The following is a 144,179-nucleotide window of genomic DNA, read 5'->3' as shown; positions in this document are numbered from 1 at the left end:
TTCTACCAATTTACATCTCCCTACTCTGCTGACCTTGCTCTTTGCTCATTGTTTGTAACTGTGGGAAATGTCTGCTCACACCCTGTCTAAGCAGATGAAGAGAGATGCATTGTGATTTTTCTCTCTCCTCAGAGAAAAATAGCACAGTGAAGCTTAGCCTTGGAAGTCCGTGTTGCCATTCGATATATCTTCAAATCCAAGCTAAAGTTAGAAAGTGATGGAGTTCAGAAAAATTAACACCGTCTTCCACAACTGATCCACCCTCTTCCTCTTCAAGATACCTTTTACTCTTGTCCAGGACAGACTGACTTTCTAGTTTTCCTCTTCTCTCCCAGCCTGTGCCTTGTAACAGCCCTTCATCGGGTCCTTCCCTTCTTGATATTAGCCATAAGTCTAACAACACAGCTTCCTCTCCTGTCTTACTCATTCCTCAGGTGTTTTTTTTGTTTTTTTTTTTTTTTTTTTTTTTTTAATTCAAAGCCTTGCTTTAAATAGACTCTCTAGCCTAATAAATACCCAAATTGTATCCCTGTTTTTGATATTTGTTACAAATCTGTATTGGTATAACCAACAGCCAACTTGACATCTCCACTTAAATATCTACCAGCCTCTTCAACTCAATGTGTCCACACAGGCTCTTGACTGGCCACTCACTCCAATACCCAAGCTCACTCCATCCCTCCTTCTCTGTAAACATCATTACCATATCACCATTCTTCAGCTGTTCAGGGCAAAACCCCAACAAATCATCCTTGATTCAACTGTTTCTCTAACATCCCATATCTGATCCGCTAGGAAACACTCTCTGCTGTACCTTCACAGTTTATTCCAAAGCCAACTGCTTCTTATCATCTCTATCATTCCCCATGTGAAAGATTACAATCACCTTCTGCCTTGTGTGCTTGCTTACTCTCTTGTCTTCCTCAGTCTATCATACCTTCATCCTAGGAAGTTATATTTTTATTTTTTTAAAGATTTATTTCCTTATTTGAGAGAGAGAAAGAGAGAGAAAGCGGGAGAGAGAGAGAGCAGGGGAAGGGGCAGAGGGAGAGAATATCCAAGCAGACTCCTGCTGAGCACAGAGTCCCACCTGGAGCTTGATCTCACAACCTTAAGATCAAGAAACCAAGCCAAAACCAAGAGTCAGATGCTCAACCAACTGAACCACCCAAGCACCCCACACAGTTGAATTTTTAAAATGGAAATAATATCATGTGATCCTCTTGGAATAAAATCTAAGTTCCCTAACTTCAAAGTTCTGCATGATCTGGTCCCTGCCCTCCCTGACCTCGTCTTTTAATGTTCTGTGCTTTCCATGATCAACTCTGAATACATTTTCTTGCAGTTTCCTGCATATCCAAGCACTTATTACCTCACTGCCTTTGCACATGCTATTCCTCTCCTTGGAATTTTCTTCCTGCCATTTTTTTACATATCTTAGTTCTTATCGTGACTCAAGTTTTGAGTTCATTGTTACCTCCTTGGAGATCCTTTCTCATTACTCAACCTTTTTTGGTCTACATAATCTGTTACGTTTTTCTTAAAATCATGATAAAAATTATATGTCTCAACTTTTATTAGTTTCCTATTTTTGTTTGTTTCTCTCTCCCTGTGTTAGTAAGGGTTATATCTCTTTTGTATGTATCCTCAATGCATAAAAGAGTTACTGGTACATAGTAGACATTATATAAACATTTGATGAATGGGTTAATACTTGAGTTTGTCTGTAAGATTCAACCTCCTTAATGAAAAATGCTTTTTTCACTTCTGGTTAGTATAAATTAAGTGGTGTGCATGTGTGTGTGTGTGTGTGTGTGTGTGTGTGTGTGTGTGTTTCTTCAAGCTAAAGTATGGAAATTCTTAATTCCAGCATTTACAACAACTTGAGAACTAACATAATACATTTGGAGAAAATGCCTCTTCCAAGCATTGGTTAGATGACATCAACATCCATTACTCCTGTGGTCGGTATTAGCAAGCCAAGCAAAGAACCACTTTCTCTAGAATATCTTAACTGAGAAAGCAGATAATACCTGACATGCCTTGGTATATATCTTTATTCTCTCATTCAGTAAAGGGCTCCTGAGTGTCTACCTTATGCTAAACCCTGTTATAAATAGATGTGTGGTTTAAAAGAGTCAGAAACCTGTCCTCATGCTGCTAACAAAGAAGTCAGATTGAAGAAATAATTATAAAGAAGCAAAACAATGTGAAAATCATAAACTACTATAGGAAATCATTACACCCACATTTATAGGTGGGAAAATGCATTATAAATGGGAAACAGAAAAAATATAGCTAACTCTAGACCTGCCACTGGTCTATAGCTCAATCTGCTATTTATCAATTTTTTTGCTCTAAGGTGACATGTCTCCTTGCAGTGCCTAAACAGTACTAGCTTATTCTTTCAGTTTAATTATTTTTTTAAAATTTTTAAAAAAATTTTTTAAAGATTTTATTTATTTATTTGACAGAGAGGTAGAGAGAGAGATCACAAGCAGGCAGAGAGGCAGGCAGAGAGAGAGTGGGAAGCAGGCTCCCTGCTGAGCAGACAGCCCGATGCCGGGCTCGATCCCAGGACCTGAGATCATGACCTGAGCTGAAGGCAGAGGCTTAACCCACTGAACCACCCTGGGGCCCCCGGTTTAATTATTAATGTCTACCTCCTTTGGCTCTCACATGAGCAGTGGTTTAGATAAAGGGGCATCCTAACTCTCTCACATGCCTCTACTGGAGCAGAATGCATCAAATTAGAAAGGGCTGCCCCACCCATAGGTTTTACTGGAAGACTAGTCTTACCCCTTGCATGCAAATCGCCATATTTGAGGCAATCTGATTCCAACAACAGTTATTCCACCAGAAAATACAGCACTGGTGGAATGAGAAGACATCACTCAATAGGATTTTAATTGTATGAGGATTAATTGATCTTCTTTCTAGTAGTTCTGAGCTTGAGATCCACGCAGAGAAGCAGAAGCAGCCATAGTCAAAGCAGTGGGAGTCAGGAGAGTGTCAGAGACTATTAATAATGTACAGGCCAGAAATTAAATCATTTCCAAGGAACAGAATCATCAGGTCACTAGGGCTGCTGTCTTATCATGAACATCAAAGAATATTTTTTTAATCTCTGAAGCTCACTGCTCTATTACTAGTATTTTCCTTGATTTCCTCATTTCTTATAACTGGAAACAAAGGACATATTTATAATATCTGCAAATTCTCTTTCAACGCCTCTCTCTGTATCATGCAGATCAGGGGCCATCTAGGTCTTCACATGTTATATTCTAGAGGTCAAGACACATTCTACAATACAGAGAGCATAGGGTAAAGAATAGCCATTAATGGGAAAATTTACACAGGACAATGTCAGCTCAGGTCTACCTAATCCTCACATTATTCCATAAGAGGTTTGCCTAGGCCAGGACACTGCTGGGGCTGGAAGTCAGGTCTGCATTTCAGGACACAAACCTCTTCAGCCTGTTGGTCTCTGCAGTGTAGACAAGATGTTGAGAAAGCTGTCTTTCTCAACATGGGGAGCACACATGCTTTTCAGAGCCAGGCATTCAGAATTTCAGTGGTTTTGGGGGAGTGGGGGTGGGCAGCAATTGCCTGGGAATGTTGACTGTCCAGAACCTAGTGATCTTGGAGTCAATGGGACATTGCATTCTACCTAGGAAGGTGAGGGAGACCCTGATCCCATAGGAATCTAAGCTTAAGTTCAGGCCCTCCCTCTGGGAGAAGGGGGTGGGACAGACATAATTGGCTCATTGCACAGATAATGCGAAGTGAACTTCCAGGGTCTGCTTTTCTGCTCACTGCAATGGACACTGGTTCAGTCTCTGCTCTGGCTACCTATCTATGTAGCAAATCATAAGGGATAATTTATGCAATTGATATGGCTCCCTGTAGAGATGCAGTTTGGGCTTTTGTTTTTTGTTTTTTCCCTCAGAGCTCCTTCCCCATTAAAACTTTTATCAAATGTGGGCTATTCTGGCAATATGGACTTTTGTTATACTTCTGAATATTTAACCTTTATATGTCTCTTGATGGTTCAACTACTTTCTAAACTGTCACAGGAGGAATTAGTCCCAGCAATGAACTGGATTTGAGTGCTCATTGTCACTTCACCATTATATAAACTTTTTATTATGACTTCGTTTTTCAAGTTATACTTTCAATTTTAAAAAGTTTAAACATTGTAGAAATTTAGAAAGTCCCCTTTTTATTCTCTCTTCAGTCTCATTTCCAAACCCCCATCTCTGAAGTAATACTTCTGTGAATTTAGCATCGATCGTTGTAGTAGATTTTAAAATATTTTTTTCTATATATCTATTTCCCCAGTAACAATACAAATTATTGTGCTATTAAAATTAATATATATGACATCATACTGTGTGTATCAGTCTGTAATTTGCTTTTTTTACTCTTTAAAATTTTGACTATATGGCTCAAGTCGTGATCTCAGGGTTGTGAGATAAAGTCCTGGATAGTGAGATCAAGCCCTATGTCAGGCTCCGCACTCAGTGAGGAGTATGCTTGTCCCTCTCCCTTCCCTCTTCTCTCTCTTAAAGAAATAAAGAAATAAAATCTAAAAAAAAAAATTAAAAAAAAATTTGGCTATATATTACGTATGTTAGTATAGTTAAAGAAAAATCAATAAAATGGTGATGCATGTCTTTTACCGCTTGCTTTTGCACTTTATATAAAGTTACACAAAATGCATTCCATTTTAGAGATTGACTCATGTTAATGCATGCAGCCGTGATTTACTCATTTTAATAATATGATATAAAGAACTATCCATGTTGATATATACATGTAGTTGATTAATAGTAACTCATGTGCGTTTAATGTAATGTGAGAATCTTAGTCTTAATAGGAAAGTTTAATTCATTTACATCTACTGTTATCACTGATTCAAATAGGTAGTAATATACCAGAATATTGAAGGGAAGCATTCCAATACAAAACACCCATAAATGTTAGGTGAAATATATAACATAGATTTTCAAAATAAGTTCTGTACATAGTGGGAATCTCAAATGGGTACCATGTAACAAGTTTGGGAACAGAGTTTTTCTAAGTCCAATTCATTCATACTTTCAAAGTCATTTCCTGACCATAGTTTGTGACCTTCGTCCCTATAAGGGTGCCATAACACCATCCCCTGTAGACACATGGGCCACAAGTCTTCAAACCGCTCATACTCAACCCTTGGATTCTCTCATCTACTTTGGTATGTGATTTGCCACTCTTTGTTTTGAATATGCAGTTGAAATATTTCAGATATAAGATATGTTAACCACATATCTTAGGGGAAAATTATTTATTCAGCATTCTATGTGCTCAAAGTAGTATAGAAGTCTTCCATATCTGCTCAGTCTGCCATAATAATGAGATATCTCATGTGATCTTTACACAGACCAGGCTTGACACAGTACATAATGCTATACTGAAATGTATTCAGCAGTTTCTTGGAGGCATTTAAAATTTTTTTGAAGTATTATCATTTCTAATTGACTTCCAAAAAAGCAAAAATATTCCTTGAAAATACTATGGACAATATACAGTTTATTACATACAATGTGCACATATATATTACCTATAACTATCCATATATTATATTATATACAAGATATATAATGCGTTATATATAATAAATTTATTTATTTATTTTTATAATAGATTTATTTAAATAATAAATATTATCTGAGCTAATTTTTGTGTATCATGGAAACATTTAGAGTTTCTTCCTCTAAAATACCCAAAAAAATAAGGGGTATACTTCTATGAATGCCTAAACACTACAGAAAACTATAAAGCCGAAAACGTTCCCACACTCCAAGATTTCCTTTCAGAAGGAAAAAAAGATAAAGGAAAACTAAGAGTTCAATAATAGACTGCAAAAAAATATAGGAGGAATAAGGGGTCCCTGGCATAGCATGCTAAAAGCCATATTTTCTCATATTTTCTTTAGATCTGGGCCCTAAAATTCCATTATTGTACATTCAGGTCTTGGAGTTAAGGTTTCCTGAAGCATCAAATAATTCTAAAGGTTAAACATCAACTCATCCAACCATTAACATCTTAAAGTGAATGAATACAGAGAGCCTTTCAGAGTATATTATTACTAGGTATGCTGTTATCAATATGCTCTTTAAAAAGTGCCTTGGTTCCTCAAAAAGTTAAACATAAAATCATCATCTGGTTCAGCAATTCCTCTCTTAAGTGTATATCCAAAAGAAATGAAATGGATATCCAAACAGAAACTTGTACACAAATGTTCATAGCCGTACTAGTCACAATAAGCAAAAGGTAAAAACCACCCAAAAGCCCACCAAGTAATAAATACATAAATAGAATTGTTATATCCATGCAATAGCATAGTATTCAGCCATAAAAAGGACCGAGGTATTGGCATATGCTACAGCATAGTTAAACTTCAAAAACATTATGCTAAATAAATGAAAGAAGTCAGACACAAAAGATCACATATCATGTTATATGATCACATTTATATGAAATACCCATAATAGTAAATCCAGAGATAGAAGGCAGGTTAGTTGTCACCAAGGAACTGGAGGAGGTTCAGTGGAAAGTGACCACTTCAAGAGTACAGGATTTCTTTCTGGAGTGATAGAAATATTGTGGAAGCTAATTTTTGTGTATCATGGAAACATTTATAGTTTCTTCCTCTAAAATACCCCAAAAAATAAGGGGTATACTTCTATGAATGCTTAAACACTACAGAAAACTATAAAGCCGAAAACGTTCCCACACTCCAAGATTTCCTTTCAGAAGGAAAAAAAGATAAAGGAAAACTAAGAGTTCAATAATAGTGGTATTTGCACAACACCATTAATGTACTAAATACTACTGAATTGCACAGATAATGCGAAGTGAACTTCCAAGGTCTGCCTCAACATATAACATAATTATATGTTACACGAGCATTTTAAAGACTTAGAACTCTTGCAGCAACTCAGATTCGTTTAACTCAAGAGTTTATCAAATGCCTTGGATCACAGAGACCTCAGGATTTTGTGAGTATATGTGTGTGTTTGGGGTCAGGTGCACAGAGAGAGATAACATGTAAAAAAGCAGGTGTATCCTAATAAAATCAGTGACAGAGGAAACAAGAGATCCACAGTAGGGGACCTTGAAATATCAAGGACAGTTTTTTCTTCCCTACTTCCTAAACCCCCCAACTTGCCTCTCAAATTTCTCATATCAGGGAGATCATATGATAATTGTCTTTCTCTGATTGACTTATTTTGCTCAGCATAGTACCCTTTAGTTCCATCCACATCATTGTAAATGGCAAGATTTCATTTCTTTTGATGGCTGCATAGTATTCCATTATAGCTATATATACATCTTCTTTATTGTGTGTGCGCGCGCACACACACACACACGCACACATATATACACACACCCAGACTATCAGATGGAGATCTGTACAGAAAAGGTCTGGAAAGACTGTCTTAAGGATCCACATCTATAAGGAGTGAGGAACAAAGGATTGGGTGGAGGAAGCCTCTGAAGCAAGATATATAAGTTCAACAGAGACCTTTGCTGATCCCGCAGGAAGTTCCAGAACTGGGTAGCCTGCAGGCTGTCTAGGCCGTGTATGTCTGCACCTGCTAACTGCCCACAGGTGACTTTGATGGAGGAGGACAACTCCTGCAGAGATATATTTCTAAGCCATCAGAAGGAAATAGTCCTGGCAGTGGGCAATCGAGTCTCTCAGTCCTGAAGTGGGAATCTGGAGGCCATCATAGTGGCCACAATTTCCTGAAAAATGCCCAGCGCCCCCAGAGGTGATTCCAAGAAGACTTCGTTCCATACCCACACATCTAAGGAATATCACCTTCAAGAAATCCACACTCAAAAATCATTAGTGATGTCCTATTCTCTTCCATTTTTTTTTTTGATGCAGCAGGCATTTTCACTTTGTGGAGAAGAGTTAAAACACAAGGTCATTTTCCAGTTGAACAACTTTATAGTAGGGTAAGCCCACTAATTTTGCTTTAACCTTACTCCAAAACAAGTTGTTATAAATTAATTATACCCAAAGTGAGACAATAATATCTTGCTGATATCTCCAGATGCTTTATTAATTTACATCAAATAATGCTGCTTGTTACTTTCCATCTCTGTCCCTTCCATTGGGCTTTGCCTACCTTTCACATTGGAATTGATTCAGGATAGGAGGGGCCCACTCCAGACCAACTAATCCAGAATCTCTGCGGAAGAAGCACGGCAACTCATATTTTATAGTTTTCTGATCCTTTTGTATCTTAATGTTGGAAAGCTCCTATTATAAATCTTCTAATCTACTCTGCTTTGACCCAGGTCACAAGGAGTCCAGGGCTTCTGGTCTGTCACATTGGCCCCACTACTCTTCTTTCACTTGACTGCACTTTGGCCAGATGCCAGGAGCCCATGCTGTGGTGCATGTGTGTGAAACTCCTCTGCACAGATTGTGTCTGTGTTTACCATTGAGATGATGTTATGATGCTACGTCATATGCTGTTTTTTCTGTAAAGATTTACGGGGAGAAAATTCCGATCTCAGAATCAGATAACATTGTTCATTTCCTGAGCAACTAGATAGTTTTCACATTATAAAGAGTGTGAATCACCCACCTATTAAATTTCTTTCTTCTTGGCCAGGAGAAACTTCAAATCAAGTTGTTGGCACACCTATAGCAAATATGCATGACCTCATAGTGTGATTTTGGGGTCCTGACTCATCCTTCTACTGGATTTTCTTGACTCATCTGTTCTCATTTATTTGCTATTTCATATGGATCTTAATAAGTTGCTTTAAAACCTTTCTGGAAAAAGACTGGTATTAATAAATGCATTCCAGTTATGAACAAGTAGACAGACATTTGATGAAGCCAAGACATCAATGAACTATCCTCATAGTAAACAAATATCTCCTGCCAGTGTATTCTAAATGCCTTTGCACAGATCGCTGTGTGAAGTAATTCTAGTAAGGATGAAACCAATTAATTGGATAGAATTTCAACTTTTGACACCAAGAACTGGTCTGACAATGTTCTGTGACTTGGCACATCAGTGGACATAGTAGAATATAATAGACCCTGTGTATTTCCAAAGAATTATTGGGGGAAGAATTTCAAAAATGTCCTACAATTTTAAATCCCTTTCCTTTGCCCTTAATCTTGTTTACTTATGTATGCTCAGGCATAAAAATAATATAAAGGTTACAGGACTCCAAGATTCAATTAAAATATTTCTGCCTCTCTAAGCACCTATACAGAGCATATTCCCTCTTTTCACATAGTTGGAATGCGTGGGTTACACTTTGCTACTGGATGAGGAAATATCTAGTTACTCTTGGTTGCTATCATTGAGTTCACCTGGGGAAAGTAAAAGTTAAACTGAAAGTATTTAGAAGCTTGGAGGTAATACACTATAGATGAATTTGCATTTCGTGGTAGGCATTAACTGTAAGAGTGCATTATAATTAATGCTGGATGTTTCCTAGAACAATGGAAAGTATCCAAGTGGACAAGACAAGAGCTTAAATTTCTAATGACTTAGGGATTAATGAATGGATCATGAAACAACCCCTCTCCCTCACTTTTACTGAAAAGATCTTAGGGAAGATGGAAAAACACACACCTCTGCTTCTATATGAGAAGTTAATAGGAAGGAAAGAGGGACCCCTGGAAAATCTTTGGGGCCCTTAGAATTAGCCTTCTATAGCACTTGTGGGTGACATATTGTATAGCAGTTAAGCAGGCTCTCACATTAGGTTGCTTGGAATTAAACCCTGACAGTAAAATGCATTATTGGGCAACATTGGGAAACTCAGCTTGTCTCTCTGTGTGCTTCAGTATCTCTCATATCAAGTGGGGATAATAATACTATTATATAAAGTTGTCTTGAGGATGAAATGAGTTAATTTGCAGAAAGCTCTTGGAACTAGACAATAGTACAAGTTTAATAAATGTTAGCCTTGATTTTAGAATTACCTAAATTCTACCTAAGGAGATCTCACAGAATGTTCAACCCAGGAGAAGTCATTATCATCATAATTGCCACTAGTTCCATCCATAAGGGTAGATGCTAGGGGTCAGTGTGGTAGACAAAGTCACAATGAATCAGCTTTATGCTTTGTTAAGGAGTTGGGACTTTATCCTAGAGACAAACAAGAATCACTGAAGGGTTGAAAAGGGGAGAATGAAAGGATCAGTCTTTTTTTAGAAAAGTTTTTTGTAGATCGAGACTGTTGAAGTGAGTTAGAGGAAAAAAACCCACAAAGTAAGAGTGGCTTAAACAAAATAAAAGTGTGTGTGTGTGTGTGTGTGTTTTGGTACATATGTATATTTCTTTCTCTTTCTTCTTTCTTCCCATAAAGGAAATCCATTTGTGCCCAATCCCAGGCTGGATGTTGATAAGGCAAATTCTCAAATTCTTTCATGACCAAGACCCCTCCATCCTGCTGCTTCTCCATTCTCAAAAATGTGGAATCCACTTCAAGATCCAGGATATCTATTCAAGATGCAGGCACCATATCTCCATTCCAGACATCAAAAAAGACAGAAGTTGAAGAAGGTCTGTTCATCCTTTCTTTAAGAATACTTCATGGAAGTCAGGCATAACACTTCTGCTTGTCTCTCCTTATCTGAGCTTATCATTAGTCTGGAAAAATGTGGTCTTCACCCCAAGTAAACATATTAATTAAAAATATATGATTATTAAATTTTTAAAAAATGTTTATTTTAGGTGACAACTATTTGAAACCACTTGGAAATAGCTATTAGAGAGATTAGAAAGCTTGATCTTACAGGCTCAGCTTCATGCCAAGGGAAGAGTCAAGAAGTGCCCCAGGTTTCTGGTTTTGATGAAAGGATGGATGGTGGTTTCATTCACTAATCTAAGAAAAAACTAGTTTATAAGTAAAGTCACAAATCCACCTCTGAACATATTAACCATGAGATGCTTGTGAGACAACCAAATGGAAAATGTATTTAAACAGCTGTATTTAAATTTATGGAGCTCAGAAGTTTCCAGCTAATGATGAAGATTCGAGAGTCATTTGTACAGTGACTGGTTAAAGACAAAGGAGTGAATGAATAGTGTCAGCTCTGCTTTTTTTTTTCCTTTTCTTTTCTAGTACAGCCTAAAGAGAATGTGGTAAAGGCAATATCCCAGAGACATAGGCTGTCACAATCCTCATGTGGCCATTCTGAGGGCGGAGGTTAGGAATAACTTTATATCCTCATACAAGTTGGAATGGACCAGTATGGAACTAGGAAGCATAGTAGAGATAGAACAAGTAGAAGAGTGATTCCATGGGGAGTCTGTGGATGAAAGATTGTTTCTTTACAATGGAATAAGATGCCACAGGTCACAACAGAAAGCCTGAGGAGGAGGTTGGATGGGTACAAAGAAAGCACACTGTGGAAGGATATGAGAGGAGAGTTGATCAGAGATGCCTGCCTTATTATGGGTAGCTGACGATGAAGTGAGTGTCATGGTAGGAGCCCCTGTCCCTGAGTCTCAGAAACTGGTAATTCTTTAACAAAAGATTTTTCTCAAATGATTTTCTAGAGATTTGTGATTTTTTGTATAGGTAAGCCAGTGTCCTAAATCCAAGTAGTAACAGAAGCCTGATAACCCCACAGACTGTGGTCTTAGACCATAGTCTTTAGCCTATGCTCAGTGTCCCAAGGAGAAGCCAGGATGAAGAGTAATTCTGAGACTCCCAAAGACATGGAACCCGAGACTATTTGCAGAGGTGGATCCTACCTATCCAGGTTGTACAGATTTTCTCATTTTATCCATTGTGTTAGCAGCAAGCTCTAATAGCTTATATGTATGTCCTCAGTAGATCACCATCAGTTACTTAGGAGAATTCAGTTAGATCAAAGGCTGACAAACCAGGGCCCAAAGGACCAAATTAGGCCCATTGCCCATCTTTTTAAATAAAACCTCATTGAAACATAGCCACTGCTTGGGGCGCCTAGATGATGCAATCAGTGGAACATGGAGCCCAACATGCGGCTCAATCCGACGACTCTAAAACCACTCAGTTTTGGCTCAGGTTGTGATCTCAGGGTCATTGGATTGAGCCCCATGTTGGGTTCCAAGCTCAGCATGGAATCTGCTTGAGATTCTCTCTCCCTCTCCCTCTGCTCCTTCCACTTATGCTCTCCCTCTCTCAAATAAATAAGTCTTTAAAAAAGAAAGAGAGAGGAAGGAAGGAAGGAAGGAGGGAAGGAAAGAAGGAAAAGAGGGAGGGAGGAAAGAGAAAGAAAAGAAAGAAGAAAGAAAGAAAGAAAGAAAGAAAGAAAGAAAGAAAGAAAGAAAGAAAGAAAGAAAAGGAAAAAAAAAAAAAAAAAGAACACAGCCACTACCATGTTCAGTATCATCTCTGGCTGGTTCAGTGCTTCCATGACGGAGCTGAATAGTTGTGACCAAGACTGTATGGCCCCCACAGTCTAAGGCCCTGTACTCTTCCTTACAGAGGAAGTTTGTCAACTCCTAATTTGATCATCTGAATAAGGTACTTAATACAATATCTAGCATGTAGTAAGTGTTAATAAATTATAGATGTTTTTAGTTTTACTTTTAAAACCAAATCTTGATTGCTATTGTCTTTGTTATTGGCAATTTGATTTTAGAGGCTCTGGAAAAGCGATCCATCCTTGCTAATTTACAAGCTGTTGGTGGTAAAATTTTCATATCTCTCCATTCCATCTAAAGGGATGTATATATAATTTCAGCCATATGGATCTTTATAAGTGTGGATCATGCCTAATTCAGCCATATGGAAATTATTTTCAACTTAAAAACATTTAAAACCAACAGATGATTTCATCTCTTCTATATGCAATTATTATGAGAGCTGAAATGTCCTACTTTTGGATGCCAGGACAAATGAATTCAAAGGACTTTTTTAAGTCACTAATACTGAGTATAAAAAGGGAAGTAAAAGTGAGATTCAATTAAAGTATAATATTAATGGTTGTCATATATGAAAATTAAGAATGTGCGAGATAGCAAAACAAAATAAAATTATGTTCATGAATCCTATGACCCATTTTCCATTTACTCTAAGCACATGATTAAAAGATTTTAGCATTTAAACTAAAACATTGTGACATGGTGCTACACTAAATGTTAACCCAAATGATATTTGGTAGAAAAAATTTCTTCTGGAGGGTATGGGAACTATACCCATTTAATTTTATTAAATTTAGTGGGAATCGGCTATAGAAGAATATAATTCGAGAATAGGTGAATTGAGTTGAAACCCCCTGAAGAAATACCAAAAAATAACTTTTTCAATGAAAGGTAGTAATAACACAGCTCCATTGAAAGGAGGCTTCAGTGTTGAGTTCAGGCAGTGACAGAAAAGCAAATGACTCATCTGGAGAAATCTAGTTGTGCTGTGTTCAATCCCTAACATCCTCAAAAGGCAGAGAAGTTCATGTCCCATAAAATCTCAGGACTCAGCCAGGGTCCAATCAGATGCAGTCATAACGTGTTTTTGATGCCTCCTCTCTGGCTCTTATTTACTTCCTCATGAAGTTCTTTCCTTTCCCCACAGTGCCAGTGTTGCATGATGGAAACGTTCCAGACTGGCACTGCCTGTGTGGTAACATAGGTTCTAGATCCAATAGGTTTTAGATTACCAGTTGACCAAAGGAGAAAGCTAGGGATTACTTCCATAAATGTCACTTATTGATTATTGTTATAAATATCTCTAACTCTATGGGAGACCCACTAAATTTGACTCTCTACACTCTGTACCTCTCACCACCTCCCATCCTTCAAAATGTATTTATTCTGTGTCCCATTTCTAAAATGTTTTCCTGCCACTCACTTATCTGATTAATTAATTCAGTAAAAGGTAGCCAATAAGAGCAGAAAGTATCAAGAAATAGTATCAAGATGTTTGTATTCCCTCCAAAGACATTTTCAGTCAGTGTGGTTCAAGGGTAAATATCACCAGTTTTTTTTTTATTAAGTTTTTAATTTGAATTCCAGTATAATTCACATACAGAGTTATATTCGTTTCAAGTGTACATAGTGATTCATAGCTCTGTATGTTACTCAGTCCTCATCGTGATAAGTGTACTCTTTTTTGTTTTGTTTTTTTTTTTTTTGGAGAGAAAAGAGGTTGCAAGTAGGGGAGGGGCAGAGAGAGACAGAAAATCTTAAGTAGGCTCCACCCTCAGAGTGGAGCCCAACAGGAGGCTCCGTTTCAACCCTGAGATCATGACTGAGCCAAAGTCAAGAGGAATGCTTAACTGACTGAACCACCCAGGCGCCCCATGATAAATGTACTCTTAATCCCCTTCACTGATGTCACCCACTCTCCCTCCCAACTTCCCTCAGGTAACAGTTTTTTCTTTATAATTAAGATTCTGTTTCTTGGTTTCTCTCTTTTCCTCTCTCTCTCTCTTTTTATCTCTCACATTCTCTATTTTTTCTTCGCTCCTTTGTATTGTTTCTTAAATTTGATTTTTTGATTTGATTTTCTCTGACCAGTATCCCAAGTTTTTAAGAAAAAAACAAATCATTCAGATTAAGATGATAAACTTCATTTAGAAATTGTGAGAAATTCTTATAGCATTCTATTTGTAAGAACAGATATATTCAGCATGATTCCAATTTTGTTTATGTATGTGTATAATCTTTAGGCCTCCCATTATTGGACATGATGAAAGTGTTACAAATTTATAACAGTAGACAAAAGAGTAGCAGGAAAAAATGGGCTCTCTAATAAAAGAGCTTTTTAGGAAATCTGTTAAATGGAAAGATTTATATAACCCTAGATTTATTTATTTTTTTCAAGTAAAGGCTCACATCTGTCTATCATGGTAGTGTAATAAAAAACTGTGTAGCTCTATCTAAAACTGTAGTAAGTATAACCCACAAGTGTGCCACCAACACTTAATATTTTCGACCAGATTTCTGACTAATAGATGAAGAAATCTTTTTTTTTTTTTTCAGAGTTTTAGTTTCCTCTTCTCAAATGAAGATTAGACACCTGCATGACTTCCCAATGGTTTAGAACTCAGGGGACACAAGGTCTGCTGTCACAGGGCAATCATGAGAGGAAAAGATGATTCTATCTTTAACAGAGTTTTAAAGACTAGAATGTGCTGTCAACCACAGGACACTGATTTGTACCCAGTTATCACATTTATGTTTTAGAGAAATTGCCATAGTTCAACAAGAAATTGGAAAGAATTGACCCAAATTCCTGAGCTCACTTCTTAGCCACATCACTGTTTCCCTTCCATGTGGATACGTCTCAGTCTGACAGTGGAATGTGACTTCTCCAGCCACCAAGTGTGGCCTGGAGAGAGGGAATGTGTTGGGCTTTTGTAAAAGAATAAGCATTTATTCTATTTGGCTTTTATAAAATCAGACTTAATCCCCACGGATAACTTTGTTCAGACATCTTGCTGCTATTTGCTTGCAGTCATGTTATACTTTTCATTGTCAATATTCTAAATTCATTTCAAATTTATTGACTTAAAATTTTTAAATATAATTCTTAGGGTTAATGGAAAATTAACATTTGATATACACTCATGAAAGAGGTATTTAAATTTTTATTATTATTATTATTTTTTTTAGTTTCAAGGAACACTAATAGTGATGATTAAAATGAAGACAGATTTAAAAAAATAAGGGCTGGCTTTGATAAACAATATTAATAAAGAAATAAATTTTGATTTAAGTTGCTTCCTTAATTAGATTGAGGTGACATAATAAAAGATAGAAGTGAAATAAAATATTTCTAAACTGCCATCAAAAGAAAGATGAAAAAGGAAAGTTATATAGGCAGGGGAAATAGAAAATAATTATGTCAAAATAGTAAAGTACACATAATATTACAAATCACGGGTCAAATTTTTCCAACCTTTAACTTAAACTTGTTTATTCTGACCCACACGTGACAGAACAATCTGCACTTCAGCCTCCCACCCCATTCTGAGGAAACTTAAGCAAACAACATGTTATAATAAACCCAGAATTCAAGAGGAGGGAGCCCACTCCCTCCTGAGTTAACCTGAGTTGTCAAAAGACATTTCTTTTATATAAGGTGGGCCCTCAGCAGCTTGGATGAGGTTTATAAACCAGATACTTGTTTGTCCAATCATAAACCAAAATATTTTCTGCTAGTAAGAGGTGGAAAAGACATTGTTATGCCTTTGAATGATGTCCCCCCAAGTTTGTACGTTGAAGCCCTAACCCTTAGGATCTCAAAATGTGACTATGTTTGGAGACGGGGTCTTTAAAGAGGTGATTAAGGTTCAATGAAGGTCATAATGCTGTAATCCAATATGACTGGTGTCCTTATAAGAGGAGATTAGGACACAGACACACAGAGGTAATACCGTGTGAAGATACAGGGAGAATATGGCCACCAACAAGGCAAGGAGAGGGGCCTCAGAGAAAACCAAACCTGCCAACACCTTAATCTTGGACTTCCAGCCTCCAGAATGTGAGAAAATAAATTTCTGCTCTTTAAGCCACCCAGTCTATAGTACTTTGTTATGGCAGCCTTGGCTAACTTATATAGGCACCTTTCCAAAACTTCTAAATCCAGTTAGTTTGTAGATCAAATCACACGTGGTAGAGTGGTTAAAATGTGTCCTCATTACTACGAAAAGAAGAAATATCATCAACCCACGATCTGACTTCTATAGGTCTCCTGGGGCTGACAAGACTTTCTTATTCCAGTTATAAACACGAGACCTTCCGCAGCCCAGACCTGAAGCTGCTTGCTCACTTTTCTGCTTTTAAAATGCCTAGCAAATGGAACTACTAAGTAATTAATAACAGATGGTGAACTGGAGTAGAATAAAAGAAAAACTACCTCCCAGTGGCATGGTTATCAAGACTTTTTTCCCAGATGGGGTTGTAACAGAGGAACTACTCCAAAGGAGCAAGTGAGGAGAACTTTAAAATTTGAGCTCTTTGAAACAATCAACCTCACTTCCCGGCACTAGTGTCTTTGTCAAGCAACAGGAACAGCAGAATCGCCTTAATGAAACGGAACAATGACCTATTTATTCTGATATCCTGTCTCCTACTGAGATTTATGCCAGGTTCTTTTGAGGAAGGGCTAAACACCACATAAGCACCCTATTGTGTACCACTTGATGGAGTATGGAGTGGGGGCCCTTTGGAGAGTATGGGAAGGGTGGTTTTCTTCCTGAAGCATGTGGGATGTATAAACAATACCCAATCATTTGTCCCAGATTTGGATTTCTAGGGACCTTGGTAAGCAGGACTTCTGAGCTGCAAAAATACGCTATGAATGGTGACAACTCACTAAGTGCTTAGCTATTTTCAATCACCTTTTGGTTTCTCTATGCTTTGCCTCCTCTGCTCCCAAAGCCGAGCACACTACCACCTTTTCTAAGCTTTTTATTCTGACCTTGGGTAAATACTATGTATTCAATTTTCTATACTTGCATGTGGAATCCTAATAACTTCTAGTAGTACATATTGATTAAGCCTATTAAAAATTTATGATCTCTAAGTTTACCTACAGAACCAAGTCATTTGTTCTATTTATCTCTACTTGATATTTACTCTTCTGCACAGCTGTTTTAAAAAAGCTGTTTTCACTCTGGAATGCTTTGAAAACCCACCACTTGCATTTTTTTTGGTTAGACTCAAATGTTGACTCAATGAATTTTTTTATTACTTAATATTTTATATATATCCATGAGGTTTGAAAACACACCAACAATATTCATTTCTTACCTAAGTAGCTATATATTCTATAGAAAGAGATTTAAAGTCTCACATGTTCTCATTGCATCCAGGTCCCTGGTTCTGTCCATTGTTTGTAGCATGAGTGATGTGAGGCTTTCAAACTATACAACTTGAAATCTTTTACATGGTTAAGAGATATGAGAAGATGGATTAAAAAAAAATCACATGAAAAATTATGCCAAAGCAATTTTCTCTGAAAGGAATGTCTTCACTGATGTGACAAGAGGGTTCACATGGGAAAATGTTCCAGAAGCCCTGGAAAGTGGGGCATATTGAGAGTGCTCTGTAGAACAGCCTGCAGGAGTGGATGAAAAATCAACAAAGGATAAAGAGTTAAGAGCCATTCTTATTCCATTTCGGCCTTCGCTGATTTTGGCCAATCTCCCATTGCTTGGTTTATTTAAAAATATTTAAATTTATTTATATTTTTATAAATACATGTTTTATAAATACATTTATATAAATAAATTAAATTTATTTAAAAACATATTTTTATTATTTTCATTTTATGAGAGCAATTTCAGTAAACTCAATGCATACAATGATTAAAAATGCATAAAATACAAAGCAGTATATATAACCTGAAGTTTAAAATAACACAAGCTACCTAGGGAAATATCTGGAAAAGAAAATCATATATGAGATAAACAAGAAAGGGAAAAGACCAACAAGGAATCTTACTTGACTAAATAAAACATGTTAGAATGACCAGTCCTGGACCTAGCACACTTTGCAGAAATGGTGAAGTAGAGTTTCTATTTGGTGATGTAGGGGAAGAAAAATCTCTTTTTGTCTACTGGGGAGGAATAAATTTCCTCTATCCTTCAAAGATTCCTCTGGCTGACTAGTCTAAGGATTAAATTGACATGATATAAGTTAACAGGAGAAAATAGAGTTTAATTTTGTATGCATGGGAACACCATATACACAGGAGATTCAAAGACAGAAAAGTAAAATGAAGTATATATGCCATCCTGAGCTAAGAAATGGAATAGGGACCTGGAGTTTCAAATGGGAGGAGGGCAATTCACAGAGCAATAAGAAGAGCAGATGTTTGGTGATTAGATGTTTGCCCTGTCATGCAGTTGGGTCACTCACACAGAAATGATCTCTGCTTAATAACTCTAATTATGCGAAAGTGCCTCCATTTAGGTTCTCCTAGGTAGTTAAGACTAGAAGCCAAGTTCCTCTTGAGTCCACAGGGTCTCAACTGCCTTTAGTTCAAAATATCCCACATGCCAAAATGGCACATTCTGGGAAGACTTGTCTTGAACCCCTTCATCTCTACCTTCCTAGGTTCAGTGGTTGGGGCCAGCAAATCAAACTAAAAAAAGTCAGATTAACAAGAGAAAAAAAAATAGTTGTAACTATGTGCAAATGCCCTAGTCTTCACATAAGAAAATTTGGCTCCTGAGAGGCAGTCAGAAGACTAAGAGCTTAATACCATCTTAGGCTAAGGCTGAAGGAAGGGTTTCTGGGCACGGGAGGTAAGTTCTGGGAAGATGAGGGGAAGAAATGTATGATAAATAAGGGTTTTCTAGCTATGCAGATTAGAGTCTCTAAGGTGATAAAAGTTTTCTCTCTTCCTGGTACAGACACATCTCTACAAATGGAAATTTCCTTTAGAAATGTAAATTTCCTCATAAAGGGGAAATTTATACTTTATTTTTAGGCACTTAGTGGGAGGTAAAGAGCTTTTCCTGTGTCTGTTGGCTCTTAATTGCCTGTAACTCAAAATATTCTTATGCCAAAGTGGCCTAATTTCTGATGGCATATTCTGGTACCCTTCAGTGATGTGTTGCCATAAATAATGAATAATAATGAATAATAGTTAATGAATGTTAAATCCATCACTTCCCATTCTTCTTGCCCATTGGAGAATGAACAGACTTCATCTCATCCCAGGAACACTACTAAATAATTTATGAATATAATCTGCTACAAACCTTTTTATTTTATAGCAGGTTTAGAAGAACTTTTCCATAGAGAGCCAGGGAGTAAATACCAAGCCAAGATTAGGGAAAGGCAAAGGAGGCATATAAGATGCAAAATTTAAAGAAGCTCTCAGGGTCAGGCAGGCACCCCTGAACATGAATGTCCACTACAGATACCACACTCATCTCACCCTAGTCCTGACCCTGAGTAAATCTGTTAGGGCTTGCGAGTCAGGTGGTCTCTTGTAAGTACCCAAGTCTGCCATTGTAGCACCATACATTTTAAGACAATACTAAACAAATGAATGTGGCTATGTCCCAATTTAACTTTATTTACAAAAACAGACAGTGGGTCAGATTTGGCTCAAGGGTTATAATTTGTCTGACTCCAGTTTTATGGGAATATTTAAAATTAATATAAATGTTACATTATTTGATTTGCCTATTAAATTTCATCAGTATGCAGAAAATGTGTTATGCCAGCAAACAGCATCTATTAAAAAACAAGTTTCTGGGACACTGCTTGGACTTACATAACACTGGAAAGAAGGTTCCAGAATTGGAACCCAAAACCACTGGTTTCTGGATTAAGATGTGTATATTTTCACACCTTTTCAAATTTCTTACTTGCTTTCTCTTTCTCTCTCTTTCTCTCCTTTTTTTTTTTTTTTTTTTTTTTTGGCTTTTACCCACCCACGTCCTAGTCTACCTGTCAAAATGCTACTCATTTTTTTAAAGCTAAATTTAAAAATTGCTTTCTCTATGAAACTGTCTCTCCTTACTTCATCTCCCCAAATTCAATTATTCACACTCCTTCTGTGATGATACAGACTTTGGTTTGGAATTTTATACTAAAATCTTCAAACTACCTTGGGTTATAATTAGCTATATATGTGTCTAACCTTCACTAAAGGCAGGACCCATCTTGAATTCACCTATTTTCCTAAATATGAAACCACATTGTACACTTGGTAGTCTTTAAATATATATTGAAGTAAAGTGAATTGATATTTTGCATTGGTTTGTTCTGAAGGCTTTACAAATTGTCACTCTTCAAATCTCTCTCATGCCAGCACACTCCAGAAAGAAGTCTCCTGAAGGGGCGCCTGGGTGCTCAGTGGGTTAAAGCCTCTGCCTTAGGGTCAGGTCATGATCCCAGGGTCCTGGGATTGAGCACCACATCGGGCTCTCTGCTCAGTAGGGAGCCTGTTTCCACTTCTTTCTCTCTGCCTGCCTCTCTGCCTACTTGTGATCTCTGTCTACTTATGATCCCTGTCAAATAAAATCTTAAAAAAAAAAAAAAAAAAAAAAAAAAAAAAACAGTGCCCTGAAGCCATGTGGGAAGCACGCGTGGCAGTCTCTTGGCTCCAGGCCATGGTCACAGCCTACACTTTATATTTTAACAAGCTGATATGTCACCCACTAGTTAATTATTACATTCTAATTTTCTGATGCTACGTAACTCATAATGAGAATACTCCAAGAGTCCAAACATGCAATTTTTTATTAGAAAAAGATAATTGTAAATGATTTTTCAAAGTTATTCAACTGAATGCTAGGACATCTAGGATTTTCTTCCTAATCTAGTGGGATACGGGGAGAGAGGGCATAGATGAGACGAGCGTGATCTTTGTGGATGAATATGATACCTAGGAGCTAGATACAGGGGAGTTCTGTCTATTTTTTGTGTAAGCTTCAAATTTCCAATTAGACAAAATAGCAAATCAGCTAAAAAATCAAAAACATTTTAAATTTTAAATTCTGCATTTGTTTTTGATGAATGCATTTCTTCCTTGGAGACTAATCCAGAGAGAAATAGAAAGGAAGAATGGGTAGATGATAGATCGATCAATACACAGATAGATAGATAGATAAAGCATTTTGCAATAGACCTATTTTTCTGACTTTTGTTTGTCTTGCCCTAATTCCTTCTGGACCTTTATCCATTGGTCAGTGCTTGTGTTCACAGCTGTGGTAGTTGTCTTATTGTCTTAGCCAAAAGCAGGGTAAAGATACATAATGGAGGGAAGAAACCCACTCATACTAATAGTAGTATTGAGCACACAATATAGATAAAACACTGTTTGGTACATTTAATCCTCCTTGTATACCAACCAGAGTTAAATCCTATTCACCACCCTATTTTAGAGTAGATATTATGTAACTTGAACAAGGACACACAATTTGCAGATGGAAAAGCTGGGATTAAAATGCATGCAACTGGCTTCAGAGCCCAAGCTTATAAACATTATGTCATATAATAAAAAAGAAAATGTTTGATGGAATTTAGAAAATGGACTAAACCAAGCCCAAGTTCCATTCTTTAATGCCTGACTGTATTTCTCAGCTTCTAATCACAAACTCTTCCTTAGAGTTACAGCATTTGCACTTTTGCAACTACCTCTATGTGTGTGTTCCCATTCAGTGCCCTAGAAGGGGAAAGAAGCTTCTTGTGAGCCATGGTTGTGTATATAGCACAGAAGAGCAAGAACTCTGAAGAAAACTTATGATATCTCTGAAAGTTTGTGTGAATGTGAGATACATCACATCCCCTCATATTGCACTGGCCGAAGCATGTCATATGGCCAAGCCCAAAGTCAATGAGACATGTTTACTCTTCTTCCAAGAAGCCCAACAAGATATATATAAGAATAGGCAGGAGTGATTTTTCTCCCACAAAAGAAAGGAGTATAAGTAATTGTGGAAAGTGATTTAATATGCCTCCTTCCTTCTAATAACCATTTATTTCTCCCATTATTTACTCTACCAATACTCTGTGATTACTAGGTACTGATTTAATATGTCCCTAGATTCCATCACTATTCATGTCTTGGTTCAAGGTTTTTCTTTAATTACACAAACAAGAGATTTTGGTGTTCTTAAGTCCGACGCTCTCATCTTAAGGAAAATGGGCTTCTTGTCCAAAGGCATACCACTAACTCATGAATAAATTGTTACAAGAGCACAGGACTCCTAAACTTTTGTCTAGGGCATTTGAAATCAGGATGATAAAATAAAAGTCTATTTTGGTGACCCCAGTAACTGGAACAAATTAACACTTTCTTATTTGGAACAAATAAGAAAGTGTTATTTAGGATTATATGCAACATCAAAAAACATAAACCCTACTACACAGTCTTAAATACAAAGGGTGTATTTTTCTCACATGTTACAAAACCCCAAAGTAGGCTGTCCTGGGATAATAGAGGCAAGGACCCAAGTTCCTTCTAATTTTCTACTTCACCTGCATATGCAAACTTTCTATTTCATACTTATATATTGGGTCCCATGTGTGTGTTTCATGAGGGAAGAAGGATAAAAAAAACAAAGGTGAAAATATAAACAGTAGTCTGTCCCCTTTAAATATGATAAAGTAGCCTACACAGGACCACCATCTGTGTAATTCTGCTTTTTCTCACTGGTAAAAGTTGGGTCACAGGGTCATCCTTACTTGTAAAGAAGTCTAAATTTTTATTTGGAAATATAGAATCACAAGAAGTTGCACAAATCCTGAAAGCTCCCAGTTAGTCATTACACTGCTTCCCTCAATGGTAATGTCTTCTATACCTGTATAGATACATTATCAAAGTTAAGAAACTTATATTGACAGATTACATTTGACTAAACTACCAACCCCATTAAGATTTCACCAGGTCTTTTCATGAACTCTGTTGATATTTTATCACAGATTCACATAACTGTGGTCACAATCAAGACATAGAACAGTTCCATAACACAAAGGAACTCCAGGGGATGGGTCTTTTTAACTGCATACATTTCAGCCCTCCGTAACATCAGGGATCCTGCTAGGAAGGAAGAAGGGAAATGGATTTAAGGTAGGCAACAAGCAGTACCTGCCACAAAGGGCAGCTATTTTAAGGAGAGGGAATTTTCCATGATCTTGGAGATATGAATAGATTCCACCCACCCCCATCCTTCCTCCAGACACATACACTCCTTTTGTTCTTTAGAAATCTCTCAAACAAATGCCATACAATTTGATTTATCTCATGCTAGAGGATTGTAATGATCCCATTGAGATGTGGAATTCATGCTTTCAAGAAGCAGCAAATATATGTTTGAGTTCAATACCACTAAAACCACCCAAGAGACCAATGAAAGAACAAAGGGGTTTTGTTGTTATTGTTCTAATGAGAATAATTCCTTGACACAGGACCAAAAGGCAATACGTATAGGAAAATGAAAAACTCAGAGGGTCTCAAATTGCATCATATTGGGACAGGGGGTTTAAGAGTAAGGGTGACCTTTTAACTAAAAAGCCAACCATGATTTGTAGTTCAACTCTAGAATTTCCTGAGTGAAACTCAGCAATACTCATTCTCTGGGACCTGTGGAACATTCCTTCTTGTTGTTTAACCTGAAATTTCTTAAAGTGCTAATAATGAGGATAAATGAAGAAACATGTAGAGATTATGCATGTCCATAGTGGGAAAAATGTACCTTCTAGAAAGTACGAACATATATAACAAAATAGAATCATTTATTCAGGGTACTCTGAATTTGCTCTTGCAAAACAAGGGCAAACTTGATCTGATGTGGTTGATTTGTGATTAATAAAGGCCATCTCATGACATTCATTTGTAGGGAGTTGTCCTCCCTACAAATATTAGCTACTGAGCTATCTGCTGGAAGAGGTTGCTCAGACCCTGGGCAAAAATGACTCCAGCCCAAGTAAAAATAACTATATAGAGAGTAGTTTGCCCACCAGAGCACATCTTTCAAAATGGCAACTTTCCCACTATTTTTGAGGTGACCATTGGCATGATGATGGTTACAGTTGATGACAAAATACACCAGAGTAAGCAGTGTGAAAATAAGGATCAATCTAGTCAGTACTGGACTGAAACCTTAGTGGTCAAGCAATGAGACAGTCAGCAAAGTAATCAGAGGGTGATGCCATTGGTATGTAAAACCCTGCCCCCACACCAGGCTGGGGGATGCAGGCATCATTCTATTTTACCCCTAGCTCCTTTGGGCCCCAGTTTTAGGACATACTCTCAATAGTTAAAGCTGGGTTTTATATATATATATATATATATATATATATATATATATATACTCATTTCCCTTCATGTTAGAGGCTAGTTTCTGAAACAAAAGATGTTAACAACCAGAGAAATCTATAGAGTGAAGAAGACCTCAATTTGCAGGCACTGAATGAGTAACATCCATAAATGGAGCAGATCAATGTGTGACAGGAAGGAGTACTGAGGACTGTTCCTAAGAGTAGCATGAGTACCCAAACACATTCAAATTCACCAAATAAATAAATAAATAAACAAAGAAAACATGAACAAACACAATAATATGCTCATTGGATAGTGTGAAGGACAAATTCAGTCTAGGATCCTCCACTAAAAGACTTTTACCAAGTAGAGGACAAACCTAAGACCAGTTGTGTTCTTCAAAATCTCTGCACTTTCCTTTATTGCATAGCTTAAATCCAACTTTCTGTCTTTCTCACGGTTTCTTCTGTTTGTAGGCATTTTTGCAATGGGTTCCACTATAATATTTTATTATCAGATTCTAACACAGGTGATTCACTTCTCACTTGACCTACAAAGCCTGAAAACTGGCTACTGTGGCAAGGATGTGGAGTCTGATCCGTTTCTACTCGCATCTACATGGACCTCCGTGCTTGCTTGAACAACAGAATGCAGAGAAGCTATATTCTAAACCTCTGGGGTTAGGTCTTAAGATATCTTCATATCTTAAGATATCATCTGGCTGTTCCTGAGTTCTATCCTTTTAAAATGAACTGGAAATCTAGTAAGTAAAATACTTCTCTGGGTTCCGTGAGCCACTCTAACAAATTAACCAAACGCAAGGAAGGGTCATAGGAACTTCCGTCTATAGCGGATGGTCAGTCAGAGAAAAGGGAACAACCTGAACTTGGCATTCCAAGTTGTTCTTATTGGTAGTGGTGGGGGAACGGGTCAGTCTTGTAGGACTGCATCCTGAACCTGTAGGATCTGACATTGTCTCCAGGTAGATAGTGTCAACATGAAGTTGATTTGTGGGACACCCAGCTGTGGCCAAGAACTGCTTCATGTGGGAAAACCCCACTGTCCACATTGGAATTGGGTGTAGAGCATTTTACACAGTTTGGTTAAAAGCCCTCAAAGGACAATAGCTAACACTGGCATGGTACTTACTATTGTCAGGCATTATGACACATGTATTTCTCACAAAATCTATGAACTAAGTATTATTATTACCATCACACAGGAAACTTATGTCACTTGTCCATAGTCACTCAGTTAATAGGCAGCAAGGCTGGGATTCAAAGCCAGGCAACCCGGTTTCAGAGTCAGTGTAGGTTAATACCTACACTAAAATCACAACACTCTTTTTAAACAATTTGATTCCCTTTATTCTGACTGAGGAAGGGTTATCCTAGTGTGCTCCATCAGTCCTTTTAGGTGGTCTCTTTAGGCAAATGATTGTTTTTCTCTGTTGTGCTGATGGCTTCACAAAGTACTAAACAGCCTGGTGCAGTGCCATAGGTGAATGTTGAAGGATTCCACAGCACAGAACCTGATTATATTACACAATGCTCTATTTATAAGGATCTCCAGAAAAAAATATTCTTCCTGACATTAGGGTCAGGAATAGTTACAATTGTTCTGAACAATTGGTTGGCTTTGAATAACTACAATTTGGTTTAAAAACAAATGTATGGCCCCACGACAAGGACCTGAGTTTAGGCATTTTTTATCTTCCCCTCTCCCGGCTTTATTTTAGGTCTTCACCTTTGCTCCCTTTTAGATCCTGTCCTAACTCCTTAATTTAATGTGCCTATAACTTATGTGTTTTTCTAAACACATTCTAGAGTGAGACAAGGTAGTGATCAACCAATTAATAAAATCTTAAGTATGAAGATAGTTTTGAGTTCTTGAATAAGTTATGGAATGTAACTTTAAGCATTCTGATCTTGAATCTGAAGTATGTGTGTGTGTACAAATTAGATCCTTGGTCACCTTGTTGGAAATTCTAGAATATTACTAAAAGACAGTACCTGGGAAAATATTCTGCTAAGAGAAGATGACCCAGAGAAGAAGAAGAAAAAGATTTGGGATAGACAACATCAGTGAGAATGTTCTCAGGTAAAAGAAACAGTAAGCATAAACCATAAGGAGACCTACAATTTAAGCACAGTGATTTTTATTGAATAAGAAGCCTGGAGACAGCTTTTTCTAGCTCTGCCAAGACGGTGTGGAGGACTAGGGTCTGACATCCTCTTGGACTCTGCCTTGAATGGTTAGGTGGCCCCTGCAACTTCTACTCCATGGGACTGCTTCCAAAGGCAAGAAAGGTTTCCTTACTCTTCTGCTTTCATCAAGGAGGAAAAATCCTTCTTAGAAGGATTCCAGAAGACGGCCCTCCCATCTCCTTGTTCGAAACTATGCAGCAGGGCCATCCGTGGCTGCAGGGGAAGCTGGGAAAGGCAACATTGACTTTTTAACCTTTGTAGTAGAATGCAGGAAAGCAAAATGGGGCTGGGAACAGTTGTTAAGCAACCAGATATTGCTGCCTGCCCCAAGAATTCAATAAAACAAAAAACACGGGGGATATAAAATATTTAACAATGTCAATGGCTTGCATAACAACCCATCAGATGGCCTTGAACAGCTGGATAGACTGGAGCAGGGGCTGCCTGGTCTCTATTAGTCTTGATTACACACAAATCCCCAAAAACATTAGTGAGATTCTCACAAGAATGTTCATGTCAACTTTGTAGTTCTTCCCAGGAAGGAAATAGAAGAGCTTTTGTTGAATGGGGCTTTGAGGAGAGAGGTGTACTGGTTGTCAGCAGTCCAAGGAGACCTCTCTGGATAACCTCTTCAGGTTAAAGGGCAGGTCAAGGCCACAGGTACCTAGAATGACCGTGTGCCCTTGCCAGAGTAGCTCTGTGTTTGTTCTCCTTCTATACTGAGTTTAAAAAGCAGTTAGCTGCTAGCAAAATGTCTGATAAACACGGGTAATTTGTCGCAGCTGTAGTGTAGGGTTTCCCAAAATGTGATCTGCATCAGAATCCCCTAGGCATGCTTGTCTAAAATTCATTTTCCTACATCTTATTCCAAACCCATAAATTACATATTCTGATTCATTGATTCGGGCCAGGGCCCAAGTTTCTGTATTTTAAGCAAGATCTAAAACTGGAAACCTCCCAAGATCCCATATAACCAATACCACCCTAAAAAGACACCTATTTCAATAATTAAAGATGTGAGCAAAGATTAGGTTACAAGGATGATGATCTCTGGTTGTCTTTAATGATGATTTTTTTTTTTCCTCTCTCTCCTAAATTCTTGTTGGACATTTAGCCCTGAAATGCTCATACAGATTCTGAAATTACATTCCTGGTTTCTCTTGGCTTGTGTCTATGTATGCAAAGTAAAAAGTGAAGTATTCATTGAAAGTATTATATATAAATCACTCCTTGGGCCCTGCCAGGAATGTTTTGTTCCTTTCATCAATGAGGCAATATTCTGGAATAATTGTTTCAAACGACTGATGTAAGTTGTTTTTTTTTGTTTTTTTTTTTGTTTTTTTTTTCCCCAAGAGTTAAATAAAAACAGGCAAGTACAGACAAAGGCAAGAAGTACTTTGCAAATGGTTGAAATTCAGGTACTCTGGTATTAGATCACAGCAGTGTGAGAGATTAAATTTCAAGCATGGAGACTTTCATTTCAGTATTGTTCCTGTGATTGCAAAGCAGCCACATGCATTCCTTTGTAGTAATAATTAGCCTCTCAGTTAATGTAATTGTTCCTAAAAAGTCAACAGAAAGGTCCTAAGAAAATTACAGTTTCCTTTTGTTTATCACAATATGAAAGGATAAACTGTAGATTAATTAAATGCTCTCGCTTCTGTTTCTATGTGGCATTGATTTTTCAATTCAAAGTTAAAGCTTATGTTTTTGCACTAAAAAGCCTGTTTATAAGATCATTTTTAATCCTTCTCTGAAAAGGTTTAATTTGTAATTGAGTATGCTCTCTCCTCTACTTTAATTGTTCACAACAAACAATGCAAATGAAAATGTCTTTTATGGCATGGAAAATTGGGGATAAGAGAATTCTCACACATTAACTTTCAATATGTTTTTATAATTTCCCCGGAAATGGTATTCTATTTGAATAAGTACCCTCTCCCATTACAATGGAAACATTGAACAAAAGAATGAGAGCACAGGTTTCTGTCGCAGAGGTAAGCCTACCAGGACCCAACATGATAATACGGAGCAATGGTTTTGATTAATGACTACAATGAATAATAATTCTGTTCAGGCTCTTTATCCCCTGCCTTTGGTTTCTCCTGGTCCCAGCTTCCCTTTCTTCCTTCTTAATTTCAATGACTTTCATCTCTTGTTAATCTTTAAGAGTCCTTTGTAGAATGCTTTAAAATAATATTTTGTGCATTAAAAAAAATACCAAAGCAATAAGAGAAAACTAAAACAGGCAATGACAGCAGTAAATTTCAAGGGGAAAACAAAAGTGTCCTTGATAATGAAGTGTTCAAACGAATTAAGCTGGAAATGTTGGTGCGTGCACACACACACACAAAGAATACATAAAAAGCAAACTGTAAAGATAGATCTTACTTAATTTACCCTTTTGAAAAGGGTATGACCTCACTTTCATCACAAAAAATAAAGTGGTTTCTTAGCATGAAAAGATTGCATACCTTCATTTTGTCTGTCTAGTTTGGGAGTTTCTATTTGCTTCATTTCCATTTTGATTTGTATTTATATCTTAATAGAAAAAGTCAACTTGATCCCCCATGGACCTCAGAGCCATGATGTGGAATGGAGACCATTGATAAAAGGTAATCCCCCTTTCTCCCAGCCTGGTGGATGAGATCTGGATGGATTAAATAGATTTGGACCAAATCAACAATGGAGTCATTGATTTATGAAAGTCCCAGCTGTGAGCTTGGCATCAGACCAGAAGCCATTTTTTGGATGCCCTATCCAAGAAAGACCACCAAGCCTCTTCTTTTCCAACAAGGTAGGATCATGAAAGAGTCCCAAAGATCCAGAATCTCTCAAAGGTTGGAGATCATAAACTGGCCTGCAGATAAGTGTTTGACTCATTTAGGTTTTAAATGTTTATAATTAATTTCCAACATTTAAAAATATGTGATTTAGGAGCACCTGGGTGAGTCCGTTGGTTAAGTATCTGCCTTCGGCCAGTTCATGATCCTGGAGTCCTGAGATTGAGCTCCTGTTCAGCAGGGAATCTGCCTCTCCCTTTCCCTCTGACCCTCCTCCCCCCTTCTCTCGTGCTCTCTCTCTCTCTCTCATTCTCACTCAAATAAATTATATATATATATATATATATGAGATTTAACATAGAAAAACAAGATAACTAATCTTTTGGAGAAACATTAAATATCTGGCAACACCACACCTGTGTGTGATGGCATTGGCAAGAACGAAGAAAGTGCTAGACCCTTTAGACAGACTGTGGGTGCTCTGGTTTCCACAGTGGGTGCCCTGCCCTCCTCACTCATATCGCCACCTGCCCAGCCACCTGATTGTGTTTCTCTGGAATCAGTTAAACATCTGCCCTCTTCCTGATGGGGAGACATGGTTGTAAGAATCGCAGGCCTTGACTAGCGTTGCCAGCCGTCTGACCACAGAGGTCAGCTTACTGAGGTCAGCTTACTGAATCAGAGGATCAAACTCCCCTGTGCTGGGAAGGTGATGTGGGTCATTCCAGTCATAAGGGACAGAGAATCTCAAAGGGCAGAATGTATGGGCAGAATTCCTTACCTGGAATGCCTCTGCTATTTCCCAAAAAACTGGGAGTCTCATACCAAGGATGAGTGGCGTCCTGTTATTATTACTAAGGACACTTTATTCTTACGGGAAAGGCCAGGCCCAATTCCCAGGGCCTGATTAGACGTGCTATCACTCTACCAACTAACAAAGCTTGCACAAAAGCAGTGACATACTGCAGGTAGGCCTAGGAGGGGCTGGTCCTCTTTATGGTCAATAAAACATATGTAGTGCTTATAGACCATGCTAAAACAATATTAAAATTGACTGAAAGTCAGCTTACTTTGTATTTGTGCCCTAGCACTAGCAAATGTACATGCACTAGCAAATCTGAATAATATTGGGTATGTAGAGATGTTCTTCCCTGAAAAAATACATTAAGTTCTAAACTATTGCTGTGGTTGTAACTGAATTTTTAAAATATATGTGTAAGGAGAAAATTTGCTTATTTTATTTCTACATGAAACTGAGGGAGTCTGTTAGACAGCCTGATCCAGAACACCTAGACCCAGCTGTGTAGGAATACACTTTGAGAATAAGCAGCAGTTTGAAATCCTTTGAGCTGGTTTTGGGCTAATTTCCTGCATCCAACATCTGCTGGACTACATATTTCTGTATTTAAACAGCAACTTGGAAATAAATAATGATGGCCCAGTGATTGCAAAGATAAGAAACACAACTTGAGCGACCTATTCTGTCATTGTATGATGTTTTCATTTCTGTTTATAATTCTTCAACTGCAGGGACATTTGTTTAAAGTCCCTAGAAGCAGTCACACTGTCCTAAAGAAACGAATATATGGTTAGTTGTATTTTGGGGGATTTCCTATAAAATGGAATTTTTATAATTTCTGCCAAATTTATCCCTACACTTAAGGTGTTTCCTAATTATTTGCATATATATTGCCTAATGTGAAACCAATTCTTGGAAACTAAATTAATAAAGGATGTGCGCTAATCAACAGTGAATAAAACAAATTGAGGGGCGCCTGGGTGGCTCAGTGGGTTAAAGCCTCTGCCTTCGGCTCAGGTCATGATCCCAGGTCCTGAGATCGAGCCCCATATCAAGCTCTCTGCTCTGCAGGGAGTCTTCTTTCTATTCTCTCTCTCTCTGCCTGCCTCTCTGCCTGCTTGTGATCTCTGTCTGTTAAATAAATAAATAAAATCTTGAAAAACAAAACAAAACAAAACAGATTGAAAACTGTAATGACACTCATTTCTCCAGGCATGCATGAAGAAAATTAATTTTGATGAAGTCATAGATAAATTTTCAGAAATTAAGCCTCAAAAATGAACTGTCATGTTGTTATTCATTATTGTAGTGGATGATATGATTGTACACATTCTCTTCTTTGTTCAAAGAATACATGAATGTAATTAAAAAGTATTAACAATTACTCTATGTTTCTTTTCAAACCATTGCTGTTATGAATCCTTTTACTTCACAATATACCAGAAATAATCTTACCTAGGGAAGGAAAGTGGTGTTAAAGTGGGACAAGCTCCAGGTGACTATTATGCTAAATCTTTTACCTTGTGAATTACCATGTTCTGCCTTTTTCCCAAACTAGATTCCCAAGCTTTATCAGATGTGGGTAACGGGTTTTCACCTGGCCCCCACCTGGACAGAATTTAGTGGAAACTCACTATAAATAATAGAATTCTCTGCACTGTGATATTTTCCCAAAGGTCCCACTCCTGGAGAGTTAGAGGGTTATCTGCTTCTTAGCCGATCCCATAGCACTCTGCCCACAAATAAATATGTTATGAATAAACATTTACATGATTGTCTCCTCCAGTAGGCATGAGTTCCTATAACATGGGGAATAGTCATTAATTATACTATTCCTACTACACAGGTACCTATAAATACCACTGGATGAATGGATAGATGAATCATGCTCTCATCTGAGAACAATGCTTTTGTGAATACGTGAGATGTACATTTGACTAAATAAACAGGTATGTTGAAAGGAGCCATACATTTTCTTTAAGGGTATACGCTAACCTTAATCTGATTGATAGACTTTAAGATTTTATTTATTTATTTGACAGAGAGTGAGCAAAAGTAAGGAGAGCAGCAGGCAGAGGGAGATGAAGATGTAGGTTCCTCACTGGGCAGGGAGCCCGATGTAGGGCTCGATCCCACAACCCTGGGATCATGACCTGAGCCAAAGGCAGGTGCTTAACAATTGAGCCACCCAAGTGCCCCTAACTGATAGACTTTAAAACCACTCCTTACTGGTGTTAAGTATCAGTAAGTCTGAATGAATTCTTTGGAAATCCTTCAATAGTCAATAGCTAATCAATGATATCATGACAGCCTAGTATGCTACAGTTTGTCAAACTTCAGCTTCATTGCATACCGCTTCCTATTTTTGCCTAACCTATTTTAGATTATCTATGTAATTATTCTGTAAATATTTTAACTTCACACACTTTAAGTGTACATAAATATCTTAACACCATTTTAAGAAAAAACATCTGTGAATATTTGAGATTTATGTGTCTGTTATTTTTCTAATGCACACTAAAATCGACAGATAAATATTGCAATATATCACATTCATCCTAGAACTATCTAAAGTCATCTTGAATGCCAGCAAACACTGGCACAGTGGAAATAACATAGACTTTGGAAGAAGCTGAATGGGTATTCAAGCCAAAGCTTTACCATTTCCAGATTAACTTAACCTCTTTAAAAGTTAATTCTTCATGTAAACAGAGAGATATGGAAACTGACCCCAGGGAATTGTGAGGGTTAAATGAAATAACGTATGTGAAGCACCTAAATGGAGCCTTCCATAGATGATTTAGAAGCTCAATCACAGCTGCTCAATCATATGGCCGCACAGAACCAAAGTGGCCCAAATGGATGCAAAGTAAACATCAGTCATAACAATCACATTGAACAAAAACAAATAGGAATAATATAAAAGTAAAGCTGGGCCACTCTTAGGGAGCAAGAGTACAGAATGGAGAATTCTTCAGGCACTGCTTCTAGTGGCCACCTGCCACTTCAGCAACACCACATGGGCCCTCTGGGCCTTGGTTTCTCTATCTAATAAAATTGAGGGAGTAAGTTCTTTTTCCATTGAAAACATTAGTGGATGAAATGTGCACTATTTCACACACCCTCCCTTTGCTTTCTTGTTCTCACTCTCGTAACTGTTCTTATTTTTATTGTGCGAGCCTTATAGAGTAACATGCACTGTGTGAGTCTAAAGACATTCTCCTGGGGTTTTAAGAAAGAATTTTTCAAGTTCAAACAAGTTTTAACTTAAGGTCCCTTAACCCCTCTCCTACAGAACCATCAACCCAGGCCCTTATCAGGGCATTGTCATCTCCCCGTCCCTCTTTCACACAGGTGACACCAACTCCCTTTTATTTGTTCTTATCTTGTTGGGGGACTTGGACTCTCAGAGAGAAAGTATGTTTAAATCAAGAGCAGACATCCATAGCTGGAATTTGAAGACTGGACAGGAATTTTAGTTTACATTTTTTTTTTTTTCTCAAGGAAAGAAAAGCGCTTAGAGTTTTGATTGTATGGTCTAGGCTTCCAGAGCATTTAATTAAGATGTCTGAGGCAGATAATAACAAATGTGAGGGATTCGGCTCCCCAAATGATTGCCTTGCCCACAGCCTGGAAACCAACAAGCATGGAAGCGGGAGTACATGTTTCTCCTCTGACCCTTCACCCTGTGGACTCAGCAAGCTTGCCACACGTGTGCCCTCCCTCAAAGGTCAGCTTCGTGGAGGTTAGAAGTACAAAGGTTCTGCCCAGCTTGAGTTGAAGTCCTAGATCTGTGCCACTATCGATGGTAAGACTAAAGTTACTGAAATTCTCTCTTAGTTCCCATCCATAAAAATGGGATTATACAGGAGTTTGTAGAAACCAAGTAAAAAACTGTTCTGATTATTTATTACTGCCTACCACACCACCCGAGAATGTAGGGGTATATCAATGACTATGTTATTTTGCCTATGAACTGTCTGGTCAGGAATTCAGACAGGGTATAGCCACTATGGTTTGTTTGTGCTTCATTGTCTGGAACGTTGACTGGGAAGACCCCAGTGGCTGGGATTGACTTGAATGGATGGGGCTAGAACTTTGTAAAGACTTCTTCATTTACATGTCTGGTGCAAGACCCAAATGACTGGGCTCACTGGTATCCCTCTTGATGCAGTCTTGGGGCCTCTCTCTGTAGGAGGTCTTCTCCCAAGACCTCACCATCATGATGGCTGCAGGGTGATCACATTTCTTACATGATAGCCCAGAATTCCAACAGCAAATGTTCCAGGAAACAAGGTGAAAGCTAAATGAAATCTAAACCGAGCACACACAGATACTATATTTAGTAGTTAAGTGTATTATATTTAAAAGTATCAGACTCAGTACCTGGAACATTATTGGAGTTGTAGAAATATTCTAGAACAGAATGTCCCCAAGCCAATTTCCTATTGTAATAGTACCGTAGTAAAGAGATCATAAAATATGTGAGTGTATGCTTCACAAGACTTATATTCAGTAGTTCATTATGTCACATTACCTCTATCTAAGTAGGAGAAATATATACAGATCTTTATATTACGGAAATAAAGAAAATGAAAGTCAGAGAAGGTAAACAAGTTCCCCAGGATCACACAACTAATAGGATATCTGGGAACAAAACCCAAGATATCTAATTCATGATGCAATCTGTTTTACTTTGTAGAGTGAATGGGAATAAATGTACTCAAATATATAAGTGTACAGTTATATGATTTTTTTTACATTATAGACATCTGGTAATCATTGACAATTTCAGTTCATCAACTATAAGACTTGCATATATATATATATACACACACATTGTTATATATAATAATACACACTAATATTATAATTATTACAATGATTATAAATAATATTACATTATATAAGTTTTCCTCTTTATCTGTTTCTTTTACTAACTTATTACAAACATAAAGTTGCAATGGTTCCTATTTGTACCATGTGACACTAAATTCTGTGAAAATATTCTTGGGCTGATTCCTCCCCTTTTTGTGTCATTAAAGAAAAAATTTCCTGAAATGATCACTTTCCTAGAAACCATTAACAGTTCCTTATATTTTGACCAAAATTGATCTCTCAGGCTCTCTCTCAGAGTGAGTTGTACCTGGTGGCCAGTACATCATTATCTATTCCTCTTATCCTTAGGTGGGTAGTGACCTCAGATCAAGCAGGAACCTGACTGGTTTCAATGTAATCCTACTCTTCTTGTTAATGAAAGTTTCAGGAACGATCATGTGATCACTTTTTGACCAATAAGCAACAAGAGAAAATTATTGGGGGGCTTCTGCGAGTTTTCCTAACTCATCTGAGAAACCCAGAGGGACTCTAATGCTCTGACTCCCCAGGAATATGAACTAAAAAGTAAGTTTCCCCAGCAGTTGCTTGCAGCCATTATGAAACCATGAGACAAATGCTAAGATGAAATCCATACACAGGGAAGAGTATAAACTGGAGAAACACAGAAAAATGCAGCCAGTGGATGCTGTGAGTACCCTGCTCTGGTCCCTGTACTTTACCACATTGACATATGCCACTGCTAGGAGTGTTGTCTGCAAAGAGCTAACAGTTGTCCTTCTCTCCTGAGAATTGCCCTTGGTGAATGAGGTACCCAAGAGCCCTGTCTCAAAAGTTATGCACCCTTCCATCCCTAAAATAACTTACAGCAAATGATTGACTAGCACAGTGGTATGAAAGGCTACCTTCTTAACTCACAGTAAGACTGCTTTGTGGTACAATTATTGCTTCAGGGAGAGCTCCCTGAGCAACCAGGCAGAAGCTAATCCAGCTGATATGATGCCTCTGCTTAGCTCCTTTCCCTGCCTCTTTATTTACTGATGCCTTTTCTCCTGAGAGTTCTTACCTCCATAAACCATGTGGACTCAAACACCTATCTCACATTCTCTTTCCCAGGAACCCAACTCAAAACGTGCCTGAAAGCATGGTTAGACCATCCCTGATACCTTCCCTGTCTCTGTTCTTCCCATTGTGTGAACCAGTGTAAGTCCTTGCGTTTGAAGACCTTATGGGTACTCTTGGCTGAAACTTCCTGAGTTATGAGATGGAGTTATGACAATGGACTTTATTGGGAAATCTGGGACAGAGAAGCACAAAACATGAGCTACTACTTAAAGGTCAGGTTTCAATGGTTACTGTAAGACCTAGAGCAAAGTGATCTTGGACTCAGAAAAGGACATGGGCATTTCTGGGATAAAAATTATCGAGGCTATGCTGAATATATGGTCTTATTTGCATATGCCAGGAAGTTAAGCCAGGTCAGTAAGATTCATATCTACTAATGAAATTGTATGACCATTGAGACACATTTAAGAGTTGAGGGGGAGGGGCCAGGAGGAGAAGTTGGGTCAAATAGCCAAATAGTTGCATCACCATCTTTCATTAAAATAGAGAAACAACTTAATCCTAAACAGGATTATCTGAGAAATATATCCTTGGAATTGATCTTGAGTTTAGGAAGACTGATGTCCTTATCTTTAGGATATATCTAGGCATATATCCCCCAGGTTACAGGCCTGTGCTGACTAATAAAGTGGCCATTTGTCACATGTGACTATTAACCACTTAAAATGAAGTTTAAATTGACATGTATCATAAGTGTAAAATATATAATGAAAATCAAAGCTTTAGTACAAAAAATGTATAACATATCTCATTAATAATTTTTAAGTTATGCATTGTGTTTTAGATCTGTTAGGTTAAAAAATATATATTATTAAGATTAATCTTACCTTTTTTATATTTATCAATGTGGCTACAAGAAATATTAAAGCACAAACATGGCTTATATTAACTCACTGGCAGTACTTATCTGAACTGTTTAAGGTACAAGGATGTGTCATGCTAACAACATAAAGCTACATGCCAAAAATTCCTTAACAGAAGCAGCTTGAATTTAGAGCTAATATTAGTATGAAAACATGACTAAGGAGACATCTAAGAACTAAACATCCAGGCTATCCAGTGAGGTTTAAGTCACCATATGCTCAATTCGTATTTTACAAAATGTCACTCAACAATTATAGCTGCTTATTTTTTATTTCCAGAGTAAAAATGGCTAAAATGATATTAAAGTGCAATTGACAACAAACTAAGAGGAGTTTGCCAACAAACTTTCAGGAAAGGCACAGAAGACATTAATGGAGGTGTGAAAGAGACAAACTAAACACACATGACACAGGGTGTGGGAAGGTGTTGTGCTGTTGTGTAAAAATACTCATCTCTGTTTACACTATTTACTAAATTCCTCTGTGATACAGGGATACATGAAGAAATACATTTTGGGAAACTAGTAACGGACAGATGTACAAGAGATGATGCATTGTTTCCAATAGTTTAGAGAGGAACTGTAGCTGTTTTGACGAGGAAAAAAAATTCAAAAATATTTCCTTCTATCATATTTGTTGGGTGTAGTACCATATCCAGCTAAGGAACTATATTCCCCAGCTTCCTTTGCAGCTATGTATGGTCAAGTGACTACAGTCTTGAAAATTGGATGAAGTTGTTGGATGGAACTTCTGGGAAGCTTCCTTGCAAGAGAGAGTAGAAAGCTAGACTATAGCCCTTTTGATCTTCCTTTTATTCCTTCTTAGACAGAGAACTGATGGCTAGATCCCTAGTAGCCATCTTGTTGCTTTGAGAATAAAAGCCACAGAAAAGATATAGGAGCAGAAAGCTAGAAAGAGCTTATGACACCGGATCCCTCACGCTAGCCCTTGAAGGTCAGTCTCATAGTTTATTCTGCGTGAGAGGAAATTAGTTTTTCACTTTTTTTCTAGCTGATAAAGGTAACTAAAATTTTTTGGAGATCCCTGGCCTATGAAAGAAGACAGAATGTCCAGGATTGGTGGTGGGAGATGAAGAGCAGAGGGAAAGTCAACCAGGCCACAGGAAGCTGGGAGAGGGTTTTGGGAGAAGGAGGACTCTCTTTTAGAACTGCACCAACCTCCATTAAGGGAATAATCCAACGTGACCACACCGAGGGGGTCTTTTTTGCATAAGTTCTTTGGGGGGGGGACCCTAGAGCTGTCTTGATAAAGATAAAATAAAACTCCTTCATGAGAAGACCAGGTTACCTCTCTGGTCTCATTACCTGCCACTCACTCTTTCTTTTGTTCTGCCATTCCTTTTCAAGGCTTGCTCAAATATTAATTCTTTCTCAAGACCAAAGTCAAGTGGAAGAATCAGAGATAAAAGCAGATAAAAGTAGACGGGTGCCATTAAGTCATTTAACTACCACTTGTGAGCAAGACAAAGTACATATTAATGGCTTATGGTTAAATTTTGATTGTGAAAGGTCATAAAGCTCTCATAAGAGGAGAGCCAAGTTTTCATAAAGACAAAGAGAAGAGTCCATTTGTTTCTCAGCATTGTGTTGCTAACTTCCACAGCAGTCCTATGGCTATTGAACTCACTTTCAACATAACAGCCAAAGAATGGATTTTTTTTTTCCTTTTTAAATATCTATTCCTTGCCTGGAAGCTTTATATGTGGATTTCAGTTTTTGAACAGAATATTCAAGTAGCATCTCCACTTCATCTCCCAGCAAATCTCTAATTTTTTCTAAAAGAAGATTGCCCAAATAAACTGATTTTAGGGCTTCTTGAACTCTTTAGAAGATCTGCCAGAAATTTTTGCCAGCTCTCAGTAATTCCTTCAACAAGTACAATATCAAGATCTTAAAACCTCTCATTTCTGCCTTCCCCAGGAAAAATAAACCTCATAATTATACATGCATGTGTGTGGATATGTTTGTGTGTATATGTATATGATGCTTAGAGGTAAAAGAATAGATTTCCTCACAGATATTTTATTTCTGAGGAAAAGGATCAGAGCTCCCAGGATTATTAGATTTAAGTTTTTATAATGGCTAGGAGGGTCATGATTTCAGAATCCCAGCCCTAACTGCAATGAAATGCTGATCTTGTTTCTCTTTGTTATATAGGATTTGTATTTATGCCCAAATCGTGATTTGACAGATACTCAAAGGGAAATTAATTGTACAGAGCTAAAATTTCATTTTTGTCTTTTTAGGTTAATATTCACACTTCACTTCCTAAAATTCTTAAATGGTTTATAGCCAAGCAATACAAAACTAGATTTAGAATTATAATACTTCAAAAATGTAACTGAAAAGGAGCACAAGTAATAAATGCTATTATTATAGCTGAATAATGCAGACTAGAGTCTATATTTACACAATTTGCAATGTGATCTTTTATTTGGAATAGGTTTTAATTTAAAATGTAATTAAGATTATATCAGTAAGGAGTCTTTATATTATATGCAGTAGAAAACCCAACTCAAATATAATGAAAGAAAGTATTGACTCACAAGATTGGAAAGCTCAGAATTAAGGCAGGCTTTACATTTGGTTTGACCTAAAGACTCAAATATCATCTGGGCTCATTTCCCTTCAATTCTTTCAGCTTTTCCCTCTTTTGTGCTTTTATCTCATCCTTAGGCTGGCTTTCCTCATGGTAGGAAGATGACTGCTAGCCGTTTCCAGAGCTTTCTCCTGACTTCTACCCTTGTGGGTGAGGGAATACTACTTTTCTCCAAACCAAGAGTTTAAAGTGTTAACCTTCACATTGTATCATCCCTCATCATACTACAATTTCTAAAACTATAAATGCCCCCAAGGAAGTTGGAATTATTTTGATGGACCTGGGCCAGGTCTGACCTCTAGAACTAGCGGCCTGGCCAATCTCATATAAACCTTATGCCTGTTCTGCAGGGGAAAGGAGATGAAAGAAATTTTTCGGAGGCCACCAGAAGATCCACTACCAAAGAAGAAAAAAAAAAAAATATATATATATATATATATATATATATATATATATATATATATATTTCTAAGGTGTACTATTTACTTGCCTTAATGCCATGACTCATCGTATAATACCATGACAATATATAGTCCCAACACTGAAAAGACTCACAGATTTGATGTTATAAAACTTACCTATATGGAAATTACAGTCTAGGAGAGGGGATAGGGAAGTGACCAGTAAGTATACTACTGTGTGATAAGTACTGTGAGTGATAAAATCCTTGGAATTATGGGGGCTCAGATCCAAGATCTGTTATAGCTCAGTTGTGGAGGCCTTGGACACAGTTCCTCAGCAACAAAGTGGGGATAATAATATTTTCTCATTCATGGTGAGTTCACCTATAAGTAACATGAATCCCAATTCAAATTCTTTAACAATAAGAACAAGAGCTTCACCTTTGAGAAGACCAGAATTAATTAACCCAGTCACTTGATGACATCCTTAAGGGCCAAAATTCCTTATGTGTGGGCAGGGAGGGGGGAAGGTTTCCTTCAATTTTACCCCTTAATGGCTTAAACCATCTCCTCAAGTAGCCATGCCCATAAGACCAAAAATAGAAGTTGTACATCTCTTTGGAGAGCAACACAACTCTTTGGCAGAAGACATTTCTTACCCTACCAGCAAACATCTTGTTCGGCCAGAATTGTATCATTTGCCCATTATCCTGGTGTTGGCATTTATTTATTTATTTATTTATTTATTTTTGACTTTTGGTGTTGGCATTTATTAATTCTCCTTTTTCATTCATTTTGATGTTCATGGTATAAGTGATAATCTATAGAAACCTGAACTTTTTAAATTATGTTATAAAACTCTGGCTTTTATTTAAATCTTCTGTGTAAAGATTGGGGTGTGTGTGTGTGTGTGTGTGTGTGTGTGTGTATGCTTTGTTTTCAATACTGTTCCAGTAAGTTGAGGGTCACCACGCTGTTGCTGACAGTTACAGTAACAATACTGAAGTCAGAGTCCAGGATGCCAAACTGACATCCACTGACACCTGATGTGGGGTGGGGAGATTCTCATTGCTGGGTGTAGGTGGAAATTCCAATCCCCATGTGGTATCTAGTGCTGTGCCTTATTACTTTAGGGCAACAGTAAAACTTCTGAATCTCCAGGAGCTCTCTTCTGGCACAACCTCACCGGGGATGGGTAGAGATACTTTATTACCACAGGATGGAAGCAGAAGTTCAGGCTTTCTACATGGTCTCCACTGATAGCACAGAAGCAGGAAGAACAGAATGGGCCTCTCTTTTGAACAAAAGTCCTATCTTTCTATTCGGCCTTCTGTAATAGCACCTTGGTGAGGGGATTGGGGTACCTCATTCCAGCTTCACAAGCATGGAGATCTATGCTCCCCATTTAGTTTTTGCCAGCATGGATGCAGGTGGAGCCACAATATTTGTATGTAGTATTTGATGGAGCCTGAAATTTATCTCTTGATACTTTGTCTCTTTTCTAGTCTTTTGGCTTGAGAGAGGAGTCTTTGATTGGAAGAATTCTTTTCTTCTTCTTCTTCGTCTTACCTATTGATGTTTCAGGCTGTGGGCTTCTTTAGTTCTAAATGTGAGCTTTATGGGACTCAGGGAGAAGTTGGGGAGGAGGGGAGGCAGGAATTGGGAAATTCGCCACCATGTGGTCCTCAGGTTCAAAGTCCTTAGATCATCTTACTTCTTCTCTCTACCTTCCATAGTCTTCCTATGTTTTCTTACATATAGTATCCAAGGTTTTTAGTAATACTTATCAGGAGGAATAGGGAAAAGTAGTTATGTGCCATCTTCTGCAATGTGGAAGTCTGGTGTGATTATCAACCTGACTTTGACCTTGAAATCAATAAGTCTCAGCAATGTTGGATGAATCACTCAGGTCTCCCAGTTAGAAGGTGCAAGATCAGGAAAAGGGCCAAGAATAAAGACTCTAGAGTGATATGGATTGGGTCTGTCTCCCAGATTTATCACTCACTCTAAACACCATTAGCAAGTTTTTTATATCACAAACCCCTTTGAAAATCTGATGAAAGCTATGATCCCCTCTTTTGAACAACATGTTTATGTAAATTTGCACAAAATTCTGCACATCATGGTAAATTCCATGAATTCCAGATTAAGATCTCCTGTTTTGGAGAAAAGTATGGTGTAGCCTTGTGTATAGGGAAGAGAGAGGCCACATTTATGAGAAGCAGCAAAGAATTACATTCCAAAAGGCCATTCACTGGTTCAAGAACTGACCTCAGGATCAGTAGAGTCAGAGGCCATAGAGCAAGGAGAGAGCAACCTTTGGGCATTATGGGAGTGCAAAGAGCAGGGGTTAGATGGGATGGCATCCTCCTCCTCTCCCCTCACCAGGGCTCCACTGTCTACCCCACACCCTGACTCCCTTGGGGATGACAGTCCTGGACAGACAGTCCCCCAGGGCTCCTCTGTGTGTAAAGCTACTTTCCAGTAACTTTCAGCCACCATGCTGCATGGGCTGTTGTAATGTTCCCAGGGTACTTCTGGACCCTTCTGGAAGCAAGGGACAGTACTTGGACTTCAAGGGTGGACTTTGGCATATCAGCAGAGATGAGAACCCAGTATAGAGATGTGGAAGTCAGCAAAAAAGAGAATTTAAAAAGTCCCTGAGGAAGAGAAGAAAGAAGAGTCAGGTAACCAATCTGTGTTCTGGCCTTTACTAGCTGTAAACCTTTGCAATATATAATCCTTCACTAGCTGTGCAGCCTCCGGCGAGTCACTGAATGTCTTGGAATGTCGCTTTCATCATCTGCAAGATGGAGTTAACAATTCCTGCCCCGTCTACCTCACATGGCTTCCCGGAGTCACAAATAAGATCGTGTGTGCAGAACCTCTTTGTAAATTGGAAAATACTACACCAATGTTATTTTTCGGTCTGACTAGAGATTGTACACTTCACCCAGAAGTAGAATTTTTACGTACAGAATTGTTATTTTTCTGTAAAAGATATTTACATAAACGACCTGATTCGAAACCCTATAAAAGTTCTGTGGTAAAACCATGATCTCGTTTTCTTTACTTAGAGAAAAACATCCTAGGGAATACGGGTGTTCTCCATAAAAGAAGCAAATACGTTTCATGGGAGCAGATGGCTGAGATGAAAAAAAAAGTAGAGCGTAATAAAAGGTGTCTATAAAATCAGTCAAATAAAACATTAAGTGTTGGGAAAATAGCCCAATGTTTTAATTGTCTTTTAGGAGTTTATTTTGTGTGCGGAGGCAAAATGATAATGATAAATTTCAAAGGCAGCCACTCTGAACTACTTCCTCCAGCATCCTAAAGAACTAGGAGCATTCTGATAGGCTTTAGGTGAGCAAAGACTGCATGGAGCAGATGGTTTGATGTTCTCATGACTTGGAGATAAGCATTTACCATGGCAATTCTAAACAAGAACCTGGATGTCTATTGTCAACTTCAGGAAGAAGGCAACCCTTTGAAATGCCTGAAGGCACAAGTGGCACATGCTTTTCCAATGATTCAGTGAGTTAATAATTAATAACCTCCCTCAAGACTTTCGCAAATGATTATGCAAGAGCACATATCACACTGTGAATTCTTCACCCCAGATACACTAAAGCGTTAAGTGTTTTGTTACCAAATATTCTTTGCAATCGTCCTTAGCAGTTAATCTAAAGCTTCTGGGTTTATAGAACTGCTGTGAACTGACTCAAGGCATTTTGTCATTGCCAAATATTTGCTTATGTTTGGTAGATGGAAGAAGTTAGAGATGGGATGAGTACTGAAGGTCTCCCCAGATCCTCGCCCCCCAGGAACACTTTAACATTGTTAGACTACTAACAATGGAAGTAAGTCTCAGATTGAATTCAGCTACACGTACACATATTTATTAAGCAAACCGACATTGATCTCCTCTGCGGAAAGGTAAAGACTCTGCTCTCTGTCCTTTCACACACCCTGAAAGTATTTTGCAAGAAATAGTCACTCCAGGAAAATGTGACCATTTTTTAACAGTAGGGTTCAGTTAATCTGAGATCAAGGGTCAGAATCTTCCAAAAGTGTCCAAACACAGTATACTGGGTTAGGGCTGGGGCTCCTCCTTTAACCCAATTTACATACATTGAGCAGTAATCATTTCACCAATGAAAATTCAATTTCTGACCTCCACGATAACACTTAACAGATCTTCTGGAATTTATCTGAGTGTAATCATTTGATAAGAGCTTCCTAAATGCTACCACTACTCTCAAAATATTTATCTTTGACTAGGGTACAAAAGTTTCACCAGAAAATCTCAAATATTCATTGAATCTAATTAGCACACATGCATATTACATGCTCTAAGATGTGTAATACTGTGGGATCAGATTACAAATTAAATGTAGCTCTTAATATGGTTATGTCATTATTTTTTTCTGAAACCAACTGAATAAATCCACCTTAAGGTTTAATTTTTTAAGTCAATGAACCAGTACTATTAAGTGATTTAGTACTTTTGTGAAATGAACAATTAAAACAGTTTGTTGTAATTAAAGCAATAACTTACATTTGATTAAGTGTCTAACTTTCAAGTCTTATAATATAATTCAGTTAATAACTATTTACTCAACTGAATGATTTTGGAGCTGAGAAAATAATGTTAAAACGAGACTGAAGTTATCCAGCATTTCTGCAATTTTGTTGCAATTTTCTTTTTTTAAAAAACACTTAAAAATTAAAGATGAACACTCACCAGGTTGAAACTGATTAATGTAACTATCAAAAACATAAATCTTGGGGCACTTGGGTGGCTCAGTCAGTTAAGTGTCTGCCTTAAGTGCAGGTCATAATCCTGGGGTCCTGGGGTAGAGCCCCCTGTCAGGCTTTCTGCTCAGTGGAGAGATTCCTTCTCCCTTTCCCTCTGCCACTGTTCATTCTCTCTCTTTCTCTCAAATAAATAAATAAAATCTTAAAAAAAAAAAAAAAAAAAAAAACTTCTCTTGGGAGGTAAAAACCTGTTTTCATATATTTGTACCATTTTCACTTATAGGAAACATTTCTCAACATTTTAAGAAGTTTATGCTGGTGTTTACATTCCATGGCAAGCATTTCTAGGCTCATCGGGTAGCCAGGCAATGAGCAGGTTACAAATTTTATTTCCCAGATTCCCAGTCAGCTGCATCTCAGTTCTTGAATATTATATGTTATGTTTATTCATTGAATCATCTTATTATTCATGGGTGTTTATTGAGCAATGAATACAGATCACACACAGGAAGCTAAAGATGTGAAAAACACAGTCCCCACCTCAAAATGTCACAGTCTGGTGGGGGAAACTGAGGGTCGCTAGTGCAATGGTGGCAGATGACAAAGTGGCTTAGTGCCTAGGCTCTGCACTAGGTCTCCACTGGGCTGGAATTTTGGCTCCTTTTTTACCTCTCTGTGGTTCAGTCTGCCCACCTATAAAGTGAATATGATAATACTGCCTACGTGACAGGATTGCTGTGAGGACTACAGGCATTTATTTATACCAAAAAAAAAAAAAAAAAAATCCCAGAAAAGTGGGTAGCCCATAGTAATAGGTGGGCAGGACAGCCCATGTGAGTTACAATTATTGAGTGTGGATGCCTCAGGACCCAGCTTCGGCAAAAATATCCCTCTGCTTCATCGCATCTCAATACAGATACCAGTTCTGTCAAATGGAGCTCTTTCTTACCTGTTGATTTCTCTCCATTCCCACGCTCCTTGGGCTTAGATGTGTTATTTCACACTTGTTTTCCTACCATAGTCTTATGCCCTCAGATGCTTCCTTCAGGCTTTCTAATCATATTTTGAGAATCTTATCTGATTAGCTTTGATCATCTCCCTGCCTTGATCTAAATCTTCTTCAATGTCTTTTATCACCTGAAATATGACGTACAAACTCTTTAGCTTGACACACACACAAAAAAGGTCTTCTCAAATCTCAAGGTATTCTGAACCGCTCTTGGGCTTTGAGATTCCCTTTTAATAATATGCAAAAATGGATAACCATTAAAAGGAATTCATGAAACTTTGATACATTTAAATGTTTGCAATGTATGATCAATACAAACACATGTGAATATGTATTTCTTTATGAATATGAATACATGAAGATATAATCATGTGACTCACAAGATAATTGGAGACATTGTACAATTCTCAATTCATCCTTGATGCTGTTTTGTGTTCGGTACACAGATTGACAGCCATGTGGTGACCAGAACATCTCCTTCTTTCCATTTCCCTGGCAGACTTCTCCCTATTAGTTAGAAATAATTTTGACTGGAACTAACAATTTATGTAATATCAGTTTAGGATGTCTCGTGATTCTGCAATCTGGTCTGAGATCACCTTGTTAATTCTATGCTCTCCAGCATTTGCTAGGACTGGAACGTCCAAGATGGCTTCTTCACTCACATGTTTGGTGCTTCAAGCAGGAGGACTGGAGTAAGTGGTGGCTGGCTGGCTATCTCATTTACCATGTGGCCTCTCCCGTGGCTAACCTGGGCTTCCTCAAAGCATGATGGTTGCAGGGTATTAGGACTTTCTCACCTGGTAAGTGGTTTCTGAGAGAAGAAGTCTCTCTTTGAGACCAGTTCTAGAAAAGGCATCATATCATATCTGACATGTTCTATTGGTGGAAGCAAGTTATAAACCTAGACCAGATTCAGGAAGAGGAGAAAGAGAAAATGGGCTCCATCTCACCTCTTGATGTGAGGAGCAACTCTAAGTCAGTGAGGGAAGGAAGGGATCATAACCACCTGTGAATACTATCTACCATACTTGGACAATGACCAAGTTGAGGTGATTGCTTGTATTGGTTCAGTGGTTCTACTCTGCGATACTTTTGGCCTTCTGTCATTGTTGAAACATGATTATATCACTTCTAACTGCTTTACCCTTCCCCAATCATATTCAAAGTTAGGAAATAGGAGTGGGCAACGTGGCTTTCCTTGGAAAGAAACCTTTCTCACAAGCCCCAATCCAATATCTTCTTGCATTTCTTTGCCCAGAATTGGATTACATACTAACCCTCAACCAAGGATGGGCTGTTTCCCAAAGATATGGTTAAATCCATATCCTAAACAAAATTAGACTCTACTAGTAAAGTAGGAAGGGGAAGAATTAATTTTGTGCAAGTAACCCATGGTATTGGCCATATTCTATAATTGTATATACAACCAAATTGTAGATAATACCAAAAGTCTAAATTAGAACTGCATTGCCCTCCTCATCTTCAGCCCCATGACAAATCCCATGATAGCTTTTGTTTTTAAGAACTCTTTGCTTCTAGCAGAAGGGAGTCCAACTCACAAGGCAAAGAGCATGAATCCAGGGAGGGGTGCAGAATTGGGGCCAAAAAATACAACCTAAAATCCCTTCAAATCTAGACCCTGGGTATTGTGAAGTCTTTACATTTCCCTACCCACTCTATGATCATACCCCTCCTTGTCTCTACGCTGCTGATCTGTGTGTCTGCAGCACCCTTCTTTATGCCTTCACGTGACTATACGTCAAGATTCAGTCCAAAAAGTACTGCTTCTGGGCAGCCTTCTCTCCCTCTCAGGCTTCTTTACAGTCTCTAGTCTAGTGCCTGCTCCTGAGGTACCCTGAGCTTATCACCATTGTGACAATCATATTATCAGATTTATTCATATTATTTGTCTCCTTATCTCTGTTTCACATTAGATTATAAGGACAGGCTAATGCCCTTCAATTAAGGCCGGGATTACATTTTCTGAGCCCTCATGTTTTCAGTGCTTAACACAGTATTTGGGTCATAGTGGAGGATCAAATGCTGGTGGGATGCATAAATGGATCGGCATAAATGAAATTCTATCCTGAAGGCAATGGGAAGCTGTTGGATAATTTTAAATGTGATTGTTATTCTTGTGTTTTAGGAGGGGACTGTTTGGTCGCAGTGGAGGATGTAGTGGGATGTGGTAAAACCAGAGAGGCAAACAGCTGAAGAAACTGAAGGAATCCTCTGTGAAGTTATAAGAGACAGAACTAAAATATGTCAGTGATAGTATGAGAACAGCACAGACTCAAAAGATACATAGAAAGTGAATAGATAGACCACAATGCCTACTTAGTTCAGGAGGGTAAAATAGAAGCAAAGTTTTAGCTGATTTTTAATGTTTCTAGACTAGGTTACCCAATGGAGATAGAGTCATTTCTAAATATGGGGAATGTACCAAGGGTACATACATTTTGGAGTCCAATTTTAGAATAATGAGTGTGTGCAACCCCAGTATAACATCTATGAAGAGTCGAGTAGGTGATTGGAATAATGGTAGCTTAGGTGAGAAAATAGAGCTTGATGATTAGATTTTGAAATAATCATGTATTAGTGCAGCAATAGAAATAGATGTGCTCCCAGGGAGGATGAGAGGGGCAGAGAACAGAAGTGGTAAGGACTAGCCTCCGACCAGTGAGTGGAGGAAAATAAACTTGTTAAAATATTGAGAAGGAACAGCTGGAAAAGCAAGCAGGAAATGATGTGTCCTGGTCTGCTAACACTGCTGTCATAAAATACCACAGACTGGATGGCTTAAACAACAGAAATTTATTTCTCACAGTTCTGGAGGCTGGAGGTTCAAGATCAAGGTGTTGGTGGTTTGGTTTCTCTTGAGGCCTCTCTTCTTAGCTTGCAGATGGCTGCCTTCCAGTATATCTTCCCATGGCCTGTTCTCTGTGTGTGTTTGCCTGGTGTCCCTTTCTCTTTTTGTGAGGATATCAGTCACACTGGGTTAGGGCCCCAACCTTATGAACTCATTTAACATTCATTACCTCTTTAACGTTCCTACCTTCAAATATAGTCATATTGTCAGTTAAGATTTCAACATATGAATTTTGGGGGGTAATATTATGCAGTCCGTAACATAAGAATGCAAAACAACACGGAAGTCAAAGAAGAAAGAATGCAAGGAGGAGAGGTGAGCATCCGAGTGGTATCCAAGGCAATAGCGAAAGAAGGCAGGTAAGCCACTGACTGGAACGTGCCCACTGGTTGTACAAGTTGAGACAAGATGTGAGCTGAACTAAAGAACTTTTCAATGGAGAAGTGACTGCCATGGGTTGATTAATGAATACGAGATGAGGAAGTAGTGACAGTAAGGGATGGCTCTAATCAACCTTTAGTCACCCAAGATACTGTGGTGATCAGGCTGGTCCGCTGGTTACCATCAACCCCTTTGTCATCTTTCTCTAGTGTGGACTCTGGAGCTAGAGACAGGCCTCTGTTTAAACCTGGGTTCTGTCCCTCACTAGCTATGTGACCTCTGCCAACTTCTTAATCTCTGTAATCCTCAATTTCTTCACCCGTAAAGCAAAGCTTAGAATAGTACAGCAAGGACGTGCTCCCAAATGTTAACAAGTGATTATCTTTGGGTGAGAGAGTAAAGGATCTTTATTTTTTGCCTTTGGCTTATCTGTATTTCAGATTTTTTTTCTACCTGTGGTTACCATATATTATTTTTGTAACTTGAAACAAAGCTGTGTTTTCTCCAAAAGAAACTATTCATGCTTTCTCTAAACAAGTAGTGTACTTGCAGATTTTATTAAATCTGTAAAGAACTGCAAGCAAGGGGATAGATTAGAAAAATAAATACTCTCATTTTCCCCCTTTTTTCCTCTCATTTTTTCCCTTATTGAGGACAGGAAACATACATGGAGTACTGTCGGGCACCAAGTGTGGTTCAAGGTTGTAAAGGGAATAATCTATGTTTCTAAGGGCCTTATAATTGGTGGGGTAGGATTCCAGAAACTGACAAATAGTTATAACGTACCATATCAGAATGGGATACATATTAAAAAATATATATGACTAAATAAACCAAATGCTCCTAGAGTTCTCTTTGGGAGATGAGGGGTCAGTTTAAGCTGGAGGAATCACAGACTATCTCCTGGAGGAGCGAACCTGTGTAGGAGTCTGAAAGGGGAAGGGGAGTGATCCTCCCACATTCACTATTGTCTCAGTGCTCATCTGGTCTGCTTCACAAGAGAAGGAAAATTGGTCAGGAGCTAAGAGCTGAGAATGCAGAACGCTTGATTTATATGGAAAGGAGTCTCCCGTCAACTGCTTTGGTTGCCAGTAACCTCAACAGCTGCATGTCAAGAAGTTCAGGGGAGTAGAAAGTTCTTGCCTCATCACAACTGGAAAATGCAGGGCTTAGATTAACTACGTTTTGATTCAGTCCAATTGTCTCGTGAGTTCAGAGTTCATGGAACTGGAAATACGGAGACACTCAAGCTGTTCAACTTTGGCTTGACTTGGGTCTTATTGTTTTTCAACTTGGTAAGGGCCTAAAAATTACTCTCTTTGTTTTTTAAGTTCTGAGCTGAGCTTTTAATTTTTGTTTCTATCTGCACATGGCCCAATTTTTGCATATGTATGTTAGCGGAAAATGGTATTGCATCAAATATATAACTCTGTGTGAAAACAATGTTGTTGTTGTTGTTGTTGTTTTAAAAAAAGATTTTATTTATTTATTTGAGAGAGAGAGTGAGTGAGAGAGAGCATGAGAGGGGAGAAGGTCAGAGGGAGAAGCATCTGCCAGACTGGATCCCTGGACTCAGGGATCACGATTTGAGCTGAAGGCAGTGAGTGGCTTAACCAACTAAGCCATGCAGGCGCCTCTGAAAACAAAGTTTTAATGGAGAGTATCAGACTTCTCTTTCAGTGAGAATCCCAAAAGGAAGGTCATATTGACAAATTTTTCAGATCACCAAATTGCAATATGTGTGAGTTTACATGTCTCTGATTTCATTGTGATGGCTTCTAAGGGATGAGTTTGCACTTGGCAATGCTGACTTCAGACTCTCGATTTCACAGGAGATTGGGGATTAAGTCAGAAATGCTAAAGGCAAACAAAATTAAAATCAACATTCGTGATACATGATGACAAAGACCACCAGTTAAATACTCCACCGTGGACTTGAGTATCTGAAACCTGTCCTCTAACAGCGAAAAACATCTGTCTTGGCAATAAGTATAGAGAAGAAAGCCTTTAGAATCCCTTGGACATTTTTATTTACCTCTCAGTGTGTTTGGGGGAATAAGGAAGTATATGTATACTGCCTGGAGGAACTTGGGCAAATTTAGAAAAAAAGAAAAAACCCCACAAACTTCTCCTTCTTAAAGAAAAGGAAGTAATAGTGACATCACCCTTAGCTAAAATCTAGCCTGTTTACATCTCAATTCAGTAGGTAACAGAATGCCCTCTCCAGAGTTGTGAAATAAGGTCGATGAAGCCCAGTTTTCTTCTGAATCTTTACGACCTCCTTCTTTCCTTCATCCAATAGGTATTTTTAAAACACCTATTATGTGCTTGGTACTAAGGATACAACAGTGAGTCGAGGGGGAAATGTAATCCCTGTCCTCAGAAAAGTTGGACTTGAGTCAGGGAGAGGAATAGACGTGAAAGAATGACACAAAATCATCACAAAACCAAAGCTGTACTAAGGGCTTGCAATGAGAAGCATAAGGTGCTAAGAGAACCTGTAATAAAAGATCAGGGAAAGCTTGTTCATCCAGGAAGTTAGGATGGGTCCAAGCAAGACCAGAAGTTGGCTGGGTAAAGAGGAAAGGAAGGAAGGAGAAAGGGGAAGGGTGCCCTGGGAAAAGCTCTGTGCAGGAGGAATCGTGGGTATGCTCTATGAATCTGGAAAAGGCTCTCAGCTGGAGAGGAAGAGAAGCCCAGTGAAAGGTTACCAGAGAGGAAGGGCATTGAAGGATCTGGTTTCGAACCTCCATCTCAAGAGCAGTAGGAAGCCATTGAATGAATTTAATCAGAGGCTTGGTATAATTAGGTTTGCATTTTGAAAAGCGGACTTCAGCCCTGAGCTAAGAAACTGGGTGACTGGGCCCAGAATGCCCATGACTGGGGATGGGTGGTTAGGAGATCTCCCGCCCTAGTGATGGCAGTGGTAGGGGCAGGGTGTAAGTGGAGGAAATGGCAAGAAGCAGATTTTGAGCACAACTCTCTGACTAAAGTGGCTCCTGCATTAGCAGGAAACCTGTTTGGTAAGCAAGAAAATGCCCAGCGCTCCTGATTTCCCTGACCTTCCTGAACTCAAGAGCTGGAAAGTAGTCTTTTCCTAAGAGACATTCAGGGGCCCCTCAGTGTTGGGGGGACCAATGGTGAGGAGACTTGAAGTTTCCGGGATCAAACAAATGAATGCTTAGATTGACAGGGACGTATTTTGGAGTTGGGTTTCCGGGGAGAGCTATTTGCTTTTCTCCCCAGCCAGCCTGGACACCTGCCTTGGCAAATAATCTTTCTCTCAGATAAAGGAAGTTCATTGTGTAGCCTACTGGAGGATCTCCTGGCCAGCAGACCATACAGAACTTAAGTCTTTGAGAGCTGGAAGTAAGATGAGCATATAATTCTTTACCAATCCAAGGTGCATGGGGAAGAAGAAGGGGCTTCTTTAATAATTAAACCTCAAAGGTTTAAACCTCAGGATCTCTGAGGGCAAACTTGTTCGCCCTAGCAAGAAGGGAGGGCTGAAAGTCTATCCTGTCCTGCTGCCTTTGTTTCCCCTTCTACAGAGGAGAAACTAAGGGTTGTCTCTGGTCGCAGGGTTTGGAATGCAAACCCCGGCACTGAGCTGACTCCCAGGCCACTTTTCCATTTACATTTTCTGCCATACTCCATACAGTCTCAACATAAAATGTCCCACCACTGTCACTTTGTGGCAGCTGTTCTTTTACTCTTGCAGAGGCAATTCCAAAAGGGAGGCAGTGCTCCAGAGCGCCTCAGAAATGTGGCACCATGGATGTCCAGGATCAGAACCCGCATTTTCACAGGATACTCAGGTGGCCTATTTGAACAGTAAAGTTTGGGAAAAAACAAAAAACAAAAACCAACAAACAAAAAAAAAAAACTTCAGGACTTCGACCTACCGTAAGCAAAACATTTTACAATGTGGCGGCGTGTGTCTATGTAATCGAAACCAAAGTTCAGTGAGGCAATCCTTACTATTCGATTTGAAACAGAAATGTACTCACAACTCCGATTTCAGCATCCACTCTTGGGAGCTGGAAAACATAGTTCTGGAGCACCTGGGAACAATGCAAAGAAGGTCCTGGGGAGGCGGAAGATGCTCCCTGGGGGAGCTCTGGAAATGTATACACTTTGTGTGTTCAGCTCCTTTCTGAAACGCGTGCCCTCAGTCACGCCAGGGTAAATACTTGGAGCCAGGAACTCCCGAGGGCGGTGGGGGCAGCTGAAAGTTTGCCAAAGCCCTCGGAGGGGCCGGTCTCAGGGACATGATTGGCAGTCAGGAGAGAGAGGAGGGCTGGAAGCCGAGTGGAGGGAGAAAGCTCTCGGGCGGCGAGAGGTCCTGCCCAGCTGTTGGCGAGGAGTTTCCTGTTTCCCCCGCGGCGCCCGGGTGAAGTTGAGTGAGTCACTCGCACGCACGGACCGAAGACACCCCCGCGCGCGCGCTCGCCAGGGGCAGGAGCCGGCCTCCTGCGCAGCTCCCCTCGGCCGCCGGGGGCCTCCCCGCGCCCCGCCGGCCTCCAGGCCCCCTCCCGGCAGGCGAGCGGCGCCACATCTGGCCCGCGCATCTGCCCGGCCGGCCGGCGCGGGGTCCCGAGAGGGCGCGGCGCGGAGGCGCAGCCGGGGCTCCGGGAGGCGCCGTCCGCTGCGCTCGGGGCTCGTTCTATGACGAGCGGCGGGGGCTGCCATGGGTCGGGGGCTGCTCAGGGGCCTGTGGCCGCTGCACATCATCCTGTGGACGCGCATCGCCAGCACGATCCCGCCGCAAGTTCAGAAGTCGGGTGAGTGGCCTCCAGGTGGGCTCGGCGGGGCGCCTGGGGGTCCCCGCTGCGCTTTGACAGTCGGCCCCGGGCGCCCGGCGCTCGGGCGGAAACGGGAAAGTTCCCTCGGCAGCACCCACGAAGCGCGGCTCCCCGAGGCGCCGGGCTCTGAGTTTCTCTTTCAAAAGAGGAGGAAAGTTAAAGGGGAAGGGGCGCGGGGCACGTCGGGCCCCCTTTGTGCGGGCAGGAAAGGCGTTGTGCCGGCCTCTTTCGAGGCGAGCCCCCACCCCCGGAAAGGGAAGTTTGAGAAGTTGCTTGGGTATCTGAAGAAGGCTGGGGAGCCGCGGCCCGGAGCGGAGGCCGCCGAGGCCGCCAAAGAAGCTGGCGCACCTGGGGTCGCCGCGGCCCGGGGCGATGCTGCGTGCCCACCCAGCTCTCGGCCAGACTCTCCCTTCAGTGGCCCGCGATTCCAGCCTGGGCTCTGGGGAGACGCCGCACGTTCCCCGAGGCCCGCTTCTCGGCCCTAAAGTCACTGTAAGAAAGTTTCACCGGAACCAGGCAATTTCCAAAAGAAAGTTATCTGGCTCCACCAAGGACTGGGCGTAGGTGGGGTAGGGAGCGGGGATTGTCAGGTGGCAGGCAGGGAATTATTAACTCGGTGCCCACTAGGTGCTAGGTGTTGGGTGCTGGAGATGTTGCCTGGAGTCAGACAGCCCTGCCTTGCCGGAGGTGATGGTTCTCTGCTACTGTCCTTTGAGGGAAAAGGAAAGGTTAAATTCCTAACTGTCCCTGAGCTCCCCATCTCTGGACGTTTTCGGAGGTGAAAAAATGCAAGAATTGAGTTCTTAATTATTTGTTATGGAAAGTACCGAACCCCCTTGAGACTTTGAAAATTATTACTTTTTGGCAGCGGTGATCTGCATAACCCAGTTATCTGCAGCTAGGGCCTGGGTTAACTGAGTACTTGGAACCTGAGGGCCTCAGCTTCCTCATCTGTAAAATGGTTAGATTTGGATAACTTTACATCCCCTTCATCTGTGACATCTTGTTGCTCTCTTTCCCCTTTGGTGACTTGGAGATGCCCTGATAGCCCACATCACCCTGAGGAGCTTGCTTTATTTACCAGGGCCACGGACAGACTTACCTTTAGGTTTGTCTAGAAGAAATAAGCACCAGGTTCTAAATGGTAGGCCTCTGAGTATTTGAAGTGAATTGAGAACTTTTTGAAATGACGTTTCTTCTTGAAGGTGGCATGGAGATGGGAGTTTTGAATGGCATGAGGAAGAAACACTGTTGTAAACAACAAAAATATGTTAAAAAATCATTAAAACTTTTGTTTCAAGCTAGGAAAAAAGGAAATCAAATGACCTTGATTTCGTTAGATTTTGTTTACAAGGATGATTTATGCATTTTCAAATTCCAGACTCAATAGTTCATGAGTCAGTTTCATTTCATCTATATACACATTTCTAAACAATTAACTTAAAAGCCTAGTGGCCTTTTATTTGGGCTTTTGAACAGTTTTAAACAACCCACAGATTTCATATTTGATGGAATTAAAGTTTCCAAATTTGAACTAAGGAATCATTTTGGAATTTGCATTCATTTGAAATTAAATTTTCAAAGATACTGGAAGGTTGAAGGTAGCTATAATGAAAATGAGATATCTACTTCCACTTCCATTTTAATTTTCCATATAAGTAAGCAGTTTCAGGATTTTTCTAAAATAACTGCTAAACCGTCAAGACACTTTTCAAAATATCTTCCTGTGTGATAAGATATGAGGAAATGAGATGCCTTTTAGGCCCCCCCAAAAAGTCCATCTTCTGTTCCATAGATTGATAAGTGGGCCAAGGATTTCAGTATAAGAACAAACTTCACTAAGAAATGTACTTAAAGCCTTTTAAATTTTGTTTTGTTTTGTTTTGTAGATCCACCCTTCCTCGATGCCCCAAATTAAGTAATGATTCTTTAGGGGGAAATCTTAAATGTTAGAAAACTCTTCAGATCTGGAAAATGTGACTGGTACTTATCAAATACCTAACAAGAGATTTCTGTTGAGGACTCAGTGTTGGTAAAAGTAACATACAGATAAACTTCTTACCTAAAATCATATTAATTATGTATTTATCTTTGTCAAGGTCAGAGACTAGTGATTACTAGGACTAGAATCTGATCTTTAGTCTATGGCTTTTCAGAAAACAAATTTTGACCCCCCTGGCTACTTCCTTTAGTAACATCAGTTGTGGTCTATACGAAATCCTGTTTTGGATTTATTGCTTTTTTACAAGGTAGCACCCCATGGTGATGAGTCCTTATTATTGTCTGTGTAGCTGCCTCAACTGCTACATGATTTCCATTTTAGTTTTATAATCCTTAGTTATCAACACAACTTTTAAAATTTTTCTTTATTTTTTAACCCCATTTTTCCAATTAAGAATGACACCTCATCGGTGCCATTGTAAAAAAAAACAGCGATTACTAATTGGTCCTTCTCAGCGTATTTAAAGAGCATCTTCTTGTACCAGGCAGGAGACTTAGACCTGGAGACACTATCCAAAATGAATAAGACAGTTGAATGGATGGAAGGGTGTTAAAGGCAAAGACCAGGGCACATAGTTTAACCCTGTGTGCTTGGGAGCGTTAATGAATACTGGTGGTTTATTTTCTAGACTCCCCTTTTACAAGAGGTGTTTGATTGTTGAATGCACTTGGACGGAAGCAAGTTGAATGTTTTTTTCTCAGTCCCTCTGAATGTCTTCCTTTTTCTTCATCTGTTCTTTTCTATGCCTGCCATGTTATAGGTCCCCACCCCAGTCCTCCATTCTGTAGCCAGTGTGGTGGACCCAATGTGCCCATCTAATCTTTCTTTTTAGGAGAAGCTTCGAGATACAAGTTTTGGAATGGAGGCCTCCTGGGTTCCAGACCCAGCGTCCATTTACTGGCTGTGTAAGGGGACACAGCCCCCTTCCTTCTCTAACCCCCATACCCATTTATAAAATTGGGATTCTGGAGTTATGGTGAAGATTAAATGAAATAATGCTTTGAAGTGCTTAGCCCAGTGCCTGCCACATAATAAATGCTCAGTAAATACCAGCTTTCATTATTACTATTTTTTTAAATTTTTTTTTAATTTATTTAATTTATTTAATTTATTTAACAGACAGAGATTATTTAATTTATTTAACAGACAGAGATCACAAGCAGGCGGAGAGGCAGGCAGGGGGGGGGGGGAAGCAGGCTCCCCACCCAGCAGAGAGCTCAATGCGGGACTCGATCCCAGGACCCCAGGACCATGACCTGAGCTGAAGGCAGAGGCTTAACCCACTGAGCCACCCAGGCGCCCCATTCATTATTATTTTTAACTCCGAACTCAGACCTTAATAGGATCCTCCATGACCTGGTTGCCATTTGATTCTGAGACTTCACATCCCACCAAGGCTCACACTTTCCCACTGTATCCTGGTCATCCTATATACACAGTCCCTGGGCAGCTTAGTAGGGCCTTTGTTCAAGCTGCTGTCATTCTGGAACTCCAACCACCTGAATAATTTTCCCTCATCTTTCAGAATTAAGTGTCATCTGCCCAAGGAAACCCCTTTGAATGCCTAGTGGTTGAGCTAAACATCCCCTCCTGAGGACAGGCCTCTCTCTTAGCTCATAACAATAGCTGAAATTATATCTTTATGTGACTCCCTTGCCAGTCAAGCCTCTCAAAAGCAGGAGGCGTGTCTTATTAATTTCTCCATATCCAGGGTTTCTGGAAGGACCAGAAACAACATCTAGCACCCAGGAAACGTTGAGCTGAGCTCCTGGTACAATCCAGAGCAACCATTTTAACAACCAGGCAGCCCTTATCTATTGGGAGTTTGCTCTGAATAGTAAAATCTTCCTTTTACTAACTTAACATAGAGTAGTTAACTACTAGTAGTAACTCTAAGTTAGAGTAGTAAACTACTCTAGTTGTTAACTAGTAGAGTAATTTAACTAGTAGTTTATTATTAATGACTCTATTTAAACTACTAGTAGTTAACTACTCTACTAGTTAGCTACTAGTTTTGACTCTGATCTAAGTAAGCAGTTTGGCTGTTTTTATAGTATGTAATTGGTGTGTATTTTATTTTTTTTATTCTGATGAGATATGGAAAAAGATGCTTCCGCTTCTGACAAACATGCTGGAAAGCTCTCATGCAGTCCCTTTAGCTATACATTTTGAATTGGTGTAAGACATTCTAAGCCATTCCAGAACTTGAGGGTTTCACCAAAGAAATTTTCCAGTAAATACTGAATTCTCTCTCTCTCTCTCTCTTTTTCTTCTCTAGACGGTTGTCGAAAGGAGACTTTAGTTAAAAATGAAGTGCTGAAAATCTAAATTTAGCTTTTAAGTTTCTTTTTTCATCAGGGTTTGATGTTTTGGTTTATAAGCGGTGAAGCAGAGTCCGTCGAAGGGAAGTGTGGGCCCTGTAAGCAGCTTCTGTCTGCTGCAGAGCAGTGTGGGTATTATTTAGGTCTGATGCAAACCACCAAAACAGTTTAAAATAGGGTGCAGAGGAAACATACTTCCTGGCTAGAGCATGGCATTATTTAGCCAATTTCCACATAAAGGCATAACTCTGTCACCTTGTTAGCTTCTGCCCTCCAGCTCCTCACGTGTAGCTTCGGCCAAATTAACACATGATTTTCAGTGGAAGTGACTTAGCAGATATGCACTAGGGGTGTGCATGCTCACCACTTATTTTGTGCTACCTCTTTTTCATGTCACATTTTGCTCCCCAGGTGTGTGTTGCTTCTAACCGAGGCAATACGATGACTCTCCCTTCCTGCCTGGCATGTCAGAAAGGTTTAGAATGCTGAGCAGGCACACTGGCTCCTTTCAGGGAGGAGTGGGGGAAAAGGGAAACCAACATTTGAAAATCTGCTCTGAGCCAGCTGCTTGACATGACTTATCTAATTTAATCTTTAGAAGAAGTCTGCAAGATAAGATTTGTTAACTTTATTTCTAGATGGGGAAGGTGGAGTCTGCTCAAGGTCTCTTGAGGTTTGCCCATGCGTGCGTGTGTGTGTATGTGGTTGTGCGTGCATGTGTTGGGGTGGGATGGGTGCGTGTGCGTGTGGGTGGGTGTGCATGCGTTCTCAGCTTGCCCTGTTTGCATTCAGCTAGGCGCTTTCACAAAATCCATCTGTGAGCACCTATGTTGAGATGGAAGTTAGGGAGGGGTTAAGGCGTCCTCGTGTTTGAGAAGGGGAAATTTACCATCTGATACCATCAATTCAGTGCTCCTGATTTCACGATTTGCTTGGCTTGTATGATCTGCCTCCTTCCTGAGTATCTCTGTACCATAGAAAATCACGATAGGGCCATCTCTTTAGAAGGAAACTCTACTCTTCCTAATCTGATCACAGAGTCCAGGTGGCGGGACCCACCTCATGTGACCCCATGGTTCGACTGTTTACAGCAGAGGGACAAGCACCATTTTCAGAGCTGTGTATCGTACATCCCACATTCCAGGCACGTAGGACCAGCATCTGTGTACAGGTCTCAAACAACCGTTGGTGAGGGCAGAAAGAACAGAATTTGTCTAACATAACAGGCAGATGGGATGATTTGACTTTTGAGGTCCCACTAATTTGAAAACTTGTAGGTGGTTAAGATTCTTCTCCTCATGACAGGATCTGGCCTTTTACTTGCTGTGATCAGCTTTTTAGGTCTTGGCACTCAACATGAAGCTAGCCTCCTTAGATGTAGTCAACTCAAGATCTCCTCTTTAGGCTTTTAAGGGTTCCCTAATATCCTTGTTTTGTTTACAGGGCTGAAGCTTAGTTCATTAGAATGGGTTTAGTTGCAGAGTAAATGCCCGTGACTTCTGAGGATGTGAGGATATAGGTGGAAAAGGCTGTTTGCTGTCAAGACATGCAGCTCGCTCTCTCTCCTTCCTTCCTTCCTTCCTTCCTTCCTTTCTCTCTCTCTCTCTTTCTTTCTTTTCCTTTTTTTTCTTTTTCTTCCTTTCCTTCCCTTCCTTCCCTTCTTTCTCTTTTCTCCTTTTCTTCTTTTCTTTTCTTTCTTCTTTTATGATGAGATCCTCCCCTCAATTTTTTCAACTCCGTTAAAATATAGGCCTAGTATGTGGGCAAAAGGGACCTCTGCCCTGGATCTTAGAGGGCACTGCCTTTGGTCTTCTCAAGTCAGACCCCTGTCCATGGGGTAAGAAAACTCTGGGCCTCTGAGTCCAAATCCCTCCCTTTTTTAGATCATATTTCAGGTACCTGGGAACAACACTTCACTGTCCGAATAGCCCTGGGTTAACTTTTACAGGCTATATGGACTTTGGGGTACCTCTGTGCATCTAAGGGGTGGCTACAGGGGAGCTGTGTATATGTGGGGTGTGTGCAGGGATGTGTTACAACTTGGGTGTCCATGCATATCTCACAAGGCCCCCACTTGATATAGGATGGAGCAGGCAGTGAAAAGAGGAAGGTATTACTGGCCAGGCCTGGGATAATGTTTACCCAAAGCTATCAGTTCCAGAAAAGGACTTGAGTAGTTTACGAGTTTGATAATTATACTAGGCTTTCCAAAGTATCACAAAGATACATTTGCCAGTCAAGGTAGGACAAAACCTATTTTATGGGACATTTTCTCCACTTGATTTATAAATTTCCAGTATTTTGATCTTTGGTATGTGGGCCTCCATATGCCCTCACCCTGAGTCTTCCAGTGCCGTTGGAACAACATTCCTTTGCAGAGGTGTGGGGCACCAGATTGGTTTTTGTTGATTTTATTCTGTTCTTCCTGGAGAGACTGGTCATTAGCAAAAAAGCTAAGACTCCTTCTGTAATCATAACGTTGTATCTTCTTTGAGAAATTCAGCTTTTCATAATTTGTATTTTCTTGAAGGAAACTTTAGTTCTATTAATTTGACTTGTCCTGTCCGTTATTTCACTTAACACATTTTTTTTTTAAAGATTTCCCAGTGCTGTATTGGCATTTCCTACATGTATTGGAAACACTAGGCAAGGTGAAACTTCTCTGGATGTTTTCTCTAATATTGTAAATGTTTATTTGAGTGATCCATGGCCTTCTCAAGCTCTGTAAGGAAAACAAGAACATTAGAAGAGTGTTAAGAAGTAAAAAGCCCTTCTGACACTATAAAAGGTATAAGGTTGTCAAAACTATGCATTTTAGAGAGCCAGGGAGTTGGCAGAACAAACATGAATGTTTCGAAGGAAAATATGGGGTCAGGTGCATGTTCTGAGCCTATGCCACAGCAGGTCTTATCTGTGAAAGCTGTAAATCATTAGAGGATTCCCTGACTTTGGAGGAAACTCACTCTGCTGCTTTGTGGATGACTAGTGGTCATCCTAAAACTCTATGAAACTTTTCCACGTAGGGAAATTGAATTGGCTCCATGCTTCCGGGGAGCTGTGTCCCTCTCTTGAGGAAGCTGCATTTGTGAGCCTTCTTGGACCAGTTTCCCACTAATGTATGGAGCCCACTTACCAATATCTTCCACTGCCTAGATTGTGCTGAACACTTCTTCTCTTTAGTTAACCTTCAAATCAACTCCAAGAAGAGGTCGATTTTATAATACTCATTATAAGCACTTTGGAGTTTAGAAAACTTAGCAAAGGCTGCCCTGTTATCAAGTGATTATGTTGGGGTTGGACCCAAGATGGTCTGGTCTAGGGACCTGGCCTTCAATTGTTATATACTATACTGAGACTAGGTCACCTCAGTTGACATAAACTGTTCTCTATTGTAGCATGGGTGGTGGGAGAACATAGGGGTTAAGAAAAATAATGGTAATATATCCAACATATTTCTAATGCTATATTGTTTTTCATTTATTATCCCATTTAATTTCTTTAGCTAAATAAAATAATGTTGTCATGCCGGTCTAGTGACCTCAATGGGAGAATGAAATATATACATCATTTGTCAAATCGTGGCGTATTTATGCCGTCAAGGAATTTTTAGGTATTCTGAGCAAAACTAAACCTTGTTTGGAAGGATTGGGGGAATTAAAGGATGCATAAATATGTGGGGGATATATATAGTATGCCAAGGTGGATTCACCATAAGTGAATGCAATATAACTTTTAAGGCTTATGCCTGGTGTAGACCCATATCCTGGCTTTGGAAGGGAGACTGGCAATGTGGTTAGTGAGTGTCAATCAAGTCCAAGAATATTTAAGAAATCTTGCTGTGCCTTAACTATTATAGCTCACCATATAAAAGGAACTTGATAGAGGTTTTCCCAAATTTAGAGGCAATTCAGAACATTTATAGTATATCACTTAAAATGAATGATAAAGCTGAAACTCTTTCCAAGCTATTCAAAAATAAATTATGAATTCGGATCAACAGTTCTAGAGGAAAGACTGATTTATTTTTCGATTCTCTCTATACAGACTATTACAAAATATCATTGGAAGACGCAATCAAAGAGTGTGCAATCAAAAAAGGTAATAAAAATATCTCAGAGACATGTCAGGCAGTTTAGTAATAAAAATAATCGTTTCTTTTCAAATTTAATGTTTGTGGTATTTGTAGCTTTTTAAAATTTGTAATTTGTTAGACGACATTTTAAATTTTAAGTATTCACTTTCATACCTTAATTTCTATTCTTAATTTTTATATTCTTTTTCTTAGGGTGCCCCTGAAATTTAAAAGCTTCAACATTCACAAGACCCAAATCTATGCTTAATGGTAGGATTTGCTTTTTGGCCTAGAAAAATAAATAGAAATGCCTCCTCTTCTACCACCCACTCCCATACGGAGACTGAAGTCTGCATTGTTACATCACCAAACACAAACTTCTTTTTCCAGGTTTAGCTAAACCCTTCATTTTTTTTCCTAGTTCAGGGGCCCCATGCCAAGTAGAGAAGAAGTTGTAAATATGTAATTATCACAGAACCTCGATCTTGAATTAAACCCAGATCTGACCCTTAGTTTGAGATGAAGACTCTACCTACAAGAGAGCTGGTGAAGACTAAAGTGTGTTATACTGGCAACCAGGGTGTCTGGGTGATCTGGCCAAGTCCCTTGGCCTCACTGGTTCTCATTTTTGTCTAGGTACAGTGCCAAGAGTTGGACTAGATGAGATTTTCAGTTTTTTTCTGTCCTGAAATGTTTCATTTTGTAGCTTTAGTGGAGGAAACCATTGAAATTAATGTAAAAACATAATCCTTAACTAATCGAAGTAGAAAACTCAAAAGTCATAACAGGACAGAGCAGACATATACTGCAAACATCCACTTGGAGTTTGTCAGAGATGACTACTATTGAAAAAAGAGAACGAAGCCATAGTTATTTTGAAAATTTCCTGCTACAGGTGCCTGAGCATACACCCTGACTAAATAGCATGTTTACTTGAGCTAGCACTTTTTCCTTGCTGAAAAAAAAGGTTTATTTGGTTTTGGTGGTAATACCATTTCTTTTTTGTTAATTATGGTGTTCTCATTCTCCCCTTCCTCTGAATTGGTTGAAGAATCTGTGAAAGTTTTTCCTGAGGAAGAGAATTATGAAATGCTTTGCTGTGTCTAGGAAAAGAAAGTCCTAAAGGAGCTTCTGTGTTTTGGGGGAAAAGAAAAGAAACTTGCCTGAATATAATTAGTCTTCTCTTGCCTTTCAAAGATCTGTCCACCACTTTTCTTAAAATATTCTCAGAAAAGACAGAATTTGCTACAGATTGGCAGATTGCAGACTGCTTTTTTCGGCAGGGGAGTAGCTATAAGCCCCATAATTGCATTTCTGTATGGTCTGCATACACCAGTTATCACAGAGGAGAAGTCTAACTATTGCTTTGAATGACTGTCTTGTTACTTCATATCACTTTTATGTTTTGTTCTCTAAAAGGCATTGTATTGGGGGAAAACAATGATAAAATTTGACCTCAGATGTGTGAAAAGGAAAAACAACAATTACAACAACCGGCGTCGCATTGTCCATTCACTATTCTGGAATCCCAAAAATTACATTGTTGTAAAACAGTTTCTAACAATCGCAGCCCTTCCTGGGCACTCTTTTATTCTTATAGTTTCTGTCATAATTAATTATATAATTTATATTGCCTCTCTCATCACCTATTAATTTATTCCAAGGAGCCCCAGACCAGCCCGTCTTTTCCTTTTTGCGGTTTTCTGTTTTCCATCACCTCTGGGAAGTCCGGCTTGTTCCAACTTCTCACCCCTTCGTGAGCCTCACTTAACATCTACCTATCGTGCGTTAGAATAGGCACTGAGGTTCAGATTGGGAGCTCAAGCATTCTGGCCCCAACAAGATGCTTTCATATCACCCCCTGATAACAGTAGCTGAAGGTTCTAATACCTTGCTACCCAAAGGGGGTGGTCCAGACCCAGCAGCACCTGCATCACTGAGAATTACTGCAAATGCAGAATGTTGGGCCTGTTCAGAACCAGCATTTTAACAAGATCCCCAGGGGATTCGTGTACATATGCCCGGACGTTTGCGACACGCTGCCCCAGTAGCCTTAAAGCATCTTCCACAGAGGAATCGAAGGACCTGCAGTAGTGTTGGTGAATCAGATCAGACTTCTTTCTGTCCCCGAGGAAGACAGGGATTCCAGGAAGAGTAACTTCTAGTATGATGAGGGCGTTTTGACTCCTCCCTAGCTACAAGACCCCCTTTTAACTGTATGTAATGAACACACCGAGGCTAGCAGAAGCAAATGCTCTGACAGCAAGTCAAGTCAATTAGTGAGTCAGTTTTATCCTGTCTGTTTATCCAAAACATCTTCCATGGTTCTTTCCCTTGACCCAAAACTGTAGATCCTAGAGATCCGTTTCTCTGCTGAACCCGTAACATTTTTAACACGTTTACTCATTAGACATTTAATCATAGAACTGCCTTGCCATTTGTAGGCCTTAATTAAGAGCTATTATACCTTGGTGTTTCTTAAAGCATGTAGCACTCTGCTGTGTACAAAATATGTACCCAATAAATTAATGAATTAATGCCAGGTTTTTCAGGACATGGTTCTAGTCTTCGGCATTAAAAAACTTTTTATCTTCTACCTTGAGGAACTTATTTCATTGATGCTGAGTGAGAACTCACTGAATTTTTCTTGAATCCATCAACATTTTTTTAGTCTGTTCAGATCATGCTACCAGTGGGTTTTTCGGTGAGTGGTATTTTATTCATTGTAAGACAATTTTTTGTACCTTCGTTACTTTTGCCTTTAAGAATTATTGGTCTCAGCCAGTAACAGCAATCAGTTCTCACAACTCTTTCTGACTTTTTTCAAATGATTTTATTACATATTTTTTTTCCTTCTGACACTGTAACTGTACTCGGCCAAAAAAAAAAAAAAAAAAAAAAAAAGAAAAAAGAAACAGAAAAAACTTTCCATAGAAACCTGTATCTCATGTTGCTGCCTTTTGCATCAAATCTCAACTTATTCATCATAATAACTGTAAATCTCATTACCTAGAATCTCGGAATCAGACAAATTTTTACAACAGGAATGCTGTTACATGAAATACATAACCATTTGGTTTCATTTTTACTCTTAAATCATGCTACCACAATGCAAGTCTGAACTCGTGTTTTCTGTCTGGTGTGAGAAGCTCTTTGGTTTCTGCCTATGGATGCCTTATGTCCCTTTTCTCTTTAATACATATCCATGGCCATCAGTTAAATCTTCTCCCCAGATAACATTTTGAATAGCTGGCCCCTGATAGAGAGCCTTCCATGATCTTCTCTGTGGATCCCAGGTGACTGATTACACAGCCCTGACTTTCTCTTTGAGGTCAGGGGTTGTGTCAATATCCTTGTTTCTGAAGATGCATCTTGGGGTCACAGGACCAGTTAGGTGATTCCATGCATGAATGAGGCCAAGCCTTTCCCCCATTTCCCTTTCTGCTCTTATACATGTCTCAGGCCCTAGTTCCCTTTAAACTGGACATCCTCACACATGCTTCTGCTTTTAGATTTTCTAACTGGTGACTGTTATCCCAATTTTCCCATTCTCTACCCATGCCCTACAATCCTCCACATGCTGAAATAACACCTGAGTAGATGTCATTTCCTCTCTTGGCTCTTCAGTTAGTTATACCAGTCAGATTTCCCTCCTTTTTCCTCTTCACAGCCTCACCAACAAGCCTGGCTTCCACACTCAGGTGACTTTATGTGTGTGGCTGTATGCATGTGCCCGTTATTAGAATGAAAATTCTTTAATGGAGAATCTCCCATCTGATTCTTCCCTGGCACTCTCTGTGCGTTCTCATTGAAAGATTGTTGATGTTTAGAATTCATTACTTTTAAAGGCCAGAGAAACTGCTTATAAATCCAAGTCGGGATTATAGGTTATATACACACACGCACACACACATATATAAATAATTTATATTTCTACTTCTGTATTTATATTTAAATTTGTATATGCTTTCTTTTTTTTCCTAGACTGTTTACCTTCTCACCATCAAGTGTGTCATCAGGGGCTTTGTCATTTATTATAAAGCCACCTTGAGGGAACAATGAGCTTGTGGGAAATTTTGAATGATCTGATGCGTGTAAGTCTCTCTTTGCAGGGAAGGTTCCCTGTGCCTTCAGTCTTTAGCTTCTGTGAATTTGGGGGGGCTGCAGTCTGTGGGTGTTAAGGCCTGTTGCTTTTCCATCCGTCACAGACTGTCTTTGATTCATCTCTCCTCTTGTGTGTGAATCTTTTGTAGAGGACCCAACATGTTATGCCGGTAGGCGCCCAAAAAAGTCATAAAGTAAATCATATTATCTGACTCAAGATTTTTTTGTGCCACTCCTGCCTTCACTTTTTTATGAATTGTAGATTATCTCCTATCACTGGGATAGTTGGAGGAGGGGTAGTTGAACGAAGGGGTTTATGTGCAGTGGAGAGCGTCGGAAGACACCTTTCTACCTGCTTGAGGGAAGACATCCCCCGTTGCAAAGGTGACTTCTGACTTTAACAGCACAGTTTCCAGACATGCTCCTGCCTCTCTTCCAGCTGGATTGTCACCCAGGGAGCCCCTCTTCCAGGGGAATTGGGGAGCTTTCCTGACTTCATAACATTACTTAAGCATGGACTAACAATGCCCTATCTGCACTATCTCAGGGAATCAGGAGATGAAACAAGAATTTTCTGTCTTAATATTCTGTGGCATATTATAAAGAGAAATGGTTGAGATAGAATACTTTTAATTTGGTGTACTGTTGGTTAGCTTTCAGAACTGCTGAAAACATTTCTCTTTCAAGATTTTGATGATGCCTTTGGTGAGGATGTTTGTGGCCGTTACGTAATCACTTATGCAGCGCTGTGTGAAACGTTTGGCCAACTCAAGAGTGTCTCCTGTTACCAGCTACCAGCTTATTAATGTAATACTTGTATCTTCAGGGTAAGGAAGGAACCTGGTTTCTTGATAGTCTCATTTTTACTTTTTGAATAACTGTTGGAACTACAGTTACCTGTGCTCCAAGCTTATTGACTTTGTTACTCCTCAAGGTATAACTCTTTCTTAAAAGCGACTGACTAGGGGCGCCTGGGTGGCTCAGTGGGTTACACCTCTGCCTTTCGGCTCAGGTCATGATCTCGGGGTCCTGGGATCGAGCCCTGCATTGGGCTCTCTGCTCAGCAGGGAGTCTGCTTCCCCTCTCTCTCTACCTGCCTCTCTGCCTACTTGTGCTCTCTGTCGAATAAAGAAAGAAAAATATTTAAAAAAAAAAGTGACTGACTGAATGGTAGATGTCTGTGTGACTCATATTCTGCCAGTCCAAACAGTTTTGTTTTTCTCTCTCTACTTTGATTCAGACATTCATCTTTAAGTTCTGGAAGGGAACTTATGTTAAAGCAAGTCATGGTGAGCATTTTGTAAGGTGCCAACTGTCCAATCACTCTGTTGTACCCCTGAAGCTAATATATAATATTGAATGTCAACTGTACTTCAGTTAATATTAATGGTAATAATAATGAGAAAAGAGAGTCTTTAGAGGGAGTCCCTGAAAATCTTGGGAAAAACTGATACAGTGTCACTTCTTCCCAGTTACAGGAAGTGACCGTGGAGCCCACCTTGGCACTTGTGCTCTCTGAATGGAAGTGCCTTGAAGTTAAGAGCCAATGAAGGGGCTGGAGGTGGTAGTTGAAAGCAGCCACTTGTGTGCCCTTTATCAGCAGTGACCAGGGCTGCAGTGGAAGATCCAGATGTTTGGGAACATTTCTGCCCACAGCCTCCTCTGGCACATATCTCTTGGGAACATATAAAATGTCCTTTGTTGTTAAAATGGCTGTTAAGTGAATATGAAAAGCACAACAAACATCGTAAAAATAGTCATTTGCCAGCCTGTCCAAGCAGATAAAAAACTAGTGTCAGGAAAACAGAAAAGAGCAGGGATTTGAATAACTTTATTCTTTTTGAGGCTTATGGGGGAAAGAGCACTGGTAGGAAAAAAGGAAAAAAGGCTGGTGTGATAACTTTGAAGAAAACATGTTGACCATGTCTGGCTATAATAATTTTTTAATAGTCCCTTATGTTAATAGAGTGTTTCATGTAAACTGTTTCACCTGGATGTCATATTTAATTTTGGAAACAACCCTCTGAGTGGGTATAATTACCCTGTTTTACAGATAATATAGAAACAGAAGCCCAGAAAGATGAAACCGTCTGAGGCATTGTAAAGACTCACAAATTTGTGTTTCTGTCATTTTACCATTTTTTGTTCCCTTGCTGCCTAATTTTCTAGGTAAATGTAAGACAAACACTACGGTCTTATTGTGTTTTTATATTTCCATAGCTAACTTGTAAAGAGGGGATGGTAGGGTTCACATCAGAAGCCCTGTTCTTTGCCTCAAAAATCAGAAGCCATATTGAGGACGGGAGAATTCCCTTCTTCGAGACACACTTCTCTGAGGGCTTTGTCCCTGAGTCCTACTAGAGTTCAAGGCTATGTAATGAGTCATTTTTCTTTTTCTCCTTCTCTTGTGGGGCAGTTTTTCTTTTGCACACTGTGTGGTCTGCCTTTTTGAGGGTCATGTCATGCCTACCAGTAGACACAGGTTGCCATTTATAAAAGACTGTGGTAGTTGCCTCAGCCCTGTCGTTTTGCTCTTCTCCAGAGCTTCAAGGTCCTTCACATAATCAGGGAGATGGACATCTTTACACAGGAAGGGTGTGTCTTCGCCATATAGGCCTGGAGGTCAAGTGTTGTCTTTGGCTTCCTTTCCCAGAACTTCTTAAAGATGAATGTCTGAATAAAGATTTGGAGAGGAACACGATTGTTTTGACTGGCAGAACAGAAGAAACACAGACATCTAGGATTTATTTAAATTACTTTTATATAAAAGAACTTATATCTTGAGGCGTAGCAAAGCCTTCTTATTTGACTGACATTTTCAAAGGCAATGGTAAAGAATCACCTTCATGAGCAGAAACTGCATTTGTTTGCTAGCCACATGAAGGTAACGGATACTCCTGCCTGCCTGCGAGTTGTTCTATAGAATGTCATTTCGCCCACAGCATCAAAATGGAAGTTGAATCATGATGTCATTTACTCCATTTTGGTTAAGGAAAGAGGTTAAATCAGCTCCCGTGTTGTATAGTATGGACTTCTTTCTCCTCTTTTCCATCATTATTCATCAGGATGATTTTCCAGTGGATTTGGGATTAAGGATTATTCTGATCCTTCCACCTCTGTGAAAATTTCCCAGAAGAGATCAGCTTCGTTAAGGAATGACTAGGTTCATGAATTAATATGGAAAGTGGAGAGACCTTCAAATTAGAATAGATTTCAGTGTTACCTTTTTGTATACTTCTTATCTAAAAGGGATGCCATAGTAAATATTCTAGAGGACTACCCTTTATATCATCCTTTTAGAAATGGTAATTTGTATATACTGTTTTCTCTTAAGGCAGATATAATTATATTTTGAAAAATATCCGAATTTTGAACATCTCAGCGATGGTCCTTCTTCGGATGTCGTACATTGGTGGTGCTTAATATATAAATGGAATAAGAAAGAAAAAAAATCAGAGTCTAGGAAGAGAAATTAAACTGTAGGACTATATTGACTTAAAAGTTATTTTTTGTGTGTGTGTTGTATCTATTTAGCTTCGAGATTTTCTGAAGGAAAGGCTTATCCACAACTGTTAACTCTGATCTAAGGAACTATTTATTACTGATTTCACTGGTAGTTTACCTAAAGGGAAATACACTTTCTTACATTTGACTTTTCTGAAATCATTATTCATTTTGCCATGTGGGATCAAAACCCTTTAAAAATTCAGCTTTCTCAAGAAATCTTCTCCTCAGGTCTTCTGACAGATCTTCCTTCAAACTTATTGTGCTCTTGGCCATTGGCAAAGGATTTCTACCCTTTAAAAATATAGGAATTCGTGAAACTCCTACTAAAAAATTAAGCTAAAAATGACCTTCCAAGGAGAATTTGTACAATAGCAACCAAATACCTTGACACCAATTATGTTGATCATTCCTGCCTCATCCCAAAACATTATTAAAGTTTGAGTCACATAAGAAAATCACTTGAGGGGCGCCAGGGTGGCTCAGTCAGTTAAACGTCTGCCTTCAGTTCAGGTCATGATCCCAAAGTCCTGGGATCCAGCCCTGCACTGGGCTCCCGGCTCAGTGGGGAGCCTGCTTCTGCCTCTGCCTCTGCCCATTCCCCTGCTCATGCTCCCTCTTTCTTTCAAATAAAGAAAATCTTTTTTAAAAAGGGGGTATATAAAAGAGATATACACTGATTAAAATGTTCTGTTATAATGCCCTTTGCGACTTTCCTAGCAGCCAGACCAAGCTGCGAAACATGGTTTGTAGTATACCTGCCCCCCTTCCTCTCTCTGGGACCGTCCACTTTCTCTAACTCCCAAGTTTGTTCCTGTTTAGTTCTTTGCTCCATACAGAATAAACCCTTTCATGAACCATATTTATTTTTTTTTCTACTTCTGGCTGCACATAAAAATCATTTGGGGAGCTTTTAAAATAATCTACTGCCTGAGCCAAACCCCTGAAGTTCTGAATCATTTGCCTGGTGTAGGGCCCTGGCATCAGTATTGCTTGGAAAAATCCCCAGATGGTTCTGTTGTGGAACCCAGATTGAGAAACACTGATTGCTACAAATGGAGGATTTGAACAGAGAAGTCAAGGTATTCACTTAAAGCCCCTCAGCAAAGCAGTACCATTGATTAGGGTCAGAAGATCCCACCTTCTGACTGTAAATCTAGTATAGCAAATAAAAGAAAGGCTTTGTTACAGAACTTTGGGAGAATCAAAAAATCCCTTTCCTTCTGGAAACTCAGAGCAGGGTTAAATGCTCATGTAAAAGCCTGTCTCACAGTACTCGTGTTTGAAAATCAAGGTCGGAAGGACGAGAGCACTGTAGGGTGGGTTGCAGGGGTTGTGACTTTCCAAAGGAACAAACAGTTGACCTGGCTTGGAAAGCCTGGACACCCCTCCGTGGTACCATTCACTGTCCACTTGTCATCAGTGGTGTTTCTGTGCTTGCTTCAGGAAACTGAGGCACAGCTGGGGAGAAGCTTGCATGGGATGCACGCCCACCAGCCACACAGGGGAGGTGTCCAGCTCTTCCAAGCCACAGCCGACGTGGGCAGTCAGCACACTCTCTGCCTTGGGCCTCTCCTCGTGGAAGGTGGCAGACACCAGTGTCCTTGGAGAAGCCGTTTTCTGAGTGCCTCTCCAGTCAGAATAACCCCCACAGTGGCTGGCAGAGGCACTGAATTCTTTCTGAGGCCTGGCAAGACCACCCTGGGGATGGGAGGTCCTGTGGGGAGATGGAAATGCTGGTGTGAGGAAGGCAGAAGGAGTTAACGTACCATAGAGTTTCTGGTTAGGGGCAGCAGAAAGATAATTAGACTATGGAAGCCTTAAATACCAGGCCATGTTGTGGTGGCTTAATTCTCTGAGTCACTGGCAAGTTAAGTGGAGACATGGCATAATGGAGCCATCGCAAAACCAAGAGTTTGTGATGTGAAGGCTGTGAATGCCTTTCCTCTTTGCCCCCAGTGGCTGCATCTATAGTTAGCCGAAGGCAGGGGCGCCCTTCACATCCTGCCCATGCACCTGTCGGCCCCTGGGCCCTTCTTAGGGGTCCACTGTCAGCACCTCATGATTTTTTAGAACACCAGTTCCTTCATGGTACCTCAAAAGCTATACGGGAAAGCTCGGAAGTGTCCCAGAACTTCTAACGTTTCCACCTTCTGTTTAGGTTTTGTACAGCTCTCACTTCGTACGAAGGCGTCTGCTGACTCCTCTGGAATGAGGTGTGAACAAAACAAGCAAGGGTGCAAATGCATTAATTCCAAAGGGGTGCTTGCTTTTGCCGGGCCCTCACTCGTAGACCTTTTCCTGACATGTTCACACCCCAAGTATCTCCAACATACGCTTCATACTTTTAGAAATCTGAAGAATTTAGAGTTTCAGTTGGGTAGAGCCTCAGTGGAATACTTTTATTATATCTAATGCCGTTTTAATGAGCTTGAGACTAGGGAGGTTGGGTTGATTGGACAACTTATATAAACCTTTGCAAGGAATTTACTAGAGTGGAGAACGATGCCAATAGCCCAGAAATGTGGTGTTTAGGGAGCTTTTTACTTCTTAATCACCATGACAATATCGGGACAAATTGTATAACCCTTTTAGGCAGTAGCGCTGTTTACTAGAACTTTCTGCAATGATTACAGTATCTTATATCTGTACTCTCCACTGTGCTAACCATTAGTCACCTGGGGCTTGGAATGTGGCAGGTGTAACAAAGGAACTGAGTTTAAAATACTATTTTATTTCCATTACACTTAAATGTAAATAGCCACACATGGCTCTTGGCTACCATAATGGACAGAACAGTTACAGAAGATCCTTTAAAATCCTCTTTCTTTTCAGGTCCTCTGAAGGAGCACAGTCAGGTAATTTCTTAGCCTCTGTAGTCCTAGTGGGGCCAATTACATTATTTCTATCTTTCCATCCCTGTATTTGGGAATTGTAGGCTGTTTCTGTCCTGGACACATGATATTCTAATGTTTATGGAAATACCCTTTAGTAGTACACTTTAATTACAATACTTTGTTCTGGGAAGATCTAGCCAAGCCTCTTTTTATCATCGTGTTTTCAATTTTAGTCTTAAAAGGGTTATAAAAATAGCATTGTCTTGCAAGAAAAAAAAAATGCTTAAAGTCGATGGCCATGGAGCAGTAGGGATTATAAAACATTCAAACTTATCCTGGAAATATTGGATAAAAAAAGAAGCTAAGGAGGCAGGTAGAAGTCTCCAGGGAGAAAACTTGTCCTGGAGGAATGCTTTTAATTAGATTTAGCTTCCCCCAAAAGAGTCTAGCAAAGTGGCTTTCCCTGAGGACATCGGGATTTTCCCCTGTGAATAAATTCTCCCCCTCTTCGGCCATCCCTCTACTATGTCCTTCTGCACACTCACCCTTACTTGACATGCCGTGACTTAAACCTTCCAGAAAACCTTGGAAAATAAGCCAGTATTTTTTTCTCAAATGTTAATTTCCTTGCTTTAGGCTTATGTAGGCTTTGACTAGAAACTCAATCTGTGTGCCTCTGTTCTGCTTTATGTTTCAGTCATTGAAATGGGGCTTAGTAAGAATTACTTGATACCTTAGGAGTCAGATGAACCTCCCCCCCCCCCTTTTTTTAACATTCTTTTATCTTAGGCGCAGGGATTTGCATTTTGAGAGGCTTTGCCAGCTGACTTGAGCCCCCACAGGTTTTAGCTTGTTGCAAACTGACTTTGGCCCATTTTTCTCACTTCTGGAAACTTCTGTTGCTGTCACTCATGGTTTATGAGTTTACTGGGGAACTCTAGTCCTAGTCCGTAATTGTCTTGTGTCCCTATCTCAACAGCAAATACTACAGATCTCCCATCATTTCCTACATAATACATCCCTTAAGAAATCGGGATGGAACATTGATTACAAAGGCCATCCAAGCCAGTAGACAAGACTTTTCCCCCGTGGCACTTCTTTTCTGGCTCTGCCCTACTTCTCCTTCCATGTGCCTTGTAGCCACTGATATCAGAGCTCCCTGGAAGCTGAGAAGCCCAGATTTTTCAGGATTTCTTCAGATCAGTGCTGTCCAATAGAACATTCTATTGTGATGAAAATGTTCTACATCTCTTCTGGTGACACATGGCTACTAAGCGTTTGAAAATGACTAGTGCTATTTGAAACCAAATATGTGATTTTATTTTACTTTAGATATTTATGTTTATGAATTAAGTTATTTAAATTTAGAAAGCAAGGTCCATGTGTACTCCTGGACACCATATTATACATTACACATATTACACAGTGCGGCACCAGACTGTTGGCTTCAGAAAGCATCTTTTTTTGAGTCCCCGAAGTCTTTTTTTTTTTTTTAATGATTTTATTTATTTATTTGAGAGAGAGAGAGAATGAACAGCGAGGGGGCCGAGGGAGGGGGAAAAGCAGACTCCCCACTGAGCAGAGAGCCTGATGTGGAACTGGAGCCCAGGACCCTGGAATCATGACCTAAGGCAAAGGCAGATCCTTAGCTGACTGAATCACCCAGGTGCCCTGCCCCATGATCTACCTTTGTGAACCAGTCTTTCCCAGAAAAGAAGTTCTCTTGACTTCTGGACTGACTTCTTTATACTGCTAATTTTGATTAATGGAAACTTGAGCTTTTTATTTTTATACTGTTAGATGCTGCACAGATTGTTCACACTCTGCACAACTGGGTTCAACATGCTTATTTTTCCCCATTGTCCTATTTTCTCTGTGAGCATATCTTTATTCCTTGTCCAACAACTGTAAATTTGCATCATTATTATTATTATTATTTTACCAATAAGAGGAATTTGTCAGAGAAGTAGATGTTTTCTCCAGGAACCTAAGGAAGGGATATGAAACATGGCATCACAGCACAGAGGGATATGAAAAACTGAAAACAAGTGTTTTTTGTGTGTCAACTACCACATGCCAGTCAACATTGAAGATTCTAGAGTAAAGCAATGAACGAAACAAAGTCTCCTGTGCTCAAGCTAGCAAACAAGATTCTACTAATATTTTGGGGTTGTTAAGTGCAGGGTGAGGGGCAGAGACTGATGATGAGAGTAATTTTAGAAAGGGTTGTCATACTGCTATCTGAAGAAGACATCTGTCTGGAGTAAGAATGTTCTAATTGGAGGGAATAGCAAGTCCTAATGTCCTAAAACCAGAGTGTTCGGATTACCTCTTCATACCATCTCCATACCCCCATGGTCTCTCATCTTCTCTTCTCTCTCTCTCTCTTTTTTTTTTTTTTTTTACATTTATAGGTACATATTTCTAGATTAGACTCCTCAAGATAAGGAGTCAGTCCACAACCCCATTGGTGTTGGTAAAAAGGTTAGATTAAGATGGATGAGAGACCACACAGTGTAGTCCAAATGTGCTTTCTTGGTCACCACTAGGGGCCATGCAGCAATTTACATGTCTCAGCTCTCATTCCAGCACTGGGTAGTTTCCAGAACTAGGGAGGTTGAACGAGTCAGATTATTTGAGTGGGGGGGGCAAATCCAAGGGGCAGAAGTTTGCTGCCTATGAGAGTGTGTTTCAAAAGTCTTCTGAAGAACTCAAAAGTATTGTCATTTGACCTCCCAAAGACAATTCAAAACATTTCAGAGTTTGAGTTACTTACTGCAAGCTTAGCCCTAGTAATGAATGTTATTTTCGTATGCAAATATCACTGTTCCCAGTGGTGGAAGGAGCCCCCTGTATTCCAGTACCAGTGGCAAGAACAAGGCAGCTTACAACTGTGGGTATGGCTCTCATTTTCTGTATCGAAATGACTACTGGAGTGTATCTTGACTCCTCCACAGCTTGCTGACAATGAAAGCAACATCCTTATGTAAATTCTGTCTTCTCACCAACTTCGGTGGGGTTGTTATGGCGTGAAGGGAGGTTGACTTTTTACTCAGTGTAGAAGAGCATCACACAAATCGCAGCTCCTTTACCTTACGAGGTACCTCTCTGCTGTTTACCGCAAATAACATTAAGGTCATGACAGCGATGAGTAATGCCCAGGAAAGGCATAAGTCTGCCTCACACTTTCTCATCCAACTGCACTATGAGAAAACAAGCAGAGTTGCCCAGTTTAAGGGCAGATTCTCAGATTTCGTTTCAAATTTCCTACCCTTTGTTGTCCTTTCTTGAAGGCTTCACAATACTTAAAACACGTTTCTTTTTTATTTCACTTCCTCTGAAAAACACGAAGGGGAGGTTTCAAAGTATTTGGTGTTATCTTACAAACCAAAGTGAATCTGAACGTGCCTTTTAGTTCTCTTATGCCGACTAGGCAAGGGCAGTTTGGCTGCTACTCATTAGTTAAAAGTCTCCCCAGTTTTTTTTAGAAGTAGATCACAGTTTATTAATATAATGCTAAAACTATACCAGGAGTGGATTTTACTTTCATTTCCTTAAAACTGACTGTAATTTCTTTGCCTTAATTTTTACTTTAGGGAAAATCAGCCTTAAATAGATAGCATAGTAGAAAGAGATTGATTTGGATTTTTTGGCTTTTAATTTAACATTTATTGAGCCCCTGTTTTGTGACACACTTTGGGCCAAGGCTGTCCACCTTGGAACAAGATAGATGACAGTCCCTGACCCCATGAAGCTTACGGCCCACTGTCAGCACACCTCAGCAAGTTACTTTAAATGCTTCCCTCTTCTATAAAATGGAAGCAATAATGCTAATCTTCATAGCCATTTGTCAGATGTAATCAAAGTATAGATCAAGTAATAGGATGTTTTTGTACAATCATATGTGTTATTATGACATATCATTTAAGCAGGACCCAGAAATGGATTCAGAGTAAACAGAGATTTTTCTAATGCTAGAGATTGTTTTTTTTAAACTGCTAGAGTGAATGTCTGTGCTCAAAACCAGAATTTCTTCCACATCCTCCATAAAATTAGAGGAGATGCCTACAAGAGCTGAATGGAAATTGATCCTTTGTCATCAGACATCCTTTTCCTTCCTTCCAACCTTGGGATGCACGAGTGTTCATTCTACAACATGGACTGACTGCAGTGATCAGGTTTAAGCCCAATTGTGAACAGGGGATGTGGACCCCCCACAATTGCAAAGAGTGGGTTTCTCAATGTGCAGAGATCACAAAACTTAAGCCACTCTGCTTGATTGTCCTGAAGCCATTTTTCTTATAAGCTAAAGAATAGCATCTTGTTCTGTTTAACCAGAACTGCCAGGTCAGGCTGGGGCACGTTTGAATGATTGAACTCTCTTGACTTTTGGGGGTTGAAATGTGAGTATTTTCCAAAATGAAAGGGATTTGAAGATCATCCTATTCAGCCCACCTCTTTGACTGGTCAAAGGTTGGCCACAGAGAGTGGCTGAGTAGCTTCCTGGAGGACCCAAAGCCTCTCACTGTGGGTCCAGACCCTTCTCTGCTGCAGGCTGCTTCTGACTCCCAGTGTGAGCTCTCCTCCAGTGGAAATTCTATAGCAATACCACATAATTAATTTTTACATCAGTAAATGGCTTCAAGGAGAAGAGATTAAGGAATATTGCTTTCCATATATCTGAATGGCACAGAACACTTCTTAACTAGATACTTAAAAATCTAGTCAAATTGTTGCTCATATTCTCCCATTTTCTCATCATCTGTGAATCAAACTGTACGGGTTTTATTTCCCTGAGAAAGAAGGCCACCCGTAACTTCATTTCAACATTTTAGAACTCCATGATCTTCGGGCGCCTCAGTGCCTCCCCATCTCTGCTTGTCAAACTCAATAATTTTACTAGCGCGTTGCCAAATAACACACAAAGCGCCTCAAAACCAAGGCAGATCAGCTCTCCCTGGTGAATATTGTGCAAGAGTCAGCAGAGGATTCGAGAATCAAACTCAATCCTCAAGTTACTAGCTATTTGCCAGACCTAATAAGCTGACGATGAACAATATTTTAAAACCAGAGGATCTGGCTCTGGTAGGGTGTTTAAAGATGCCCGCACTCTTGGGAACTTGACTGTAACAGTGGTTGATTCCATTAGATTTCTTTGAAAGCTTCGGATCTTGGTGGTAAGAAAAAGTTACTATATTTTAGTTTGTCTGTTCACTCAAATTTCCTGAAATATTTTGTAGAAGTCATCAAACTGCTGCATTCTGTTGATGAGTAGGAATAGATTTACCAAACTCTTAATTATCTTGTCATGCCTTTCCTGTAATTTTCTTTTGAGAGAGAGTGTTGCACGTCGTGTTACTTTCCTAACCAGAGTGCTTGTGTGGCACTTTCTATTGTCTGGACGACTTCACATGTAGTTCAAGCCTGCTTTCTCTTCATCCTGACCCTAGAGAGTACCATTTCATAGATCAAGAAATGGGGTTCTGAGAAGTGTGGTGGTTTGCCTTGGGTCCCATGGCTCTGATTAATGGCAGAACCTGAAGTCTTTGACTTTAAAACCATTGTACTTCACCAAGCTGCCTCTATTATATATGTCTCCCCAAATGAGTGAAGTAATTGCAAAGAACCAAAGCTCTTTTCTAAGAAAAATATTGCTCCTCTGCCCCTACCTGCCCTCTACCCAACTCCTTCTGGCCGCACTCTGTCTTTGCCTTCTGCGAGAGGGAGCATAAAGTTCTGCCCGAGAACCTTTACAATGCTGATGGCTATCACTCTGCTAGGATCAGGAGGGCTGATGGTTTTCTTCTGACCCTTGGCTTTGTTTCTCATGAGCTGTTTCTCATTGACCTTCGATAGTTATTTTACCTCTTCGACCCTTAATTTCCCCATCTATAAAATGGCAATGACAAAATTACATGGTGATTGTGATGAGTAAATGAAATAATCATCACAACACTTGGTATTGGGCTAGGCATTTGGTCTGCATTCAATAAATGGTGTAGAAATACCTATTATGATTACTAGCATTGTGATGATGGTGATGATGATGTTCCCATGCAGAACTGACTTCTCAAGTAGAAAATTTTCCTTTTCCTTGAACTTAAATATGAGGGTCCATATTCATGAATCAAGTGTATATTGAAATATATCCATATTAGAGAGTTACACATGAATTTTTGCATTCCAGTTAAACTTCCAATACTGGGAGCCCCTGGGTGGCTCAGCTGGCTAAGCGTATGATTCTGTTTTGCCTCGGGCCATGATCTCAGGGTCCTGGGATCGAGTCCAATATTGGATGATCTGCTCAATGGGGGGTCTGCTTCTCCCTCTTCCTTTGTGTCCCCCCCCACCTCTCTTTCAAATAAATACAAAATAAAATCTTTAAGAAATTAAATAGACCTCCAAGAGTGGAAGAAATAATTGAATAAACATGCTAAAAAAAAGTCATTAATGGTAAAAATTTAGATGGCTGCAGGGGCCAGAAGGAGTACCAGGGAGGACAAACACGGATCCTCGTGCCACTTCAAGGGCCCAGCCCCCCTTTCCAACTGCCTGTGGGCTCTCCTCAAGGGACCCTGTAGGCCCACTGCTGCCACATCTCTTTATTTTCTTAAATGGAGTTGTAAATACAGCTTTTCATGCAAAATATCCTCATTTTAACACTTGGGACAGAAGACCTCTGGGGACTGTACGTGGCTCATACAGTTCCTGCTCCAGTGTCTCCCAGACGGGTCTACTCCTGGGTTACCTGATGGTCAGAAACCAAGCATCTGAGGCCTCACCCCTCAAAAAAGTATTTCATCTGAGATATTCCCTGTCCTTTTCCATAGCGGGAATATGGGAATCATCTGCTTTGACCATTATTTTCTCATACTTGATATAACTGTAATTGAAACATCTCTCAGGCACCAGCCAGGCACCAGGACACTGCAGGACATTTTGAAGAGAAGGGGAGAAAACCTCTACAGAGAAGTTTCTAAATGAAAAGCCTGCTCTCACCGGAAATTGATATGCAGGCCAAATTCCTTACTTCGTTGAAGCAAATGGTTCATCTCAAGTGCCTGTTTTTCTGATTCTCTAAGAGTTTTTACCTTAAAAAAAAAAATCCCTTCCCAGATTTTCCATTAGTTTTGGAATTTGGCATTAGGCTGCCTCAGCACTTCGAGATAAAGTATGGTTTAAAAATCTAAAATGCATAACTTCATTAAAAAGCACATCTTCATGGAAGAAAAAGAGTAATGAAGCTGGAGCATTTGGGAGCTGCAATATCCTTTGAGACTTCCAAGGGGCTGGGAGGCCATGACAGGACCGGAAAACATGTTTCTTTTGTAAAATGGAAGCTTTTCAATAAAATCAGTGTTGTGAAACAAAAAAAAAAAAAAAAAAAAAAAAAAGCACATCTTCATGAAGAACCTTTCCATTTCCAAGGTCTTTTAATAAAAATCATTTTTGTACTTTTTCTTTTTCTTTTCTTTTCTTTTTTTTTTTTTTTTTTTTGGTTCCCTGCAAGAGCATAAGCATCTTGAGGAGAAAGGAGGATTATGTCTTATGCTATCCGCCTTTGCGATCACGGTTTAATAGAAGGCTGCTCATAGAGCAGATATGTAATACTGTTGGTTTATGTTGGCTAATTTTTCTGGTAACAGATTATTTGAGCTGAATTGGAATGCGATAGCACTCCATAAATCGTGTGTTCATTATCTTGCCTCTATCAGGCTATTTACCAATGCTGTTTTGACTGTCACCAAGGAGTTAGTTAATCATACTTACTTGCAATAATCTCTGGGTCCTTTTGCTTGTTGCTACAGTATACCATCCAAGTTGTACTGCCTCAGGGAGAATTGTTTTTTTCAGTTACTATTACTTTACATAAAGTACCAACTTTCAAGCACTTCCCAGCAGAAGAACAGTTAATATTTTGACATTACGTGAAATAGTGCCAAATTATACTCCTTCACTTGGTATGGTATCCCATTTACATTGATGTGGCTTGATATTTTCGGCTGGTTTCGTCTTTTCCTCAGCCCCCACCCCTGCATGCTCCTGGGGTTGGCTCATCTCAGAGTCTCTACAGTTAGGACTTGCCAGATGAAACACTGTGAAAATCAGCTTTCTCAATGATCAACTAAAATTTACATGTATGGACGGTGGTGTTTGTTGCTGACTGCTCACCCCTGCCCAGCTCTCTGGGGGCTGTTTTTCTACTAGATCCCTATTAAAGATGAAGAGGAACAATTGAGAATGCTAACAGTTTTTCATCTCTTTGAATATGGCAAAAACGCTAGCATTCTGAAATACTGACTTTGCAATAACAGAGATATTTCCGTCTGCAAGAGTCATTTTAAATGTTTGGGTTTTGTCACCTGATATGTGACCTGATTCTGGGACATATATCCAAAAAAAAGAAAGCAGATTCAGCAAGTGTTGGGAGAACTCAAGCTGCACTTCATCCTCAGCGATCCAAGAAATTCAAGGCTAAGCAAGAAAACAGAGTGTGCATATTGGGAGCTATTTGGAGCTCTAGGGGCTGGGGAGTGTTCAATTGAGAAGTTTGCTATTGAAACCCCAGCTCAGTTATTTTATGTTTGTCACTAGAAAATGCTAATTACTTTTCCATTCAGCTACAGCTTGTTTTATTCTATATGTGGCTTTAAAAAATTTCCTTGTAAATCAAATCTTAAAATCGTCTTTTAAAGACACAGTCAAGTTTTCAATTTAAAGTACCCTGTTGGATGAATCCCTTTGAAACATGCCTTAATCCCTTGATTTGCTTGTTGGGCGAATACAGATTTCTATGTTTGTTTATGCAGTTTCCTTAAAGCAATCCATAGTGAACAATTCAACTCATTTTAGCTAAAAGGGAAAAAGAAAAAAGAAAGAAAGAAACTGAAACCATCAAAGCTAAATTCCTCAGTAGAAGAAATCAAAGAGAAACACGCACAAACACACACACACACGCAAGCACACACGCGGGCACACACACACACCCCCCCTCTCCATTTCGTTCAGAGTTACCTATGTTTCAGGGAAGTTTCATTAGGCTGGTTGACAACTGTCTAGATTCATTAGTTTATTTGCTAGCCCCTGACTTTTAAGTTTTTAAACCAGGCCTTGAGTTTATTCAGTTCATTTCTAGAGTAGACTATTTCTATTATAAGTGTAGGTGGACAAAGTCTGAGATTCTGTTCCTGGCCCTTGTGCTTCTGCTGGGACTTTTTCTCTGCCTTCTTAAGTCTCCTTGCCTTTTGTAAATCTCATCTGGGTCAAGCCAGGCATATGAATGGCATGCACACCAGAGCATTCATGGGCCCCTCAGCCTTCCCATCTGTAGAATTCAGGAAATATCTTTTCTATTAGGATTTGACTGGAATGATTTTTCTGCCATTTCAGAAGAGATTTTAGCATATGGACCAGGTCATCCTTGGGAGTTTTTTTTTTTTTTTTTAAGTATTATTATTACAGAACATTTGCATGAAAATGTTCTGAAATAAAATGAAAGAACTGATGGGTTCAGACTGCTTGTCTCTATTTCTCTCCTTCCCAAACCCTGGTCTCCAGGTTAACTATGTGATGGTTTTAGACTGATCCTGGGGCCCAGAGACCATGTGGAACCATCACTTGAAGGAAAGCCTGCCTTCCCTGCTCCCAAGATGTTTATAATTAGAGAATGAGGGTTCAAGCACTTTTAAAACTGAAAAAGAAGGTATTACTTTGTGTTAGAATCTCCAGGTATGCCGTAGAGAAGAAGAATATGCTGGAGATATCTTTGACTTAATCACGAGGTGTTTTTTGTTTGTTCATAGTAATTGGCCAAAGTATTTTATTCACTTGGAAATGTCTTTCTTTCATGAAGGAAGATGAAGGGACTCCTCTGAGGCTGCTTGACTTGCTGCTTTGTTCTGGAGGGGAGGACGTGTGTGACGGGCCCATACACTTGTCCCACCTGGTCTCGGGGGCCTTGGGGTGTTTGTTGCCAGCATCACAGACCATGGCGGCTGTCTGCCAGATGGTTGCCTCAGTGTCTGACTCTGAAATGCCAACTGCAATTAAAAACCTTCTTTCAGAGAACAAGTCTTTCAATTCTGGGCCCATATGGTGATCAGAGCCTCTGGGCCTGTGATCGTTTAAGAGGCCAGACTCAAGAGAAAAGCAGATGGAAAGAACTGTAAGATGAGACATGCCCGTAAAAAAAAAAAAAAAAAAAAAAAAAGGTGAGGAATAGTATTTAATTTTGCTGGATCCAGCATGAGCGGAGAAAGGGAAATAGTGGCCAGTCAAAGACTTGGGTTCACCCTTGCCTTCCCACTCAACACGTGAACCAGCAGCATGGGCAGAGCCCAGGACTGGTCTCGGCTCCTACCTGGAATGCTCAGTTTAATGAGGACTTGGTCATGTTACAGGACCCAGTTCTTCCATCAAACATTAACCTGGGCGTTGCTGTGAAGGTGCTTTGCAAAAGTGATTAACTGCAATTGGCTCAGTGGAAGTAAAGGAGGTTATCCCTGGTAATGTGACTGGGCCTCTCCCAATCAGTTGGAAGGCCTTGGGAGCAGGAAAAGTTTCCCAGAGAAGGAGTTTCTGTCTCAACACTGCCGCATTCATTCGTGCCTGACTTTGCAGGCTGCTGGACTGCTCTATAAATTTCAGACTTGCCAGCCCCCTATTGCATGAGCCAATGCACTACTCCACACCTGTGAGTTAAACGTATTCCCAAAAGCTTTGTGTCCCTCTTAACATCTGGGAAGCACGGCTGAGAAGCATACTGAGTTCTGTTCACCAGTTGCCATGGATTATTCTTTGAGAGGCTGCACATAGCTGGATCAGTTTTTGTGGTCCTGCTCTGAAACATATAGCACTCCGCAAGACAGCCACAGGTGTGTGTAGAATAAATGGATTCTTCATTGCCCCCCAAAACACAGCACTAAACAACAGTAGGTAGATGCATGAATTCAAATGGGCATGAATGCCTTTCTGGCAAAGTATTTAAGATTATTTGTAGAGTCTTGAGATTTTTACCTACTAGATCAGTTAATAATTGACACCATTCTAAAGATACAGACTAGGAATGTATATCCAAAATTCCCTATATTTATCTGGAGTAAAGCTAAGCCTTACTAAGCTCTCATCATTGACCTTCAAAGACAACAGTACTTTTCCAGTAATAGACACAGCTAAGCATTTAATTAATTCATATTCTCAAGACCTGGAACTTGTGTCTCCAGGCAATGAGTTTGGGGGAAAATGTGCCCTAAAATGAGGAAGGCAGCATGACCTAGACTGAAGGGCTTGATATTACTCACGGGGTTATTTGAAGAGAAGTGAACTATGATGAACCATGTGATCCCATCATATGCTGAAAAGAAACTGTCCAGGCTCACTTCCTTTAGCGCATGACTTTCTAGGTGAGAGACATTCTTATTGGAACCTCTTTCTTGGGGGAACGTCATGAAGAGCTGATTTGCCTGTTATGGGTAGAAAATTCCCTGGAGATGGTCAGCGGGGCACAGAGGGCCTACAGACACTAAAATACACTACTTTAATATGAGAACAGATGAGCTGAAGACACAGGAGAGTCATTTAACCTGCATTGGAAGTTATTTTGAAGTTGGTTAGGGTCTACTCTGGGGTTAATGAGATGACTTTTGTTGTGCCGTTGAGGGTAATATCTTTGTCCCTGGCTATTCACATACATGCATTTATTCTTCATGACTTAGGCTTCGCGAACATTATTAAACAGATGGTGCTTGATGCCCGTGGTTGCAATGGTAACTTCTTTTCCCGCTGATTGGAGCACACAGATGCAATCATGCCTGTAGTGAGTAGCCATCGTTGCCCTTCCTGCTCCCAGGAGCCCTCCACCCCACTCTGTTGAGCGGGAACTACTTAGGGTGTTATCTGTGATCCCAGGGGACACCGGGCTAGTCCTTGGATTCTTCGGTGGGGGTTTGTGGGTCTTCAGGGTGTCTGTAAGTCAGCCCTCCGCAATGATGAGCAAAGCTTTGTATGTAGGTCTCTTGGTCCCTTCTCCCCAGCGTGACTCCATCAGTTTTTATCCAAATTGTGATCTTCAGCACAGCCTAAAGGTAGCTTTGCCCCTTACACTTCACTCTATCCCACCAACACATATTCATGAGGGAATCTTAAACCAGAGGCTGACTGTTACTGAAGGTGGGTAGCCTCCTGAGGTCAATTAGTTAAGGAGTGGCTGTCGGGGGAAGGGAGGGAGAAAATTATAGCGACTACGCCCTGGGTAAAGGCTTTCACATTTTTCGAAAAGAAGAAGGAGAAGAAGAAGCTGGTCAAGGTGAAAAGTCTGTTCACCATAGCAGTGGACACTTTAATGATAATAAAGAGACAAAGGAGGCTGCCTCACTGGGTACTTAGGACGTGATATGTGACGACTTACGTACTTTAACTGGCCCACAGTAGGTGCTTAGTGTGTATGAGTTCTCATTGTCCCCTCCCCCACAAACCTCTGCCCCCAAGTGTGGAGTGAAGTTCACTGTTGGCCTTTCTCCCAGAGTTCATTGCAAAGGTCTTCTCTTTCTGGACCTTGCTGTAGGCAGCCGCCATAATACACCTACAGGTCTCCAGGGGCCCCGTTCAGGCCCCGTTTGCAGACTGTGGTCTGAGTGACGCCCCTGGAGCTGTGCAGTTTGGTGGCCATTCTCCATTCCTTTTTTTTTTTTTTTCCTTTTTCCATGGCCTCCTTTGGTGTCTTCACTGTTGATCGTCTTTTGTAGGCATCAGATCTAAACCACTTATGCTTGTCAACATGTCTGTGGCCACCTCTGTGGCTTCCAGCAGCAGACTCACTGGTGGCACTTCTCTCATTTCACTCCTGACTCCTCTCGCTTTTCTCACACTTCTTAGCTTGTGTTAGAAAAGCATTGGCCAGCCCAGCAGAGGACCCCTTTCCATCTGAGGTGTAAAAGAGTTCGTCACATAGCTTTCGGACCCTGTTTTACACAAGGAATCTCCTTCCAGATTTATTGAAGGGCTGCTCCTTCACTGTCACAGAAAGTATTTGCGGGGGTGGGGGAGCGGGGTAGGCGCTTGTTGTTTTCAGCCAGTCAGGTTGTTTTCAACTCATTCCAGATCAGGGTTCTCTGCCTTAGATGCATGTTAGAATATCTGGGAAGCTTCAAAAAATCTCGATGCTCAGGCCACCCTCCAAAATAATTAAATCAGTGTATCTGGAAGTGGAACTCAGGCCTCATTATTTTTTAAACCTCCCTAGGTGATTGCTTCTAACATGCCCTCAAAGTTGATAACTACTAAGACAGGCTAAAATCCTAAAATGTGAGAAGACTGCATTTCATTTCATGGAGGCTTGATTTTATACTTAAAAACAACAAAGCTTCCTAGCAAGCAAATACATGTTTGTGTGAAACATACTCTATTAAAAAAATTCATATAAACAAAACATGACCCAGATTTTTGTTGTTTTACCCATGTCTTATAGGGAAACCTAAGGGGTTAACTTAGTTGTTTCACAAATAGATTCAACTTTAACTATTGTTGAAAAAAATATATATATTCATTGTTGTGTTAGTCCCAAATTGAACACAAAGTTCAGAAAGCATTTTGGCCTGTATTTTTAGCTTAGCATAGAGCTCTTGGTCTGGGAGACAAATTTCAAAATAGTTTGCTGCCTAAAAATACACTTCCTGAAATGAACTTGAGGCCTGAGAGGGATGAATGGGTGTTTTTTTTTTTTTTTTCTTCTATATTTAATGTTACCACAAGAAAGCAAATCTTAAATTTATATTTGTTTATATTTTTAGAGACCCAGGAAACAGGTGCTATGCCCAAGTGACAAGGAGGGTTGTGGGGCAAAATGTGGATGACAGAAATCAAAAATTCACGAGACAGGGAGAGACCGTGGGAGGGCGTTAGAGTTGTTTGGCTTTAGGCAGGAGCGTATTTGACACAGGGAGATGAGGAGGCTCTCCTCAGGCCTTTCCAAGGGAGATCCCTGGCAGAAGCATACCTCCCAGCTGCCTAATAGCCAGTGGTTGGTCCAGTGCTGTACCTGTCTAGGCACGTAATCTTTCTTAGACTAGCCTGTAAGTGTCTCTAAGTTCATGTCTGTTGACCAAATTCCTCGTAGCTTTGTCTTGATTCTCCAAACTCAACCCTTTAATTTCCACTTTTGCCAGTAGAAATGGATCTGTTGGAGGAAGAAGATGGGGAAGGTGGTGTTATCCCTTTTTTAATGGTCTCACAACATGTAGCATGTGTTCTGCTAAGAACGGCCCTGCCTGTAATATACTATAGATGACTGTGAATCAATATTGCATTTATAATCACCACCCTCCCCATCTGAGTGAAGAAGTTCTATATCCTTTCCCACGTGACATACAGAGCCAAGTGTGAACTTCTTAAATTCAGTCTCTATTCACCCACTCACTCAACAAATACTATCAGATACCTTCTATGGAGCTTGACACAGGACACCCAGTATGTAAACAAGACAGACCAGAGCTCGTGGAGTGTACATTTTGGTGGATAGGTTATAAACAAGTAAGTGAGTGAGGTCATTGTGCAGGAGATAAAAGAGAATCCTGGGCTAGTTACCCGTGGGCTGCTTTAGGATGAAGAGGTGACGTTAACAGGGGACCAGAAAGCTGAGGAAGGGGATTGTGAGGGAAAGGCTCTGACGAGGAAGGAACTTGGCTTCTTCCAGCGAAAGCCCATGTGTCCTAAAAGGTAATGAGTAAGGAGTATATGGGTTGTGGTGGGGAATGAAGTCAGAGAGGTGACAGAGAGCAGACTCCCAAGGTGGAAATCGTCTTTTCCTCACCTGCAGGACTCCAGTGCTCTGAGCCTCACCAGTGTTTGCGATTCTGTCTCAGAGACACTCAGTCGGTGTTCATCTGATTTCCTGCAAGGCAATGGGAGAAATTAGAACCAGTCTCTCTCTCTCTCTCTTTTTTAAGATTTATTTATTTATTTATTTATTTATTTATAAAAAGATTTTATTTATTATTTATTTGACAGAGAGAGATTACAAGTAAGCAGAGAGGCAGGCAGACAGAGAGAGGAGGAAGCAGGCTCCCTGCTGAGCAGAGAGCCCGATGCGGGACTCGATCCCAGGACCCTGAGATCATGACCTGAGCCGAAGTCAGCGGCTTACCCCACTGAGCCACCCAGGCGCCCAAGATTTATTTATTTATTTGAGAGAGAGAACGCAGAGGGAGCGGAAGAAGCAGATTCCCCGCTGAGCAGACAGCCTGATGCAGAACTTGATCCCAGGACCCTGAGTGGAAGGCAGATGCCTAACTGACTGAGCCACCCAGGGGCCCCCAGCACCAGCCTCTTTCAAGCGAGGGTCTTAGAGCTCTTCCTATGCAGGTTGGAGAACACAGGCAATGCCCTGCCTCACCAACAGTGTCTCCTCTGAGTTGGCTAACACCCTTTCGCATTGCACAGCTCTACACCATTGTGACCTGTCTCTGCCCATCTTGGTCATGACTCTTGCCAGGACCCTTTATCCTCTGTGCTTCTCTCTATCTTGGGTTACCCTACCCTCATCTGTTTCTTCGTCTGTCTACCCACCTAAAGGATCGTTTCCTTAGGGTAGTATTCTCTGTGCTCTTACCACTCAGCACTGTACAGTGGACCCATCAGATCTATGGTTCTTGATTGAACAGTTGTGTTGGAGATAGAGCACCTTATGGTAACCACTGACAAAGCAAGAAGTTACTCAAACCTCCCCCCACCCCAGCTACACCCCCCACCCCCCACCCCCGCCGTAATGGCTTTCATTACAAATTGCGTACGTGAAGGAAATTCTAATCTGATGTGGCATTATTTGGTTCATTTGAAATTGCATAACATCATCAGGAATTCATTGGCAGGCTGCCTAGCAGTGAGATACTCATTTAGTGTGTCTTTCTTTTCCCTCCCCAGTTAATAACGACATGATGGTCACGGACAACAATGGTGTCATCAAATTTCCGCAATTGTGTAAATTTTGCGATGTGAGATCTTCCACCTGTGACAACCAGAAATCCTGCATGAGCAATTGCAGCATTACCTCCATCTGTGAGAAGCCACATGAAGTCTGTCTCGCTGTCTGGTAAGGTGGCTTTTGAAAATCTCCCTTTTCCCCCTTTTGCAAGTGATACACGCCATGGTACATTAAAGTCAAGGCTGTCTCCATGCCCTCTCACATGTCCCTTTCCTTCAGGCTGTCTCTCTTTCAATGACCACATGTAATTTGCAGAGATATTCTGTACATTCTCAGATTCATACACACCCATGTGAATCACTATATATGGGAGTGTGGCGGTATAAAAGATGACCTTCCATATTTACAATAAATCCGGGGCCTCTTCCTTTTATGAAGGAGAGACATTTGCCACTTGTCATTTTAATTGATACCTGCTTCGTACCCCAGAGTGACACCAGGAGCTTTGTTCTTCTGAGGCAATCTCAGTCTTGTTCTGTGGAAGGAGAGGAGATGAAAGGTGGGCTGTCGGAAAAGGAAAGCCTTTGTCCAAAAAAAAAAAAAAAAAAAAAAAAAGGGGGAAAGCTTTTTGGAGAACCAGAAAGACAACCCATTCTTCACTCCAAAGCCCTGACCAGCTCACTCACAGCACCACGGGCTACATGCGACATCTTGGATCAACACTGCATATTTCTCTTAGATCACGTTCCCTCCATATTCTCTCTCTGTCCCTCCCTCTCTCTCTCTCTCTCTCTCTCTCCCTTTCATTCCCCTCACCATAACACACACACATATGGTGCTCACAAATCCTTTGATTCTGTCATAGTTACAGATTGGAAGTCTGAACAGAGATGAAAGGAAAAAAGAGATTAAAAGAGCTCCCATTATATAAAAAAAGTATAAATTCATTAATGAAATACAACATTTGCAGACTTATTCTGATGTTTTGGATTTACCAGCCTTTTTTTTTTTTTTTTTTTTTTTTTTTTTTTAAGTAACCTATGTGTCTCCTGGCCAGATGGCAACTGAGAATATAAATCCAAATATCCCACCCCCCTTGTTGGGGGAATAAGTCTTTTAACCACATATAGTTAACCTTGATGATAGATCTGAAAACCTTGCCAATTTCCACACACACTGTGGATGAACTCGTTTCTTAAGCACTAAAAGAATGCTAACAGCAAAGAACTGTCGTGACATCTCTCTGTCCCTGCGAGCTTCATTCAGGTCCAGTTCCAAGCACTGCTTTTGCAAAAGAGATTTTGACAAAGATCGTGTCCAGAGGCAAAGGAGCCCGTAGGAAGTGGAGATGTGAGGAATGGTCGATGGAGTCAGATACAGCCAGTCCAGTAAAGAGAAGACTTGGGGACTATGGAGAGATCCTGGAAGGGTTCTCAAGTGGAAAATATAATAAACTTATCCTGTGGAATTCCGAAGGGCAGAAAAAGGATCCATAATGTTTACCAGGGTACAGACTTCAGTATAAATTTAAACGTTTTCACCATCATGGTTTCCTAACAGCAAAACAGGCTTCCTCCTCTGAGGAGTCAAAGTTCAGGAGACGTTGGAGGATGAAGGCTAGTGCAGGAAAGACTGAGATGCCAGATTGGGGGACCTCCCTGCTTCCTTCTTTGCTCCTGTTCTCTGCTGATCATCTTTACGTGAATATGCACTCTGGCGTGAGAGCTTACTTCTGCTACCCCATACAGGCTCATCCAATAAAGGCGTGGGTTTTTTTGTTGTTTTTTTGTTTGTTTGTTTTGACCCACCATACAAACCCCATTGATGGAATGTGAATCAAGTCTCTCTGGAATGAGGCGTTACGTTATTCGCTGTCTCAGGAAATGTGAGCATGTAGGGGAGAGGAAAACACCCCCCGCCCCATCTCCTCTCCATTCCCACTGTAGAGTTAACACAGGGAATGTTTTCACCTGTCTCAGCAGAGACAAATACTCCCATGGTGTGGGATGTTAGTCAGAAGAAAGGGAAGCGAGAGGTGCCGTGGTGCACCTCGCTGATCCCCCTCAGCAATGAGGTGCTCTGCCCTCAGCTGCTGGCCCAAGTAGCTGCCGAGGGATCACTCCGAGTCCCTCCAGGGGAGTACCATCCCCTGGCCCCACTGCCTGGGGCTTTTTCCCTCTTTTGGCCCCTCCTCAAATTTGCTCCTCTCCATAGGCAGCCAGTATCCCATGACTGGTTGATACTGGCGTCCAAAATGCCAGCCACTTGGCCTCCTTCGTGACAGCTCTGACCCGCCATCTTCCGTGGCGTCAGTGAGTCGATGGCTATGATCTGCACTGGGGTTCCACCCCAACTGTGTGCGGTGCTGCTTCCCTTACAGGTGCCTCTCCGAAAACTCTCTGCACAGAAATCTCACAGCCTTAGGGTCTGTTTCCAGGGAACCCAAAGGAATAGCCAGGAGTAGAAGCTGAAAAAAGGCTCTCCCCTGAGAGTACACTGCAGTGCCTTTATGAGTCTTAGCGTTCTTTTCATTCAATCACTGATGCGTGTGTCCGTTTCACTGATGGCAGCTGGGTACCCATCCCATGTCAATCGTGTCCATTCTTTCCAAGGATAAAAATCCTGTGGAACCAAAATTAATTTGATCATCGTGGTTCTTTTGTGAGTAGATCGTGACAAACCTCTTCACTGGCTCAGAGCAAACGTTTCAGGACAAAGAAAAAGTCTGTGCTTGGTTCATTGTGTTTTCCCTTCCTAGGCTCAGCTGTATCCAAAGATATTTTGCAAAGTTGGCTCTGCCTTCCAGGGAGCACTGTTGTAGGAGTGAGTGGAGAAACCAGTGGAGGACTTTTCCGGGCTCAAGTATTCCAACTGAATTTCCTCTCTGCGATGTTAGTCCTCTAAGCAGTGAGGGGTGGAAGGCAAGAGGCTCTGGAAGGGCTGCCCAGTGGTTATAGAGCAGCGCTACTTCAGGGCGCACAGTTCCTTCCTCATTCCATTCCTTGGCTTCTAGAAGCCTCCCAAGGAAGAAACACCATGCTTTTGCCTGGGGGCATGGAAGACGCAGAGAGCCTTCATTTTCTGACCCAAACCAGAAAACAACCCTGTTGGGCACGTGTGTGAGGACAAACACACACACGCTGTGGGGACAGGGAGGAAGGTGCTCTTGTTTCATGACTGTCATTTTGCCAAGACTTCCCAGGAGTTTTGGAGTTAAGGATAAGTGGATTTTTAAACATACATAGTTTTGTTGTGTGGTCATGCCAAGTGTCACATAGTTCCCTGCTAGCCACGCTAGAATAAAGATTCCAATTTGGGTGCTTCCTTTTCCAGTAGAGGCTTGCTTAGCTAGGGCTAGCCCCTCTTGCACCTGCTGGAGTGTTAGTTCAAGAACCAGAACCCCTGAACAACTTCAGCAAAGGCACACCTACCTCTGAGGGAGCCAGCTCTGGGTCACATGGATGTCAGCCATGTTGACTCTGGTCCTAGTTCGTCTGTTCCATCTGCCCTGTGCTCCTGCTCTTCTCATCCTCTTGTTGACAGACCGCCCTTTAGTGTCCCAGAATAAAGCACTCTAGCGGTGTTGCCATCAAAATTACTCTTTCTCTGGGGATAGGGACCTGCTTGTTTTCCAGGTGAAGGCAGGACTTACACTATTCCTCACTTCCTGCCTGCCTGCCATTTTGTTTGCGGCGAGCAGTGAGCTTGCGGGGGGAGGGGAGTGGCTGGTGAGTGTGAGCGGGCATGTGGGCACTCAGAAACCTTCCCCGGGAAGATTCTGTTCAGATAGTTCAGGCCTGACTAGCCCGTCCCTAGGCTCCCCCTCCTGAGGTAGAGAGGACCATTTAAGACAACAGGTTGCCTCTGAAAACGTCAGAGATGGTAGGAAAGAGGTCAGCACAACCTTGGTGTTGGATGTAGTCATGCAAGAGGGCAAGTTTATGAGAGAAGCAGATTGAAGGAGGCAGAGAACGATGTACTTTTCCAAGGATGCCAGAGTTTTCTTTTGGCTTTTGCAATTATAATAGTGGGCATTAATCATGTCATTTTTAAATGTAATGTACACATAGATTCCACTGAGCACTTTCTAGGGCCTCAGTAAAATGCCACAAGAGAGCTTCTTGGAGTCCTTAGCTGGGTTAGGCTTCAGATACTTGAAGTGAAGGGATGCTACATGTAGAAGTAATTTGTTCATGACAGCATAAAATATTTCACTGAACCATAAACAAAGAACACCTTGCGTTCTTTCCCATGTGTTTTCATTTTTTTCTCCTTCCATTCCTTTCTGTGAGTCAGGGAAACTGCCAGTATTTCATCTAGGAAGCGTGGTTTGTGCTGTCCACACAGCCAGCTGCGGACATGGGATACATCCTCACACAGAGCCCTCTGGGACCCAGCAAACAGACGTGAGGAACTGCCACGATGTTCCCAGGAATGTCTTAGAGCACAGTTGAGCTAGATGTGACCTTGATCCTCTGAGATAAACTGGGAATGCAGTGTGAACCTGTCAGGGTGTTCAGGATATGGAAGGTTTAACCCTGAGAACCTTGCAGTCTTCGGTTTACCATGCCTTTCTGTCTCCTGGTTTAATTAAGATTTAATATATAAGGTTCTCCAGCCGGACAGCCCCTAAGGAAAGCCTTCTCATTTACACTCAAAAGCGGGTTTTGAGAAGACGCAATGGAAAAACCAAAATAGTAAAAGCACAGGAGACTAGAGGACAACCTGTTAACATGGGAGAACAGGAACCAGCTGCCATTGTTTCAAAAGCTTTGGGAAGGGTATAGAGTCCAGATGACTTTTCTGTCCAGGAGGCCATATTCACCCTTTCTCTTTTTTTCTTTTCTCTCCCCTGCCACGAACCTCTGCACTGTAGGAGAAAGAATGATGAGAACATAACACTAGAGACGCTTTGTCATGACCCCAAGGACACTTACCATGGAATTGCTCTTGAAGATGCTGCTTCTCCAAAGTGTATTATGAAGGAAAAAAAGGTGTTGGGTGAGACTTTCTTCATGTGTTCCTGTAGCTCCGATGAGTGCAATGATCACATCATCTTCTCTGAAGGTGAGTTTTCTTCCCTTGAGGATCAGGAGCCCAGCTTCCTCTGTGTGCATCTCTGTGTCCCTGGCCTGTGGTCTCAGACTCCTTCTTCTACAAAATAGTGTATGTTCCTTATCAAAAGTTCAAACAGTCCAATAGTATGTAAAAATTTTTAAATGGAAGTACATGAACCTCAGCCCCTCATTCCTAACCCACTCCGTCCATCCATCCATCCATCCACCCATCCATGTATCCATCCATCTGTCCATCCATCTGTCCATCCATCTCATATACTCATCTACCTTTCAGTGCAAATAGTTGATTATACAGTATTATTTGACAGTATTTTTTTCACCCAAACACTTTTACTCCTTTTAAACAGAACAATACATATTGTTATACTACATGCCTCTTAATTATTGTCTAGAAACTCCATAGTATGGATTATCTTCTTTGATTTAACATTCCCCTATTGGTAGATTATGTAGGTGTCTTCATTTTTCCACTCAATGCTTAATTAAATATCTTTGTACAAATCTCTTGTATGTCTGTGCTAATATTTCTGCAAAATAGGACTTCCATTCCATTTCTAGAAATGAAATCTTGAATCAGAAGTTAGATGCATTTTAAATCTGGATCACCACGATTAAGTTGTTCTTCCCACAAAGATACTCTGAGTTTGTGGATTTCCGTGCCCCTACTTTAATACTGGAGATCATAAGCCTTTTAATTTTGCCAGTGTGATAGTGAAAATAATATTCTCTTGGTTTTAGGAATGTAAATTCAGAGTGGGGAAAGATTATTTTAGCTCTCAACAGGTTTGATTAAAAAAGAAATTCGTTTAGAACCAAGTTCTGGGTTTACACACTATCCCTGCTACTATGTATATCCCAACTATGGAAAATGATGTCTTGTGTTTTTTGTTTGGTGCTCGCCCGCACTGCTGACCCACCTTTTTCTCTCTCTGTGTCCATCACCTACTGCCATTTCTCTGCTCTTCTTGTCCAACCCCTTACCAGTGTTAACTGTTCAGTGTACAAAATCAGACATGTTCATCTTGTCAGAGCAGCACCTTCTAAAATGACACCTCCCTCCTATTTCTCATCCTAAATACTCCATTTCTTTCATTTTTAAAAATATAATTTGGGTTAGGAGGGAAGATATAACTATATTAAATCACACTACAGCATGGTAACAGCTGATATCCTGACTGAACATGTTATCTTTCCCCAAGTAGATTACCTTTTCAAAGAACTCCCAGTTTAAGCCAAAGGAATTAATCTCTAATAGCAGAGTATCCAAACAAGTTTATTATCATCCATGAAACTTTTCTCTCCTTTTGTGTCCTGTCTTATCCACAATGGAAGAGTTTATTTTGTCTAAAGGGACTATATATATAATAAATTATAGTTTACATTATAAATTAAATATATATACTATATGTATTTACATTTATATAAATATATATTATAACATATATTTTACATTATATAACATATATTACTTATATTTATATTATTATATAATTTATAATATATTACAAATTTTATATATATATATATATATATATATATATATATATATATATATTACACTAAACTCTTAAGATATTCATGACTTCAGCTTTCAGTGTACTTCAACTCAGGTGATAATCATGGGCTCATTTCAGTATTTTCCCTCTTACTCATTATCAGAGTATTTCTTTCCCTGTGAGGCAGGATAATCAGCATAAAGGCAGTTTCTCATTGTACAGCTCAGGAAATCCAGTGCAGCTAATGCCTCGGTTGCTGGATGACTTCAGAGTCTCCTTAAATGCTCCAGGGAATGTTTGCTTTTTAGACATCTCCCTTCTCTGCAGTGAAATAATTCCCCACCATCACCTAAAACACCCTATAATTAGCAACATTTGTGGACCCACTTCCCCTCTCATTGCCACCATCTCTCTCTTACACTAAGAAATGAAATCTCTTGAAGCAGTTTTTATTTCTCCTCTCCAAGTCAAATAAAATGTCAAACATGAACACTCTAAAGTGTTTTAAACTGTATTTTTATTAGTATAGTACTTTGTTCTTGTTACCAGATTTCTGATCTGCAAAGTCAGCAAATGATAATTACTTACATCTTCCATTTTTCTTAAAAACTTAAGGGAAAGGGTGCTTGGGTGGCTCAGTCGGTTAAGCATCCGACTCTTGATTTCGGCTCAGATCATGATATTAGGGTTGTGGGATCCCATGGGCTCTCTGCTCAGTTTAGGAGTCTGCTTGAGATTCTCTCTCTTCCTCCCCCTCTGCCCCTGCCTTCCATGATCTCCGTCTTTCTCTAAAGTAATGTCATCTTTTTAAAAAATTAAGGGAGAGGCACCTGGGTGGCTCAGTGGGTTAAAGCCTCTGCCTTAGGCTCAGGTCATGATCCCAGGATCCTGGGATCGAGCCCCGCATCAGGCTCTCTGTTCAGCAGGAAGTCTGCTTCCCCCTCTCTCTCTGCCTGCCTCTCTGCCTACTTGTGATCTCTGTCAAATAAATAAAATCTTTAAAAAAATAAATAAATAAGGGAAGGAGGTGAGCCCCAAGATTTTCTTTTTAAATGCAAATCTTTATTTTCAGGGCTATGATTCCTGACAGCTGACATTCAGGGAGAATGGAGCCTCCCTTTTGCCAAAAGCTGTTGTGTAGAATTCCAAGAAAGCAGGGTCTGCCCCCTGGACTCACCCAGACCTCAGATTTCAGCTAGAAAAGTGGGCATTTGTGTTAGTCCTTACTGATGGCCTAGTGACAGCTGTGTGTCAAAGGAGACCTGTCAGGCTCCAAGACTGAGCAGGAAGAGGGACTCCAGAGCCAGCAGCTGCTCTGCTCATTTGGAGATGGCATACCCACTTTGCAAAGACATTATGCAGTTATTGATCTCCCACTGAAACTTTAAGAATCAAAGAAAACCACTCAGTTTTATTAATTCCATCACCAGTTTCCAAGGGCAGTGAAGACTCTTCATTTGCAGAGGCTGAGAAAGGTGATTGTTGCAGTTTTAAGAAAGAGAGGACTAGTGTCACGTAATTGGTCAAGAATGAAATCTCGAGATGGCTTTCGAAGCACTGAGGGCCCGACCTGCTACTTACTAGCTTTGCCAACTTGGGCCAGTTACCCGATGTCTCCCTGCTTCCGTCCTCTCATGTGTGAAATGGAAATAAAGGGGCGGGGTGGGGGGTTCGTGATATTGTCAGGATTGAATAGATAGATGGATGCAGGCAGAACATTTGCATTGGTGCACAGTCCAGCGGGAGGAGTCACCAATGGCTGCTGGTTTTATGGGGCCTTTTTGTATAGGGTCTGGGACTTCTGCGTGAGACATGGATGGGACGGTTTAGCCTAGGTCTGCTCTGGCACTGAGGTCATATAGCAATGTTTCGACCAGGGCGTGCCAGCAGAGCGTTGAGATCGCACTGCGTATCTGTGCCTCATCCTCCACGCGCCTTCAAAGAGGCAAGGGGGCATGTCGAGTCTAGGATTTCTAATCACAGCTAACCACATCCCTCCCATCGCCGGATGATATGACAAATGAGACACCTTGTTCCTGTTTTGACTCAGAATCACAGCAGGAAGCAGCTAAATAAAACTGGAAAGACTCACAAGTGCCACTCAGATCGGTAATGAGGGTAATGACACTGTCCTCGCTAAAGGGATGCACTCCTTCTTCTTCTTTTCAGCAGAAAGCTCACATTGGGCCACGTGCTCTTCTCACTGAATGGCCGTGCTGCTCTCAATCCCCTAGTGCTGATAGGGGGACCTATTGCCCAGGCTGGCTGTGGCGGGTAGAGAAGATGATTCTGGGAGAGCTTGGCTCAGTAGCCAGCACACAGCAGGTGCCTTCTGTCTTTCTCTTTCCTCCCTGAGGAAGGGGAATGCCGTGCCAAGGAACACAACTATTCTGAATGCTGAAGACTTTTCATACCCAAAGTTTTGGCTCCCCAGTGGTGGCAGGCTTACCAGGGAGCTTGTAAGACACATGCAACCTCCTGGACCTATCCTACCAGCATCTTCCCTGTAACAATGTCCTTGGTGATTTCTTTGCACACTGAAGAGTAAAAAGCCCTGGTGTGAACTCACCCAGCAAGGAATGGAACCAGAGTTGAGTCTTGTTAATTTCATGCTGGTGTCTTGCTGAGCTAATCAGCCCAAGAGGAATACATTTGGTCTTAAATCTGGGCATTTGGAAATGAGCTAAAGATACTGTACTCAGTCCATTCATGTACTGTGTAGCAGAACTCTGCCATGAAACCTGGCTGTCTTTGAATAATGTTAGTAAAGTAAAAAATTCATTTATATAATCCACAAACTTGGTGCTAGCAGATGCATGTAGATATCAAGCACCTTTTAGGTAATATTTCTTTTGTTTCCATGATAATGTTTATGTTAATTTGTCTGTGGGATTGGCCCCTAATATTTCCCAAAGCAAGAAGACATTTAGGAATGCTTTTAGGATGTTCTGAGTGGGGTCTACCAAGGAGCTGTTTGGTAGCCCTGGGCAGCCAGTCCTAGCCAAGTAATAGAGTAACATGAAAAAGTTTGCCTGAGTCAGTTTGTTCCTTGGTTGTTTGTTATGGTTGTCTGCTAGAGCTGGGTATGTGGAAAGCAAGAAGGTGACTTACAGGAGCTTCCAGCTCCCAGATGACTCGACCCTTGGCCATTCCACTTTTCTCCTGACTTGGAGCTGAACTGCTCATTCCAGAAATTGAGAGGCCCCGTAGCTCTGCAGGAAAGGGAATTCGCATTAAACTCCAGTCCTGAACTTTGAGAAGTCTGGTTTCAAGGCCAGAGACCCAGCCCCTTCCTTAACTGAAGAGCCAACAAGTAACACCTTGTCCAAGGTCCAGGCTATGGAAATTCATAGACTATTAGAACATTAGCAGTGATGATCACTGTCCTTGATTGGGAGTCTGTGATAGATTAGTCACCTGTGCTAACCACTTACAGATATGTTGTCTTATTTCATATATATATATATATATATATATATATATATATATATACATATATATATATATTTATATATTTTTTAAAGATTTTATTTATTTGACAAAGAGAGATCACAAATAGGCAGAGAGGCAGGCAGAGAGAAAGAGGGGAAGCAGGCTCCCGCTAAGTAGAGAGCCCGATGCAGGGCTCGATCCCAGGACCCTGTGATCATGACCTGATCAGAGGCTTAACCCTCTGAACCACCGAGGAGCCCCAATATATATAATAGTTTTTAAATTTTAAAATAATAATAAAATAACATTTCATAAATAAAATAATAAAATGTTATTTTATAACTAAAATAAAAAATAAAATAAATAAAATTTTTAAATTTTAAAAGAAAAATATGTATATATATTTTAAAGGTTCATTCATTCTAGAGAGGGGTTAGGGACAAAGGGAGAGAAAGAGAGAAAGAATGCAAAGCAGACGTCCCACCTAGTGTGGAGCTCCATGCAAGGCTTGATCCTGCGACCCTGAGATCATGACCTGAGCCGAAATCAAGAGTTGGACATTTAATTGACTGAGCCATCCAAGTGCCGCTAGGTTCCATTTTTTTCTAGCATCATGTTTTAGCATTTTTTTCAGCTTTATTGAAGTATAATAGGCACGTACAATTGTAAGATATTTAAAGTATTCTTACACAGTGGTGCCTGGGTGGCTCAGTCATTTAAGCCTCTGCCTTCAGCTCAGGTCATGATCTCGGAGTCCCAGGATCCAGCCCCATGTTGGGTTCCCTGCTCAGTGGACAGCCTGCTTCTCCTTCTCCCATTCCTCATGCTTGTGCTCTTTCTCTCTGTCAAGCAAATAAATAAAATCTTAAAAAAAAAAAATAAAAGTCTACACATACATTATGAAGGGATTCCTCTCATCTAATCAATAATGTCCATCACCTATTTATTTGTATGTATGAGAACATTTAAATTCTACTCTTTTAGCAAATCTCGATTATACAAGACTCACCATGTTTTACATTAGATCTTCTGACCTTATTCACCTTACAGATGAAAGTTTGTACCTTTTATCAACCTCTCTCTATTTCTCCCACCATTCAGCCTCTGGCAACCACTTTTCTACTTTTTATGAGTTTGACTTTCTTTTTTTTTAATATAAGGGTCCATGTGTAAGTGATACCATGTAGTATTTGTCTTTCTTTTTCTGGCTTATTTCAGTTTGCCTAATGCCCTTAAGGTCCATCTGTGTTATTGTGAATGGCAGAATTCCCTTCTTTCCCATTGCTGAGCAATACCCCATTGTGTGTGTGTGTGTGTGTGTGTGTGTGTGTCTGTATGTGTGTGTGTATTCCATGACTTTTTTATCTAGTCACCCATTAATGGACACTTAGGTTGTTTCTGTGTCTCAGCCATTGTGGATGATGCTGTAGTGACCATGGGAGTGCAGACAATCTTCAAGATCCTGTTTTTATTTCCTTTGGTTATTTACTCTGAAGTGGAATTGCTGGATCGCATGGTAGTTCTATTTCTAATTTCTCGAGAAGCCTCCATACTGTTTTCCATAGCGGCTGCACCGATGAACATTCCCACCAGCGGTGCAAAATGAGTTTCCTTTCCTCTACTTCCTTGACAACACTTGTTATCTCCTGCCTTTTTAGATTCATAATCTTTTATGCCGAAGTGAGTCCCATGAAATAAGCTCAGCTACACTTGCCATATTACTTATAAAGAAATGAGTCTCCAGAGAGTGACATGAGTTTCCCAAGATGTCCCAGTTGGTTCTTCACCTTTTGCCCACGGAGAACCAGAGAATCTTGTGTCTTCTTCAGGGAATGCCCTCACCCTTCCACAGTCAGGTAGGAGGGATGGGGGAGGGTAATATGCTTTTCCTCAGGCTTATATCCATGACATTTTGCACCCCTCGCTTCAGAGGCCGTCTGTTCTGTGGGCACAGGACGGGTCGCTGAAGTACAGACTCACCTTTCAACAAATCTTGGCAAGAAGTACAACCTCAGGCCGACATTCTTCATGGGCTTGTGAGAAATGATGTTTATAATATAAAGGATGGCCAGCAGGATGTTCATCTTTTGAGAAGCTCATGGTTCCCCCCCAGCCCCCCAAGATGATCTGAGTGCAAATCCCCAGTAAGCCACAAATAAACTGTCCCTGAGTGAATCGCTTCACCTCTGTTTTCCCCTCTGAAAAGTAGGGAGAAAAATCATGCTTCTTTGGGCAGGATTCTTGTGAGGATAAATGACCTTATTCATGTAGGGGACTTAGAAATAGTACCTGGCCCAGAGCAAGTCTTCGATAAACTTGGGCTATAAATAGTTACTGTTGCTCCCCTAGATTCAGATGTCTTGTTGGATTTAGCCAGATAAGCAAGGAGCTTTGAGAAATGAAATCAGGGTGATATGTACACTGTAGGGAATGCTGTTGGGGAAGCGGTTGCATTGTGTTGTTCTCTCTCTGAGGAAGCAAGGAGAAATTTCTCTCAGCTGCCTCCCTTAGGAAGGGTGTTTCCCTCACAGGGTCCTCTTCGTTTCTGATCTTAAGGACACTTTAAAACGTACAGAGTAGAGGTCAGCAAGCGTCTTTGCTAAAGGACCCGTTAGTAAATATTTTTTGGCTCTGCAGGCCCTAGAGCCTGTCCCTGTCCCAGCTCCCCAGCCCTGCTGTGGAAGAAGCCAGAGATGCATATAAACAATTGGATGCAGCTGTGTTCCAATAACACTTCATTTACAAAAACAAACTCCAGCCCCTGACGTACATCATGGTTTTTGTATATCCCTCTTCCGTACCAACTAAGTCGTGCTTCTAGAGAGTACGTGGCCCCTGACAACACCCCCTGCTTGCCTTATAGTCCACATTTATCCTCTCATTGTCTTCATTCCACCCCTCCCTCCCCCGCCTTTTCTTTTCTTGCCCTCCTTCCCTACTGTACTTATCTATAGGTTACATGAGATTTTTTATTGTTGTTGTTAAACAGGATGGAACTATCAGTAAATACATCAGTTATGTGCAGTCAATTTAGACATGAGGACTCTAGAAACCACTTCTGACTCCAAGTTCAACCCATGTGGTTAAGCAGAGAAGCAGACCTTCCAAAGTGATCTGCCGCCCAATGTGCGTTCACTGCTGACGTGCCTGCTACGTGCAGACCTTTGCAGTTCGCGTGCCCTTGAACCTGAGAGGCTGAGAGGAGAAAGACAAGGGCTCCCAGAAGCCACAGAGTTCCAGTCCTTCCTCTCTCATTGTAGAAATTCTTTTAAATGAAAACAGCCTCTTTGGTTTGCAGGCCTAGCTCTGGCAGGAAGACAAATGATTTTTTTACAGTATCAGACACGCGGTTTCCTGTCTATGTTTAACTTGCTAGCAGAACATCTCAGCCAGCTGGTTCCCCCTGGACCTATTGTGACCTTAATCACATGGCCTCGCGCCATCCAGCCACCCAGTCTGTATTGGTCACATGCCTTGCCACACCGCATTGAGTCTTAATGATTTCTGAGTCAGAGACGACCCAGGAGTGTGGCCCCCTTTCTCTTAAACCCCACTTTGGGGTGGTTCCATCCCAGCATCATGGAACTGGCTTCTTGAGGAAACTCTTAGCTCTTGCGTGGAAGAAACACGAAGAATAAATGGCGGTTTGGCAGCTGTGGGACTTCTGGGTGTGCTGCCTTTGGACTATGCAGACACTAACTCAAAAGAGCTGTCTCGCCAGATGTGCGTTTTTGTTTTAGGAGAAACAAACCAGATTGACTTTCCGATCAAAATGCAGAAGACAAAAGTAAGTGTGGAAATAGGGTCGTGAAGAGTTGTTAGAAGAGGAAGAAAATTATGGCTGGAAGTCCCTGGTTTCATTCCTGGGAAGAGAAATCAGTTATTTGAGGTGATGACTCAGGGATCCAGGGTTCTTGGGCTGTGAATGAGCGGGGTTCAAAAGCAGCCTCTGAAACTGTGATTATGACCCGTGTCTGGCCAAGAAAATAATAAAGGTCATCCATGCCAGAGGGCATTGTGACTCAGTCGAGTGCAGCTTAGAATGTATTAGTAGCATCTCTGGACAAAGCACCTCTTTTCTGTAGATTTTTTTTTTTCTTCCCTAAGTAGCATAGTAAACGAAGAAGCTCTGAGGCCAGATGTGGTTGCCCGTTGTGATTCTTTCCACTCTGGAACCTCATTTTGATGTGAATCATGGCCAAGCGGAATCCAGTCAGGACACGATCTGTCTGGAATCCCAGCCACTAGATGTGAGTGACCAGCTAAACAGTTGGTCTGATCAGGTGGTACGTCTGCCATCTCGCCTCACCCCTGTGACCACCTCCTCGTGTTCCACAAACAACACATGGGTGGGTGATGGCCAAAAGGGTCCACGGAGACCCTTTTGCTGCTTTACAAGTGTCCCAGGGTCCCACCAGTGGAAAAACACCAGCGCGCTAGCTAACCACCATGAAATTGACTTTCATTTCCGCTCATACTGAACTCCAGAGGCTGTATTTACCACCGCTCAGACATCTGGCGGACATGCTTTTGTAAAACCTTTTCTGATCCTGAAATCACTCCTGCGTGGTGCTAATTATGCAAAATATCAATTTTACCAGCCATCATTATAGAGTCATTAGGAGGGAACCATTTTATTTATCTTTGGCTTTAGAAAACAGCATGAAAACCAGTAAATGGATGTATAGGAAGGCCACCTGGACTTAATGTAAAGAGGAAATTTTTAAATAACCCAGTGTTTAGACCTTATCCTCATTGATCTACAGCTAGATCTCTTGTGATTAGATTACAGAATGATTTACAGAGGAATGGGATCTCTCTGTTGTTACCTTTCATCATTTCAAGGACATAATTCATATTTTTACTTTAAAAAAATATACCTCGTGTTGCCTCATGAGGATATAGCTGGTTCCAGTGTCAAGAAGAATGGATCCTAAATGTAGGAATTAAAATTCCTCCCATTCTTTCTTTTTTCAGGTCCCATCTTATTCAGAATACCTATTTCTCCCATCCAGCTGAAGTCATTGTTCTCTGCCTTGGCTCCACTTTGGAAACACCTGAGAATCTTTAAAAACTATTCATTAGGGGCACCTGGGTGGCTCAGTCGGTTAAGCCTCTGCCTTCAGCTCAGGTCATGATCCCAGGGTCCTGGGATCGAGCCCCATATCGGGCTCTCTGCTCAGCAGGGAGCCTGCTTCCCCCCACTTCTGTCTGCCTGCCTCTCTGCCTACTTGTGATCTCTCTCTGTCAAATAAATAAATAAAATCTAAAAAACAACAACAAAAAAAAACTATTCATTAACTGGGTCTTAGCCCTGCAGTTTCAGATTTAATTGGTCTGAGGCCTGGTATCAGGATTAGAAAAAAAAAAAAAAAAAAACTCCCCAAAATATTCTAATATGCAGCTAATGTTGGGAACCACTGAACTCAAGACAGTTTGTTCTGCCAAATATTTTTAAATTTTTCATCATGTTCCTCACATTAACCTGGAAAGAATGGTAACAATTAAAGAATGGCAACCACCACAGGAAGTAGCTAAAATTCAGCCTTCCAGGTTAGAGGAGGAAAAGAAGAACAACCAAAAACAAACAAACAAACAAACAAACAAAAACAACCAACCCTATATTATCATATCCTTGAGGAATAATAGGATTCTTTATTATAGGGTAATCTCATGCTTTCCATAACTTAGAAGCAATTGCTTCCAAACAAGTGCCTCACTGAATGGAGGCATCTGAGGTTTTAGAACTGATGAAATCATACATCAGAGCAGGCATATGTTAACCCCAAACTGTGACTAGAAAGTTGGATGGCATATTTGGGGTATCACTGCTTTGGCAAAGACAAATGAGGGGAGGCGGTGTACGTGATGGTAGGAGGTGAAGATCCTTGGGTAGGAGGATCTGTAACAAGCTATGGTTCCCCTGAAAGGCCAGAGGAGAAATGAGGATGTGTTGCAAGTGGCCGAAGGGGGATCGATAGTGGGAATAATTAACATGTTTTCCAAAATGGGCTGGTCTCCCTGTTGGAGAAGATATTGAAATAACTTACTGTACTTCTGCTTTCAAGTTTTCTGAGAGCATGAAGGACCCCTATACAGAGTAGAAGATGACATCCAGGTAGGCAGCCCAAAAAAGAACGGAAGAATCAAGACAGGTGGTGGAGGCCTAACAAAATCCAAGCGAAGTGGTCAGGCTGCGGCTCTGTCGGTGGTGAAATAAGCATGCGTAAGACATGTGATCATTTCTCCGATGAAGCCTGGCTTGGTTTAAGCTCTCTGTTATGTTGGTTGCCCTCCCAAAGCCACAGCGATGAAAGTAGCAAAAATCTGTATTCCGAGGAGGATATGAAAGATGGTAAGTGCAATGAAAGGAAGGCCTACCACAGCAGAAACTGAATCAGGGTTTGTTTTTTGTTGTTGTTTTGTTTTGTTTTGTTTAATTTATTTATTTGTTAGAGAGCAAGCGAGCACAGACAGACAGAGTGGTAGGCAGAGGCAGAGGGAGAAGCAGGCTCCCCACTAAGCAAGAGCCCGATGTGGGACTCCATCCCAGGATGCTGGGATCATGACCTGAGCTATGTGATCCTGAGCCAAAGGCAGCCGCTTAACTAACTGAGCCACCCAGGTGTCCCCAGAATCAGGGTTTTAATGGCCTGGAATGACCAGGGATATGAAACTTAACAGATTCATGGAAAATTGAGCATATAGTTTTAGGCAATTGATTGCAGAACAGTAGCTCATCAAAAGCAGCTTGGCATCTGCTCATGTGATAAAGACCCAGGGGTTTACAAGTGAGTGAAGGTCATTTTTAATTCAGGGGATCTGGCAGAGAGTGTCAAAACAAAACAAGAGAACCAACTGACCGACCAACAGTAGTCTTCAACTGCCCTCCTCCAAAGGGCCAGCAAGAGTCCCAATGTAATCTTTGCTAAACAGATCCCATTCTAAGTATTTTAGTTGGGTCTAGTGAAACATGGAGAATCTGGAATAGCAAGAATGATTTCAGAGAATAGATCACTTTACACTTTGAAAAAGGACCTGGCATTTAGTGGGGGTCTGCTGTGTGCTGGGAAGACAGACTTCAGAGTCTGGTGTATAAGTCTTTTGAAGAGCGATCGAAAGAAACAGAGATGTGCAACCTGAAAAATAAGTGATTTAGGGAAACAGATGAAATGCTCACCAAGGGTTCAAGAGCTGACCTCCATCCCACAGAGCAAGAAGCCATTTTGTTGTCTTTTGCTTTAAAGAATAGCATAAAAATCAGTAAGTAGATGAGTAGGAAGGCCACATTTGACTTAATAAATTTGTAAATATCCCAGTGTTTAGACTTTATCCTAATAGATCTGTAGCTAGACCTATTGAGATTAGATTATGGGATGATTTACAGAGAAGTGCGGTCCCTCTGTTGTAATGTTTCCACCAGAGTTTTGATCTCAGGAATATTCCAGAAGAGGTTGTCATGCCAGACTGGGCCACCTGTAAGGTACTTCTGTTGGGGAGAAAGGTAGGAAGGAACTAATGTAAGGTAGACAATGGAATAGGATGCACAGGCTAGGGAATGGCTTAGTTTTAAACTACGTGTAATTGGAATAAAGCAAACACAAGGACAAGAGGGAAGACATTTTCCATTATATTGGGAAAAATTATCCTCAGAGTCTGTCCAGAGTGTCAGACTGTTCTGTCAATATTCTGGAAGCTAAATTCAATCTTGTATGCCCAGGGAGCTCACTGTCCTTCTGTTGTTTAATTATAATCATTCTTGTTGTTGTTTGCCTGAATTTAGTTGTTTGCTTTTTGTTGGGACAATGGATGAGAAATCCTATCTCACTCCGCACTCCTGCAGCGGTTGATTTCGTAAATTCTAATGGACCGTTTTGTCACTGGCTAGAACTCAGTGCAGTTCTATTAGGGCTTTGCAAACAGGTCCATCTCTATGGCGGAGCACCAAGGAACTTGGCTCCTGTTTGCTAAAGCCCCGCTTCTCAAATTGGACTGTGAAAATGAAGCAACCAGGGAACTTGGTAACATGCAGATTCTGACTTAGGAATTTAGGACAGAGCTGAGATTCTGCATTTCAAATGAGCGCCCATGTAATGCCTGCTGAGGTTGTTAGTCTAGGGAACGCTTTGTTTTCTATATATATATATATTTTAATTTGAGTATAGTTGATACACAGTGTTACATTAGTTTCCAGCATACAACTGAGAAACTGTGAGCAGCAGGTTTGCCAAGAGATTCTTTCTCTATCATGCCACCAAAATGTTTACAACACCCGTGCTCTAACCACTGAACTATGGAGCTTTCTCACCACCAAAATTTTTTATAAAAATACAGAAAATGTTGGTAAGATATTAGAACTACCAAGTTGGGAAGTGTGTGTGTGTGTGTGTGTGTGTGTGTGTGTAAAATATGGAGGCTTGGTGTGCTTGTATATGTGTGTGGTGGGACAAAAACCAAAGAAAACTGGGATATAACAGAATCAAGAGAGACAGTTTGTTGTGCTTCGTATGAAATCCTTTATCTCGCTGTCTGGGGATCCCAGTGTGTCTGTCCCTAAAGAGGTCTGTGGATCCATAATGCTTTCTTTGCATGTTGAATGAACCTATGTGAAACATATTCAGTAAATGTATGGCGGTATCTGTGGTTCACTTTCATCATTTTCTTTATTGTAGCTGGGTCCAGCTTCATTAGGCATATGGTCGAGCTAAGTTATATCCCTCAGAGGATGACATCCAAACCAAAATCACATGCCTCCATTTTCCCAGGACAGCCAGATGACCTCCTGACTTTCCTAAATGAACCTTCTACTTTAGAATGGCTATTTCACGTCAAACTCTCAAAATATATGTTATCTTAAACTTATTTCTGACTTATTTCACTTTTTCAGGAAAGAGAATCTTGCAGCTAGCTCATTTGGTCATGGGGAAGATAGGTTCTCTAAAAGCTGCATTATCATTCAACATGACACAAAAGAGGCCAACAAGACATCGATCAAACCACATACTTCGTGATATTTTAATGTTTCTTTACCAGACCAGGATTTTTTTTTTTCCCCTGGTTGGAAATCTGTAAAATATGTTATTATTTAGAATTGTTTTTTGTTAGGGTTCATCCCAAAATAATACAAGCATTTCTTGAGTGTCTTCTGCCCTACCTTCGAGAACTTGACAAATACTTAAGAGCTTGGCAAAGATCTCTTATAAGCCTTTATAAAAACCCCAGTGGGGCTGGTCCCTGGTTGTCTTCATTATGCAGATGAGGAAGGAGAAAAAAACAAAGCTAGATCTAAAAATCAGATTCCAAAGTTTTTGTTTGTTTGTTTGTTTGTTTGAACCAAGTTATACTGCTTCTAAGTACACAGGACTGTTTCTGTAAAGTTTTTAATCTCAGGATCTGCTTTATTTTGGGACATTCCTATTGCCTGATAAAATGTTACTAGTTTGAATATAGAGTTAAGTTTTTGCTTTGTTTTGTTTTTTGTTTTGTTTTGTTTTTTAAATTTCCACGCAAATTGCCAAAAAAGTCAGCTTCTCGATGTGCATTGAAAAAGTCATGAAACTGGATCTCGGCTCAATGTGGTGTCCCCCACACTGTGGTGGGGAGGTGAAGTAGCATGAAATATTAGTACATCACTTAGTCCTGGAACAATCGCGAGAACTCTTCTTCCAAGAGCAGCCCAGACTTCAGGACTTTAAACATAGTGGCTGCTGCAGAATATTGTGCGCAATAGTTTAAGCAAAGTAAAGGGACCTTAAAATCCCAGGCAGCAAACAAAACAGTGTGGTGAATAAAGATGACTGGGTTATATTGGGAGACTTGGGATAAAAATCCTTGAATAAGCTGTTTCAACAAAATGTACTTAGTGTTGGTCTGTTTGGAAATAATAGTTCCTTGACTGAAAACAAGAGTACTTCTAACGACATGAACTTCTTGTCCTTCCTGATACCTGTATCATCTTTTACAAACATATTATTTCATCAGAAAAGAAGCCCCATGTCAGTGAATCTGGAATATAGCAGAGGAGCCAGCACAGGGACATTCGGACACCAAGAGTCACTGAGAACAACAGATGTAAAAGAGTAAGCTAGATGAAACTGTCGAGGTATAAAAATTTTTTCTATCGTAATGCAGATGCTTGCATTTTGTTTCACTCTACTGATTAGGATCTCCAATTCATATTCAGCAGAGATAGCTCTGGTTGGCCTCCTGTTTCTATTTTTAAGAGAAATGCACCTAGGGGCACCTGGTTGGCTCACGCGGTTTGAGCTTCTGACTCTTGGTTTCAGTTTAGGTCATGAAGTCAGAGTTGTGAAATCGAGCCCCGCATCAGGCTCTGCACTTGGCGTGGAGTTGGCTTGAGATTCCCTCTGTGCCCCTCCACCTCTCCCGCCCTCTCTCCCTCTCCATCTCAAATAAATAAATAATTTTTTTAAAAAGATTTTATTTATTTATTTGACAGATGGAGATTACAAGTAGGCAGAGAGGCAGGCAGAGAGAGAGCGGGGAAGCAGCCTCCCTGCTGAACAGAGAGCCCGACGCGGGGCTCCATCCCAGGACCCTGAGACCATGACCTGAGCTGAAGGCAGAGGCTTAACCCACTGAGTCACCCAGGCACCCCAATAAATCTTTTTTAAAAAAAAAATGCATCTGACATTTCCCCATTAGGATAAGTTTTGTTGAAGATCATTGGTATATATCATCAAGGTATTTAGCATCATCATATACTTTCTCTGTGTCCACTGAATTGATCATGTAGTTTTTCTGCTTTAATTTATTAATGTGGTAAAAAAATAGTGGGTTGTTTTGTTTGTTTTTGGCACTAAGAGATGCTTTCTTGGTTTATCTTTGTTTTATGTGGTCTGATGGATTTGGCTTGCTATTTAGTTAGAATTTTTTTTTAAATCATTAAAATTACTGTACATGAGTGACATTGTTCAGTAATGTTCTTTGCTCATACTCTTCTTGTCTGCATTTGGTTGTACTTATTTTCATAAAGTGCATTGAGCCATGGTACATTTTTTTCTTTTTTCTGAAAGTTTGTATAAAATTGAAATGACCGGTTCCCTGCAAGTTGGGTAGCTCTTAGCTTCATCTGGGACTGGTATGTGTTTGGGGCTTTTGGGGGAACACTGTTGCTCAAGTGTTTTGGGTTACCTTCTACCCCACTTTTTATTTAAAAGCATTTTAAACTTGTAGAGAAGTTGAAAGGATCATGGACGGCAGGTACCTTTGTATACTTTCCCTTTCTCAATATTTACACCCTTGTTTCTCTTTATGTGCCTCTGTGTGTGTGAGCGTGTCTGTGTAGATTATGGTCAGTCTCAAAAGTCCCCAAAGCTGTGGGGTCACTGATGTTTAAATTCAGAATCCAGTCAAGGACCAGCGGCTGCCTGGGGTTGTTTTGCCTCATCTGTGTGTTTCTTGTTTTTCATGACATTGGCTTGGAACAGGCCAGCTCTGCTTAATGAGATCCTTTTTGCTTATTGAGATGTAATTGACGTCTGACCGTACATCAGTTTCAGGTGTACAGCATAAGATTCCTTGTAGGTATAAATTGCAAAACGATCACCACAATAAGTCTAGTTAACATCTGTCACCACACATGGTTACAAACATTTTTTTCTTATGATGAGAACTTTAAAATTTACTCTCTTAACAACTTTCAAAGATGAAGTACAGGATTTTTAGAATCACTAGGTTGTACTTTATATCCTCCAGACGTATTTTATAACTAGAAGCTTGTACCTTTCGACCACCTTCATGCACTTCTCCTACCTTTAACCCTCGCCGTGGCAACCACCAGCCTGTTCTCCAAATCTACACGTTTAGTTTTTGTTTTGTTTTGTTTTGTTTTAGATTCCACATATAGATGATAAATTATTAGTCTTTCTCTGTGTGACTTATTTTGCCTAGCATAATTCACTCAAGGTCCATCTATGTTGTCATAATTGTTCCTTCTTTTTCTGGCTTAATAGTATCCTATTGTGTGTGTGTGTGTGTGTGTGTGTGTGTGTGTGTGTGTGTAATTTTCTTTATCCATTCATCCATCAGTGGATACTTAAGTTGTTTCCATGTCTTGGCTACTGTAAATAATGCTATAGTGAACATGGGTATGCATCTATCTCTTTGGAGAAGTGATTTCATTTCCCTCAGATTGATTAGATTCAGACTTAACATTTTTGTAAGGATTCTACTGGTGTTTTTATTTTAGGAAAATCTGGCAGGGGGGGGTTGACAGTTCTGCAAATTTCAAATTCTGAGATGTGTGTTCAGACATGTTAATACCAAAGACCCTAATTTGACAGTAAAAGGCTCAAAACAAGAGAGAGGGAGAGAAAGATAAAAAAAAAATTAAGATATTAGGGAAATGTTTTATTACTCAATTTCTTTAACATTTATGAGATTATTCAAGTTTCATAGTTTTTCCTGGGTCAGTTTTGCTAAGTTACACATATATATTTTTAGGACTTCAGAGATTATTGTCAAGTTTTTAAATTTATTAGCAAAACGTTGTCATGATGCTTTGAATCTTTGCTATATCTGTGATGATGCGCCTCTGTGCCTTTGCTTTATTGTTTGGGGTGTTGTTGCCCCCCACCTTGTGTCTTTGTTTCCTATCTCCCCGATTTCAACTTTTATCTTTACCATCTCCTTCCTTCTATTTTTCTTTGGCTCTCTAGTCTTGGCTGCTTTCCAGGGCTCTTGTCCTCTTCTCTGTCTTCTTTTCTACGTTGAATCCTGTGCTGGCTGACAGTCCTGATAGCCGCCATAAGCATCTCTCTTCAGCGAAGCCCCACCCCTTTGTCTGTGTCACTACCTACCCCACAATTCTCCCCTGCTCTGACCTCAGCTCACTTCATGTACATTTCCCAGTTTCCATTTCTAGGGCATGGGAGCAAATAATACATATCTAGCAGTGTGGCTGTAAGATTTCAAAATAATCCATGCGAAACACAGTGTTTGGCATGAAGTCAGTGCTCAGTAAATGAGTGCTGTGCTTTTTGACATTATAATGAACAGAATAACTTGAGACAGGAAGTTCTCCCTACTCCCCTCCCCCCACCCCCTCCCCAACAACCTATCTCTCAAGCATGGTTTCCTTCTTTGGATCGCAGCCAGTTGCATATATATCCTGTTGCTTTAGATGGTATTGGCGTGTGAAAGCTTAGTGGTTAGACTGTCACTGTTATCTTCAAGAATCTCTGGGCTGTTATGTGGTGTTTATTTACCCACACACTAAAGCATACAGGAACCAACCATCCCTACCCCTTTCTATTGCTTAGATGAATTAATATCTTGGTAAATTTGTGCCCCAAATTCCTTCATTAAGTGGAGGAATTTCCAAAACTACTGCAAATACTAAAAGAAGGAGCCCATCTCTCAAATTCACCTATGTTGATGTAGCTTTTATCAAAACACATTAACTGACCCACCTTTGGCTTTTTTCCTATGTTGATCTTCATTTATTGTCTTTTTTACATTTATTGTCTTTTTTACAATATTTACAATTTTAAAATATTTACAAATAGATATTTTAAAATTGTAAATATTGTAAAAAAGACAATAAATGAAGATCAACATAAAAAATTAATAAAAAAATATTTACAAATAGATAGATGATAGATAGATTTTTTTTTTTTTTTTTGGAAACTGAATTATAGAGGTTCAGTTTGAAGTTCCATTTAGCAACCAGTGTTGGATTTGGGTATAAAAAGGGACTTGGAAGAGGCTGAGAGCAACCTGTTTTTATGGTCATTTGCGTGTGCGCGTGTGTGTGCGTGTGTTACTAGGCAACTTGTTTACTTTTAAATGGCTCCAAAGGAATGTATACCATGAAATTTCCCCTTGAGGCTTTCTACCAGTTTGTATTTTTTTTTATGGCATACTAACATTTATCTTTGACATTTGTCTTTAAAAAATATTTATTTATCAAGGCTCTGACATTTGCAAAGTGTTTCTTATTTGCAACTAGGTCTGGCCTCTGCATGTGGGGCACATTTGGCTGGAGAGTTTCAGAATTACTAAATAGACTTTGGCGTTCATTGCTAGGGAGACAGCTTGGTGGTATGGAAAGAACAAAGGCTTTGGACCTGCTCAAATTTGGGGGAAACATGCTCCCCTATTTGCCCTTGAGTGATTTATCAAACTCTCAATTTCTCTTTCTTCCTTCCTCTCTCCTTCTCTCCCTGCCTCCCTTCTGCCTTTCCTTCCACATTTCAAGAACATGTCTTGCAGCATCAGTTGGACTTTTGAAAGAACCGGTAGTGGTCCTTGTGTATTCAGACAAGGAAATTAATTTCTTAACCCCTAAAATAGGATAAATACTTGAAGGGGTGTTCTGAATATCAAATGAGATTACATATTTGAAATGTATGGCACATAGTAGGTGCTCCAAAATAAAGTTAGTTTTATCTCCCCTTTCCTTTATCCCCAAGAGCATCCAAAATAATATACTTAGCCCAGTAGCAAGGCATGGCCTCTGTAATTATTCTTGTGATTCCTCTTTTGAAAAAAGACCTCTTTTCATTCCAAAATAAAACAGAAGTACAGAAAAGCACATAAAACAAATGTCCTACTTAGTGAGTAATGTTAATGTTCTTGTAACCCCTGCCCAGGCCCAAAGAGTATCACTTTACCAGATATCCCAGAAGTTCTTGCATGTTCCTCAACTCAGTCACAAAACTCTCCTTCCTTCTGGAGTTACCACTATTTTTCTTTTGTAATTATCACTTCCATTGTTTCCTTAAAAGGCTTTATTATCTGGGGCGCCTGGGTGGCTCAGTTGGTTAAGCAGCTGCCTTCGGCTCAGGTCATGATCCCAGCGTCCTGGGATTGAGTCCCACATTGGGCTCCTTGCTTGGTAGGGAGCCTGCTTCTCCCTCTGCCTCTGCCTGCCACTTTGTCTGCCTGTGCTCACTCTTGCTCCTCTCTCTCTCTCTGACAAATAAATAAAGTCTTAAAAAAAAAAAAAAAGGCTTTATCATCCAAGCTTGCATCTGTAGACACTAGCTTGTCCTACTACTACTACTACTACTTTTATTATTATTATTATTATTATTATTATTATTATTATTATTTTGGTAATTTGGTATACCTACAGTTTCTGTTAATCTACTGCCCTCCCCAATTCCTTTTTTGCCCCTTATAGCACATCATAACCCCTTTAATCTGTACTACTTTAGAGTCTGGATTTTGCTGATTGCATTCATTGTGCAATTCGCTGCATTTCTGTGTTCCCTGTACTGTTTGCAAATTGGCAGCTGGATTGGAGGCTTTACCAGACTCAGTTTAGATCTCTTTGGCAAGTCTATAGGTTGGGTTCTGCAACTCCATCAAAGATAATTAGGTCTGACTATCTTGTTTTGTGATATAAGTTGGCATGGATGCTTGCTGCCTAGATCCATTTAATTAATGAAGGGTTAAAAATTTCTATCAGCTAATTTTCTTTTGTTAGCTGGAATCATTTAATAAGGAGATGCTTTCTTCAACTCTCTGGTCACCCTGTGCTATGGTTCCAGTGAAAAAGTCAGGATGCATGCTTGATGTTTCTCTTCATTTTCTAGTTTTCAGTGTAATGAACTGACATCCTGTTATCCTCAAAAGTTGATAAATTGGTTTGGTTTGGTTTGGTTTTTGTTGTTGTTTTGGGGGGTTTTGTTTGTTTGTTTTGGCTAAAACAACATTTATTTCTCATAGTACTTGAGGTTGGGAAGTCTAATATCAAAGTACCAGGAGATTTGGTGTATTGTTTTTTCCTTTTTTAAGAAGTTTTTATTTTTTTTTTACTTAAATTCAGTTAGCAGCATATAGTACATCATTAGTTTCTGATGTAGTATGCAGTGATTCGTTAGTTGCATGAAACCCAGTGCTCATCACATCCCGTGCCCTCCTTAATGCCCATCACCCCGTAACCCCATCCCCCCACTCCCTTCTGCAATCCTCAGTCTGTTTCCAAGAGTCAAGAGTCTCATATGGTTTATCTCCTTCTCCGATCCCTTCCCATTCAGAATTCCCTTCCTTCCCCTGTGGTCCTCCACGCTATTCCTTATGTTCACATATGAGTGAAACCTTATGATAACTGTCTTTCTCTGCTTATACTTATTTCACTCAGCATAATCCCCTCCAGTTCCATCAATGTTGAAGCAAATGGTGGGTATTCATCCTTTCTGGTGACTGAGTAATATTCCGTTGTGTATATGGACATCTTTATCCATTTGTCTGTTGAAGGGCATCTTTGCTCTTTCCACAGTTTGGGAATTATGGACATTGCTCCTATGAACACTGGGGTCCATGTGCCCCTTCTTTTCACTACATCTGTATATTTGGGGTAAGTTCCCAGTAGCACAATTTCTGGGTCCTAGGGTAGCTCTATTTTTAGCATCTTGAGGAACCTCCATACTGTTTTCCAGAGTGGCTGCACCAGATTGTATTCCCAACAGTGTAAGAGGGTGCCACTTTCTCTATATCCTCACCAACATTTCTTGTTCCCATCTTGTTATTTTTAAATCATTCTGATATCATAAGCTTAAGAATGGATGGATCCATTAATGGATCTTAATGGATCCATTAAGATCCCAGTGTGTTCCTTTTTTAAAATCTTCATTAAATTTCAAACTATCCTGTCTTGGCCAATGAGAATCCCTTCAAGGTAGCTTCTGGGTCTTCTCGTCATAACCTTAGTAGTCTTTGATCATTTCCTGTTACGTGGCATAACATAATATTCCAAACTCATTATTGCTAGCCCCAGACCTAGAATTGGCCATTTTGCCAAGAAGCTCTGATTTCTTCTTTGGAAGTATTCTATTGATGAGGATTTATTTTTTTCTTTCCTTCAAGTGGAACCCAGAACCATAAACATTTATAGGAAACTGAGTCACAGTGAGGTTAAATGACTTCCCTCGGATTTTATGGTGATTAATTACAGTTACAGGAATAGGATCTCAGTCTCCTGGTTTCCAGTCTAGGGTTTCTTCCTTCACACCACATCCCAAGTACTCATGCTTATAGTTCCCATGTGCTATATGCAACTTACAGGGAAACTGGTGTGCTATGAAGCATGCACTTACCAAGCAGAGAGAGGAGAGAGCCTGGCTCATCCGTGGAATTTGGCCTTTGGAGGAGTGGGGCTCAGCTCTGCAGAATGATTCCTCATCAGATTGATTCATCAAATCTATTCCTTCATCCACTCAATAAATTTGACTTGTCTCCTTATTTATGTGCTAAGTTCTGAGCGTTACAATGATAAACAAAAACTATCTCTTTAACAACTGCAATTCTACTTTGGCTGCGCCAAGGAAAATTGGCAGGAAAACTGATACTAGGGCAACATTTATTTCGTTTCCTAAGTAAGCTAAGTAAATAAGAATGTTGTAGAATCCACCCAGGCTCAATATCCTTCTCTAGAAAACAGAGCTAATAATAGAACCTGACTTGGTTGTTAGAGAAATAAAGTGAGATGATGCTTATAAAAGGAATTGCCTTGGGCGCCTGGGTGGCTCAGTGGGTTAAGCCGCTGCCTTCGGCTCAGGTCATGATCTCAGGGTCCTGGGATCGAGTCCCGCATCAGGCTCTCTGCTCAGCGGGGAGCCTGCTTCCTCCTCTCTCTCTCTGCCTGCCTCTCTGCCTACTTGTGATTTCTCTCTGTCAAATAAATAAATAAAATCTTTAAAAAAAAAAAAAAAAAAAAGGAATTGCCTAGTTCCCTAAAGCACATTGTATGTTAGTTATCTTTATTATTGTTGGGATTTCAAAGGGGGCCTTCCCACCATTTTCCATTGCAGACCTCCCTGCTTGCAGGACAGAAGGGACAGAAGCTCTGAGAGAATTCAGAGTTGCCCTTGGGGGACAGAACACATCATGCCAGAAGGATCTGCCATTGGCACAAGCTCCCTGCCTTAGTAACTTCCCAGAGACAGCCGAATCTCAAAATCTCTGCTCTAGGAAATCCTGGCAGAGACGAGTTCCAGTGCCTTCCCTCTGCCAAGGGTTCTTCGCTTTTTTTGTGCATGTGCCATGGACTTCTTGGAAGTCTGGTGAACCCTGTGGACCCCTTCTCAAAGGGATGTTTTTTAGATGCCTAAAATATAATACATGGGGTTTCAAAGAAAATTACTGATATTGAGAAATACTTGTCCAATATTTTTAAAAATAAATTTGTAATACAGTAACATGTGCTTCTGTAATTATGTTTGAAATGACAGGATCTAGCATCAGATATAAGGTACCGAAATGTCTCAGTGATGAGTATAAATGATACAACAAGACATCTGCCATGAATGCAACATGGCATGAAAATATCTGTGGTTCCTATTGGTGACAAAGTTGTAGCTACAGATGCTAATGGGAAATGTTAAATTTTAGCTAATGGCTGGAAAAACAAAAAGATGTGATTTTTGCCCATTTATATTCACAGATTATCTGAATTCTGCCCATGGAGTTCAGCTAATAACTTTTGCTATTACCCTGGAGAGCTTTACTTTTTATGACTCTTAGAGAAATTCTACTCTTCTTTGTAATCATTCCCTCCCAGAACTTGACAGGTGTCCCCCACTATCCAAAAAGAGAATGTTCCTATGAAACTTTCTGCAAGCCAAATGGCATAAAGCAAGGAAGCAGTTACCATTAATTTATTTGGAAACATTTTTTGAGCATTCCCAGACCCCCCCCAAAATAACCACTTTGAGGATTTTCTGATACTGTGGGACACATCTGGTTAACGGATGCCCAAAATAAATCAAGATAAAGCACAGATGTTCACGGACTTCAAAGCTATGGTGGCTGGACGTTGAGATGCCCAGTGCAGTCCTCAGGGAAGGAGCTTGGTAGGGCCAGTCTTGCTGCTGGGACGGAAGCCCCCTCTGTAACAGCTTGCTGAAAAACAGACACTGACTGCTGTTTTCTTTTCTTGCCTCCTTCCGTGGAAGGGACAGTCCTCTTTGGATTTCTTACCCTTAGCAAAATCAGGTATTAATGTAAGTCTTTTGTAAGAGCGAGTGGAATAACAGGAACGTCTAACAAGTGGAGAATACCTGTGTCTTACTCGATGTGACGTCACAAGGGAGCATAATGTGAAGGTCAAGTCTTGAGTGCTAGTCGCCTGACATCCAGGAAACAGTATATGTAAAAATTCCAGTGGATTTGAATTGAATCGAGCATCTTATATTATAGGCCCTGGAGTAGACTCTGACAAAAGAGATTTTAGGGTTCTTCCTCGCGTAAGACTTTTTTCTACTCAGGCAGGGAAAAGACACATATTTGCAGGGACATAACTCAATAGCGGTTCTTGGTTAGAAGCCAAAGAGAATGGTCCACACACCTAGAACATGCCCCTTGGGATGCGTTCTCTAAGAATGGCCAATATCACTAAATCGATGGCCAAAAATCACGTAGCCTAGGCCTCAGTGAAGGCAACCAATTTAGCAAATTGAGAGGTTTTATTTATTTATTTTAAGATTTAATTTATTTATTTTATAGAGATAGAACAGGTAGGTAGAGCAGCAAGCAGAGGGAGAAGCAGGCTCCCAGCTGAGCTGGGAACCTGATGTGGGGCCTGGGATCATGACCCGAGGTGAAGGCAAATGCTTAACCTACTGAGCCATCCAGGTGCCCCAAGTTGAGAGTTTTATAAAGTCATTCTTAATTGGCTGTTACCAGTGTGAAGTGTAGAGACAACATGGCATGGGTTTAAGAGCAAGATTAATTAATTATCTGTCTCCAATCAGGCAATTCATTTCAAGTATCAGCTTTGCTATTACCTAAATGGATGATCTTGAGAAATCATTTGATCTGTCCAGCTCTTAGCTTTCCTGTCTGTGAAATGGGGCATACAATCATAGTCATATCTACCTCATAGAGCTTGTCTGTCGATTAAATACAAATATTCTAGAAAACTCTTAGCACACAGCCAGGCTCATACTGAGTATTTGATTTCTGGGCTTTTGTGTACTTGGGGGGTTGGCCGAAAGAAATGTCTCCTGTTAGTTTCTGAGTGAAGGAGATGCCAACTTGTGCATATACTTACAGCTGTTGGTTTTCTAGTAGCAGCCCAAGGGTTAATACTGTAAGAGGGTGTGGGTGGCTCCTGTTTAGACAAAACCACATCCCAAACCTCCCTTTTAACCAGGTTTGCTATTGTTAGGGGTTTTCACCACCTCTTTGAAGTTTCAAGATTGACAGATGTTATTCAGTAATTCCTGTCCCACCAAATTTTTACATGTAGGTTTTCAAAAAGAAATCACAGGAAATTTGAGGGGAAAGTAAAACTTTGGTTTCTGATATTGAACAGGGGCGGGGGTGATTTCTAGAATCTTCTTCACACATAAATTTCAGGGGATTTCTGTTTTTGTGTTTCCCTTAGCCTGAAAAAGAATAGCAGTTAGCAAGGAAGATCCTTTTCATCTATGGCCAGGAATTACAAATAAAATTAGCAGCAATAAGTGAACAGTTCATTTGAATGTGTTGTGCTCTTTAACCCATTGAAGACACAGCCAAGTAATTATGCCATTAATTTTTTTTTTTTTTTTAATTTTCTAGTTCTGTCATTGCCCCATATGTGAAAGAGAATATTCACCATGGACCAAAGTGAAGTCTCCCTACATTCTGCCAATGCCTTAGGGGTTGTTAAAAGAAATAACATCTATAGAAGAAGGGCCAGCAAACTTTGTTTAGGAAGGGCCAGGTAGTCAATATTTCAGGCTTTCTGGGCCAGGTATCGTCTCTGCTGCACGAACTTCTTAGTCTCTTTCTTTTTCTAATCAACTCTTCAAGATACAAACAAACATTTGTAACGTATGGGACTTTACAAAATAGTCCCTGGGGCCATGGTTTGCCAGCTCTGCTCTAGAACAGAAACACATGTGAGAGCTCTTGTCCTGTGGAAGTCATCATCCATTCAGCTTCTGTGACCAACATTCACTCGGTGTAGGTACCCATTCTGAACCAGGTGCTGGGTATAGTGTGGTGATCAGTACGTGTAGATTTACCCTATAGAGCATGCTTCCTCTTGGGGGAAACAAGCAACACGGGAATCAAGCCAATTTATGATGATAAGGCATCTTGTGTGGAGGCAGACAAGTGGGTGCTTGAAGCAGACCCATCCATGAGATCCTTCAGAAAATAGAGGCAGAGTTACTGAGGGGGAACATCGTTTCCCACTTGGACACCTCCTTCATCTGGCCCCTTACCCTTGCTCTCCAGGCTCAGACTCTGCTGAACAATGGGGACAGTCCGTACTTGTCCACATGAACTGTTTCTACTTTTGCAGTTCCAGTTCCCTCTGTCATTGCCTTGTCCCCTTGTCACTTCCACCCTCCACTCTCACCACCTGTCCTTTGTCCCATTCATGCCTCCCAGTGTGAGCAAGAGTTTGGGTTTTCAGTCAGTTGCCATATTGTTTCCCCTTTCTTGTTCTGTTTCATGCACTAATAGATCTTTCCCCATAATAGTAATTGTTTTGTCCTATTGTTTGCTGAAATTCAGATGTTCTGGGGTTACTTTTCCAGGTCTTTTTTAATGCCATCAGATAGACATAAGAGCTAAGGTTTTCATCTAGAATATATAGGCAGTGGAAGTTGGCGTTTCCACTTAGAACTGTTCTTAAGACCAGGCAGGGCGTCAAGTGAAACCTAAATAGCCCCTTAAAATAAAAACCCAAGCACCCCCAAACCAGCACAGCACAAGCTTCATTTCTCACTGTGCTTTGTTAAGTGATGATAGCAAATACGATTTAGGTAATGGGTTCTCTTCAAGAGGCTATGGTTCTCTGCCTTTCACTTGGACTATATTCTTACTACTGTATCCTCATCAAACCCCTACAGTAGGTGAAGACTGCCTATTGAACAATTACAGATACTTTCTCTGACATGATGTCCAGTTCCTTCACCCACATTTTTCCTTTCGGTTCCCTTGCTAGAGTTGACAGTTTGGGAAAATTGCTCTTCCTCAAGCAGATCATATATTCACAGTTTCTAACCTAACATTCCTTCTAGCCATCACTGACTTTTTCTCATCTTCCACTGACCGCCTCAGAGACAGTCCTTGCCACGGTGGTTCCCTGTCTCTCTACGCTTTTCTACATTCCACCAACACGTGTAGACTGCAGCACACATTCCCCGCCTGTCCCAGGTGTCCCTGTGTTACTATGCATCTGTGTGTGTGTCCTAATCCTCTCCTTGTGTTGTAACCTCTTTGAGGGCAGGGCCATACCCATAGTAGGCACCCAACAGCGCTATGTTGAATGAGCGAATCTAGCATCTGATCATGAGGTCTCCTTGTTAATAGGTACCTGTGAGGGAAAAGGAATGACACATAAAAGCAATAGGATTCTGGCATTCTTGCCCAGTGGAGATAGCCTACCACAAAGCTCTCACTGAACCATAACCGCCTTTCACTGTTTCTTGCCGCTGTTTCCATTCGTGTTTTTCTTTCCTAAAGGAAAACCATGTGACCAGAGTCAGCCAAGGCCAGCGCATGAAGTAAAGTTTGACATACACAACACTATGTGTGGTCAGATGGCTGGGGCTAAGTACTCTCCTCCATCACCGCACAGGTCTGCCTCAGTGGTCCCAATTAGAAAACTGGCTACATGTCCTTTTTACTCTTCTCACCTTTGTAGTAATATTTCCACTGTTGCCAGTAAGATTTCCTGTTCTCCGAAACTTCAGATCACATGCACTTTGAAAAGAGGGATGTTGGGCACCTGGGTGGCTCAGTCGGTTAAACGTCTGCTTTCAGCTCAGGTCATGATCCCAGCGTCCCAGGATCGAGGCCTGCATCAGGCTCCCTGCTCACTGGGGAGCCTGATTCTCCCTTTCTCCCTCCCCCTTGTCATGTGTTCTCTGTCTCACTCTCTTTCCCAAATGAAAAAATAATACCTTTGGGGGGAAAAAGAGGGATATTGGGTGATATGAGGTAAGTGACTTCCAAAGAGACCCTTTTGCACAGACTCCTCTCCCCACTCTCTTCCTACCACCTGCTTAAGGGTGGCCTGGGTGTCGGTCAGAATAGGACAAGCTGGAGTATAGAAAAGCACAAAGATGACGATAGGACTGTGCCAGTCTCCTCATTTTTACCCTGTGCCACCCATACAAGCTTTTTGGAGGCAGGAGCTGTCATTCTTTCTTTATTCCCAAAGCCTCTTGTAACGCGCGGGGTTTAGTTAACACTCCATAAATGCTTCATCCATTTATCCAACACTTACTGAGGACCTGATGTGGGCTCAGTGCTGTTTCCAGTAGTAAAAAAGGAAGACGTGGCCCATGGCAGCATGGAGTTGTCAGTCCTTTGAGGGTGGGATAAGTAGGAAAAATAGGGGAAGACCCCATAACTGGACTCATAGTGATTTAATTCAAATTGTGCCAAGTTGTCATGTAGGAAAAACGTAGAATGTTATGATAATATAGAAAATACAACACTTTCCCACATTTTCCTGGATCTCCTTTAGAGAGTGACATTGAAGCTGAACTTTAAGGGAAGACTAGGAGACCTTGAGTAGGTGGCCAGGGGCAAGGAAGTCTGGACATATGCATCCATCCGTGGAATAAAAAGTCACAATTTATACCCACAAAATCTATGCAGATGTTAAAAGGACTAGGTGCTGGAGATAGGGACCCATTCTCTGACCGTGCATTCCCACTGAACCCAATTTCTTCTCTTCTTCCTTTTGTTTCCACATCAGAATATGCCACCAACAACCCTGACCTGTTGTTAGTCATATTCCAAGTGACAGGCGTCAGCCTCCTGCCACCACTGGGAATTGCCATAGCCGTCATCATAACCTTCTACTGCTACCGTGTTCACCGGCAGCAAAAGCTGAGCCCGACCTGGGAGACCAGCAAGCCGAGGAAGCTCATGGAGTTCAGCGAGCACCTGGCCATCATTCTGGAAGACGACCGCTCTGACATCAGCTCTACCTGCGCCAACAACATCAACCACAACACAGAGCTACTTCCCATTGAGCTGGACACCCTGGTGGGGAAAGGTCGCTTCGCCGAGGTCTACAAGGCCAAGCTGAAGCAGAACACTTCAGAGCAGTTCGAGACTGTGGCAGTCAAGATCTTCCCTTATGAGGAGTATGCCTCCTGGAAGACGGAGAAGGACATCTTCTCAGACATCAACCTGAAGCATGAGAACATCCTGCAGTTCCTGACTGCCGAGGAGAGGAAGACCGAGCTGGGGAAGCAGTATTGGCTGATCACTGCCTTCCACGCCAAGGGCAACCTACAGGAGTACCTCACCCGGCACGTCATCAGCTGGGAGGACCTGCGCAAGCTGGGCAGCTCCCTCGCCCGGGGCATTGCTCACCTGCACAGCGACCACACCCTGTGCGGGAGGCCCAAAATGCCCATCGTGCACAGGGACCTCAAGAGCTCCAATATCCTCGTGAAGAATGACCTGACCTGCTGCCTATGTGACTTTGGGCTTTCCCTGCGCCTTGACCCAACTCTGTCTGTGGATGACCTGGCCAACAGTGGGCAGGTAAATTAGACCTGGATCGCCTTACTTGTAGGGGGCCTACGCCACCTCTCCACCCATCTCTCATGTCTTTTGTCTCAAACAGCCTGATGCTAATGGACACCTGCCTAGACATGCCCCTGGGCATGCCCCACTCTGTCCTGCCAGCATGCTTTTCTAATGAACAACGTTTCCCCTCTGGTTTCTGCCAAGCCCATCTAATTCAGGACAGATATTCTTCTCCTTAAGTCAGCCTTCATTTCTCTCGCATTTGCAAATGACTTTTCATTGCTTTGAACAACCCCATTCGTGCTTGGTTCTGTCTTTTTCCTCTCTTCTGCTTCTATTCAGCCCTTCCTACTCTGAACTATTGGTGGCTACCTTGCTTTCTTTTTACCTTTCTAGAAAGCAGTCTCCTTCGAGCCCAAATCCACTTGCATTTTTGTTCCCATCTAGCACAATGCCTTGAACAGCGAAAGTGACCAATCAATATTTGAGTTGAGTTGACAGACTGAGTGAACACACAATTCTGTAGTTCCTTTGAAGCATCTCACAGATGAAAATAGAAATCTTTTTGGGTAAGGAGATATTGGAAGGTCACTAGAAAGTACCAAGCCACCCTTTATGAATAAGAGCGCCCCATCTTTTCACACACTGGAAGCTTGATGTAGATTACAGTAGAGTCTGGAAAGCACCATTGTTTCCTCTAAGTAGGTAGGGGGGTATGTGCTTTTGAACCATTTGGTTACTGCTCAGTCTGGCCTCTTGGGTCCATGGCTGCACAACCAATGTTCAAATAAATATATCGAGTGAAACATGGATGGAGTAATATGACAGGGTAATGAGTCATGCAGTGACCTATTAAGAAGAAAACTTTCTTCTGTTACATACCATTACGAAACATTCCTTGGGACAATGATATCAATTTACCTGACCTTCCTTAGCTTCTTGAGAAGGTAGGACTTCACTGTTATTTAGTGAAGCCACACATGCTAAAAAACCAAGCATTTAAGTGATCTCTTCCCTAAAAATATCTTTCTTTTTCCCTATGTATGCCAGTGTTTTCACATTATCATAGTCCAAACAAAACTACATGGCATGGCTATCAAAATTATAAAATGGTCTAGATTTAGTCTTTTATTATAGAAATACTTTCATGCAGCTTATTTTACTAGAGATTTTATGAAATTATACTACATTCTTGGCACACTGGAATGTATCATAGAGTAAACAAAGAACATTAAGACAGTCCTTAAGTGACCGAAACTAATGACAATGATTCTTATTTTCCCCATAAATCTTGGTGTTTCAGGAATGAGAAAAACAGTTAATTTGAAAAAGCAAAAATAAAGATCTAAAGTAGCACAGACATTGTCTCCCCAGTTATCTGTGAGGATGTTATTGTATAATACGATGACATATATCATGAAACTAGATAAAGCAGCTCTGGGGTTTGGCACTTCCTCATTTTGGTATGCTTTGTTTATATTTTTGAAAGTGTTTTCAGGGAGAGAAAACCCATTTTTAAAAATAATTTCATAAGCTGTTAACTTTCTTTGCCTGTCTCATAATTTAAAAGAGCACTGCACTTTTCAGAGATCATCTGCATGTGTAGAAGACAAACATCAGTTATATTTTTAAAATAAAGATGCAGCTGGAATTACATTATGGGCCTCAATGTCTTTTATTGCTTTAGGTGGGAACTGCAAGATACATGGCTCCAGAAGTCCTAGAGTCCAGGATGAATTTGGAGAATGTTGAATCCTTTAAGCAGACGGATGTCTACTCCATGGCTCTGGTACTCTGGGAAATGACATCTCGCTGTAACGCAGTGGGAGGTATGTATGGACTGCTATCATGGGACAGGGCTTGATGCGTCTTCAAAATGATGTCATGCCGCTTACTTCAAGCATGATTCCAGGGGTATAATAGTGTTAACCCCACAGGTGGAACTAGTTGAGATCTGTTAGTACACAGCCATTCCAAGAGGATTGAGAATTGTGCTAATAAAGGCTAGATTTTTAAGCTGAAAGCCATGTTTGGAGCATAAAGCTTTCTATTCCCCTTTCTGAAGTATGATTACTTTTCTTTTAATGCGTCTCACCAGATATTTAAATATCTGGCAAGAGAGGAACATAAATACAATTCATAGAATTAGTTCTATTTATCCAATGGAAAATATTATTTATATATATTATAAAAATATTTATATTATAAAAATATCCAATGGAAAACATCTGATTTTTGTTTCATTTTCTATTTTAAGGGTTTGTTTTTTTTTTAAACCTTAAGAATCATAAGGTCTACGTAGTGGATTTGGCTCAAAGTTTATTTTTATGGGATGACTTTACTTTGTTGGGCAAAACAAGTGGAATGATTTGGTATATTTATTTAGATTTGTAAAACTCTAGTAGAGAAGTTTTTAAGGAATGCTATGGTATTCTTCAGGGGTGTAGAAGGGATGCCGCTGTTTTAGAAAGCATTATCCTGATCTCCATGGACATGAGAATGGCTCAGGTCTACATTTTTATCCTTTTTACATTCTTCTCAGTAGTTTCCATGACTGAGCTCTCACCTAAGAAACTTATGCATCTCAGCTTGGTCTTGGCTGGTGGCTAAGTCAAGTCAAGCCAACTCTAGTTTTATTTTTAACTCTTTGTTTTGTAATATTTTTAGACTTACAGAGAAGTTGCAAGAGTAGGATAGGGAGTTCCCATATACTCTTTGCCAGCTTCCCCTACCGTTAACACCTTACCTAAACCACAGCACAGCTACTGAACACAGGTCATTGACATTGGCACAATACCTTAATTAGTCCGTACAAGTTATTCATGTCTCTGAGTTCCCAGCAATGTCCTTTTCTGGAGCAGAATTCAGTTCAGGATCCTATATTCCAGTTAACATCCATGGCTTCTTGGTCAACTTGTGACACTTCCTCATTCTGTATGTCTTTCCTGACCTTGACACCCAGGAAGAAGTTAGACTAGTTCTTTCATAGATGGTCTGTCAACTTTGGGTTTCTCTGATGTTTTCTCATGGTTAGATTGAGATTGTGCTTTGGGGGCATGAAGAATACAGCAGTGATGCTGTGCCCTCCTCGGCAGCTCAGGGAGGGGGCACAAGACGTCAGGGTGCCTGTTCAGTTTGGTCCCTGGGTTGGGGTGGTACCTGCCTGGTTTCTCCCCTGTAAAGATACTATTTTTTTCCATTTGTGGTTAATACATATCTTATAAGAAGCTACCTTAACCTGTTTCAGAAGTACTCAATACCTAATTCATAAAGATACAAGACCTGTTTCTTATCATAAATTTACCTGCTGATTTTAGGATCCATCAGTCATCCTTTTTGGCAACAATTATTATTGTAATGTTTGCCTATCAGGATTTTCTGTTTTCTTAGCCTTCCTACATGTGGTAGTAGGTCTTCTGCTGTAAGGGAGATCCGTCTTTTCCCTCGTCACCCCCAGTATTTATTCTTTCCATTATGCATTTATATCGGTCTGGAGCTATGAATATTTATTTTATTCTATGAGTATCTAATATCATCAAAATTTATTTTGTTGCTCAGATCATCAGAGTTTTGATCACGGGGCCACACTACCCATTGGTAAAACATGGTGGCTCTGGTTGGCACCATGCTGGCTCTGAGTCTTCATCCTGTTTAGAACTTCCTTAGCTGATCCTCCAGAATGGGTCCAGATCACTCTTTTCCACTGGAAAGCTTACTGTCCCGTCACCTATTTGCCTGGGTTCCTGCATAGGGATGGCACTTCCTATCTGGCTGTCTTGCTGAGTTTCTTCCTCAATAGCACTTCCAAAATTAACTTGGTTTTTCCTTGCACAGTGAAATTTGTTTAACCAAGTTTTAGCCACTAAGGATAATTTTCTGCTTAAAAGCTTTGACAGTTGCAAAATGAATCTTCAGACCGGTATGCATTGTGTAAGAGATGATGCTGTTGTCACTGTCAGAATAAGTTTACCTAGGTTTCGGTATCTTTTCTCTCTTTTCAAACCCACTATTCATAAACATGAGCTGGAGATTGTGCCTCTGTCTTCCCCTCTGTCGGCGGCGCAGCCAGCTTATTAAGGCCTTGTGTGAGCTCCCTGCTCTCATTGTTATCAATGACTGAAGCCCTTTCCTGTTGATATTTGCTGAGTGTGGAAGAATTCGGGCTCATGGGGAAGAACTGAGTTCACCAACTTTTACAAGGTCTAAAAACGGATACAGTATAAACAAGTTTTCCCAAGGAAGGAACAGGATCTCATTTGCTCAAAAAACCTTTCATAACCTTTAGGATAAGAACAGACAGCTTTTGGGGAACCAGAAATAGGCCATCCCATTTCTCATTTTGTTTGATCTTAAGCCCACAGTCCTTTTTCTCCCATCTCCTCTCAGGCTGCAGAAACCCAAGTTATATATCTGCACTCACTTCGGTCCCACTGAAAGCCCTTCAGTTGATTGAGTACTTGAACTCACAGATTAAGTCCTTTCGTTAACCTTCTTTGGAAAACTGTTTTTTAGTTTAGGGGTTTTTTTGTTTTGTTTTGGTTTTTGTTTGTTGTTTTTGTTTCATTTTTTGTTTTTTTGTATGTGCGTTTTTGTTTTTGTTTGTTTGAGGAGGGATCTATCTTAAAAATATTAAAGACAGATTCTTAGCCTAGTCTTGGTTTCAGAAACTTTTCTTCTGTATTTTAGGAGTCTCGTGGAAACAACATAAAGCCTGCAGATAGATGCATTGCCTCCCAACAGGGGTAGAAGGACAGGTTTTGCCTTCAGGATTTTTGTAGCCTCCTGATGAGACGGACTTCTTTTTCTTTTTTTTTACTTTTAAAAAATAAAGAAAAACGTACGCATGCAGACACATCTCTTACCTTAAAAGCAAAATGTATAATAATTCCCTCCAGGTAATGTTAAGCTTTAATTCTGAAGGTCTAAGAAAGAGAATAGGATATAAAAAGGTTTTCGTGAAGCTTAAGCCTTTTTTTTTGCATTCTCAGATAAAACGTATGTAATTACCATTTTTCATTGACCGTCTCATTTTCAAAAGGGAAATGGTGAAATATGAAGCTTAACTTAGTCTGATGACTTGTAGATTGAGATTTTTATTTTGCAACGTAGGACAGCTAATATTCTCTCCAGCTTTATTCTACGTAGCAAAACATCGAACTGAATACAGTAGGATACCAAGCATCAAGGGACCGTCTTGCAGGGAATGAGAAACCCCAGCTTTCCTGGCTTTAAGTGACTCCATTCTGTTTTTGTGGTTGAGCCCAGACTCCTCACATGGATCCTAAATCTGACCCCCTGCTCACCTTTCTAGGCTCGTCTCCCCAGGCACCATCGTACCACACAGCAGGTCTTCTATGAATGTCTTTTAGGTCCCAATACTAGGCTTGGTCTTATGGGAACTGAAGTAGACTTTTGAACAGGCAAGTGCAATTCTGTTGTGACCCGTGCTGCAGGAAGGTAAGGCAGGGCACTGAAAGCCCACGACAGCTGAAGGGAGTGCGACAGTAGGGTCAGGCACAGGGGGGTTAGGTCAGCTTTGGAAGGAAGGGGAAGACTCAGGAGTGTCCCCTTGAGTTCCTTCTTGATCAGCCTCTCCTCTGTGCAGAACAGCTCAGGGGGAAACAGAGAAAGATAGAGCACCACACTGGAGAAGTCTCTCTTATCAGATGAGAAAATAAAAACAAAGGGTCATAACACTCTTCTGAAACCAGCTGGTCCAGCGCCATTCGCACCCAGGAGCTCAAGCGATGAGCTGTCATAATTGAAGAGGGCGGTCAAAAGGGGAAGGCCTCCTGGTGGATGCAGGTGTGATCATGATGAGAGCTTCAGAGGAGTAGCCGCCATGACTGTGCACTTGCCTCACGGGTCCACTCCTCCAATCTACCAAGGACCCTGAAGAGAGCACTGTTACTCGCTGCATTTTACAGATGGGAAAATTGAGGTGCCAGGAGTTGGGCAAGCTGTGTGGCCAGGGATCAGAGCCCTGCTGTCTGACTCTAGCTCACTGGCCTGGCCTTCCTAGGACACCGCCGGTCTGACCAGCGAAGGACATCTCAAGTAAGGGACAGCTGCTGTCACTATTGTTATCATTACGGATTGGGCAGCCAGTGCGACCTTGTGCATCCTGGCCTTTAATTCAGTGCCTCTCCGGAAGTAGCTGGCAAAAACGTTTGGTGACAGCCTCCCTCATGAAAGTCTCCAGAGACTGACAAGGCCGTCTCCTCTGGGTGCATCTCTTTTAGCAGAATCCCAAAGCTTTTCCTTTCTAAGCATGTTATGGGCTCAGCACCTGATAGTCTGAGATAACTTTCTTACCCTTTTTTCTCTGAAGATCTATTTATTTATTCATTCCTTCCCTCAACAAATATTTATTGAGTACCAGTTAAATGGCAGGCACATTCAAAATGCTGAAGGCATAGCAGTGAAAAAATTAAAACCAAAACAAAACAAAACAAAACAAAAATCAGTCTCTGTCCTCAAGGGACAAGTTGTCTCTGAAGAGCAAATATTCTAGAAAGACAAGTGGTGAACAAACGGATACATGATATAATACCAGCGGTGGGAGGAGGCGAATATGATGATTTTAGGAAGAAAAAATAAAGAGTTAGAGACAGATTACGACAGAGAGCCTAACTTCAGACACTTGGATCGCCTGACAGAATATAAAAGTGAAGAAAACAGGTCTCTCAGAGCCATTGGAAGAAGGAGGTGATTGGTCTGTTCCTGTCTTATAAAGGAGGAAGGTCATGTAGTCGTCACTCAGCAAGGACAGACGCAAAGCCTGGCTCTGTCTTACAAAGAAATCTCTGTCCGGCTCTCGGCTCTCGGTTTGTTTGGTGTTCATGCAAGTGTCTGTGGTGTGGGAGGCGGATGGAGACCGGGACCCTTTCAAGGCCCCCTGTGGCCAGCACAGCAGGCACAATATTCACATCATTCCCAGCCAAAACCCCAGCCTAAATAGGCCCACAAGCAAACTGACTTCCAAATCCCTGGCCATTTGGCTTCTGAATAGAAACTGACACACAGCAGCCCGCAGAGCAAGCGTCTAACCAGAGGAGAAACGCAGGCCCTGAGTGGACTGTCAGCTTGCCACCGCCTTGCAGAACAGACAGGAAGAACGCAGGAATCAAAAAGAAAGGAAAGAGACCCAAAGCAAGGACAGCAACAAAGAGGGGTCGGGGAGAAGGGCTGAAGAGAGACAGGAGAGAAGGGCTTTGCTGTCCTGGATTTCAGGGGAGTCAAATCTGGAAGCAGATCTAAAACTCAGGGGCACTGCTTCTCAGAGAAGTGTCAACGGCTTTGCTGCTCTGTGGGGTTGGCACCACATCAGAACAACAGCTGTGTTCCAGATGCTGACTTCCAGAGGGACGGCGCTGCGTCCCAGGGCCTTGCCCTCTGCGTGCGCAGAACTGGGGAGGGGTGGTGGGTGGAGAGAGGCAAGCATGGCTTCTCTTCAGAACCTTCCAGACAACTTAAAAAACGCTGCAAGGGTCTGGGAGTGCAGGCTGGCTTCCACCAGTGAGAAGACTTTGGGGAAAGGTGGCAGAAGGGGAGCTGGAAAGAAGATCAAGTTGTTCCCAATAAAGGCATTTCTTAGAAAAGAGGTTATTTGAGGCAGTCAGGGTGGTGGTGGGGGGGCGGCGAGGATTGTGCGGTGGTGGGCCTTGGTGGGCCTGGCCTGGAAAGCAGCCTGAGGGCGGGACAGAGACTTGGTTTGATTGAAGAATTCTGTTGTGTGAGCATCTGCCTTGGGTTGGATGCCTCGGGCCCTGGAACAAAGAATTGAGCCTAAGTAGTTTATTCGGGAAGTGATCTCAGGAAATGCTAGTAAAGGAACGGGAAGTGAGTCAGGAAAGGGAAGGAGGCCAAGAAATGGCCTGTTATCAAGCAGGACACCACTGCAGGCTGCTGGAGCTCAGTGCTGCCGGGGACCCCGGGTGCAGTCAGACACACACCTTGAACTCGGCATCACATCACCTCACCTGGCTCACGAGGAAGCTGGGGGCTCACCTTCCAAGCCCCCTCCATCTTGGGTGGAGGGCAGCTCCTAGGGTAGTTTCGGAGGGTGAACACAAGCTGCCCAGCCTGTCCCACAGGGAGTCGGACCAGCAGGCATGAAAAGTTGTGTGGCCAGCGGTCTTCTGGGAGTAGACTGAGTAATGTTGGGGAGCCCACTCACCCCTTAATTGGCTTGCTCTCCAGTTCTTCATAGAAGGGAGGCCTGAACCTGGGCTTTGTTTGATCACATGCACAAAGAGGACTCTAGATAACCATGCACGAACTCCTTTGCCAACCCTGTCCTGATCTGGTGCTCGCAGCCCAAGTTGTGAGAGGCTCATTTTTCCCCACCCACACCATCCCACTTGTTTCTCTAAACCCAAAATGGACGACTGTTTGGGTTTAATGTCGGTAAATAATAGTACTTAAGGAGAGGGCTGCTCTTAGTAATCAGTGCTTTTTTTGCATAACTCTTAGAAATTACAAACCATCACCACCCGCTAGGTTCCATAAGCTTCCCCTTCTCAGAGTCACGCGGTGTGCAGGGCTGGCCAAGGCAGGGAGGGACACATTTGTCACATCTGTGACAGGCATGTTCCCACCTGGGGCTTCCCCAGCTGGGCTTGCTCTGGCTGGGGGAGAAAGAGCTCACTGCAATGCTTGAGGAGAGAGGAGAAAGCATGCAAGGCTTCCTAAAAAGGCAAAACCATTTTCAGAGTTACCAGTAATCTAGCATGCAATTCTGAGTGTTCTTCCCGGAATCCAGTGCACTGGCCTCTCTTTTCTCAACTGTAAAATGAAGTGTTGGATCACATCTTCTGAGACTCTTCTTCGACATTCTCTGTCTGACTCATTTGAAATGCTTCAAGTGTGCTTAATAACTTGTATTCACTTCCTCTGTCAAGATGCAACTCCTATTTCTTCCTTGCAAAAACATTTACAGCAGTGCCACTCCAAGCCTGTTCCATGGAAGGTGCTGGTTCTGGGATGGGTCGTTCCGGCTTTGTGATACGATGAGGACAGAGAGGGTGTTTTGTGACTTTAAGAGCAATTTGGTGTTGCCCATAACACCCGAGCAGCTTTCATTTGCCTTGTGATTTGTTTCCGCAGTGTTTTACTCAAGCTTCAGTCTTCAGTGAACTGGGGAGCAAAACACTTCATCTTTTATAAAAATGCAGATTGAGAAGTGCTCATCGTAAACAGTAAGGTGAAAATTTAATCCCAGCATTCAACCTAAGCCAGTTTTGTGCAACTAGGGATGAGGAGTGGGAGAAAGATTTGCTTTTACCGTATCTGTCTATTTAGTAATTTTGGAGTTTTAATCACATGCACTTTTTTCCTTTTGTTTTTTTAAAAAATATTTTATTTATTTATTTGAAAGAGAGGGAGATAGAGATAGTGAGAGAGAGAGCAGAGAACATGCCAGGAGGAGAGGGAGAAGCAGCATCCCGCTGAGCAGGGAGTCCAATGCCAGGCTTGATCCCAGGACCCCAGGATCACGACCTGAGCTGAAGGCAGATGCTTAACCGACTGAGCAACCCAGGTGCCCCTCACTTGCATTTTCTAAAATAAAAATACTTCAAGCACCAACATGAAAAATAAATAGATAAGGACCATGGATAAGTAGGGATAAAAGATATGGAATCGGGACCCAGCAGTTTTGCCAGAGTGGTTCAAGCGTCTCAGCCTCTAAATGCTTGAAACCATGGGAGAAAGTGAGAGCTAAAACTAGCCCCTGGTTTGGCGGGTAACTCGCTCTGCTCGATACCTCAGGACCATCCGGGTATCTGTGCTTGATATCCCGTCCCAGGGAAGACCATCGGTGCCCACCTGGCTGGCAGAGACCTCCTGCCCTCAAACCCCTGCCCCAGAATTAAGGCCTCCACCTGGGTGTGTGTGGCCACCTCCTTCCGCTGGAGGCAGATGTGCTCTGTATCCTGAGGGCCTCTGGGTAGACCTGAGGAACAGTTAGCACAAGGCCCTCCAGGAAGAAGAGCCCTCCAGCATAATGTCTGTCAGCAGTTACCCTCTGCATTGGGGTGGAGGTCTGAGAATGTCATTGCCTTCACAGCCAGAAAGGGGAAAAAAAAAAAAAAGACATTACTGGCTGACGGTGGTTTTCATGCTGCCACAATCAGATATTAAAGCTGGTGACGGAGAGGCACTGCCAAGCGTAGGTCATCATTCTAGAGCATGACTAAAAAAATAGTTGGGAACAGTATGCTTAAACTGTGGGCAAAGAGCAAAGAAAGAGGAATTGTAAAAATCCACAGTAAGACCAAAAAAACACAAAAATTAGCTGTCTTGGAAAATATGTATTATATAAGTATGACATCCGCCGGGAGTTGAAGAAAGGTCAGCTTAAAACACGCATAGTTTTATTTTATTTATTTATTTATTTATTTATTTATTTATTTTTAAGAAAGAGAAAGAGCACAGGAGAGGGAGTGGAAGAGGGAGAGGGAGAGAGAGAATCATAATCAGGTGCCATGCCCAGCATAGTGCTCAACGTGGGGCTCTATCTCAGGACCCTGAGATCATGACCTGGACTGAAATCAAGAGTTGGACGCTTGACCTACTGAACTACCCAGGCACCCCTCTTTTTCTCTTTTTACTTTTTTTAAACATGCATGCGCTTGAAGTCTCTATCTTGGTTCCTCACCTGAAAGACTACTTCACTATTCAGGAATTGGGGTGTGCCTGTTTGGGCCACATGATGTTCACCCAGACTTGTCTAATTTGAACTTAGAAAGAGACTCATGGATTCACATTCTCCCAGCTTGGCTCAGGGCCAGCTGCTTCCAGGCTGTGCTTGACCTCCCTTCCCTATGAACTCTCCCACAAGTCACATAATGGAAACAGGCCTCATACCCCTTAGGGATACTAGAGAATCTCACAACTTTCCAAGGTTTTAGGAAAATAGGAAGTAATCCAGTTAAAATTCTCTTTGCTCTGGTGAAGGACTGTCGTCTTTGTCTTCTTTTCCAAAGGAGTGTTCATGACTTTTCCTTTACCCAGAAAACAAGCCCATCCCTGTTGCCCTATGCATCTCTTGAGCGCTCTCTCCCATTCCCCATGGAAACCTGCTTTGGTCTCCGCAGAACTTACAAACTTAGATACTGTGGTTTATGTGACTTTGAAGATTAAGACTAGAAATGAAATAAATTGGCCCTGGGTTATAACCTCAACTAGATGGTTTCCTTTGTTGTGAAGGAATCTCAGCGATGAGATTGACACCTGGGATTGATTCTGATCCGGCCATTTTCCTTCCCTGACCATGGTCATCCCCTGCCCCTTTCTGAGCACTGTGCTGTGAGGATGGTTGATGGGCTAGTACATTCAGTTTCTCAAGAAGAAGTCCTAGCAAGTCTTCCTCAGGGTGGCTTTGCAACTAGGGACAGAGGGGGCAGTTTTGCTGAGAGATTGACCAAAAGAGAAAGCACTTCCTTGGCAGTTGTCTTAGGCCAGCTTTACTAGAACTAGTCTGACACAAAGATTTTTTTTTTTTTAATTTTTATTTATTTATTTTGACAGAGAGAGATGACAAGTAGGCAGAGAGAGAGGGGGAAGCAGGCTCCCCGCTGAGCAGAGAGCCAGATGTGGGGCTCGATCCCAGGACCTTGAGACCATGACCTGAGCTGAAAACAGAGGCTTTAACCCACTGAGCCACCCAGACGCCCCTGACACAAAGATTTTTGTACAATGGTTCATTGAGGATAGGTCTCAGAGGAAGGGAGTAAGAGAAGCAGGAATGGGAGAAGCTCAGCAAACCTGTAGTTTCAAGATTTCTAGCCTCGGCCTGATCTCATGGGGGAACTCTAGAGGATGAATTGCCCCACAGTTATCTCCCTGCAGAGGCAAAGGGTTAGACTATGAAAACCCCCACATAAATTTATTGTTGGCTGCAGGGTACCTGTAGGGATGAGACTTTCTGGAAATCTCCAGGCCCAGCAGCAGTCCTCTAAAGAGGACAAAGGTGTGAGCCCTCAGAACTCAACACCTGTGGCAGCTGGGTTCTGGCGCTACTGGCCGGGTAAAGGGATCTAGGCAGAGAGCCAGTGACACCAGCTATGGCAGCCAAAATAGCTGGAAATGGACACTCTGTGGACTGATAGATTATCTAAAGAGCACTTTATATCCTATACAAATCCTATCCCATTATACTGTATTAGAATATACATACCTCAAGTCAGTGTACTAAGAGGTCATCATATTGTTCGATTAGACTGGATTACAAGATAAGTCTGGAGAGGAATATGGAGGTCATCCAATTCAGCCCCTTCCGTTTATAGAAGAGACGGGTTAGGTCGGAGTCAGCTGTACTGAGAACCAGCTCTGATTGCCAGTCCTCTGCTTTTGTTTGGATTCAACCCAACTCCTATCTAGTGAATGCCTGCAATGTATATGGCACAGTTTTAAGCACTGAGTGGAGAATTGAAAGACCCTAGACTCAGCCTCTGCCTTGGACCTTACAAATTTAAAGTCTATAGAAGATAAGGAAATGGAAGAAAGAAAGAAGAATATTATGCTGATCAAAGTTCCACTCTCACCCCTAGAACAGTGAGGAGGAAGCGTTATGGCACTCGAGGACAAAAGTAGACACACAGAAGGAAGGATGGTTTGTGCTTGTCTCAATGTGATGGGAGGCCTTCATCTCAAATCTCCTGAGAAAAGACGATATCCTGGTCGCTCTTATACTTGGGCGTGGGAATGGGGGTATCACAGAAGATGAATATGCAAAGGGGGGTTCTGGGAAAGGGGAGAAAACAAATAAACCAATAAGAGTAGGCCATCCCTTTTCAAAAGGTGCCTTGAAAGCTTTTTCACTTCTTAGCCTAGAAGGGCAAATTACTGAAAGTTTTACTCATTATACAAGATTATTTTGTTAAGGGAAGGTCCTACTTTCTGAGAAGTATATTGGATCCAGCCCACCCCCCCATTTCCATCACAGACACGTTTTAATACAGGCGTGTTTTCTATCTTTTAGGTTATCCTGTGTCGCCGTGACGCATGTATTGATCCCCCCACTTATGTTAGTGTGTTGTTTTAATATTCAACTAGAATTGAGGCATTGCCACTTCGGACCAGATCTAAAATTCATTCATCCATCCATCTATCCATCCATCCATTCATTCATTCCTCAATAAAGCATGTGTTGAGAGCCTCTTGTATAGGAGGCTCTGTCAAGGATGCTAGGGATTCAAGAATGACTAAAGGGAGTCGGAACCTGCCCTCAGATATTCACAATCTTGTTAGATGAGACAAATAAACATGCGATCGTGTCACAATATGGTATAGAGTAAACAAGAGCTCTGCCCGGGACCTTTGGCCAAGAATGGCTTGGGGATATTCAAGGAAGTTTCTGTAAAGAGATTGACTTTAGCAGAAACCTGAAGCCCTAGGCAAGGGGTATATCATCCTCTCTTCTCTTCTCTTCTTTGTCCCATGGATCACTAAAGGAAAATTCCTTTTTAAATTTTGTTTGTTGATGTGTTGTTAATTGCTCTCCTCCATCATCCCAGTAAACAGCATTGCTCAACATTTGTGTCATCATTGTTGTAGTAAGGAGCCTTTACAGACCTTGTTTACTTTGTTTGTTTGTTTGTTTGTTTTTCTTTTACTTTCTTTTCTCCCCCCCCCCCCCCCGACTGAGCCAGCCCGGTGCCCTGACATTATTTTTTTCTCTAATCAATACTACATAGCAATTTTTTTTTCTTCCATCGTGGAAAAATACACTAATACACTAATACAAAATACAAAAATACAAAATACAATACGCTAATACAAAATACAAAATACAAAAATACACTAATCTAAAGAGTGAATCTAAAATTCACTCTTTCAACCATTTTTAAGTGTAGAATTCACTCGCATTATGTACATTCACAATGTTGTGTGACCATCACCATTATCTATTTCCAGAGCTTTCTCATCCCCCCTCCAACTGAAACTCTGTATCCATTAAACAACAGCCCTCCATCTCTTCATCCCCCAATCCCTGGCAACCACTATTCCACTTTCTGTCTCCATGAATTCGTCTATTTTAGGTACCTCATAAACGGAATCATGCAGTATTTGTCCTGTTGTGACTGCCTTATCTCACTCAACATAACATTCTTAAGGTTCATCCATGCTGTGTCGTGTCAATTTCATTCCCTTTTCAGCTAGATATCCCCATGAAGTTTACCACTATATATTAAACCTGTTTATATACTGGGGACCCAATGTGTAGGATTGTTTATATACTGGGGACCTTCACTAGGCTACTAATGTGTAGGATTTTTCTACCTCCCAAGAACCAGTTTTGTCCCCCTTGGAGCAATATCACCCCACTGAGAAAGCCTGCATTAAAATGTAACCTCATGGGGGGCCTGAGTTGACTCAGACTCAACTCAGCTGAGCATCTAAGTCTTCATTTCCGCTCGGATCGTGATCTCAGGGTTGTGAGATTGATCCCCAGGCTGGCTTTGAGCTCAACATGGAGTCTTCTTGTCCCACTCCCTCTGTTCCTACCCCCACTTGTGCTGTTTCTCTCACTCTCCCTATGTCTAAAATAATCAATTAATTAATTTAAGAAATAAATGAAATGAATGCTCAGTGACCTTGTTGGTCTTGTTCTTCACTGTCCACATCTGTTAGCACAGTACCTAGCTCATAAGAGGCCCTCGATGATTATCTGTTGAATATCTCTCAAGCTCTTTCCACAACCACTCCTTCCTTCTTATTTTAATCGACCGTTCTTAAAAATTGCTCTCAGAGTTATCAGAGATATGTTTTGATGCTCAGTGCCTCAGGTTACTCAGCCAGAGCTCTCAACCTGCTCAGGTCCCCAGCTGCACACACCTTTCTCAATGGCCCCATGTTCACCTGCTCTCTTTAACAGAAGTGAAAGATTATGAGCCTCCATTTGGTTCCAAGGTGCGGGAGCATCCCTGTGTTGAGAGCATGAAAGACAACGTGCTGAGAGACCGAGGGCGACCAGAAATTCCCAGCTCCTGGCTCAACCACCAGGTAAGGATCGGCTGTTAGGAGGGGAGAATAAGATTTCTCTGAAGTAGCCTCTAAGGGAGGAGAGGATTGTAGGATATTGAGCTTTAATCTGGGTCCCTTTGTGTTGTAGGGTCCTGTTGGGTTTTGTTTATAAGGAAAATTTCAGTCATATGGTGTGGACTTGTTGTTCTGAGTTCCAAGCAGCAGGTAGACACGGCATTCAAAGACTGCTCTCAGATAATCATTTGAGGGGTATCTGTCCCACTTAGCAAGCCCGCTTGTTTCTGGGTTGAAATATTTTATTTGTAGGCTCTGCCCCTCACCCCTAAGACTTTACATAGAGTGTTTATGATTTGTTGCCTTCTGGATTCCAGATATTTTCTCTTGGGAATCTTCAGCTCTAGAAGGAAATACTTAGCAAGTGAGAAGTAAGCAGAGTCTGTGCGCTGGCTGGACTTGTGGCGGGGGGGGCATTGCCTTGTGGTCAGGGCCATATTGGGCTGGGTGCACAGAGTTTGCAAAGACGAGGCCAGTTCAGGAAAGAAGAGAGCCAAGAGAATTAAGAAAGTGCAAGTAACAAACAGGAAATGTGTCTGTGGGGAACATCTTCCTGGCTGCTGCTTTTTTTGCTTTCAAGAGATGGTAGGTTAGGCCATTTCTGGAAGGATAGCGGCTCTGGGCTTCACAGGACGAGGGAGAGAGAACTATCCAGATTCTTTGTTTGGGGGCATTTCGAGGAGGGCAGTGGTCAGAGAAAAAGAAGAAAGTGGCGGGTGGCAGGGCTGAGAGGGCTGAGAAGGCCATGTGAGAGGCCCTGTAACATGCCCAGGAGAGCGTGAAGGAGGAATGAGAGAGAACAGTGCACTCCCGTCTCACCGACAGAGCTGATCTTTCTATGGAGTAAAGAGTTTTACTGCCTCCTTGGGAAGAATTCCCTTATCCAGTGAAGGCTGGGGCGAAGTCTTAGGTTTTCCTCAGGGCCAGGCAAATTGAGATAAGAAACAGAAACAACAAATCACGCGCAATCAGGAAGACAGATGGAGCAGGAAGCTCGGTCTGTGCCAATCCTGGCCTGGAGCCACTTCAGCAGACAGACCCTAATCAAGTCAGCGGAGAGAGCGTGAACCAGGCCACTGCGGCCCAAGGCTTCCCCTGGGGTTTTGGGCAAAGCCTCTCTGACTGAAAAGGCAAGGCTGTTCTGTGTTACCTCTGAAATCAGAAGGCACCGATGTTATTTCTCTCAGATTCTGTTGCCTCCTCTGCCGTACAGTTCTAGTAATGAAGCCATTATTCATGATGATAAAATTCTGGAAAGAATTTGCATAATACATTTTTTCTCTTAATGAGATTTGTTGCCCTATTGATTTCAAGTTAATGCTTAATATTTAATTTAATTTACTGCCAGTAATTACAGTGCCAGAGTAAAATAAATGTTACTTGTGTACCAACAATACCACTCCACTCTTAACAGGCCATCAATCAATACCGTCAATTAGGTGAATTATACAATTAATTCAACATCATGAATTCACTCACAGGTTGGGAAGGGAGGGAGAGGCTCCTAGGTGTGTTGGGAAAGTTATTGGTAGTAGATGTTGGATGGAAAAGTGCTGGGATGTATCCGGTCTGCCAGGCCACTCTGGGGAAAGATTACCAGTGACCAGACCAGCCTCTACCTGCTGGGAGCAGGCTCTAGTTCTTCCCATCAATTTAACCCCTGCCTGCTTTATTGCCAGAAAAGGGCTTGAAATGATAAAAAGTATTTGCAATGCAAAATAAAAATGACAGCCGTGAGAGAAAACCCTTGCCACCATACTGGGCAGCATTTTCTTGATGGGCCTTTGAATGGGACCTTCGTGGGGTTGGACAAAACCCTCTGACATAGCCTAGAATCTAGCCCAGCTGACCTACAAGACAGCTGCTTCTACAGTGCAGCCTGATGTTGCTGGGGGGTGGGGGGGACGGGACGTGGGGCCCAGGGGACCATCCTTGGCAGCTGTTGGAAGCTGTCCACAGAACCTGTGACTTTCCAAGGTGAAACCAGACTAAAGCCTAGACTTGACTCTGATTGCGGTATTCAGTGCTGTTTTAAACAGAAATGTGTCTAGGATTCCAACTATAAGGTACTCTAGAAAGGTAAAACCACAGAGACATTAAGATCCATGGTCTCCAGGGGCTCAGGGAGGGAGGAAGGAAGGGGTGGTGGGGGCACAGATGATTTTTAGGGCAGGGAACTTACTCTCTGGGATACGGTAACGGCGCATGCATGTCATCGCACGTTTGTCAGGACCCCTAACACGTTCCCCACTACAAACTGTGGACTGTGGTTGGTAGGGATGTGTCTGTGTTGGTTCATTGATTGGAACAAATACACCACACGGATGCGAGATGTCCGTGGTGGGGGAGGAGGTATGTGCACACCCTCTGTGCTTTCCGCTCGCTTTTGCTGTGAACTTAAAACTACCTGAAACAAAAAAGCCCAAAGTGCCCTAAAAAAGAGATAAGGGTGACAGGATATTGAGGGCCATTCTTCAGGGGAGTTTTCCAGCATTGGGATGCTTCTGTACCCCAGAAGCCTCCAGGAGAGGCCTTGTCACGATCAAACATGCTGGTTCTCCATTTCATGACCTGCCGTGATCAGATGGAGCCTGGGAGTAAATGGGTACAGCAGCTCAGGGTGTCTGCGCCTTCTCTCCCAACCACAGGGCATCCAGACGGTGTGTGAGACTCTGACCGAGTGCTGGGACCATGACCCCGAGGCCCGGCTCACTGCCCAGTGCGTGGCGGAGCGCTTCAGTGAACTGGAGTACCTGGACAGGCTCTCAGGGAGGAGCTGCTCCGAGGAGAAGATTCCGGAAGATGGCTCACTGAACACTACCAAATAGCTCTTCTTGGGGCAGGCTGGCCTACGTCTGAAGAGGCTGCCCCTGTCACCAAAGAACAAGAGGCAGCTGGAGGCTGTCCCTGAACCTGAACCAATGCTTCCTGGAAGCCCGGGGGGTCACTGCCCTCCCTATAAGCTGGTGGGGCTGAGCAGAACCACCAGCAGCGGGGAGTGGGTGACATGAAGCATTCTATGCCTTTGACTTTGTCATAGGATAAGCTGTGTTAGCACTTCCTCAGGAAATGAGATAGCCAATAACATTTGCACTTTATTAATGCCTGTATATAAATATGGAATAGCTATGTTTTATATATATATCTATATATGTCTATATCTATATATATACAGCCATACTCTGGAAGGAGACAAGGAAAATAAAATCAAATATCCCAGGACTGGTTTGTTTAGAGAGCTCTGGAACCAGGCACAGAAGGAAGGGATCCGTGACAGCATTAGCACTTGACAATCAACGTGGGCGCTGGTGTTTGGCCTGCACGAGGTGGGGGCTCTGCCTTAGGAGAGGAGCTCCAAGTCTCAGAGCCCACCGTGGCCACGCCGCACTGGCTTTTGCAAAATAGTCATTCCCTGCGCAGCGGTTCTTTTCTGGCTATGGAGCCAATTAGCGTCCCACTGTTTGGGGACCAGATCCTGGGGTTCCTGTGTGCCCCTGCATGTTCCTGGACTTTTCACTTGAGCTTCAAGCCCACATCTGGTTTGTGAGCCACTTTCCTCAACCAGCTCAGAAACCTTCTATCCCATCTTTGAAAGTTGAAAATTGCGAGCCCAGTTTTTCACCTTCGCAGGCGTCACAGGCATAAAAATCAGGACAAATTTCCCCACTTAGGAAATTATCACGTATTCTACTAAGGAGAGATCATTCTTTCTTTTCTTTAAGCCCCACCCTCTACCCCCTACCCCCTGCCCCCATACCTATGCTACTATATTGCCGTGCTACTATAAAAATTTGTTCCCTTTCCTTAAAGAGAACAAATCTCCCCCCTTGGGGTTCATTGTGTTCGGTTTTTCACCAGGCTTGGTTCGAGTCTCTAGGTTTCTATGCAAACACCCATGGGTTCCATCTGTCTGGACTCCTGAATGCTCAGGTACATTTTGGCCTTGTCAGGAGGATTTGAGCCGCACAGCATTGCCATGGTCAGAAGTGTTTCCTCAGGCACTCTGAACATGTGTTTTGCTTGGCCAGCATGGCATTTGACAAAATCGAGCCACTTTTTTAAATATTTGGAGATTTTGAAAAAAAAAAAAAATCTGGATCTCGCAAGTGAGGATAGACAGCAGATGGTTTCCACGATTCCCCAGGCCACATCATTCACAAAATGAAGGTGTAGACACACTTATAAAGCTGCTTTACTTCTTGATATAAACATTTGCCTTTTCCACTGCCCACCCCCATCTGGGTATTAAACCCACCCCCAAACCAAGGCTTCTTATAAGAAATGTACTTTCCTTCAGTCCTTCTCTGGCTCTGTGAGCTTGAGTCCCTCCCTCTTCCTGGTCTGCTGTTAGATTTGAAGTTGGTCTTTTTTCAGACTGAAGGGGACCCCCTCTAAGCGGTCCCACGTAAGCCAAATCTATTTTGGTCTATATATTAAGAGCTTTGCCCCTCCCCCCTCATTAGGGAGGGAAGCTCTTATCGAGAAGCTTTTGCCATGGTTATCTTTCTCTCCACCATACCATCCCTTTGCAGGATTTGCCCGAAGGACTTGAATGTGGGACACAGGACTCCCATTTGCAGTTAGGAAGTCTGTGTCCATGTGGGCAAGAACAAAGAATGAGCTTTAATAATCCATAGGAACTTGTTAATCCACAAAGAAGTGTTAATGTTGCAAACAAAAAAAAACAAAAAAACTCTTTTACTAAAATGTTTTCGAAGCTACCTATTTTCAGCCAAATAGGAATACAAGAGAGGACTGGCAATGAGTAAGTAGATGAGTTCCATTTGGATTTTGGAAGATCTCATCTCATTGAGGTTTTAGCAGATATGCGGAGATTTGGGATTAGGTGAACCTTGGAGGCACTGTGCTCAATGGGCGTGAGTTGAGAGAGTTCCGGACAGCTTGCCAGCAATACCCTGGAAGTGCCCGGAAGTTCCATGCACCTTAGGGCTCGCTAATGCTGTCCCAATAGCTGTTGCTCATCGACCTCTAGTGGTGAATTTCTAGAATACTGGTCCATTAATGAGATTTTCCAAAATTCAAAAGAGCTTTATCACTTCTGGGTGGTCATCAGCATAAACTGGAATGTAGTGTCAGATGATACTGTGGCTTGTTTTCTTTCTTTTTTCTGTGTCAAGAAAAAGACCAAGGAATAACATTCTGTAGTTCCTAAAAATACTGATTTTTTTTTTACTACTATAAAGAAAGGGAAAGTTTTATTCTTTTATGGAACACTTCAGCAGTACTCATGTATTAAAATAGGAATGTGAATGCTATATACTCTTCTTATATCAAATGTCTCAAGCACTTATTTTCATTCTATGCATTGTTTGTCTTTTATATAAATAAAATGTTTATTAGATGGAATAAAGCAAAAATACTCAGGTCAGCTTCCTGCCTCCTGAACCCATTCATCGTAATTAAGCCATTTAAACTCACTTGGTTTTTCTACAGTTTACGCTGGAAAAGTCACAGGACAGATTCTCTCCACATTCCCCATATTCATTGTCTCCTTCAGCTGACAGTCTCGAGTCTTTAAAAAAAAAAAAAAATTGCAAAAGATCCATAATATGAGATGTACTAGTTGTCATTGGTGGCCTGGGCTTGGAGTCCGTATGTCTTGCAGCCGCCATCTTTCCTGTCCCAGGAACTGTTTCCATCCACATGACTGGCACAGCCAGCGCTCACTGTGGCTCTTTTTATAT

At 41.1% G+C, this 144,179-nt stretch overlaps 1 protein-coding gene and 1 long non-coding RNA gene across 3 annotated transcripts in view; one reads left to right on the top strand and one right to left on the bottom strand.

Moving 5' to 3' along the window:
* LOC131824458 (uncharacterized) overlaps positions 1-1,184 on the bottom strand; it is a 4,109-nt gene extending 2,925 nt beyond the window's left edge. Inside the window, exon 1 of the long non-coding RNA XR_009350858.1 lies at positions 1-1,184. This exon is cut by the window's left edge and continues 606 nt beyond it. This is a non-coding gene — a long non-coding RNA (uncharacterized LOC131824458).
* A 52,632-nt stretch (positions 1,185-53,816) lies between these two features.
* TGFBR2 (transforming growth factor beta receptor 2) lies at positions 53,817-143,863 on the top strand. 2 transcript variants are annotated; one of them, XM_059162399.1, is made up of 8 exons: positions 53,817-54,187; positions 62,576-62,629; positions 88,964-89,132; positions 93,841-94,031; positions 122,645-123,444; positions 125,117-125,258; positions 138,311-138,438; positions 141,123-143,863. In XM_059162399.1, the coding sequence occupies exons 1-8, from the start codon at positions 54,094-54,096 to the stop codon at positions 141,300-141,302; spliced, it is 1,758 nt and encodes a 585-aa protein (XP_059018382.1). In that variant the 5' UTR covers positions 53,817-54,093; the 3' UTR covers positions 141,303-143,863. The 2 variants fall into 2 exon arrangements, with proteins under 2 accessions (XP_059018382.1, XP_059018383.1); XM_059162400.1 differs by lacking the exon at positions 62,576-62,629 and having other exon boundaries at positions 53,957-54,187.
* Positions 143,864-144,179: the final 316 nt, after the last annotated feature.

The sequence above is a fragment of the Mustela lutreola genome, chromosome 2 (genome assembly GCF_030435805.1).
Source record: "Mustela lutreola isolate mMusLut2 chromosome 2, mMusLut2.pri, whole genome shotgun sequence".
In the NCBI taxonomy this organism is placed as follows: Eukaryota; Metazoa; Chordata; class Mammalia; order Carnivora; family Mustelidae; genus Mustela; species Mustela lutreola.
This window is presented reverse-complemented; position numbering and strand designations above follow the sequence as displayed.

Excerpts from the sequence above, each read along its gene's own strand:
- TGFBR2 (XM_059162399.1), top strand. The coding sequence starts at position 54,094 with ATGGGTCGGGGGCTGCTCAGGGGCCTGTGGCCGCTGCACATCATCCTG. Across the intron at positions 62,630-88,963 it reads AGAGTGTGCAATCAAAAAAG|TTAATAACGACATGATGGTC; the intron begins GTAATAAAAATA and ends TTCCCTCCCCAG. Across the intron at positions 123,445-125,116 it reads ACCTGGCCAACAGTGGGCAG|GTGGGAACTGCAAGATACAT; the intron begins GTAAATTAGACC and ends TTATTGCTTTAG.